Source organism: Panicum virgatum, chromosome 2K (assembly GCF_016808335.1).
Source record: "Panicum virgatum strain AP13 chromosome 2K, P.virgatum_v5, whole genome shotgun sequence".
NCBI classification, from domain to species: domain Eukaryota; kingdom Viridiplantae; phylum Streptophyta; class Magnoliopsida; order Poales; family Poaceae; genus Panicum; species Panicum virgatum.
Genome location: NC_053137.1, coordinates 40,081,650 through 40,224,187, shown reverse-complemented (window position 1 = coordinate 40,224,187; position 142,538 = coordinate 40,081,650). Strand labels below are relative to the sequence as shown.

The 142,538-nt window shown below is 44.5% G+C and overlaps 11 protein-coding genes and 2 long non-coding RNA genes across 18 annotated transcripts in view; 7 read left to right on the top strand and 6 right to left on the bottom strand.

The window, feature by feature from the left end:
- Positions 1-6,501: 6,501 nt before the first annotated feature.
- Positions 6,502-9,030, top strand: LOC120676357 (cytochrome B5-like protein; the record flags this gene model as incomplete). Its single annotated transcript, XM_039957614.1, has 5 exons — positions 6,502-6,568; positions 6,645-6,682; positions 6,930-7,007; positions 7,121-7,212; positions 8,615-9,030. Coding segments are annotated over 5 exons (342 nt in total), but the record flags the coding sequence as incomplete, so codon positions are not given.
- Positions 9,031-9,854: 824 nt separating this feature from the next.
- Positions 9,855-11,557, bottom strand: LOC120676338 (transcription factor WRKY19-like). The gene is made up of 3 exons (XM_039957594.1): positions 11,119-11,557; positions 10,907-11,041; positions 9,855-10,714 (listed from the first exon to the last, which is right to left on the bottom strand). Exons 1-3 carry the CDS (start codon positions 11,418-11,420, stop codon positions 10,159-10,161), a joined length of 993 nt encoding a protein of 330 aa, XP_039813528.1. The 5' UTR covers positions 11,421-11,557; the 3' UTR covers positions 9,855-10,158.
- Positions 11,558-29,566: 18,009 nt separating this feature from the next.
- On the bottom strand, positions 29,567-32,109 carry LOC120695296. Its single transcript, XM_039978582.1, has 6 exons — positions 31,620-32,109; positions 31,013-31,225; positions 30,552-30,785; positions 30,231-30,282; positions 30,035-30,131; positions 29,567-29,929 (listed from the first exon to the last, which is right to left on the bottom strand). Exons 1-6 carry the CDS (start codon positions 32,107-32,109, stop codon positions 29,567-29,569), a joined length of 1,449 nt encoding a protein of 482 aa, XP_039834516.1.
- A 7,808-nt stretch (positions 32,110-39,917) lies between these two features.
- Positions 39,918-42,084, bottom strand: LOC120676346 (transcription factor WRKY19-like). The gene is made up of 3 exons (XM_039957605.1): positions 41,336-42,084; positions 41,112-41,234; positions 39,918-40,731 (listed from the first exon to the last, which is right to left on the bottom strand). Exons 1-3 carry the CDS (start codon positions 41,608-41,610, stop codon positions 40,269-40,271), a joined length of 861 nt encoding a protein of 286 aa, XP_039813539.1. The 5' UTR covers positions 41,611-42,084; the 3' UTR covers positions 39,918-40,268.
- A 19,374-nt stretch (positions 42,085-61,458) lies between these two features.
- On the top strand, positions 61,459-65,255 carry LOC120695295. Its single transcript, XM_039978580.1, has 4 exons — positions 61,459-61,490; positions 63,300-63,713; positions 63,828-64,883; positions 64,966-65,255. Exons 1-3 carry the CDS (start codon positions 61,459-61,461, stop codon positions 64,684-64,686), a joined length of 1,305 nt encoding a protein of 434 aa, XP_039834514.1. The 3' UTR covers positions 64,687-64,883; positions 64,966-65,255.
- A 4,459-nt stretch (positions 65,256-69,714) lies between these two features.
- LOC120676318 (ABC transporter G family member 53-like) lies at positions 69,715-78,296 on the top strand. 2 transcript variants are annotated; one of them, XM_039957556.1, is made up of 24 exons: positions 69,715-70,250; positions 70,406-70,526; positions 71,171-71,259; positions 71,339-71,423; positions 71,515-71,674; positions 71,761-71,837; positions 71,944-71,997; positions 72,108-72,198; positions 72,289-72,590; positions 72,787-73,068; positions 73,220-73,536; positions 73,626-73,786; positions 73,942-74,045; positions 74,125-74,281; positions 74,372-74,494; positions 74,587-74,729; positions 74,848-75,180; positions 75,472-75,762; positions 75,861-75,944; positions 76,043-76,176; positions 76,661-76,888; positions 77,025-77,196; positions 77,449-77,703; positions 77,801-78,296. In XM_039957556.1, the coding sequence occupies exons 1-24, from the start codon at positions 69,913-69,915 to the stop codon at positions 78,056-78,058; spliced, it is 4,359 nt and encodes a 1,452-aa protein (XP_039813490.1). In that variant the 5' UTR covers positions 69,715-69,912; the 3' UTR covers positions 78,059-78,296. The 2 variants fall into 2 exon arrangements, with proteins under 2 accessions (XP_039813490.1, XP_039813497.1); XM_039957563.1 differs by having other exon boundaries at positions 76,043-76,116; positions 77,801-78,269.
- LOC120676327 lies at positions 71,062-78,867 on the bottom strand. Of its 4 annotated transcripts, none has more exons than XR_005675780.1 (5): positions 78,691-78,866; positions 76,992-77,216; positions 72,841-76,769; positions 72,235-72,632; positions 71,062-71,641 (listed from the first exon to the last, which is right to left on the bottom strand). It is a non-coding gene; the product is annotated as an uncharacterized LOC120676327 (long non-coding RNA). The 4 variants fall into 4 exon arrangements; XR_005675779.1 differs by lacking the exon at positions 71,062-71,641 and having other exon boundaries at positions 71,806-72,632; positions 72,841-75,207; positions 76,716-76,769; XR_005675782.1 differs by lacking the exon at positions 71,062-71,641 and having other exon boundaries at positions 71,806-72,632; positions 76,992-77,232; positions 78,691-78,867.
- Positions 78,868-81,326: 2,459 nt separating this feature from the next.
- LOC120676308 (hydroquinone glucosyltransferase-like) lies at positions 81,327-83,210 on the top strand. Its single transcript, XM_039957546.1, has one exon. The coding sequence runs from the start codon at positions 82,033-82,035 to the stop codon at positions 83,083-83,085; it is 1,053 nt and encodes a 350-aa protein (XP_039813480.1). The 5' UTR covers positions 81,327-82,032; the 3' UTR covers positions 83,086-83,210.
- Positions 83,211-90,084: 6,874 nt separating this feature from the next.
- LOC120676297 (proline-rich antigen-like) lies at positions 90,085-90,837 on the bottom strand. The gene has a single exon (XM_039957535.1). The coding sequence runs from the start codon at positions 90,765-90,767 to the stop codon at positions 90,321-90,323; it is 447 nt and encodes a 148-aa protein (XP_039813469.1). The 5' UTR covers positions 90,768-90,837; the 3' UTR covers positions 90,085-90,320.
- A 5,079-nt stretch (positions 90,838-95,916) lies between these two features.
- LOC120696032 (clavaminate synthase-like protein At3g21360) lies at positions 95,917-97,766 on the top strand. The gene is made up of 3 exons (XM_039979198.1): positions 95,917-96,634; positions 96,721-96,974; positions 97,255-97,766. The coding sequence occupies exons 1-3, from the start codon at positions 96,080-96,082 to the stop codon at positions 97,598-97,600; spliced, it is 1,155 nt and encodes a 384-aa protein (XP_039835132.1). The 5' UTR covers positions 95,917-96,079; the 3' UTR covers positions 97,601-97,766.
- Positions 97,767-106,689: 8,923 nt separating this feature from the next.
- Positions 106,690-109,385, bottom strand: LOC120695294 (UDP-glycosyltransferase 82A1-like). The gene is made up of 2 exons (XM_039978579.1): positions 108,896-109,385; positions 106,690-107,724 (listed from the first exon to the last, which is right to left on the bottom strand). The coding sequence occupies exons 1-2, from the start codon at positions 109,383-109,385 to the stop codon at positions 106,751-106,753; spliced, it is 1,464 nt and encodes a 487-aa protein (XP_039834513.1). The 3' UTR covers positions 106,690-106,750.
- A 12,439-nt stretch (positions 109,386-121,824) lies between these two features.
- On the top strand, positions 121,825-129,476 carry LOC120676289. Of its 2 annotated transcripts, XR_005675764.1 has the most exons (3): positions 121,825-122,367; positions 122,503-127,470; positions 127,642-129,476. It is a non-coding gene; the product is annotated as an uncharacterized LOC120676289 (long non-coding RNA). The 2 variants fall into 2 exon arrangements; XR_005675756.1 differs by having other exon boundaries at positions 121,829-122,367; positions 122,503-129,429.
- Positions 129,477-135,098: 5,622 nt separating this feature from the next.
- Positions 135,099-142,538, top strand: part of LOC120695293 — a 15,735-nt gene continuing 8,295 nt past the window's right edge. The window contains exon 1 of the mRNA XM_039978578.1: positions 135,099-135,264. Coding sequence (XP_039834512.1) covers positions 135,099-135,264 — 166 coding nt within the window. The remainder of the gene's footprint in view (positions 135,265-142,538) is intronic.

Here is a 142,538-nt window from a genome sequence, read left to right as displayed (position 1 = left end):
GCTGATGAAGGGGAAAACATTCCAGAGATAGTTGAAGAGTTTCAGAGGGAGGGTGAAAAACAACACAATGCAATGAATGATGACTCCTCGGATGATGATGATGATGACGATGATTATCATGTCCCACACAACTGGTCCGGGTATGATTTTTCAAAATTAAGTGTAAATGAAGGTGAAGCGGTCCCTTGGGGGTACAGGCAAAATGAGGTATGCATCGGTTCGGTGTATGCCAACAGTGACAATATGAAGGAATCTATAAAATGTTGGTCGACTCTCTCTTTGCAAAGACAGTTCAAAGTTGTCAAGGGTGGCCCAGGCTGCAGAGCGACGTGGCAGGAGGAGAGGGGGCAAGCGCAGACGCATCTAGTTTACAGGTTGTAGCCTGTTAATTACTTTGTTCCGTCATACTATGTTATGTAGGCCTGTGCAGACTATGATGGGATGTGTCCATTATGTATCATTATGATGAGTAGGCCGGTGCAGTGTTTCGGGCGATGGTATGTGTCCGTGCAGTGAAATTATGACGATTAGGCCGGTGCCGTGCAGTGTTCCGGGCGATGGGATGTGTCGGGGCAGTGCAATAATCACGAGTAGGTCGATACAGTGACAATATGACGATTAGGTTCATGCGATAATACGCTCGATGCGATACCAGTGAGCGTTGTGGAGCGTGCAAGTGCTGAAGTCATGAGCAGTGAGACGTCGTGTCGTTGTTTGAAGTGGGAGGAGTGAGCGGTGTTGAGCGTGCGAGGGTACAAGTCAAGAGCAACGAGAGGTCGTGTCCGTGTTTAAAGTGGTAGGAGTGAGCGCTGTGGAGCGTGCGAGTACTGTAAGCTTTTCAGGTGCATTTACACTCCACACTCCGGGTATCAGACCTTTGTGCGCCTATAAATACTCCGAAGTTTGTGAACTCCCAGCAGCACTCAAACACCAAAGCTCATTGTATACCCAACGTCTGGAGGTGGGTCTAGCGGGAAGAATTACTACGGTTTTGGGAAAGGAAAAGTGGGAAGAAAGGGAGACCCCTCTTGGACCTGATTCCTTTCCGGAACCCGTGTTTGAGTTTCCGCCACAATACAAGAGTGAATTTACCAATGAAACTCCTCTTCGACAATACGATAACCGTAGAGAACCGTGGCCAAAATGCAGACATGGTGAGCACTGCTTAGTGCAGATGTGCACCGACGGGATGGATGGCGGTCGGCGTTTCTTCAAATGCCTACACACATGGGTAATACTCGGTTGTTTTATTTCTTTATCTTCATTGAGACACCTTACATGAAATTTATTTTGCAGTCTTCAGATGCTCCAGAAAACTGCGGTTTTACCAGGTGGGTCGATCCTGCACCAATTGATTCAGTTCAAGAGTTCATCGAGTACCTCCAGATAAAAATCTTTGATCTGGAGTGCAAGGTGAACTATTACGAGGAAGTGAGCGAGGGTAACAAAGACGACGAAGATGATGATACCAGCAATGCTGCCGCTTCACAGGATGAACCATGCACTATTCCTTATTGCAACTGCCCTTGTCACAAGAAGAAGGGCCCTGGCCCTCCGGCACCACCGCCTGCACCACCTGCAATGGGTGGATACTGCGGAGAAGGCTCAACGCAGTTTGCTACGTGGGGGTACGGCTATTAGGACTACCTAGTGCTAGTGACATGCTGCATCGTTGTATTTTTTGTGTTTTTTTTAAATTACCTAAGGCATGTTAGCTTAGTTCAGAATCTGTTTACCGTAGTTGCAACGGGTTCTGCCATGCCACTGCATGTCTGCTGTGTGTTTCATTAACGTTGTATTATGATGTAATTCTTATGGTTTACATTGTGACGATTAGGCCGGTGCCGTGTAGTGTTTCGGGCGATGGGATGTGTCGGGGCAGTGCAATAATCACGAGTAGGTCGATGCAGTGATAGTACGACAATTAGGTTAGTGTGATAGTACGCCGATATATGCCCATGGAGTTGTCATCACGTCAGTCTGAAAAGTTTATTTGTAGAGCAATGCTTCTGAAAAATCTAGTTGTAGCTCATGTTTTATGAAAGGGGTACTTGTAGTAGAAAGTACACAATGCAGATTAATTAGACATTAAAATTACAAAAATAATTGCACTAGCATGTACATGGAACACGCTAACGTCGTGTTCCATCTAGACCTAACATGCCTTAGGGAATATGAAATTCGAACATTACATGATAGTCATCTACTGAGTGCACCGAGGATTCTTCCCCTTCCTAATAGCCTCTGGCCCCGCCTCCTTCGCACGGCGGGCCCTCTCTCGCTTCCTCTCCCTATCAGCTTCACGCTCCTCCGTCTGCCGACGTTCCACATCTGCGAACCTCTTCTGGATCTCTTCTTTATCTTTCTTGCGCTTCTCCTCCATTTTTTCCTCTTGAAGCATTCGCTGCCACCTTTCCGCAGCCCACCTTGCTTCGCGCTCAACGTGATCCTTAGCTTCGGTCGATTGCTCCGTGTCCAGCCACTGTATGAAATCACAAAGAGGTGGTGGACTCTATTTCCAAGCCAAGTTAGAATTAACTTACTGAACTCTGAAGGCGCAAACTAGATAGTGCGAGGTGATACCTTCGCTTTGTCCTTGCCGTAGCGCTTTGGCGGATCATACTCGTAGTTCTCACACATGAAGAACCTCCTGCCGAAGTCATCGCCCAAAATTTTAGACTCCATCAGCTTGCACAACGAACCACAGAAGCACATTGGAACCTGCACTCCTTGAGGCACAGGTTCTCTAATCTTGTTCCACGGAATGTAGGTAGAACCAGAGAAAGACATGGTGGTAGTGTGGGGATGGTTAGTGACTTCGTATGAGATGGGGCGATGTCCTATTTATAGATGGAGCTATTTGGTCTATAGGCATGGTTCACGCATGTCTATCGCCGTTTCAAACGGCGGTAGGTCCTCCCACATTTTTAATTATAGTGGGGGTACAGAAGAATCTGATGCAAGGTGACAGGACATCGAAATTGTAATTGAAACTCATGAATATCTCATAAAAAAATTTCACATTCTATTAGAGTGAAATCTAATTTGTATTAATTTTTTAAAAAATATTTCCCTAACCTCCGCTATCTCTATTATTTTCTGAAATATCTCTAAACGTAAAGAAAATAATTACAGTACGGACAGCCTATAAAATAATTAAATAATTAATTACAGCACTGAGAGCATATAAAATAATTAAAAAATTAATTACAGCACTGAGAGCATATAAAATAATTTAAAAAATGTGGGAATACCTACCGCCGTTTCAAACGGCGATAGAACGCTGGGCGTCTACAGTCCGGCTACAGCCGGCTACAGTCGGCTATAGCCGCACTGTAGCCCGGCGGTAGCACCTACCGCCAGTTCATTCGGCGGTAGGTACCTACCGCCGGATCAAACGGCGGTATGTTTGATGAGCCGTGGGCCAAGGAACTTACCACTGGTTCATCCGGCGGTACCTTCTTTCCGCCGGATGAACGGGCGGCTGAATGACATATTTGCAAAATAAAAATTACGATATATATTTTTGACAAATCAAAAAAAATTAAAAAAATAAAAAAATTAGAAACTTGCGGCCTCGTGCAGAATGGTCATGGCCCAATAAACTAAACAAAAAGTTGTCGATGGAACCCCAAAACCAATCGTGTAAATTAAAGAATGCTGCCCCTTCACGGCCTGGCCGCATTTCACGGCCTGGCCGAGCCCTCCACGGGGACGCGTGGCGTGATAGGGGTGGGAGAGGTGCTCCTTATGCTGGATGGATTCGACCTATTTTATTTTTGTTCTCCCTCATTTTAGTTCTCTTTGGCCATGTTTTCTCCGATTTTTTAGTCCCTATCACATAAAAAAAATTTACTATTTTAGAGTATCAAATAAAATCTATTTATAAATATTTTTTGACAGCTGAGTGCTAATTCACGAGACGAATCTAATGAGCCTAATTAATCCATATTTTGCTACAGTGATACTCCAGTAACCATCCTCTAATTATAAATTAATATATCTCATTAGATTCGTCTCACAGTTTAGTCTTAGGATTCTACAGTTACTTTTATAATTAATTTTTATTTAATATTTCTAAATATTAAGATTCTCTTTGATGTGACATAGACTAAAGTTTAGGCCCTCAAATCAAACAACCCCTCATTCACTCACACGTCTCTCTCTTGCTCGTATACTACTAACTCTACAATTAAGAAGAGAAAATGTCGTAAAAAAAACCATAACGTAAAGTAGTTTTTCATAACATGTCAAATGATAATCTTATATCAAACATTCATTTTTTTAGTGTCGCGTCTCAAACAAGAAAATCACCAGGAAGCTGTTGCCCACTAAGACACCGGAAATGAAGACAATAGTTGTGTACATGACAGTCCCAAGCCTATCTAAACATCTTTCTCTACTTAGACTAATCTCATTGGGTAGTTTCATTTTTTGTTTCCAAAAATGTCACATCATCAAAACACAAATGAAACTATAGATAAAACTCACTTCAGAATGCATTGTTTCATGTTTGCTATTTCATAAGCTCTCATTTCATTTAATTTTAAGACTCATCAAGAGTTAGTAATTGTGCATACATAGTTTCATCTTTCATCTCTCTTCAGTAATCCAATGCCACATCATCTAAAATACCGACATAGTACCCTATTTAATGTGTATAAAACTCTCATGAAACCTCCACTAAAAATTTCCTTAGAAAATTAATGGCTGATTAAAATATAGTTGCCTCCAGACAAATATTAGTTTTATTGTATACTCCAACAATAACCTCTACTTTAAGATCCTTATTTTTAAAGTAGGGGTTGTCCCTACTTTCCCGACTTTGGCCCTGTTTAGTTCCCAAAAAATTTCTACAGTATCCGTCAAATCGAATTTTTTGACACATGCATGGAGCATTAAATACAGTTGAAAAAAATAATTAATTACACAGTCTAACTGATTAGCACGAGATAAATCTTTTAAGCCTAATTAGTCCATGATTGGACATTATTTGTCAAATAACAACGAAATGTGCTACAGTGTCAAAACCCAAACTTTTTCGCGAACTAAACACAGCCTTTGTATTTAACCTACAACTCCAACAAACCCCTACTTGGTGGATCCAATCCGTAAGTGAGTGAACCTTATTTTTCTCTTTTTTTTTCTTTTCTTCCTTCTTTCCCTCTCCTCTGCGCCATCTCTCATGGGTGAAATGGGTCTTATCCGTAAGTGAGTGAGTATTTGGTAGCTGCTAATGTTGATAGGAAAATATAATATTGAGCTACCTATTATATTATTAAAGTATTTGCTAACTACTAATATTAATAGATAAATGCAATATATGATTTGATAGAATCCACATGCTACGGATGCCATTCAATTAGCAATATTATTGTTATTAAGATATCTGTATGAGATATTATTATAAATTTATCATTTAAAATATTTACTTTAGTATTCCTTCTATTGTACTATTTTTATATTGATGTAAACTCATATGATGGGGCGCGCGAAGCGCGCGGTAAGTTCTAGTGTCAATGAAACAAGGGGCCTCTTCGCTCATCTCATGATCTGCTGCTGCTGGTTCCAAGCGCAACCCTGAACTGGATCCTCCTCTTCTTGTCGGGTTCTGGTTATTTTTCTGCTCACTCCCTGCATTAATGTTGTTACCATGGCAAATGGCCAAATTGGCGACACGCGCGACGACATGGGAATATTCTCCGCGACAAGAAGAGCGAGATCTCCATTGCTGCAGCTATTGCGCTGCACTCCAGATCACTAGTGCCTGCACGCGCTGCGCTCTGATTTCTTCTTCTCCAGGTACGCCTCTACTTGTTAGGAACCTCTCCATGGGCAACCGGCAACCGCATTTTCTCCATTCTGCGGATTCATGGGGTGCATCATGCCACTTTGGGTGGGCGGAGAAGCGCGTGGTGCGATACTCAGTTCACTTCTATCCCGTCGAAATTTCTCGCAAGATTCGCCAATTCGGGGATGGGATTAGTGGCAAAGATTCGGTCTTTCATTACTCCGCCTTGGAATCATGGCAAGGTTTGCTCGCTTACCGTGAACTGAACGCGTTTGGCCCTGGATGACCTGGTCCGAATTAGGATACCAGATTTGGGTAGATTCCAACACGGGAGCGATGTGATCTTTTACATTTTTAATTTTGAGCGCATTACCTCACAGAGTTCGCGAGGGTCACCTTGATTAGACATGCAGATAAGATCCCTTGTTGTGCGAGGTATATTCAGAGTTTAGCTAGGCTGAAAATTCATTGACATTTGTTCTTTTCAAAAAAAAAAAGATTAAGTAGCGTTTTGTTTACAAATGATGCAGCCATACAAATTTATATCTTTCTATAATTATTTATAATTGCTAGGTGGTTGTTGTGTTTGATCTTTGTGTTAGCTTTGCTTTGGTAATTGCAGATGGAAGACAAAAGTCAGTTTCTTTCGCAGAAAATTATTTTGATCAGTACAGCACAGTGATTGCCGAGGTGTGCCATGGAAATTCTGATCTGTCTCATTTGTTGTGCTCCTTGGACTAGGAGCCCTGTTTGTTATCCCACGGTCTAACAGCAACAGTAAAAGTACATATCACTTGTAATCTTAAATGAGGTAAGTTTCAAACCATTTCCACTAAGAAATGTTATATTGCAGGTAAAGGAGATGCAGCGCATCTAGCAGGCAGTGGAAAGGTGAATGCCATATTTTACCATAAATACTTTAGCCTCCTCATATCTGTAATAATGCACGTCTAGCCAAACTGATCAAGCAAATACTTTAGAGTATGCTTTATGAATCTGAAAAAAGCGATTTGTTGACTAAAGACAAGACTGATGTAGGTTACTAGGTTATGTGCAGACTGAAATGCCCATTCAGATGTGGCATTTCCTTTACCTTAACATCATTCTCATCTGTTGCTTTCTGTCATTCCCCATTCAGACATCTAGAAGCTATACAATGAAAGAGGTTTCCACCCACAACACAAGGAAGGATTGTTGGATAATAATAAAAGATAAGGTTAAGAAAGCGATCGACCACTTTACCAACTATGTTCGTCCAGCTATGAATTTGGAAACTGAAAAATGCTAGGACGTTCTGTCTTATGATTCTTCAATTCTGTGATTATTCAGGTTTACAATGTCACTGCATACGTGGAGGAACACCCAGGTGGTGATGCCATCCTAAACAATGCTGGTGGTGATTCAACAGAGGGGTTTTTTGGGTAAGTACTTACCATCAAATCAATTGTTTTCACTACATGCTGTTATTGTTCACAGAACATGCTTTTCTGAAAGAAGTGAAGTTTCCATCTTTGCCACCCAGAACTTACATCATATGTTGCTAGTATAAATTACAGAATTGTCAGGTTACTGTCCTACAACTTATTTTTATGTTAGAGTTTCTTAGATCATTAAAAAAACAGGTTTAATTTCATTAAATTATCTTCCAACAAATTTTCTGTTCAGATAAGCATTAAACATGGACAGAGATGCCTTGTCTTTTGCAAATTCAAAACAGTGACTTTGATGGAGAAGTATTCCCTGTTGTTTTCTAGAATATTGAATACATGATAAATAACACCAAATGCCTTCAATGTCAGATGTTTATTCTTCAGGACCTTAACAAACCAAGAAACTAAAACCAATTTTTCCAACTTCCAATTTTCAATCCATCCAACTTAACTGACTCAAACACACTTCATCAGAACAACCATAAGAGTTGAATATATAATTCATCAAAACAACCACAAGAGTTCAATTATCCTTTTAAATGGTGGTCTAGAGTCTAGACTTATGAATCTTGGTATCACAGATTGATTTTTCAAATTGATAATTAGATGAATTAGCAAATATTTATCAATTATTAGAGGAGTCAAGGGCCTAATGGGCTAAGGCCCCCATTAGGCCCTTGACTCCTCTAACATCAATGTTATTTCTTCCTTTTCAAAACAATATTATTTCTTATTTTTCTGTTTTGAGCATTAGAGCAGAGATGATTATTGTTTTTTTATTTCCAGCATCTTTCAATGTTGTTTTCGAATGATTTAATTTGTTTTAGCAATGTTCATGTATTATTTGCCAATCAGAGAAATATTTGTGTGGCCAGCCCTGAACCTGAAGGCCTGAAAACATTCTAGACCCATGTCCATGTCATTATTGCTACGAAAAGAAGGCATGAAATATAGGGAAAAGTTCATGGAATTATTGACAACATACCAGATGATAGATGATGTGAATCAATAAAAATTATTAAACAATTTTATGTTGATATTTCTTATCCTTTCCACGCCAACGAAATATTCTTCTGATTTTGCAATTGCTTTTCTTCACAAGTTAAATTGCCAACTCTATTACCATTCATGTTTTATAGCTAAGACAAATATTTAGAGGAGCACATCCACGAGTTCATAAAATAAATAACGAAATCCTGACGACAGATGTTTCAGAAGAATTGAAACTGTAAAAGAACAGTTTGGATGGGGCTTGTTCTTATCCTGTCCTTTTCATAAGGGGAATTTCTTTTCTGTTTTGCTGTTCCTTTTCTTCGCAAGTCAGATTCCACGACATTTCTAGTTTCCTTTATTTTAATGGCTAAGATAGTATTATGCCTCTACGCATTTTCAGCCCGCAACATGGCACGAGAGTATTCGACATCATCGAAGATTTCTGCATCGGCAGATTGAAGGACTGACGATAAAGAGGAGAGAGAGCTGTCAATGCTTCAAATGTGAACCCATGCGCTCTTCCACAGTTGCTCCTTCCTGGACGACAATGACAGGGAGTGAAACAGTTCCCAGTAGTGATGAGGACCACTCCCAGCTTTGTGGTTCTGATTTCATATTGACCTGGTGCTTTTACCAGTAATTAACACAGTGTTTGAAGCAGGGGGCTTCGACGTGTTCTGGACGTTTTGTTAGCTTTATCGCTTTGAGAAGATATGCTTTCTTAGAACTTTGGAATGTTCTCAGACCGGATGACTTACTTTGCCAACCTTCATATTGATGTTTAGCATGACAGTGAAAGGCATTTGCTGGGTCCAATCTCCGCTGTTCGTGTCTGAGAATGGCACAGCTGTTGGGCTTAAGGGAGCACGTTTAAAATTCAGACGAGCTCATATTAGTTTCTACTTTTTGAGAGAGAAGAGTCCATACTTTTTCTATTCATGAATGAACAATCTTCCAAATTGGGAATTTCATGGCTTGGTGGAGAGGACATCAGAGAAGCTGTAGTAGCTATTGCGGCAGTTTGGCAACATTGTAAAACAGTATGCGTATGCAAAAATATAAATCACCCCCAATAAAGTGAGACAAAATAGTATCTAACACAGTTCATATTCGATGAAATTATACAAACATAGGTTCCTTAATTCAATACAGAAGACCATATAAATTATTATACTCTTCCAATAAAGAACTCAATACGTACGTAATATGGATGCCAGAGTGCTAGTAGACTTGCTATATTCATCTTAGTTACGGCTTGTAAAAGATGTATTACGTTTCAGTTTTAAAATTGAATTGATATCGTGGCATGTTGGTACTAATAAAAGATAGGAAAGCTATGGCTAGCTAGGAGCTAGTGTTGTTTGGAGCTATTAAGCTCAAAGCTAGTGTATATGGAGGCATACGATTAGAGTACAAGTAAGCCATAGAGAAGTCATTGCTATCTATTTATTTGTTATTGAAAGCAGCAAATAGGTTTCCTGTCCGGCCTGTAATGATAGAGAAGAGAAGCTATCTGTTTAGACCTCATGGATTAATCTTGGTCAAATATATGATCTTCCAAGATCTGATCAGCTGGGTTTACTGCTGAGAATGTACGACAGGAGCAAAATTACTGCTGATCAAGATAATGGACAGTTCTCTGATGGTTCGAAACATCGAAGGATCATTATTTTTTCATTGACACAAAAATCAATAATACAATGCCACACAGCACTCTCAGAAGAACAAGAAGAAGAAAAAATCTAACAAAAAAGTGGGCAAAAAAAAAACTACAACCACTACTCTCATTCATCTCCTACGATTGATGCCGCGGCATGGACCTAGGAAGCAGGGCTCTCGTGCTCTTCCCTCTGTTCCTGGACGAACGCCCAGAGCCCAGAGGGGCGGTCACATCACATCAGCTGCTTCGATTCCCTCCCTAATCCTCATCTCTACGCGCGCGGATCATGCAAAGAAGCTCGCGATGTCCACGTCGTCGATATCGAGGAGCTCGTCGAGGCCGTCCACGGCGGGCGCCGGGGGTGCGCTGGCGGCCACGAGTGCGGACACCACCTCCAGGAGCTCGTTCTGGCCCCGCCACCCGGCGTCCTCGAATGGCAGGTAGGAGGCGACGTGGTTCGAGTCCGAGGTCGCCGGCGACACGCCCCAGTTCTCCGACGTCGACGGCGCGGAGAACGGGCTGCGCTCGGCCGTCGCCGGGCACCCGCTCGCCGGCGTCGGCGTGGACAAGTAGAACGGCGCGGTGGCGCTCCAGCCCCGCGGGTCCGCGGCCAGGGCCGGCAGCCCCTCGGTCTTCACCGTGAGGCCTGCAGTCAGGCTCTGCAGGAAGCTGTTCGCGTCCGGGTTGTGCTCCGGCGCCGCCGCCACCGCCGGCCTCTGAACGCAGGTGTGGTCGCCGTGGTAGATGACGTCGAAGAGCGCCGGGTCCTCGTCGGTGCGCTGCACCTGCTTCGTCGCCAAGCATCCCTGGGAGTGGCGGTGCGTGCAGCGGTAGTAGCCCCTGCAGAGTTTGCACGATTCAGATCAGATCAGCCACAGTTTCTAAGCTGCAATTGTGTATATATCTTGTTCATCACGCAAAAAAAGGAGAAACTTTTTATGGTGAAATTGCGAATTCACCATGCGAGAAACACACGCACACGTGCAGATTGAGCTCCGAGAAATATAAGGAAAAGAGCACCAACAAACTAACCTTGGGTGCTTGGCTCCAAGAATTTCCTTCTGGCCGTACTTCCGCCAGCTGTGGCCGTCGTCCACCGGGTTCTCGCCGGCGCCGCCGCGGGGCGAGCTCACGCGCACCTGCTGCTTCCTCTTCTCCATCACCTTCCTGCGGACAGATCGCTCGACCAATTCAGCAACATGAAGAGCAGACGATCGGTTGGTTGATGCTGATCAGCCACTGACCTCTTCTTGGTGCTCCTGAAAGGCCCGTCGGCGACGTCGCTGGTGGGCGTGGCCGGGAGGGGCGAGGCGAGCCCGGCGTACTCCCACTTCCGGGCGTCGAGGCCGGAGGAGGAGGAGGCGGCGGTGATGATGCCGATGGAGCGCTCGGTGAGGGAGAAGATCTCCGTGGTGAGGTGCCTGCAGAGCTCGTCGGAGCCGCCGAGGTGCGCCTCCAGCTGCCGCACCAACTCCTTGATGTGGCTCAGCTCCGTCACCACCAGCCCGCCGCCGCCGCCGTCGCCGCTCTCCATGGACCTCGCCATGCGCAGCTCGACGACGAGGAAGGAGCTAGAATTTGCCGAGGCGTGGCGTGCGAATTTGGTTGCAGAGGAGGCGGGCGAGTGGGGGGGAGTTCGGCTGTGGCGAGCCGCGAGTGACACCAACCAAGAGCCAGGGCTGTGCCCTTTTAAAGAAACCCGAAGCGCGTCGTTCCGGCGAGGCGGAGAGGGATTTGACCGGCGAGCGTGGTGGCGACTGCGGCCTGATTGGGCGAGCTGATGTGCCATGTCGGATGGGGCAGGAGCTCGGGACACGGAACACGTATGCGATCGGGAGGAGGGAGAGGGGACCTGAACCTGACGACGGCAGCTTTCTCGGACGCTTCGTTGGGGAGCGCCATGGCCCATGGGATAGACGGAGGTGCTGGTGCGTCATGGCAGGAATTAATGGGACCCGGAAATCTGAACTCAAAAAAGTTGAAGATGCTAGCTAGCTAGCTAGCTAGCTAGCTATTTGGCTATGTGCGTGTATATATGGTGCATTTCAGCGAGCGATGTGTTGCTTAATTTGGGTCTGGTGGTGTTGTGACATGGGATTTGTTTGGAGATTGCTATTAACCTGGCGGCGAGTATTGCAAGATTTGCGATGTTGTTAAAACTAGCAAATATGTGTGTATGGTTTTTCGGGGATCAATAATTTTGCTTAACGATCTCGATGCAAAGTACTACCAAAGTAGTGGTTTCCCTTCTCAATTCGTGGGGAAATTCGCCACACCACGTAAACGCATGTTACATCCTGTGTGATGTGTGGAAATTTGTGAGACCTAGAGGTCACTTCGAAAGAAAAGTCCGCCGCTATATAATCGATTAAAGCCTACGATGACGAATTGACGATGACGATATATGGCGATAGAACGATGTTATATATCTTGTCTAGTTCATATTATTGGCACTAGACGTTTAAGGAGATCGGCATCACTGTGGGAACCCAGACGTTGCTGCGTCCTCGCATCATGGGCCCCGAAAAAACTGAACCACCAGAAAAATTGAAACAGCACTAGTTTAAAATCTTCCCCTCTCCAAATCCTTTAACAGAGCAAAGGACGCGCGGAAATAAATTAAAGTAGACAAACACATGTTACATCCTCTGATCATGTCGAAATGAATGGTGCGTGCACGAGACCTTGAGCTAGGGCACTTGTTAAAGTAAACTTGGCTACATGAGCAGCCAAAGCCTATGATGCTAGTAAGGCGTTAGTTGTTGTACACATACATACATGCATGCATCTTGTCTAGTTCATATCTGCAGCGAAGAAAATTTTGCTATGTAGTTCCAAGCACATCGCTTTCCCTGCATGTTTGGTCGGCGGTCTCGCTGCACCACTCTTTCAGGATTGCTTCGCATTATATTCTTGTGTTTTGATTTTTACGTAGGACCAGAAGCGTGCTACTCTTTTTCGGCGCTGCTTCACATTGAGAAGTACCTGCCTGCAGGTATGAAAATTCAGTTGGATCACGAGGCAGCCGCAGTTTTGCCAGTTTAAGTCTCTTCAATTTACACACACATATATATACACACCTAATAAAAATTTCCTGTGTCATTGTCCCACTGCAACAAATTAAATCCAGATGTTCAGCAGTATCATTATTTGGAACCAAAGGTACACAGTTGGAGAAACGCACATTGGTACCAGCACGTTAGTGCCGGTCAAATAGGAGCCGGCACTAACGTGCATGAACCGTACAAAGCGGGTACGTTAGTGCCGGCTAGACACTCCAGCCGGCACTAACGTGCCATCCCCCAACGGTCAGCCCGTCTGCCACAACGGTCAAAAGACACGTTAGTGCCGGCTGGTGATTCTAGCCGGCACTAACTTGGTCAATTGCATGTTAGTGCCGGCTGGTAAATCTAGCCGGCACTAAATGTCCACACTTAGTGCCGGCTAAATCCACTAGCCGGCACTAACTTGCCCCGTATAAGCCAGGCACTCCTTCTTCCCCAGCCCGACCATTTCATTTGGCCGAGCTCCTCCTCTCTCTCATGGCGTGTTAGAGGGGAGGTGCTGCCCATTTCCCCCCAAATTTGTGAGGATTTCACCCATCCAAGTGCACCAAAGGTTAGTAGCTTCTTCCACTCTTCTTTCACGGTGTTTATTCTTTGTTTCATGCTTTCTAGATAAAGAAAATAGTGATATTAAGGTTGAGGAAAAATGAGCATAATTTTCCAATTTATTCATTAATTTGAGTAAAATAGAATCGATTTGTTACTTTTTAGAGAAGGTTTTCTAGATAGTTTGACTATGACACATTTAGAGTAATTTTTTTGAATTATTTCACGGGGACATGTGTATATGTTATTATGCAAAATTCTAAGGATTTTAAGGATGAGGAAAAATGAGCATGATTTATTAATTTGTTCATTAATTTGAGCAAGGTAGAATTGATTTGTTGCTTTTTAGAGAATGATTACTATATAGTTTGACTATCACACATTTAGAATGAGTTTTTTTGAATTATTTCATGGTGACATGTCTATATGTTATTGTGCCAATTTATTTTGCTATTTAGTTTAAATTTACTAGATAGGTGGTCTATGACACATTTACATTTTTTTTGAATTACTTCATAGTAACCTGTTTTTAGGGATAATGAGCATGATTTTTTTTTTAATTTGTACAGATGGACCGGCAATGGATGCACGGAAGCCGGAGCACCTCGGCGTGGATTCAGGGTTTAGATTCTTTTCTCAAAGCGGCAATGGCAAATAGGTCGCCAAAGGGTTTAATGTGTTGTCCATGCAGTGTTTGCGAAAATAAAAAGGAATTCCGAAAAAGAGATACTCTATGGAATCACCTGGCCTTGAATGGTTTCATGAGTAACTATAGTCTTTGGACTAAGCACGGCGAAGTTGGAGTTATGATGGAAGATAATGAAGAAGATGACGATGGTGATAACAATCTTCCAGATTGGGCATGGGTTCATGAAGCAGGTGGCTTTCAAGATGAACCAATGGACGAGGGTGAAGCAAATGTTGCACAAGAGGAGCCACCTGACGAGCTAGGTCAGGCGTTACTTGATGCACAGAAAGACAGTGAGACTGTGAAGGAGGCATTAAAGTTCGAGAAGATGTTGGAGGATCACAAAAGGCCGTTGTTCCCTAATTGCAAACCGGAGCAAAAGAAGTTGGGTACCACGCTGGAGATGCTGAAATGGAAGGCAACTAATGGTGTAACCGATAAGGGATTTGGTGAGCTATTAAAGATTGTAAAGAACATACTTCCTGAGGGTAATGAACTGCCGTCAACAACATACGAAGCTAAAAAGATGGTTTGCCCTCTTGGATTGGACGTGCAGAAGATTCACGCATGTCCTAACGACTGCATCCTGTATCGCGGTGAATACGAGAACTTGGAAGCTTGTCCTGTTTGCAGCGCATTGCGGTATAAGATTAGGCGAGATGATCCAGGTGATGTTGATGGGCAGCCGGTAAAGAAGAGAGTTCCCGCAAAGTTGGTGTGGTACTTCCCTATAATACCACGTCTGAAGCGCTTTTTCAAAAACAAGGATAACTCTAAGTTGATGCGGTGGCACAAAGAAGACCGTAAGGAGGATCACATGATCAGACACCCAGCAGATGGGTCCCAGTGGAGAAATCTTAACCGAGAGTATCCTCAATTTGACAACGACCCAAGAAATATAAGATTTGCTCTAAGTACTGATGGAATGAATCCGTACGGTGAGTTTGGCAGCGCTCATAGTACATGGTCCCTTCATTCTCTTGCCATACAACCATCAGTGAGTCGTTCTTTGTTAGACTTTTTTTTCAATCCCTTCGTATTAATAATACCATTTAATAACTATTATAATCAACATTAATTGGTTATGCGTATGTATATGCACAGCTTTCATTGGATATTGCTTTGTATTCGGATTGAGGAGCACAAGGTCTTGGTGTACGACTCGTTAAGGCAAGATAAATCAAAGTACCAAGATATCATCGAGGTGGTAAATACTGCATGGAGTCGCTACCTCCACAAACACATAGGCTTGCCCATAGGTGAAATCGAGCCTCTTCATTGGGTGACTGATTTTCCGGTATGAATATACTCTCGCTACTAATGTCATTCGCAATAAACATCAAAAAAATTCTATATCGTAACCCACATTTGTCCATAGTGTTGGAGACAGGGCCAAGGAAACAACTTATGTGGATACTACGTATGCGAGTGGATCAACTCTTTTGCAAGTGAAAAAGGGCAAATGACAGTGGAGGCATTCAATGTACGTGAGCACAATCACATCTGCTCGTTATTTTAATTCATTATTTTTTATTCTCATGTTTTTATCGAAAAATGTGACAGCGTTGGCGGATGAAAGAAGAACTCATTGAAATCGCTCGGATCAGGGCAATTCAAGAAGCTATATGCGGATTTCTACTCGATGAAGTCATAAATCCTAAGGGCGAATTTCATGGCGATCTCCGTCTAAGCGTCGCCCAAGAAGATCCGACGACGAGGAAGCTGATACGTTATTATAGTTGATGTAATATCTCATGTACTTTTGAACTCCTAAGTGTTCCATACATGACATATAATATATATATATATATAAATATATAATGTTAGTGTAATATGCTGTTTTAATAATACTGTGCAATGCAAAGAGTACGACTATGTAGTCACATACGCTAGAAATACGCATAGCCATACGTATAAAAAACAAAAAGAAAAGAAACATAAAGAAGAAAAAACATTTAGTGTCGGCTAGTTATATCAGCCGGCACTAACCTTGCTGTCAGAACTCGGGCGGGGCGGGCACGTTAGTGCCGGCTGGTATTACGGACCGGCACTAACATACGCACGTTAGTGCCGGTCAGAGTAGCCGGCACTAACGTCTGTCACGTTAGTGCCGGCCATTTAGTGCCGGCCACAGGGACCGGCACTAAGCCGTCCTGTGACCGGCACTAATGTGCCTTTCTCCAACAGTGGTACGATCTCTAAGAGTTTTCCCCGATGAGCATGGCACTTTTGCACAACAACCTGGCTTGTCAATGTACCATGTCGGACTGAAATCTTGCACCACGTACGCGGTATCAGAATCTGCAGTAATGTCAGAATTTAAAGTAAAGCTAATTTGGTTTACACACTACACAGGCACACGGCTTCAGAACTTTTGGATACAACTTAAAGAAATAGCCATTATTAGCCCACTCTCACACTTGTCATCAGAAATTCAGAATCATAGGCCGATATCTCAACATTTTTAAGGCCAGTTGCCCCAGATGAGGACCGATTCAAACCTGACCCTTTGCATTCTTGAACAGGGAACCATGCACATTAGTTAATACTGTTTCAATCGTTGATCCAGTGGGCGATTAAAGTACAAACCTCCATCTGAAGAAGTAATAACAAACTAAGATTTATATCAGTGTCGTTAAGTTAAAGGTACTGGGCTCGCAAACTTATGTATCCATATGTGTTTTTTTGGTAGGATGCCGCTGCCATGCTGCCGTTGATCCAATAATAAGCTTCATTATTTAGTGTCTTAGCAGTGGTAGCTACCTCAAACCATGTGTTCTCTGTCATTTCGTCTGCTGCTGAGCTTTCTATGTTGTCTTAGAATAAGCCTCAGTATAGTATGGGTGTGTTTAGATGAGGGGAAAAGGGGAGAAAAAGTCACATCAGTCATTGTAGCACACTATAGCATTTTTTGTTTATTTGTGGTAAATATTGTCCTACCATGATCTAACTAGGCTCAAAAGATTCGTCTCGCAACGTTCATCAAAACTATGCAATTAGTTTTTTTATTTAACTACATTTAGTACTCCATGCATGAGTTATTTGCTATATTTAATGTTTCGATGTGATAGGAGATGTGATGGATGTGATGGAAAGTTTGGAAATTTTATGGGAACTAAACACACTCTATATAGTAACTTCTGCCATAATCAGAAATTAATTCATTGCAATCGCCACTGCAAACAAAAATATGATATTTTATTAAGTCGCTTTTAGAGCACATGCATGTACTGTCCCCCTGTACTATCATAGCGTACAGTGTCTTTAGTAATATTGTCAAACGAATCTACAGTGTCGTTCGCACTCTCTTCTTTTTTCTTTTTCGAACTAAAGTTGCCACTTTCTGTCTCATCACTTCTCCTATAACCGCTTTTCTTGCAGACCCGGTAATATCGTGCTTAACAGAAAACCTTATCTCTCTTGATGAGGTAGCAGCTTGAGAGAAGCCGTTTCTGAAGGGATAACAGATAAAACTAGTAGTTCTTCAAAACAAAAAAAAGGGTAAAACTAGTGGTGGAGATGAGGACGGGGTGAAGTCAGAGCTCTCCTGCTCCCCATTGGCGAAGCAACGTGGAAGCTCATGACCGGGACCATTACGCGTTGATGGAAGGGAGGGTGATGACATCAGCGGATGACGAATGCATGACGTTAGAGAGAGAGAGAGAGCAGTGCTGCTGCAAATATAAACTGATGATGATGGAAACAGTTGCGCACATGCGGCTGTGGTATGGTGCGGTGAGGATCTATTCGTTATCTCCCTCTGCGTGGCCATGATTTATTGGTTCTCCAACTTTAATTTGTACCTATTTGTGGTACCGTGCCTGATGGCTACTGAGGCATCATATGATTAAGTTCTTACCTAATTGTGTTGTTAAGATTTGCAACGTTGCTAAAACTAGCAAATATGTGTTGTTAATTTGGGTCTAGTAGTGTAGCTTCTCGCACGCTGACCACCGGTCAAGCCTTCCTTCCGGGCGTCCACAATGGGAGGTAAGTAGAGGGTAGTAAGATCTTGTTGGTAGTAAGATATATTGTCAAGTGTAGGAGAAGAGCATGCAGGCCAAGGTCTCCCCTAGGCTGGCCGGTTTGGGGATGTAGCCATCTGGCCACCGTCTTTGTCTTGGATGGCTCTGATCTGCTCCATGAGTCTGTGCTTAGCTGCTTAGGATCAACGTAGGCACGTGCTAGGCCGGCGGTCTGCCTCTGGCTCCTCTCGACCCTCCGTTGCACCGACATTGCCCTTAAATGCTTGTGATTGCTCCAGAGTGTTGGATCACTGACTTATTCTTGAGTTTTTGCTGACTTGTGGGTCCTTTGATCCATATCAATGCCTTTCGGTTCATACGATCAAACCGACCTTCAATCCACGGTTCAGAGGTAATGTACTCGTGTCATTGTGCCCCTGGATTGAAGACGTGGCACGTTGTGTGGAGGTGCTAGGCCGGCCGGCATGGCATTTTTGTTCATTTTTGACATATGTTCACCTGAAAATTAAAAACTCATCCAAAACTTGTCGAACTCGTTAGAAATAAATAAAATATGAATAAAACATAGTTGGCAAATTTTAGACACATTAGTAGTTATAAGAAATGGTCACTTTACTCCTAATTACTCATAGTGATAGTGATTAAAAACCACACTATCTGTTTGGTGTTTGGTTTTCTGATTCTGCGGATAAAAAGCATCAACTTACTATTTGACTAGGTCTATACGCTTTTTTTTTTTGTATATTTCTTTTTACGTGTGAGTGTTCCTTTAGTTAGTTAGATGAGTCTAACTAAAGCTAAAGGTGCACTCTTTAAAGAGATATAAATTTTAGATGCTGAAAGAATACTTATTTTAGGACGGATCCGGAGGGAGTCCTGTTGATACCGTGACTATGACAGCGTGTTCAACGTTGTGGCCCTATTTCAGTTGTGCTAGTACAATCTTTTACATTTATTTCTAAAAAGGCTGCGCCCTGGCCCGATGCCATGGCATTGGAATCTGAACGGTAAACAAATGCTTGTACGAACTATAATTAAGCAGCGCCATGGCATTGGAATCTGAACGGTAAACAAATACTTATACGAACTATAATTAAGCAGCGGCCAGCAAGCACCATGCGTTCTTATTACTCCCTCCGGCCACAAATAGTTGACGTCTCCGACAAAAAAATAGTATACAAAATGAACTAGCCATCTGTGTCCGAACGACATGCAAAAAAAATCGGAGGGAGTACTTTGTTAGCCGCCAAACCTTTGTCGTAGATGGATGTGTCTTTCTTTGTTCTTTAGAAAATTACATGCACATCCACGTCGAAAGGAGTGCTCGCGCTTACCAGAAGTACGTGGGCGGATCCAACCTTTTCAGGTGGGAAACGATTTCTTTTTACTTCCTTCAGCACCTCGGAGGATATTGAAAGTAGGACTGTAGGAGTGGATCATATTCTCAACTGGCCAGCTATAGTGATCCGAACTGTTGAAAACACACACAAATAATAATGCTTTGCTGAACCCAAGAGCCACTGGTTTCAGTGCATGGTCAGTCCTAGCCCCGGTGTGTGTCAGTCAGTCTCATCGGTCCAATTTCGTAATTGCGGTCCAACGATCAAGCCCCTCCGTCCACAGTCCAAACAAAGGAATCTGAACAGTAAATAAAGCCAGGAAGCAGTGATGAGTACCAAATTTATTTCGCCGTCCAAGCCAATCCGTCGCGTGGTTCGACGACTGGCCACCCGACCGCACCGCGCCACCCCATGTGTTCCTCCTCCATCATAAGCGAACATTTTGTAGCGGATAATGGCATTGACACCACACCGACAAACGTGCACCTCGGGTGATGCAAAGTAGTATTAATGTCGTCCGGAGCTGCGCAGAGTGTGATGTAAAAATCATTTTTGCCGAGGAAATTTTTGTAAGCTTGTGTTTAGATTTTTTTAGTGCTATAGTAATTTCAGACGTTTGACCACTAATTAAGAGTATTAAATGTGGATAACTGAAAAAACTTATTCCATAACCCCCTGGTGTAATTGCGAGACGAATATTTAGACTACAATTAGACAATGTCGTGCTACAATATCTAATGACGGATTAATTAGGTTTAATAGATTTGTCTTGCGATTTCTCGTCCATCCGTGTAATTAGTTTTATAATTAGATCATATGTAATTCTCCTAATCTTCGGTTGAAAATTGCTTAGTGAATTTCGTCCAACTTTTTTCAGCATCTAAACGCAGCCTAATTGGCATCTAAACGCAGCCTAATTGGCCAACGGGGACTCCTAGTAGTATACATCTCAAATAAAAAAACCGTACCCCCAACTGGCCGGCTGGCAGCACAACACGACGACGATGCAACGCAGCACATTGCTTGGTCGCCATGCACGCCCATTGGACGGAGCTTTACTAATAACTATAGGGCCACTTACCCGCAGCACTATGCGCAGTGATGGGATGAGCGCTGGAGCTTTCCAGCTGCCAGCAGGGAGCTAGCCTGGTTAGCTAGCTCCTCTTGCAAACCATAGTCGGCAATTCCATCCTACGATGCCGGTGACCAGTGTCTACCGTATCATCAAGACACCAATTTTAGAAACCAAAACCTTCCTATGTGGAGAGTTGGGATGGCCTCACGAGTCAGGGCCGGGCCCAACCAGGGTTTGCTTATTAATTGGTAGTCCCTTAGCTTACGCGGACTAGCTAGGCTACTACTCCACACTGTCGTACGGGGGTGCACGCACCGTCGCGGAATTTTCTTCGTCCCGGCCGGCCCGCGGATGCTGGTGGTGGTGCCGTGGTGGGCGCGACCGCGCTGGCCGCAGCGGACGCAGTGCGGTCGCGTGCGTACGTGGGCCGCGGCGGCCATTGACGGGCGCGCCCTAGGCTACTAGCCTACTAGCTAGAGAGAGAGAGCTGCTGCATCATTTCTTGGAAAACGGCTGCCGTCGCGCGTGGCGTGTCGAGGGACTCCATCATCCTGTATGAAAAAGGTGACAGGAAACTTCATTCAGTTCTGATAAATTCCCTTTTTCATCCTGTAAATTTCGATCATCCTGCATGCGCGTGGCGTGGCGTGTCTGATAAACTCAGTTGTGTAATTAGTTTTGTAATTAGTCTATACTCCCTCCGTTCTAAATTATAAGATGTTCCAAGAATCTTAAAGAGTCAAAACAATCTTAAGTTTGACCAAAATTATAGAGAGATATAAAGATTTATGATATCAAATTGTTGTACTATAAAAATATAACTAATAAAGAATCTAATGGTACTTAGTTTATATAATAAATATTATTATTTTATTATATAAATTTGGTCGAATATAAAATTTTTTGACTCTCCAAAATTATTGAAATGCCTTATAATTTGAAACGGAGGGAGTATTTAATACTTACAATATGAAAACAAAATTCATTTCAAAAACTTTACATGCACAACTAAACAAGGCCTTGGGCTCAGGTTAGCATTTGGCGTGTGTCGGAATGTGTGTGTAAGACACTAAGACCACAGATCATGTGATCCAGCTGGGATTCTCGTTGATGGTCAAATGCTACAGAATATTGGTGCGTACATATGCTTGGCATTATTATTGCTCGCTCATTAATATTAATTAGCTGCTGCAGTGAAACTAACTTTAATTTCTAGAATATTTCATATTTGTGTACTTTTCCTGTAAATTTGATTAGAAATTAGTGATGTTTGATGTAGGACAAAGCTAAAACGACTTACAATTTTAACCAGGAGGAATATATATGACCTATGATCTGGGGGTCTTACTTGTTACTACTCCTTGATTGACGGTCCTAATCAAGTACGATTCACTACTTGTTGTGCCAGTTTAATTTGGTCAATGTATATATCAGACCTAGTAACCACCAAATCATTTATACAACTTGTTTGACGGGCATATATGAGACCAATTATTCGTAGTGGTTGTGGAACTAGCAGTCCAGTGCTATAAAGAACGGACCTAAATTAAACAGGAAACGCACCCGTGTCAGGGAATGATCCACACGGGTTCTTTTCATCACAAATTAAAATGAAGCATCGCTATCAAGTTAGGCATATTTGCTCTTGGATAGTTGGATAGCTCTAGTTTTCAGCTTCCAGGTTGATAGATGCAGTACTACCACTCTAATCGAGTTAATTTTTGAATGTGACTTATCTTGCTCCAACATTTCTTTTTTTTCCAGAAAATGCTGAATTCCAATATGAGCAAACATGATAATAGTTTAGGTAAAAGAAAGAACTAAAAATAAAAAATAAGAAGTCAAGAGCGCTTGTAAACTATAATGAATAATTGAATTGTCGTACTTGTAATTTCACCCGCTCGTTTGATTATGTAGATGTTGATTTGAATATAAAATTCCACGACAAAAACTTTGACGCATATATACTTGATTAAAGCATGCGAAGCTACTAGTAACTACTTTTACCCATATGTAAAGTAGCTATGCAGTCATGTTCACATTATGAATGACGAATTGAAAACTTTATACTAGCATAAAATTCCTAGCACATCGCTTTCGGCCTGCATATCTGCGCGTTTGGTGACAGATGTGCTTTGGTCGGTACTCGCTGCTCCACTCTCTTTCACCTCTGGTATCGTTCTTCTATTTCTAGTGCAGGCCATTTTAATATATATGCTCATCTCTTTTCACTCTGTTTCACACTCGGAAAGTAATGGCTGCAAGTAGTACGAAATATCACTAGAATATAATCATGAGGTAGCCGCAGTTTTTTTTTTTGCCGATTTCAGCTTTGATTTACACTGCAAAGTTTCTCTTCATGTGTACTCGATCTGCAACAAACACAAATTAATGTTCAGAAGTTGAGCCCACAAAGGACAGCGCCTTTAATTTCTTGAAAATAAACGGTAGACGACAGCCCCTTATATCGTTTTAACATTGATCTCTTTTACAATGATTGTAAAGTACCAATGAGTACTTTCAGGTAATTTTACCATGAATTTTTTTCTAGCCGTTGATCGATGAAAAATATTTATAAAAACTAAATTAAATTAGTATTCGGTCTCATTTTTTAATACTTGGTCCCACATTTTGGAAGTACCAGGTACTTTGTCCTTGGTACTTCGGGATATTTCCTACCATCACCACCGTAGGATTTTATCAGATGGACGGCTTCTTTTTTTTTTCAATCATTGTAAATATTTCTCTGACTCAAACCATGCCCTGGTTGTCAGAATCAGCGGTTAGCTACTTGGCTACCTGTTGCATCCGAAAGAAGTACTATTAGCTACTAGTAACTAGTTTTACCCATGTAAAGTTTTTCGCCAAACTTGGAGCTAGATATTCAGATCATGTTGGCAATGTAATACTCTACTGCTAGTGCATCCTACTATCCATTGACGACCAATTTATTACTATTACTAATTGGAGGCTCTTTTTGAAGCCTCCACATGAAACCACCTAAGATCCTAGATGGACACCCAAGAAAACAAGAAAATTATAGAAATTCTCTAAAAAAACAAAACATCTGGCCATCAACCAGTTTAATATAAAGCATGTTTGGGAGAGCTCCACTCCAAGAGCTCCACCAACTCCACCAACGTGTCGTGCTAAATGCGTCCAGCTTCTGCAACTCCAACTCCGGAAAAACCCTAGAGTTGGGGGCTAACTTCATGTTTTTCCTGGAGCTCCTCAAGGGGTGCTCCAAAAACACTTGATATAGACATTCTCGTGAGAAAAACCATTTTATACTAGTAAAGAAAAGGAAAAATTGTAGTTGTCTAATTGGACGAAGCCCAATTGGTGGGTTAAGCCAATTAACGGGGCGAAATAGGGTTGTTTACCTGGCCAGACAAGACACAGCTCCCAAATTCCATTAGAATCAATTAGATTCATATTATTTTTAAAGGAAAGATACCCATTAGGACCGATTTAATACTGCCCTTTGCATGCCTGGACTGGAAGCAAACTATTAGTGCCTGTTTGCACGACTCTGCTCCATTGGACGATCGACCAGTCCTGTCCTGCTGAGCTTTCTAGTTTGCCTTCAAATAATTAAGCCTGATCAGCCTAATATTGCTTCTGCCAGAATTAAGAAATGGTAAAATTTATGTGCTATTTTTTGAATATAAGTTCCTTGGATATTTTCCCTGAAAATCTTGCAAGAAATTACTAATAATTGTTTATAGCAACTTCATGGAGCAACATTTGCATATCTGATTCATCAGTTTTTTTTTTTCTGGCCTGGAACTATCAGAATCGATTGTTCAGCTTGAAATCCGTTGATGATGATACAAACCATATGTACTGATCTAAGCTTTAGGGTTTATGTAAAAAGACCATATAATGAAAGTTGTTCGTCATACTCTTTTTGGATAGGAAGAGCCATCATCACATCCTCTCCTAATCACCTTTTCTTGCATAGTTAGCATCTTGCTTAATAGAAAATCTTATCCCTAGTGCAGCTCTACAGAAGCCGTTTCTAGAGGGATAAAACTAGTGGTGGGATCAAGGAGTGGTGAAGTCAGAGCTCTCTTTGCTCCCCATTGGCGAAGCAACGTGGAAGCTGGGACCATTATACGCGTCGAGGAGGGAGCAGGTAATGACTTCAGCGGATTGCGCGAGGACGATTGACGTTGGAGAGAGAAAGGCAGCATGCCGCCGATCTGATAGCCATACGTACTGCTCCTTCTACTGTGACTGGCTATGTTTTTTTAGACCCTTTCTGGCCATGCTTTGTTTGTCCGATCTGATTTTGTGTCCTTTTGTGGTGAGCATGATGTAAACTTAAGATATCTTAGGATTAGGTTCAGACTTTTCTTAGATCTTGTTTATACCGCAGAGATCCTCACAGATTTGGTAGAATTGAAAAACATACCTGTCTAGATCCTCACAGAGTAGCTGTTAGATTAGATATCCTTTTCTTCCGATTTCCACCAAAATAAGTTCCATCACTAGAAGTGAGCATATTTTGCCTTTCAAACCTGTGCATCACATCACACTGAGAAAAACAAACTGATGAATTGTATCACAGTAAACTATAAATTTGTGGTAATGAAAACACAAAAGGAAACATCAGCATACCAATACTGAACCCTCACATCTTCTGAGAATCAGAAAATCAGGAGGGAATTACTACTAGTACAGGTGACAAGATAGATAATAATCAAGGTATGCTACATAAATCACACGTGCAGCAAAACTATTCATTTAACAGAGACGTCATCATATCATATATATAACTTACTTAAAGAAGATTATTAGAGTTCGACTTATTTATGCGGCCCCCACCAGGATGGAGAGGACAGTGTTGAAGTATTCGTGGAGTAGCCATCGAAACAAACGGACAACATACAATTCTACCCTCCCATTTTCTTTATTATTTCAACACAACACGTCTTGTTGCAATATATATGCTCCCCTCCCCCCTGCTCTGTATGTGGCCACATTTATTTATTTATTTTGACAAGGATGTGGCCGCACTTTAGCACCCTAAATTTTGTGCCTATTTGTAGCAGTTATTGTGGAGAAAGTAAGAGATTGTATGATACATTTATACTTGGATTAAATCGAGTCTTGTCACGCCCAGTTTTGAAGGAATAAAACCGAGCAAATAATCATATGTGCGCCGGTATTAAATTACACACATATGATGACAATAGTAAATAACAGAAGTAATGTCATAAGTACCGAAGTTAAATTTATTACAAACCAAGCCGAAAGTCATTAATATAAATAAATAAGCATTTCAGTTCGCATTTATTCTAGCAGTGGATATTCCAACTCCATAGGTAGCTGACTAGGGGAAACGTACGTCTAAAAGTCCTGAATATCCTCTGGAAACTCCTCAAACTGATCTTGCTCTGGATGATGTGGTAATAGTAAGGGGAGTACATATCGTATTCAGCAAGTATATTGGAAAAGTAATGACACACAAGGCTTATAACAAGGAATAAAGGCGGGCTGAGCAAAGCATTAAGCATTTTAATTAAGTCATTAGCTACTAATTACAAAGCATATATGAACCAACCCACATTTATAAAAGTAGTAAAACTGAAGTAAACAAGTAACTTGAAACAAATAAACAATTGAATTAACCATAGTGATTTCCATTAAGTTGAACATGTGAGGGTCCGAGCCGCTCTTGACCGTGAGCACGGCTGATATATCAGTTTTCACTCTGCAGAGGTTGCACACTTTACCCACAAGTCGTGTCTCCCTTTGTGCCTAGGTTTGCAAGGCCCTTAAACACTTCCTTTGGTGAGTGGTAGGGATTCACTACGAGGCCTTTACAAAGACTCCCTAACCAGTAGTAGCCCGCTGAGGTTTTAGCCGCTAGGCGAGTGCACCCTCCCCCAAAGCGAGCGTACCCCGTAGGCGTACCAACCCCTTTGGCAGGCTGGGTACCCCTCTTAAACCTAGTCCCCCCCTTGCGCCTTTCGGTCAGCTACTAACAAGCTAGAGAAATCTAATTAATCAGCCAAGACCAGAGCCATGTAGTTCTTGTGGTTGCGCTGTTTTCCCGGGTGGTCGCTCCATGATTGATTTTAATCAAGTTCACAAATATGATATTGTTCTAAAAAATATATATAAAGAAGTCTCATGTCTCAAAAGGTATTGTAAGAACCACCCATAACCATTGTTCAGCGGCTAAGCATACTACCCAAAAGACTTTTATAACAAAAACCTGGCTAATCAAGGACAAGGATCATCAATAATGGTATATAGGTAGTTCCCCATAATATTAATACATGCAAGCTTATTTAAGTGTTATTGGGACCAAGAATGATCAAGGAATATACTTGCCTTGCTCAGTCTCTTGCTGCGGGTCGAAGTCTTCAAAGTCTTGCTCTTGGAATTTCTCGAACGGCTCCTCGTCAATATGTCACGAACACGCCAAGCAATACAAGCACCTACAAGCAAACAATGGAAACGAATTAAAATAGTACACCAATCATGGTAAAATAGAGGCAAAACACTTAAAAAAACAAATTCTACATGTTGCAACGAACATAACGGTACCAAGAACGCTAAAAACGGAGCTAAAAGTAAATATAAGCTAAAAACAAAGCTGAAAGAACTTGTTCGCGAGAAAAACTACTAAACTGGGCTAAACAGAAAGAAAATAGGGCTAAAATGTAAATATTTTGAATAGCAGCGGACGGCAGGATGAATTTTGGAAAAGCTCAGGGGGCTTTCTGCACAAAGGCCAAGTTGACCGGCGATGAGCTAGGTTGACTGGGCTAGATCTGTTCTGCGCCGTCGGATGAGGATCGGATGGCCACGCTCGCGTCTGGGCGCTGGGCGGCGGTGGAACGCCGGAGCGGGCGGTGCCGTCCGCGGGCGCGGCAGAGCATCGCCGGAGTTCACCCGATTCGAGGCTCCGGGAAGCCAAAAATTGCGCGGAGGAGTCTGCTAGCACGGGCGCGGCTAGGGGAATCTAACTGGACAGTTCTGGGGCCTTGAGAAACGCCGGAGGATGGCCGGCGATGAGGTGACACGGCGGCGGGCTCCGGTGAGCACGGCGGGGCTCGTCCGGGCGCAGAATCGGGCCGAATCGGAGCGGGATCGAACCGGGAGGCGTCGAAGAAGCTACCTGGAGATTTGGGTGGATTTGAGAAGAGTTGGGGAAATTCGGCCTTCTATTCATCATCTGTTTCCCAAGTTGCCTCATCCTCTGAGTGATGACTCCACTGCACTTTGCACATCTTTATAACCTTGTTCCTTGTGATCATCTCTACTGTCTCCATAATTCTAGTTGGGTACTCTGTATAGGTGAGATCATCCTCCACATTGAGTTCATCCAAGGGCAACTATTCTTCAGGCACTCGCAAGCACTTCTTCAATTGAGAGATATGGAATACATTATGCACATCTGAAAGGCGAGCTGGCAATTCCAACTGATATGCTACCTCACCTCTCCTCTCAAGTACCTGAAACGGTCCAATATACCTTGGTGACAGTTTTCCTTTGACCTTGAACCTGCGGAGACCTCGAATGGGTGAAACCTTCAAATAGACATAATCACCAACTTCAAACTCTAGTTCTCTACATCTGGTGTCTGCATAGCTCTTCTGTCTAGACTGCTGTCCTCATGTTCTCTCTGATGATCTGAACTTGTTGTTCTACCTCTTTTAGAATTTCTGGCCCAAAAATCTGACTTTCATTAGTTTCACTCCAATGCAAAGGCGTTCTGCACTTTCTGCCATATAGAGCCTCAAAAGGCGACATCTTCAAACTGGCTTGGTAACTATTGTTGTATGAGAACTCAGCATACGACAGACTCTTGTCCCAACTAGTACCATACTTCAGAGCACAAGCTCTCAACATGTCCTCCAAAATCTGATTTGTCCTCTCCATCTGACCATCAGTCTGAGGGTGATAGGCTGACCTGAAATTCAACCTTGTATCCAAATTCTCATGTAACTTCTGCCAGAAACGAGAAGTGAACTGAGTGCCTCGATCGGAGACTATCTTCTTAGTCACACCATGCAAACACACAATTCTTGACATATACAGCTCTGCTAGCCTGGCACTAGAGTGAGTAGTCTTCACAGGAATAAACTGAGCTACTTTAGTCAGACGATCCACAATTACCCATATAGATTCATATCCAGCCTGAGTACGAGGTAATCCTACAATAAAGTCTATACTGATTTCTTCCCACTTCCAAACTGGAATTTGTAACGGCTGAAGTAAACTGGCTGGCGTCTAATGTTCTGCCTTGACTCTCTGACATATATCACACAGAGCCACGTGTGCTGCAACATCTCTCTTCATGCCATACCACTAGTACAACTGTTTCAAATCTTGGTACATCTTTGTACTTTGTACTTTTAGGATGGATCGAATAAGCTGAATCATGAGCCTCTCTCAATATTGTCTCTCTGATCGACTTTATATCAGGCACACAAATCCTTTTCTTGTACCAAATGGTTCCTTGAGCATCTTCTGTAAAGTCTGGAGCTTTGCCTTCTTTTATCTGTTCTCTGATCTCTTTTATCTTCTTATCATCGAGCTGTCCTTTTCTGATATCCTGTTCTAGTGTAGACTCAACTTCCAGAGTTACTCCTTCTGTTTGAGACACTATTGAAAGGTTGAGTCATTCAAACTCTCTGCATAACTCCAAAGGATAAGCTAGCATCACATTAGCATGACTCTTCCTGCTCAAAGCGTCTGCCTCAACATTAGCTTTTCCTGGATAATAGTGAATACCCAAATCATAATCCTTTATCAATTCCAACCATCTGCGCTGCCTAAGATTAAGATCATTCTGAGTGAAGATGTATTTCAGACTCTTATGATCATTATATATCTCACATCTGTTCCCCAAAATATAATGCCTCTAAATCTTGAGTGCATGGACCACTGCTGCTAGTTCTAGATCATGTGTTGGATAATTCAGCTCATGTTTCCTCAACTACCTCGAAGCATAAGCTATAACTCTGCCTTCCTACATAAGCACACAACCAAGACCCTGACGAGATGCATCACAATATATATCAAAGTTCTTGTGGATATCAGGCATCGCTAACACTGGTGATGTAGTCAATCTCTTCTTCAATTCATCAAAGCTGTTCTGACAATCATCTGTCCATTTGAAATTCTTTCCTTTCTCCAAGAGTGATGTAAGAGGCTTTGCAATTTTGGAGAAATTCTCAATGAATCTGCGATAATATCTAGCTAATCCCAAGAAACTCCTGATTTCTGACACAGTCTGAGGCGGCTCCCAATCTAGCACATCTCTAACCTTTCCTGGATCCACTGCAATACCTCCATCAGTGATAACATGGCCAAGAAAAGATACTTCATTCAACTAGAATTCACACTTGCTCAGCTTAGCATATAACTGATTCTCCCTCAATTTCTGCAAAACTAATCTCAAATGCTCCTCATGTTCCTCTTCATCTTTAGAATATACCAGAATATCATCAATAAATACCACTACAAACTTATCCAGATATTCCATAAATACCTTATTCATCAAGTACATAAAGTAAGCTGGAGCACTAGTCAACCTAAAAGACATAACTGTATACTCATATAATCCATATCTAGTGGTGAAAACTGTCTTCTCAATATCAGACGGTTTGATTTTCAACTGATGATATCCTGACCTCAAATCAATCTTAGAAAATACTCTGGCACCTCTCAACTTATCAAATAAATCTTCAATACGAGGCAAGGGATACTTATTCTTAATTGTAACCTCATTAAGTGATCTATAGTTCACACACATTCTCTGAGTACCATCTTTCTTTTCCACAAATATAACAGGTGCACCCCAAGGTGACGAACTAGGACGAATGAATTTTTTATCTAATAATTCTTTAGTTCTTCTAATTCATTAACAGCCGTTCTATATGGTCTCTTGGATATGGGTGCAGTTCCAGGTAAAAGATCAATAACAAACTCGATATCTCGATCAGGTGGCATACCTGGCAAATCATCTGGGAAGACATCCGGAAACTCGCACACAACTCTAATATCATCCAATCTGGTGCCTTCTAGCTGATTAACCCCACAATGTTCTGCTGATGGCAAGATTGCTACAAACTCAACTTTGTCTCCCTGTGGACTGGTCATTAACACTGATCTCTTGGCACACTGAATTATCCCATCACTCTTGACCAACCAATCCATCCCCAATATCACATCAATACCTCTTGACTCTAGAACAATTAGGTTGGCGAAAAAGTCTACCCCCATAATTTTCATGTTTACTTTAGGACATATGTATGCAGCTTTCATACCCCCACCAGGTGAACTAAAAAACATAGGTTTTTGCATGATACTCATGGGTATGCTATATTTTGCTACATATTCTGCAGTGATGAAAGAATGTGATGCACCGGAATCAAATAAAACAGAAGCGGGGGCTGAGTTGACAAGAAAATACCAATCACCACATCTTGAGCTTCCTGAGCGCTCTCAGCTGTCACGTGGTTCACCCTCCCACGTGCATAGTTCTGCTGCCTTCTATTGGCCTGCTGATTCTGGTTCCCATTGCGAGGCTGCTGTTGCTGCTGCTGATTCTGCCTCTGACCATTGTTATTGAATTGCCCTGAATTGTTCTGTGCAGCTTTCTTTGGGCAGTTGTTGGCAAATTGACCTGTCTCACCACAATAAAAAGCACCCCTTAATAGGGAGTGTTCGGGGCACTCGTCTTCATCCGAGGGCCAGAAGGTGTGTTCTGACGGTTCTGGGGGCGTTGTTGCGCTGAACCATCTGATTGGAACGCTGATACTAATTCTGACTCTGGTTGGAGCACTGAAACTGATTCTGATACTGCCCCTGCTGCATCCCAGTACGCTGCTGCTGTGGTCCCTGCGGCATGGGCAAGCGAGGGCGAGTGTTGCTGCTTGACTGTCCTGATCCATTGAATTTCCTCTTCTGCTCACCCAACTCACAACGCTTGCTCTCAAGCACAAGCGCCTTATCAATCATATGCTAAAAGGATGGAAAGGTGTGAGCTACCAGCTGATATTGCAGCCCTCCATGCAAACCTTCCAAGAACAGCTCCTGCTTCTTCTCATCTTGAGCTACCTCCTCAGGAGCATACCGCGACAACTGAAGGAACTTGTCACGGTACTCACTCACAGTCATGCTCCCTTGTATCAGACCGAGTAACTCCTTCTTCTTGAGCTTGATCACTCCAGCTGGGATATGATGAGATCTGAAGTGATCCCTGAACTCTATCCAGGTGATGGTGGCAGGATTGGCATGTGCAGCAGTATATGAATCCCACCAATCAGCTACAGATCCCTCAAGTCTGCCGGAAGCATACACGACCTTTTCTGTATCATTGCACTGAGTAATGTCCAGCATCTTCTCAACTGCCTTAAGCCAATCATCAGCTTGAAGTGGATCAGCTGAATGAGAATATGTAGGAGGTCTGTGGCTCATGAACTCCCTGTGCTTGTCCCTTGGCTGAGGTGGAGGTGGTGGTGGCAGCTGATTCTGCTGAGCTTGCAGGTTGGCCAGAGTTGCGGCCATCCCTTACAGAATCTGAGTCTGCATAGCCATAAGCTGTGCCACGTCGAACTATGGCGGTGGTGGAGGTGGTGGAATGTTGGCATTTGGATCTGCACCTCCTCTGCCTCTACCTCTGCCTCCACCGTTCATCTGTCTAGAAGATAGATAAAGAAAAGATATAAGACAGATGGATAGCTGAAATCAAGGCAAAGATAGCAAGGACATATTGAAGAACAACATATTAAATAGATAAGAGTTACTCATCATATAGTAACTAATACAGTTCTAGCCTGAATATTCTAAACCTTAGCAACTTAGAGAGAAAGAGCATGATATAATCAGTAGATAGAAAAAATAAATGGACATGATCAAGGTATAGATAGCACACATATGACAGATTTAGATATCATGGATAACCGGACAGCAAGGATATGATAAACATAAATAGCATAGATAATGATAAAGATATGATATAATGATGATAGATATAACAAAAAGCGGTAATAAGCTGAAAGGAACCCGAGATATGACTCAACACTAAATATATTAACCCAAATCGATGTCATTGTGGCAATCACCCCCACAACACATCGCAGTCATTACAAAGATCCAAATCACACAAATAGCATAATAACAATATCTCAAGCACACCAACTAAAAGTTTATTACAAACGACTCTCAAACGACTTGGCTAACCCTAATCGACTCTAAATGTAGAACTACTAGCCATGGGATCCTCCTAAGGTAGGACGGTGGTGGTGGGGTGCTGAGGGCCAAAGTTGGTCCTCTTGCGGGGCGGTGAGAGAGCGACGTCAACATCATCCTCCTGCGCTAGTGGATCCCTTCCTTCAAGCTGAGCTTGAAGCACTTCATTCTTCCTCCTCTCATCCGCTAGCTGACGATGGGTCCTCTGCAGCTCCTCAGCGTTACGCTCCATATAAGTGTGAAGCGCGGCGGTGAGTCCAACTTGGGCAACCATCCTTGTGTTTAGCATGTTCTGCACTCCCATGATGGCACTCCTCATCTCTCCTAGAGCACGTCGAGGAAAATACCTCCAAACTGTATGATCAAGCTCCTCCCCAGCAAAATGGCACAGAACCGAGAGAGCCTGGCTCGCAGCATCACTCATCCCAGCTGCGAAAGTGGCCCTAGGCGATAAAGCATAGTGCACTGCCATCTCTATTGTCCCTCCATGCTCCTGGTGTGGCCTGAGGATGTGAACTGATACTATCCACTCCTCTGGATAGCGTGGGTGAGTCCTCTCAGCGGCCACGTAGTCGATCTCCACCAGAATATGCAGATGGTGGAACAGCATACGCAAAGCTCTAGAGAAGTAGCAGTCCCCTCGATGATGGTGGAACCTCACGGTCCATGTCTCTGGCTGAGGCGGCAGCGGCGGTGGTGATACTACTCCAGGTCCAGGTGATCCTCCATGTCCAGCTTGTGCGGTCTCAATAGGTGCATCTCCAGCTTCAGCAGGTGCATCTTCAGCCTCAGGTGGATCTTCAAGGTGGATCATCTCCTCCTCATCATCCTCCTCAGTCAGGTCCTCCACGTGCACCAGCTCCTCAGGATCCTCCTCTGGAGGGTCTTCTTCAACTAAGGATACAGGTGCAGGTGCGGCTACAGGCTCGGGTGCAGGTACGGCAGCGCTAGCATTAGCGGGAAGCAGGCTGCGGGCGACGCTTCTAGTAAGAACCATCTATAAATGGACAGTTAGGCAAGTTAGTATAAAGAGTAATAGATATAGATCAATGATAAGATATAAATGGGCAATGCAAGGATATATTAAATAGCAATTATTAGAAACAAGGAGGAGATAAATGACCAACGACTAAGAATTAACTAATTAAAAGCAAGAACAACCTTAATAGTAGTTAAAGCAAAGCTAGCTAATGACCATTACTATCTATGCTGACATCCTACAGTCAACACGGCTCTGGTACCACTTTGTCATGCCCAGTTTTGATGGAATAAAATCGAGCAAATAATCATATGTGCGTCAGGATCAAATTACACACATATGACGACAATAGTGAATAACAGAAGCAATATCATAAGTACCGAAGTTAAATTTATTACAAACCAAGCCATAAGTCATTAATATAAATAAATAAGCATTTTAGTTCGCATTTATTCTAGCAGCGGATACTCCAACTCCACAGGTAGCTGACTGGGGGAAACGTACGCCTAGAAGTCCTGAATATCCTCTGGAAACTCCTCAAACTGATCTTGCTCTAGATGATGTGGTAATAGCAAGGGTGAGCACATATCGTACTCAGCAAGTATATTGGAAAAGTAATGACATGCAAGGCTTATAACAAGGAATAAAGGCTGGCTGAGCAAAGCATTAAGCATTTTTATTGAGTCATTAGCTACTAATTACAAAGCATATATGAACCAACCCACATGTATAAAAGAAGTAGTAAAACTGAAGTAAACAAGTAACTTGAAACAAATAAACAATTGAATTAACCATAGTGATTTCCATTAAGTTGAACATGTGAGGGTCCGAGCCGCTCTTGACCGTGAGCACGGCTGATATATCAGTTTTCACTCTACAGAGGTTGCACACTTTACCTATAAGTCGTGTCTCCCTTCGTGCCCGGGTTTGCAAGGCCCTTAAACACTTTCTTTGGTGAGTGGTAGGGATTCACTACGAGGCCTTTACAAAGACTCCCTAACCAGTAGTAGCCCGCTAAGGTTTCAGCCGCTAGGCGAGTGCACCCTCCCCCAAAGCGAGCGTACCCCGTAGGCATACCAACCCCTTTGGCAGGCCGGGTACCCCTCTTAAACCTAGTCCCCCCCTTGCGCCTTTCGATCAGCTACTAACAAGCTAGAGAAATCTAATTAATCAGCCAAGACCAGAGCCATGTAGTCCTTATGGTTGCGCTGTTTTTCCGGGTGGTCGCTCCATGGTTGATTTTAATCAAGTTCACAAATATGATATTGTTCCAAAGAATATGTATAAAGAAGTCTCATGTCTCAAAAGGTATTATAGGAACCACCCAAAACCATTGTTCAGCGGCTAAGCATACTACCCAAAAGAGTTTTATAACAAAAACCCGGCTAATCAAGGACAAGGATCATCAATAATGGTATATAGGTAGTCCCCCACAATATTAATGCATGCAAGCTTATTTAAGTGTTATTGGGACCAAGAATGATCAAGGAATATAATTGCCTTGCTCAGTCTCTTGCTGCGGGTCGAAGTCTTCAAAGTTTTGCTCTTGGAAGTTCTCGAACGCCTCCACGTCTATACGTCCCGAACACACCAAGCAATACAAGCACATACAACCAAACAATGGAAATGAATTAAAACAGTACACCAATCATGGTAAAATAGACGCAAACACTTAAAAAACTAGTTCTACACGTTGCAACGAACGTAACGGTACCAAGAACGCTAAAAACGGAGCTAAAACGGTAAAGATACGCTAAAAACAAAGCTGAAAGGACTTGTTCACGAGAAAAACTACTAAACTGGGCTAAACAGAAAGAAAACAGGGCTAAAACATAAATATTTTGAATAGCAGCGGACGACGGTTTGAATTTTGGAAAAGCTCAGGGGGCTTTCTGCATAAATGCCAAGTTGACCGGCGGTGAGCTAGGTTGACTGGGCTAGATCTGTTCTGCGCTGTCGGATGAGGATCGGACGGCCACGCTCGCGTCTGGGCGCTAGGCGGCGGTGGAACGCCGGAGCGGGTGGCGCCACTCGCGGGCGCGGCGGAGCATCGCCGGAGTTCACCCGTTCCGAGGCTCCGGGACGCCAAAAATTGCACGGAGGAGTCTGCTAGCACGGGCGCGGCTAGGGGAATCTAATTGGACAATTCTGGGGCCTCGAGAAATGCCGGAGGATGGCCGGCGACGAGGTGGCGCAGCGACGGACTCTGGTGAGCATGGTGGGGCTCGTCCGGGCGCGGAATCGGGCCGAATCGGAGCGGGATCGAACCGGGAGGCGTCGAAGAAGCTACCTGGCTCACCTGCTTTGACTACGCGGCGACGGGGAAGGAGATCACCGGCGGTGAGGGCGAGCTCGGGCGGCGGTGCGGCACACGTGCGTGAGCAGGGCGCGGGCTAGAGCAAAAAGTGGCGGCTAGGGCAGTGGGGGCCGGCTACGCGGAGGGGTAAAAGGGGCGTGGGTCGCGGCGCGGGGCCTGGTCGGTCTCGGCGTGCGGGCCATAGGCCCAGGCGGGGCAGCACGAGTCCGAGCCGGACTCGGCTGAAGCTCGGGGATGATGGGCGGGCCCCGCCCGTCAGTGAAAAGAGGAGGAGGAAAAAGAAAAGGAAAAGAGGCCGGCGGTATGGGCCGGATTGGGCTGGAAAGGAAAAGGGAAGGAGGAAGAGGCGGGCCGCGCAGAAAAGAAACGGGATGGCGGCCCAGGTAGAGAGATTAAAATGGAAAAGGGGAAAGAAAAAGAGAAAGTAAAAGAAAAAGGGATTTTCCTTTACCCTAAAAACAAGAATAAATCGTAGAAAATAGAATAAGAGCTCAGAAAATTCCAGAAAAATTCTGGAAGCTTTAGAAACTCGAGCACAATCAAACAAAAATAAAATATGCACCAGCATGAATGCAATAAAACAAATTAGAGCCTAGAGTGTGTTTTCCAAAGTGCAAAAATAATTCTTTTGAAGCTAGAAAAATTGTGAAACTATGCTAGACTCTTCTAAAGCAAAAACTAGGGTGTTACAAGTCTAGACAGTAGTACGGTACAGTGATCTTTAAGTTGGAGTTCTAATTTCTAGCGATCCAATATAATCAAGTTCCACGGTCCAAAGCCAGCATAGAGATGCATTTCAGATATGTGCAATTCTTATAGAGGAAATTTACTTTGGTCATGTGACAATTGAGTTTGAACTACAGGCGTTCCAGAACGAACTAAAAACATATGAAGCTATAAATTAAAGATCCAATTTACGTGATAACATAAATTGGACACTTTTATAACCAATTGATTTTTTCCTTGATTGATGAATCTGCTATGGAAGCGCCAGCTAGTGCCACATCAACATCTAGTAGGGAGAAACATATGAACACTCTCATTCCACATTAATTCTGCGAGAAGTAATCAGGAGAGAAGCACATGTGCAACAACTAAACTATACAGTAGAACTCCACCGAGACATTGTCACATATTAGCTTAAACAACGTTTGAGTTGAACTAGAACCTAAGCTACATCTATTATATTTGTGGGCCACACCTGGCCCGGGATGACTAGGACGTACACCCTACCAAAACAAAAGGACAATGGGATCAGCAGCTATATTCTTCCAACACTGAAACGCGTCTTTCTTACCAGTGAAGGAATGATTTCCTCCCTTACACTTTTTTTTCTTTTTGAAAAGGACCTTCCCTACACTTTTGTCCTCTTATGCTACTGCATTGCTAAATGCAAACCTGATGTGATGATGACTAGCTAGGTACAAACTAACACCGTGTTCACCTGCTAGGCTTCCTGAAAGAGCCATATTATTACTATATATAGTACGTTTACTACTTTGAACAGCAACATGACAATACCTCGTTCAAAGCAGCTACTAGCAAGTGTGTGCTTTTTTTTTACTAGAGTTGTATATACCTGTGTGATGAGAACGAGCGGTAGGAGACCCAATTAATCTCCAACTCCAAGTGGCAAGCGATCTGCTGGTGAGCCGGCATGCATCAAGAAATCAAGCATGCATGATCGAGCTTGTTGCGTGCTTGATCATGCATGCTTGATTTCTTGACTTGTTGTCTCAGCTGGATAGACATAGATAGATGATGGACCGGCGGTGTAAATGTCGTGGACGTACGATGTATGTGTGTGCTCTGTATTATTGGGTTAATTGGACAGGTCGACATCGACCAAACCAAGCAGGCCTGCAAATTGTGTGTGGAGATCAGGTGCAGCCAGGCAGCAAGCAGCCTCCGACTATATCCAGTGCATGCAGAGTTGCTAGGGATCGGACTCCGATTGACAGTTTCTGCTTGGACGTGCATGCGTCCTCTCCTGCAGTTAAGAAGTGATGTCGACCAGACACGATGTGCCTGCTCCGGGACGGCCTACCTACCTACATAGTATGCAGGTATTTAGTAACACTGGTAAAAGGGGGAATCAGTTAGCGCGCGGTTGCACTGAAAACGTATAAATTTATATGCACGGATGTTACGTACAAACGGAAAACATACAGGTACAATTCTGAAAGAGCACAAACTCAAAATTAAAAAAAAAACATGTGCAATCATAGATCGGTCCAAGAAAAGGTATCATATCCAGAGAAGAGCCAAGTATCTCTATTAATAGTCATCTTGCTTCAAAATGACACAAGCTGCACTTAGCTTGTCCATTTAATTCGGTCAAACACTTCTGGTGTCGAATCCAATAGCTCAGACGACGATACAATACGAATGGATCCACCATGCATGCTTCTTTCCGTCACCAGACGAAACATTCCTATCGCGTTAGCTGTTAGCTGTTACTATACTGTTGAATCGGTCGAGCCGCCTAGCTAGCTTTCAGCTTTCCCGTTAACTAATCTAGGGTGTGTTTAGATGCCCCAAAAACACCCCTCAAAATCCAAACTTTTCATCACATCGAAACATTAAATATAGCAAATGACTCATGCATGGAGTACTAAATATAGGTAAATAAAAAATTAATTGCATAGTTTTGATGTACGTTGCGAGACGAATCTTTTGAGACTAGTTAGGTCATGGTATGATAATATTTACCACAAACAAATGAAAAATGTTACAGTGTGCTACAGTGTCCGGTGTGACTTTTCCTCCCACCTTTCCAGGGGTCTAAACACAGCCCTAGTAGGCAATTTCGGATGTGACTCCATCTTGCTCCAAGCACACCACAACACTCTGCATAGTAGTACCTAGTGCCAGTAGAAACTAATTCTTCTTCAGAAACTAAAACTAAAATGACCAGCAATTGGAAACATAACATAAATCAATTTCTCGTCCAGCCGCCGAAAACATAAAGATAATTTCCTATGTATATATTAGAAGAGCTCTTTTACAATAATTGTAAAGTACGAAAGGTACTTTTACCTTTTTTTTCTAACCGTTGATCTATAAAAAGAATTTATAAAAATTAAATTAAATTAAATTAATATTCGGTCTCACTTCCATGTCTGCAAGGTCCCCGGAGCATGACGCCACAGCCAGCCCATCTCGCGAGATCTGGAAGCAGAGTGACCCGGCCGGTGGTGCAGGCGCCCTTGCCATCCAAATCCAATCCCCCCTGCCTGCCGACCCATGCAAATTTCCCGGAAAGCCTCGTGAATTTTCGCTGGACACGATTGTCGCGTAGCCACACAAACGAAACGCTGCGACCCTGGCGGCGACTCAATTTTTGAATTTAGTTCGAGGCTTGACAGTGGCAGAGCATGTACGAAAGCAAACCGTTCTAGAACTTCTAGGGCATGAGTAGATTATTGAGATGGTGAAAAATTAAAGATGCTAATTTTCAAAAAAAAATAAAGATGCTGCTTTATTTCCTTTTCCAGATTAAAGCTGAATTTTTTGGATCAAAAGGAGTCTGAGCTAATTTCGCTGTGTGCCCGGAATCTGTCGGCACATCCTCTTTTGGCATAGGTATTGGACCTACCGTAGGTGTCTTGGCAGGATATTGCTCTGGATTGGGACCAACTGGAAGGGTGCCATGGCACGTCTTCATGGCTCCACAGGCTGTGCGAGCAGAGCGGTGGGTGTCAAATGATCGCAGGGTATTACTCGAAACAAGCAGACTTGTCTGGTTTTTTTTTTTGTCTTTGTATTAAGTAGAGATAAATTTTTGTCTGGTTTTTCCATCTTGGTAATATAGTATGCATGCTTTACTAAAAACAATTAATGGCAAATATGTGATTGCATCGTATTGGACGACGTTGGTAAAATTCACGGGAAACTTTCACATGCCTGTCGAATTAACATCTCCGATACGAAATCTTCTACTTTACAAAAACCCTTAGCTACTGAAAAAGGAACGGATAAGGGCGTTCACTATCCTCAAATATCGTAATAGTATTCCTATTAATAAGGCTTAGGAGATGGCAGTGACCAAGGAAGAGCTTCGTGTTCTTCCCTCCCCTGCTGCCCCTGACCAAACGCCAGAGAGCATCACAGGGGGTGGTCATCACTCATCAGGTCGGTCTGGTCTGGTAAGATATCTTTCCTCCTGCCTGCCGCGGATCACGCGAAGAAGCTCGAGATGTCGAAGTCGTCGTGGAACTCGCCGGGGTGGACGTCCACGAGCGCGGACACCACTTCGCCGAACTCGAACTGCACGTCGCCGGCGGCGAGCTCGAACGGCGGGAACGAGGCGTGCTGCTGGTTGGAGTCCGAGGTCGCCGGCGACGTGCCCCAGTTCTCGGACGTCGACGGCGCGGCGGCGAACCAGCCCTGCGGCGCCTCCTCCGGCGCCGCGGCCAGCCCCTCGGTCTTCACCGTCAGGCTGGCGCTCAGGCTCTGCAGGAGGTTGTGGTCCGGCGCCTGCGCGGCCGCGGCGGCCTGGCCTGCCGCCGCCCCGCTCTGGACGCAGGTGTGCGCGCCGATGTAGACGACGTTGAAGAGCGCCGGGTCCTCGTCGGCGCGCTGCACCTGCTTCGTCGCCGCGCACCCCTGGGTGTGGCGGTGCGTGCACCGGTAGTAGCCCCTGCAGAGTTTGCACGATTCAGGTCAGTCAGGCCATGAGATTCTGTTTCTCAATGATGCAGCTCTGGTTGTGAATCATGTCAGGAAAAAAAAGAAGAAGAGATTTTGTTTGTGATTTCATCAGAACAAAATCAGCACAAATCACTTTCAGTGCTCCCACCATGGGACAAGTGGAGGCCAAGCATTTGGGAGCAGAGCAGAGGCTGCAACTTTCACCCAGCCAGCTGAGGACAATCCACAATATCCAAACCCCCAAAGAGAGAGAGAGAGAGAGAGAGAGGTACTAGAAGCTAATGATTTCGATTCCAGTCGCCAAAAAACTCACACGTGCAGATCGGCTTCTGCAAAGATAAGGAGAGAAAAAAAAAAGCACCAACTAACCTTGGGTGCTTGGCTCCAAGGATCTCCTTCTGGCCGTACTTCCTCCAGCTGTGGCCATCGTCGGCCGGGACGTCGCCGCCGGCGGCCGCCCTCACCTGATGCTTCACCTTCTCTGTCGTCCTCCTGCAGATAATAAACCACTCGACAACTTAGCAAACAAGGTAATAAAGAGATTTCTCAAAAAAAAAATCGCATCATATCATATGGTTCATCAACTTGCTCACCTCTTCTTGGTGCGCTTGAAGGGCGCGTCCGTGGCGTCGCTGAGCGGGCTTGGCGCCGCCGCCGGCCGCTTCCGGCCGCCGTAGGAGGTGATGAGGCCGATGGAGCGGTCCGTGAGGGAGGAGATCTGCGAGGCCAGGAGCCTGCAGCGCTCCTGCGCCTGCGAGCCGCCCAGGTGGCCCTCCAGCTGCCTCACCAGGTCCTTGATGTGGCTCAGCTCCACCACCACCCGCCCGCCGCAGCCTCCATTGCCGTCCACGACGACGCTGCTCTCCATCGCTCTGCGCTGCTGCTGCTGCTGCTGTTGCTGCTGCGTGCCCTTCCCTCTCTCGCCCAAGGAAACTTCCCCTCTCTCCTCTCGAGCTAATAACTTTGTTAGGCCAAGAACGAGCTGGTACCGCACGGTGCTGCAGAAGTGGAGGCAGGAATGCGTCGTCGTTTGCTCGGGGAAGAGAGGCAAGTGGTGAGGGAGTGTGGCGCACGGAGCTGCCCCCCTCTTTTATAACGGGAGGAAACAAGGGGAGGGAGTGAAGCGCGTTGGTGAAATTAAAGGGGATAGGAAGGAGACGACGGGGGTTGGCGATCGATGGATGGATGGATGGATGCAGCGAGGATTTGGCCGGTGAGATTGGCCTGATTGGGCACGGCGGATGCCATGCCGGAACAAGTATTCATGGCACTAGTGGCGTATACACCGTAGCACAAACTAAAGCCGAAGACGGGATAGTAAGAGACCTTTCTTGGACGCTTCGTTTTGGACCAGAGTTCTCTTGTGTGGCAATAGATGGCCGGTGTGTTCAACATCACGTACGGTCAACAAGTTAGTTATGAAGTAGTATCAGAAAGGATCCTACTTAATCACTCGCTTTTCTTTTCCTTTTTTTCTTTTGAAAAAAAGAAGTCGTTCTAGGCATGCGCGCACTCTAAATTATTGTGCACTCAACTTGGTGTTCTCAGTGCAAGACCTGGAGCTACTCTTTTTTCACTCTGCGTTCAGACAGAGTGAAAAAAGGAGTGTTCTCAGTGCATGACCTGAAGGTCTGAACTCTGAAGGTCTCAAGGTTATAGTTTTCCTATGGCCTTGAAATTCAGTCCCACAATCCCTAGAAGGATATGTGCAAAGGTATGACACAACACACGTTATGTGGATCCGATGATGTCACAGTAGGCCAGGTTTTGCTTGAGGCTATCCATGAGGGGCCATCCTCAGAAGGGAAAAAAAAAGCTTGATATATGCACGGTTAAAGGCTTGTGAGCCTGCCAGTTCAGATCGGGAATAAAGAACAAGCAAACTCGGCTGTATAAATTCCCAATTCCAAACACATCGCTTTCCCCGCGTACGCAGTGTTTGGTGATATGCCCTGGTTGGTACACGCTGCACCACCACTCCCTTTTGCAGATCTGTTTCATTCTATATAGCAGCAGAGAGTGTTCTCAGTGCAAGACCTGGAGCTACTCTTTTTTCGCTCTGCATGCGTTCACACAGGGAAAGCTACTGGCTGCTACTGTTGGAGTGATGGTAATGGAAGTTCGGCGACGTCATGACCCGGCCGGCGCAGTTTTTGCCCCCCTTTTTTTTCTATGATTTACACACCGCGGAGTTTCCTCGTCATTCATCAGTTCCGCGTCCCCTGCAACAAATTCAGATGTTCAGAAGGTGAGCCCGCGAAGGACAGGGCATTTCCTGGAAACAAAAAGGCCCTGGGCTGATGATCCATGCGTATTCAGATATTCTTAAATTTTGCAGTTTCTGTCGGAATCAACAGTTGTTATACATCGTAGGCGCTGACAGTCTGCTGCTTACGAGATGAACGCAGTATATATACGCAACGTATAGCTACTGCCTACTAGTATGTATACGCAGTATATATAACCTACAAAATCCTTCTAACACATTTCTTAATTATGCAAACAGTGAGTAGTGTCGCACTAAACTGGATCGCATTGTTGTATGGTCTTTAATTAATTAACAAGAACAGGGTCTAGGATCACTATATGCACGTCAGCACATCTCCTAATTCTGTTACATATAGAGAAAAATCAGATGGATCAGAGAGTTTTCAGAGGCCATTGCTTGCCCACGAGCTGGCCACGATGACGATGGGCAATTCAATATAACCTGCCCCGGCCCATTACACGCGTGAACAGGAAGAACTATATTATTGTTACCATGCATCAGCTGTTCGTATAGGCATCGATGATCAGAAGATAAAAAAGTACGAAAATGGTAATAGAAATATCTAACGAGAGCTAGTTGTCGTTTAGTATATATAACAGACACGGCGCCGTCATATGGTTGATGTGTCTGGATTGTTTTTGGAGGATCATATGTGTGCCACACTGTGTGGATGTGAAAGCCTAAAAGTAGCATGAATGCCTGTCCGTATACCATACGAACTTGGCGGCACTTAAAAATAGGTGTTGAATAGTCTCATCTTTATAGCAAAAACAACACTGCCAGTAGTTCCGCTTAACTAGATTGTTTTTTTTTTTGTTAAGATTACCCCCTCTGGAGGTACCAAAGAAATATCTTTATTTTTAGCGGAGCCTTTATTTTTCCAAAGTCATTTGTTAATATTTGGGACCGCACTATGGATTAAAGCTAGGTAGTGTGATTTCATCGAGAACACTCTGTTATGATGTAGGTTCTAGTGAAATTTATCTTCTTCTTGGCTCAATTTAATGTTGGTGATTCGTGAGTGTAGGAAAATATCATTTGGGGGGAATCAAGATATAACTTTTTATAACCTCCTTATTAACACATATAGGACACCTAATAAGCTTCATTGCGGGCATTAGCCAACAAACCGAGAAAGCGTTGGATTAGTGGGGTTGAACCTAACCGATTGGATCGTGTTATATCGTTAAGGAAGGGCCCAGACCCATGTAGAATAGATTAGATTGGTCAGAGAGTTTTTAAAGGCCAATGCCCATATGATGATGACCAATTCAACCCCCTGCCCCTTGGCACGCTTGAACAGGAACACCATTATCATCAACTAATTAACTGTTCGTACAGGCATTGATCCAACACAAAACCTCTCATATTTATAGTGTGTATCTAAACGGCTCAAACTTTGGTATTCAAAGTTCAGTCAAACTCAACGGTTTATTTTGTTTAACTTTATTTTACTTGAGTAATACCTATGTTCAAATTCCAAATTTCTCGATGGTTTTATAAGAGACTTAGGTCAAGTCATATACTGTTAACAATTTTAAAATATCGTCCGTAAATAGATGGAGATAGTTCTATATATATATATATATATATATATATATATCAGCAAGAACTAGATTCACTTTTCCTGAGTCAACTACCTTCAAGATGAAAATTTGCATAAATTAGAATACCATAAGTAATACACAAATTTGAGCCAACTTTCCTAAACTGCGATTCCAAGCTAACGTAGAAAAGTTTTAAGTTTTCTTAACAGCTGTACAAAAACAGAGTTCAACCATATTAACCATAAACCAAATTTCATTTCTAAACTTGACTGGCATAGACTATGAACCGGCTTCTCCTAGTATTGAGAATTTGATGAAAAGCGATGCAGTAATATGTGAGGAAATTTATATGGACATGACACACAAAGCAAAACAAATGTTTGATATGATACATGCGTGACCTGCACGTCCTCACAAAAGAAAAATATTTTTGCCAATCCAACTATGGCAATATACGGATATCCTTCGGTGGCACAATACGTACTCTCCCTATATACTAGCCGTTTACTATTAATCTTTCCTACGTACATACGGGGTTAGTGTACCTGCAGAAGAATCACAATATATATATATATTCATACATACTTAATGCCTGGGAGTTAGTTGATACTATATTTAAGCCACCTGACATAACTTACACTATATATGGCTTACGATCTAATCTCTCATAATCCCTTAATCGCAAAGAAACGTAGATTTCGGTAATTTATTTTTAGTTTGAAAACACCAAAATAATATTGCTGATACCCCCTGGTGCATTTCAGCTTTAATACCAACTGTGACAGACCCGCCGAGTTAAAACGCTTAATTAAGCGTAACCGCCATCCTTTGGCGCATTAGCTTAATTAAGTGTAATTTGACAGGCTGTTTCCAACCCACAAGCCGATCGAAACACACAAGAAGTCTCGTACGAAGGCAAGCGCAGAAGGTACCAGCATGATAAAAACTTACAAAAATAGTAAATAATATCAAGGCTTTTAAAAAACCGCTTTAAATTTAAACTTTACAAAAGAAAAGATAGCAGCGGAGAAGAATCTAACTTACAGAGCATTTTTAATAGAGAATAAATGAAACAAACTAAATAAGTCGAGGACTACCGAGACGTGAAGACAAGACGCCACATCGAGCGCACCGATGTGAAACCTAGTTAGCTCCTATACTTGAAATAGGGTAAACAACAAATCCTGAGCAACTAATACTCAGCAAGACTTACCCGACCAGTGGGTATAACTTAGCCCACATATCTAGACATGCAATGTTTTTTGGATGGTGGTTGATTTTGCAGAAGAAGCACTAGAAGTGAGTCCTTATTTTCCCAGTTTTAGCTTCCAATTATATCGATAAATTTACTAACCATCTAGGATTTGCAAAGCTACAACAAGCAAGGTGAGCAAACCATTAATTAAATAATATCAACCCTCATTGCATCTCATCTCATTCTTATTCCATTTCCTTTCTACGATGTGACCAAGAGATCAAGGCTCTCATAACCGCGAGACACGGCGAATCGATTCGATGTAACCTTGCAAGGTGGACCTAACCAACACGGCACGCAAAAGCCCCGTCGGACCCCACGCACCAACCTTTCCCCTCCCCGCATCGAACTACAGAACCGCCCCACCTACTTATAGTCAGTCGAGCTCAACGTGAGACCACCAAAAGTAAATACATGCATCCCAATTCTCCGCGACTACTTGACTCGCCCTAAGGAGTGGTGATGAAGTTCTGTACTTTCGAAGCGAGGCAGTACTCGGCTTACCGGTTTCGACTACCTCCTACTCCCGGCATGCGGTTAGTACAGTTCAATCCCCGATCAGCACAGCCGACAATGGAACGGTCCTTAATCAACACAGATGGGGCTACACCTTCCCCCATCCGGTCTCCCATCCCATACCTTCCATCTTGAATATAATAATTCATATACTGTAATATAAAGACATCCTATATCTCGCGAGTGACAGAATTATCACTCGACTTCTATCGAGCCCTATTAAGCATAGCAGTGCTAACGACCTATTCATACTAGTATAAGGCCCGGGAAAACTTAGGGATCATGCAACTAAGGTTTCAAACAATTCCTAAATCTAATGCACAATTATTAGAGACATATATAAGTGACATAATTTAAAATAGTAGGATGTGCACTGGGGCTTGTCTGAGGGTAACACTAAGTTAGTGTTAATTCTAGCAAGGCCTTGGGCCCTTCCGACCATTGGGCCAGGTCTTCACGAATTCCTTCTCAATCCTGCTTCGCCGATCCTGGGCTTCACGATCCATTCGTGGACGATGTTCTCACCACGGGTACTATATGAATGCATATGGAATGCCAATTAATGCACAAGAAATATGGTGATGCATGGTGAGGATCGAGGTTATATATATATATATATATATATATATATATATATATATATATATATATATATATATATATATATATATATATATATATATATATATATATAGGAAGCTAAAATAGTTAATCAACCCTAAAAGATTATTTTAAAAGATCCCTTAATTGATTTGGAAACAAAGCTAGTTTTGAAACAATTCATATTAAACATTACTTTTTATATAAGAAATTAATTATTATTACTAAAACTATCTAGGTACGCCTAAGCAGGACAACTCAACAATTAAAACACTACAAATCTATGCATTCGGAGACTCCGGATATATTCCCGGAGTTTCTGGACTACTACTACCGGTCAGACCGGTGTGCCAGACCGGTCTGACCGGTCCTATACTAATACTGGCTACACTACCGGTCAGACCGGCCGGCCGAAAATTAAACTTCCGTTAAGTCCTAAAACACTGGTATAGTTTTCTAATTTAATTTAACATGACTCTTCTTATTAGTAAACTATCCCTTAACTTCTAAATATACTAACACATGGATAAACCAACTAACACCTCAAACAATGTTTTCTAAACATGAAACTTTTACGGTAGACTACACATGCCTAAATCAAACTACTGCCTAAATTTTACCATTTTCAGACTAATAGATTGGCACAAACAACTTAAATAAGTCTAAACACCATTTAATTTCTAACAAGGGTCAAAAAGAACAATTCACAAGAATAAACAATTTTCCCCATGTAGAGGACAATTCACAAGAATAAACAATTTTTCCATGTAGATATAGACATAACCAATCTAACAAAGCTAGTTTTGTATTTTTAAGATTTTTCCTTGATTGATTAGACAATCTACAAGTTTACGTCAAATGAATAAAAGGGCCATCACCCTTTAACTTTGCTACTAGCAAAATGAATTAACTAAAGTAGACCATAAGTACATCCTAGCGATGAACATACTCAATATAGTGCAAAATCGGATATATATCCGGAATATCCGGGTCATTATCTAGAGTGTCCGGACCCCCAAGTCCGGAGTATCCGGGCTTATACCCGGAGTTTTCCTCGGAGTGTTCCAAATCCGGAGTATCCTGCCTTATACCCGGAGTCTCCGGGTATACCTAAATAGCAGCCAATCTTACGTGCTCATGGTGAACGGCGGCGCGTGCGGCACACGGAGCAACGGAGAAAAGGCCGGGGAGAGGGGTGGGGAAGGTGGACGAGCTCACCACGAACCCATTTGTGCGGTCGATTTGGGCGGAGGAGGGCCGGAGGAGCAGATCGACGCGAAGGGGCGGAGCTCGAGTAGTGCTCCCATGGTGGTCGGCGGTAGGGCCGTCGATTCCGGCGGGAAAGAGCTCGAGTGAGGTATGGGGAGGTGTGGGACGAGGTTGTGGAGGTCCTTGCGGAAGGGATCGACGAATGGCGGCTGGAGATGGTCGGGGCGCCGGCGGAGGCGAGCTCAGCTCGACTCAGTTAGAGCAGGAGGGGGAAGGAAATGAGGGAGAGAGAAGAGCGCAGGGGTAAATAAGGCCGGAGAGGTCCGGAGTATCCGGGCAAATTCCCGGAGTATCCGGGGTGTTAAAGTGGGGTTGAACTTAACCGACTGGATCGCGTTATATCGTTAAGGAAGGGGTCCAGACCCATGTAGAATAGATTAGATTGGTCAGAGAGTTTTTAAAAGCCAATGCCCATATGATGATGATGATGACCAATTCAACCCCCTGCCCCTTGGCACGCCTGAACAGGAACACCATTATTATCAACTAATTAACTGTTCGTACAGGCATCGATCCACTAGAAGATATAAATGTATATGTTAATTAAGATAGTAACTGATGGAGATGTGATAGCATATACTCCAATAATGAGATCGATCGAGTTATCGTTTAGAAGAATAGACACGGCGACCATATGTGATTATTTCACTACTAGAGAAAGCCACATTGGTACCAGCACGTTAGTGCCGGTCAACAAGGAGCCGGCACTAACGTGCCTGAACAGGATCCGGCGGGCACGTTAGTGCCGGCTAGACATCCCAGCCGGCACTAACGTGCCATCGCCCAACGGTCAACACAGCAGCCACAATGTTCAAAAGCCAGGTTAGTGCCAGCCGGGAATTCTAGCCGGCACTAACTTGGCTCGGGGCAACTTAGTGCCGGCCAATGGGTCTAGCCGGCACTAAACGGCGCCACTTTGTGCCGGCTAGAACCATTAGCCGGCACTAAGTTGCCCTGTATATATCTGCGCGTCTTCTTCCCCCAGCCCGACCAAACCATTTTGGCCAACCTCCTCCTCTCTCCCATGGCGTTTTAGAGGGGAGTTGGTGCCCATTTTCCCTAAAATTTGTGTGGATTTCACCCATCCAAGTGCACCAAAGGTTAGTAGCTTCTTCCACTTTTTTTCACGGTGTTTATTTTTTCGTTTCATGCATTCTAGATAAAGAAAATAGTGATTTTAAGGTTGAGGAAAAATGAGCATAATTTTTCGATTTGTTCATTAATTTGAGCAAAGTAGAATTGATTTGTTACTTTTTAGAGAAGGTTTACTAGATAGTTTGACTATAACACATTTAGAGTAATTTTTTTGAATTATTTCACGGGAACACATTTATAGTAGAATTGTCTCTCAATTATAATTAGGTATTAATTACTAGATTACCCTTACTAACAAAGGGTTAGATCTTCTCTATACAATATACGACTAAATGGTGGTATTGTACACCGTAAAAAACCTCAATTATAAAAGTGAATCAACAAAATATAGTTGTTTCTAAAAATAAAGGTCCAAACACTCCAAGACGTCAAATTATAACAAAATATATTGGTTAAGGCTGTTGTTTAAATTCTTAATTGGGATTGTTTCTGAAACGACGAATGACAATTGGTTCTCATCTGCTTGTCTGACAAAAACTTATACGAACTATTTCTGTTGAACAGTAGAAGGCATTTCTTTGTCAACTTGACTCTCCTAATTTCCGTACAAACTTCTGCTACAGTGTATACTGACGGCACCTAAGATATTGAAATACAGTGTTTAGAGCTATATGAATAAGTCTAGGTTAAGTATATCCATGACATTGAGATCATGAGTTTAACTTCGCCTGTGCCTTATGAAAATCATAAAGACTAGGAATTTTCTAGTATTAGAAAGCAAGTCAGTGAAAATTACAATTTCACTCTGTTGCAATAAGCTGAATTGAAATGAAATAGACTATACATGTCAATCATATCTCTGCTCCTGCAGCAGTTAACTTCCTAGGGGTGGACTTCTAATTTATTTTTTCATCTACATTTGATTGTGGTGATAATGTTGACTAGAGTTAGGTTTGACAGCCCTTAAGGGTCTCAATGCGTGTCTATGTTCCAGATGTTTCATAATTAACTAGAAGCATATTTTTCTTCGGTATAGTGCACCTAAAATCTAAAGTTGATTTAATATTTTTTATAAAAGTAATGATCCAAAAGAAATCCTAAATATTAAGTTATAATCAAACGAGCATTAAAAGTGATGATTGTCTTTTGAATTAGAATATATTATTCTTTTGAAACAAGAAATGAAAATTTTTAGAAATGGTTCTCACTTGCTTGTTGTCGCAGAAATTTCTATGCTTTGTTTATGTAAAAGAAAACATTTTGATTGAGTTGTCACTTTCATCGTCTTATAAACTTTCAGCTCCTGATTTTTTAATTTGTACAAAAGTAACACAAGAAATAAGTTTCGCCGATAGTAATTATTGTAAATATTTTTGTTATATTATTGTAATTATTAAGCCTATTATGAATAAATTTTTGTTATATTATTGTAAATATTAAACTTATTATGAATAAATTTTTGTTATATTATTGTAAATATTAAAAATTTAGGGTACAAAAGAATTGGCGCGGCCAATTTAGACTTCCCGCCAGATGGGACATGTTAGTGCCGGCTGGTAAACCTAGCCGGCACTAACTAGAGTAAGTTAGTGCCGGCTAGAATTATCAGCCGGCACTAATCTGCACCACCTGACGTCACGAGGGCAGGTCAGCCGGCACTAATGTGCTGCTCTGCCCCCAAAACAGAGATCGGCGCCCACTTGGTTCATTCTTCAGATCGACGTGCCTCGAGCGCCGCCGCCGCCCTCGGCTCGTCCTCGCCGCCGCCGCCGCTCGTCCCCCTCGTCCTCGTCCTCATGCGCCGGCGCCGCCCGGGTCGTCCCCCGCCGTCCCGACCGTCGCCCGCCGTCCCGGCCGGCCTGACATCGCGCGCCGCCCTGGTCATCCGCCGTCCCGACCTCGCGTGCCCTCGTCCTCGTCCTCGCGCGCCCGCGCCGCCCCGATCGTCCGTCGTCCCGGCGCCTCGTCCCCGACGTGATGCCTGCCCTTGCCGCCGCTCCGACCTCGTCGCCACCGTCCCCGGCCGGCCAGCTGCCCCGCGCCGCCTCGACCTCGCCGTCCTTGGGCCCCCGCCGCCGCCGCGGTTCGACGCCGCGGCTCAATGAGAACGACGCCATCACGCCGCTCCGCTCTGGCGTCACTGCGCACCACTGTGGCGTCCCCGACGTGCCTCCTCGCCAAGTAGGTGAGTTCCTGATGCAGTTCGTGCACAAAATTCATCAGCTCGGCTCCTCCCGAGTGCAATTAGTTGGTTCATTAGGACAAAATTGGAACGAGGCGGAGCGGTTGCCTGCTTAAGCTCTGCAAGCAATTGCTATGTACTGATTGCACTCCTTGCTAGGTTTTGATTTGCGTCTCCGGATCCCCTGCGACTCGCCCCCATCTCTTCTGGCATGTCTCATGCCCTTCCCCTTCTCCTCATCTTCTTTTTCCTTCTTGCTAGATTTTGATTTGGGTAAAATCAGTTGTATGCTGCCTAAGTTAGCCTGACTGATGTACGAATCAGTGTCATATTTGACACTACCATTTTCAGCTTATCTACATGGGCATGGCTTGGGTCACATGTGAAATCTGGCTTCATAGGGTGTGCCACTACTTATAATCCATTTTATCAGCATACCTGGTACATGATCATTACCCTGTTAATTGGAATTATGACTTTAGAATAGCTGTTCCGGGAGACTAGGAGGTAGGCTGTCCTTGAGTACCCTATTCTTGGTATTCTGTGATTCTTTTTTTTCAGTTTCTTTCGCTGCATCTGCTGAATTCCATATTGTGATCTGTTCAAAATAAATCTTTTGTAAATATTGATAGCCTGATGTGCGCCCACGTTGAATTATTCTGGATGTGCATGTGACCTTAGGTTGATCTTAGTCTGGAAAAATAAGATAATGTCTTACTATTATAATCCTTGTTCAGTGGATAAATTAGATGTGTTCACGCTTACTATTCAGAGGTGCAGCTTTCTGAATAGGTCCCCAGTTGTTCTGTGCATTATGCAGTAAGGATATCAGATTATCTGCCAGCAATTTAAACAACAGTTTGTGTCATAGCTCTACGTCACAATAATTTACATGAACAAGAAGCCTAACTCTACATGCTTGAATCCTGCATCAATCCAACATCACATTAGTGCAGACATCAACTTGTGTGCTCTTCAGTTTCACCTCTGAATTTGTTTGTAATTTGTTAGATATCGGTGTTCTTGACACACACTTCTGTCAGGACTACTATACACACATATGACCATGAAACCTCTTGATGCAGCAATTGGGGCCATCAGCCCATCAACTGATTGGATCTGTGACTGGTCTCTAAGATGTGGTTTTTTGAATCTCCAAAATAATTTGACATTTTACTCTTTGTACTGTTCTAATTTTGTGCCTGCAAGCAAAGCTGGAATCCATATCCTGTTTTGTTTCTAACCTACCCCTATATATTTGAGCTAAATCATAGTACAGATGATGCAGAGTCAAGTTTGTGCGCCTATAACACAAAAAGGATGCTTAATCAATTTACAGAGGATGCCTCTTTACTTACTATAATACTAACAAACTGAACAAGGTTATAGAGATGGCGGGCCATTCATCTATGCATTCTTAGTTCCATTTTGTTCTCTGAATTATTTGTTTGGCGGCAGGGTGCATGTATTGCAAATAAGAAGCATAGTGAAGTTAAGGGTATAAATATGAGAAAGGTAGAAGAGCATGTCAGTGTGTTCTTACATTTATAAATATATGACGGGTCATATATTAAAAAAATGTATTTCTTATAACACTATAATATGTAGAACTCCTTTGCCCAAGTTAAATTGATATCTAAAATTTTGATCAGACACTTGGTAAATCCTTTTGTTCTGTTACCATGACCTCATCCTGAAAATACTATAAACATTTATGTTTATTTGAAATGGTCGAAGTACTATGAATTTAGCAGAATTATTCGTGTTCAGGAGCTGTTGGTTCCATGCTAATGTGCAAATTATTCTGTTTGGCAGATTTCGTTGTGGGATCATACTGAAAAAAATTATTTCATGGCGATCTCCGTGCAAGCGTCGCCAAAGAAGATCAAGATCCGACGACGAGGAAGCTGATACATTACTATAGTTGATGCTTAATAATTTGTAATATCTCAAGTACTTTTGAACTCCGAAGTGTTCCATACATTACGAATATATATATATATATATAATATTAGTGTGATATGCGGTCCTAATATTACTGTGTAATGCAAAAAGTACGACTACGTAGTCACATACGGTAGAAATACGCATAGCCATACGTATAAAAAAGAAAAGAAAACATAAAAAAGAAAAAAAATGTTTAGTGCCGGCCAGTTATACCAGCCGGCACTAACCTTGCTGCCAGGCGCCAGGCGGTGTCGGGCACGTTAGTGCCGGCTGGTATTTCGGGCCGGCACTAACATACGCACGTTAGTGCCGGTCAGAGTAGCCGGCACTAACGTCTGTCACGTTAGTGCCGGCCATTTAGTGCCGGCCACAGGGACCGGCACTAAGCCGTCCTGTGACCGGCACTGATGTGCCTTTCTCCAGCAGTGTTTTGTGCGCGCAGATTGTTTAGGTGGTATCTCATGATCCCGAAAATGCGGCAACGTTGTTGATACCATGAGCTTCAATGCTTCATACAAGATTAGCGTAGTGACAGATATATAGCTTAATTATTAGCTGGTTCATGTGCCATCAAGGATGCATTATTATTTTCATGAACCGTTTTGGAGGGTCGTCCCAACTCCGTTCTGTTGGGTTTTCAATGGGTTTCTTGCTAGCCTATAGCGTAGTCACAGATTAGGCCACAGAATAATATCTCACTGCTGCTTTTGCTTGTGCCAGAACTAGTAAATAAGATTGGCCCATTGCAATTTGCAAGTACTGCAGCTCTGTGTCGATCTGCGCCTATCCGTCTTAGCAGATTATTTAGGCAATCATTGCCGGTTTCTTTTTCTTTGCATTCTCCCTCTGCGGCTGGCCAGCTACATTTTCGCAGCAACTCATCTATGACTATGAGCAACATATATATATTGCGGCAGGCTTACTTAATGATATATATATATATATATATATATATATATAGTGTGATTTTATTTTCAAGCTAATTTCAGAGTTAGTTAGTTATTTAGTTAGTTAAGCAACTAAATCTCACTTTTCTTGCTGGATCAGCATCTTACAAACACAGAAAACTTGTCATCTCGCATTTCTTGAGGGTTAAGAGATCATGTGTTGATGTGATTGAGGAGGAGGAAAGGAAGAGCGAAGTCAGAGCTAGCTGTTGCCGTACGTCGTCGTCGTGCTCGCGCCTCGATCCCATTGGCGAGGCAACGTGGAAGCGGCCGGGAGGCGGGAATCTTGGGGGAGGTCCCTTTATTACGCGTTGTGGGGAAAAGAAGAAGACGGCGAAGGTGACTTCAGCGGGCGAAAGGACGCCCTGACGTCGTCGGAGAGAGAACGTAACGAACCTGCAGCAGCGCGTGCTGCCAACAAGTGTTAGGCATACAGTATGCTGCATCTGTAGTACGAGAGACCTGCGTGCTGCTCTCTGTGCTGCGCACCAGCATTTGTTTTTTTGAGCATCTTAATTTTGTGGCCGCTGCTTGGTTCTCCTTCTGCATTTTTGTGCCTTAACTGATCACGTGGTGTGGATCCTTTCTGGAGATAAGATACTGTCCGGTGCATCAGTCATCGATCAGAGGTTCATTATTCATTCTACTTAATTAATTAGATCCTGCTAAGACCGTATGTGGTGAGCAGATATCGAAATTTTGCAGAAAACATACGCATAGTTGCCCATAGCTAGCTTTGTATGCTTGTATGCCTTTTTGTCAGGTTTAATTTCAGCAATAATTAACATTCTAGTAGTTGAGCTGGGCAGAGAGAGAGAGAGAATCTCAATGCGTATTGCGTCTGAAACCTCTGCGCAACATCGCACTCGAGAAATTGTTGCATGAATCATCCTGTCTTGCAGTAGGGTCTGAAGGCGTAATAAGCCGTCCATGAACTTCTCTATCTAGCTTAGATTGTCAGCGGTTATATTTGAAAATCTAGTAGATCATTAATTATATCTTACGACCGTACCAATGAAACTGTTTATATTAATTAATACCCGCAATAATAGTGTACTAGTAACCGAACATCAATCAATATCAAGAAATAAAGAAACAAACAACACTCCCATCCTACCATCGTATCCCACCCACATTGTGTCGAGAGGAGGTAGAAGATCACCAGGGGCCAAGTACATCAGGATAAGCTCCCAAGCGCTGGACAGAGACCACATGGGAAGAAAACTACACCGGGTGTTCCATCAAAAAAAAAAACTACACCGGGTCACCAACCCCGCGCAGACGTTATCATCATATGGTACTTGGCTTAAACAAATTTAAAGGTGAGGCAGATGAATCCGTATGACAAGGACAAAGCGTTGGCTTTTGGTGTGGATGAAATGCAGCGGCAACCAGCCAACACAAAAAAAACAAGGAACATAGTTTGCCCTCTTCACTACTGATGAGAAAGAAAGGTACACTGGCTTGTAGCCCATCAACGCGTCTTTCTGACCAGCTAGCTAAGGACACTTTTTCCTCTCGGCCAACACGCGTATCCTTTGCTGTTGTTTTGTGATCAGCATCACAGATTGTAGTATGTTCAAGCTAAAGTGTGTGGTTAAATTATCTGTGATGACAGGACAGGGGTGTGGATTATTCATGTAGCCAACGCCATTGCGAGGAGACAAATCGTCCCGTTCCATCATTCTTTGGTAGCCACACACAGACACAGGCATGGCGGCCCCGGGAGATTTTCAATGGTATGACCCGCCTGCAGCACATGCCGTGACGTACGGCCTGCGTAGAAGGCGTCAAGCTCGACACTGATGTACAATAAGCTCCAACATGCGTGCATGGAATCAGTTGAGCTCGGTACTAATGTTTTTTTTTTATTTCAACTAGAAAACAGAGAAGTACTAGTGATGTACACTTAATTATTATTAGCGCCCTTGTTAACGACTATGCTTGAGGCTTGTCGCACACCAGCCGTAACAGTCCTTTTACCCCTGCAGCACATATTTTTTACTAGCACACTTGTGTAGAATGCATGCATGACAGTTCGTGTAAGTTTCCTACATACTGGCCCAATTATGTTATCCTCAAGTGGTAATGAAAAGGGAGGTCAGATGTACTAGCAGTACAGCTTCGTCATAGTTCATGCAGTTCCCTGTCTGTGGCAGTTAATCAGTACACTATTCCTGTGACTTTTGAGCCTCTGTGGGCTGTAGATGGATGGATAAGATCGATCTCTACGGTACTCATGCTACAGTAAAATTCGGTAGGGAGCATTGTTCATCCAGGCTTAGAGCACTGTTCATCTTTGTGACTTCGCTTCATGAAGTCAAGTCAGAGAAGTTGAATAGAGTTAATCAATCTATGCATGTAAAAGAAAACAATAATAGTACCCACCATGCAGCAGCAGCATGCATCCCCCTTGGCTAGCTCGTCATCATCGCCACAGCTATCTAGCGCAGTTTATTTGTCACGTGCCTGAACTGAACCCGGCCAAATAAACCAAACCCCAGTAGAGCAACTTGTTGTCCGTTCTGACAAGTCGAGCAACTTGCCCTTGCGGTACGCGAACCCTGGCAGGATCAGAGAGCTCGTGGCAGGCTCTACTTGTTGGGAAAACCGGGGTTGTGATGGCCTCCGATCCGGCCCCAGGTTTTGCTGTGCCCGTCCGGAGCCACACGTGATGGAGCCCGGCGAGCGACGCCGGCCAGCCGGCGGCCGCGGGCCGCACCGCACCCCACCAGCATACCGGCGGCGACAAACCGGTCGAAAAGCTAAGGCTTCTCGGTCGGCCCGCCGCTTTGATCGAGCTCGCTCACGCGTGATGACGCGACGCGGCCGGCCGGACGGAGAAAGCTCTCACGACGGCTGATCTGGGCGTGGCTTGGACTACGCGGAGACGAAGTCGCTGGATTTGGACTGATTGATGGAGAGCTCTGCTGCAGGTACGCCGTGCATCTGGCGCTGCCACTAGCTAGCTCGTTCATGACTGATGATCTAGCTTCTATCAGAAATTCTCCACCAGCAGGCACTGTTCACCTTAATTTGTCCGTTCCGGACCCGGACCTACTACGTCGTCTAGCAATATCTAGAGACGCGGCATTGATTTTGTCCAACTCGTAGGAACGCACGCGCGTGGAAGTGGAACCTGTCCAACGATTGCATACGCATGCCTCTGCTTTCTGATGGGTACTAGTACTGCATAGCTATCGTCTGCTGATTGCTCCTGATTAACTCCTAACCGCAATCGGGCCCGTAGACACATACATCAATAATATAATAAGTCATCTGTGTCGATCGTCTCTAGTGGCGTTTCCTGGTGTGGTATTTGATCTTTGCATGCAGAGATTATTCCTGCTTGCGGTTGAATATACTAGCAGTATGTGATGAGCCCTGAATTTGTTCCCATTCCATTCCATCGCACAACCCTACAGCTCACAAATAGGGCCATCACAAAGTGAATCACTGTGGACAGGACTGTACCACAGCTTAGTACAGCCTCCTGATCGACTCACTTTTTTTTTTGCGAAAGGGAATACTGTATTAAGAAGACATACAATACAACCATGCGTATTTGTAGAAAACACCATGGTGTACAAGATAATTAAACACACACACCAAGGAGCTTCCACCGTCTTCTCGAACGCCAGCGACTCCAGCCCGCCGGAATCCATCCAAGTCCACCGTCCTCCTCGCCATGGAACCCCCCAAAGCCTTGGATATGTCGCAATAGTCGTCGCCGTAGCAGATCTACGACGAACCGAAGCCACTGAAAGAACATCAACCATTCCATCGACAAAGAAAAACAGGGACAGCACCATCCGCCATCACCAGCAAGAAAACCGGTGGCCGGAAAAGTTTCTCCTCCCGCTGCACTGAAGGACACCAAACGCTTGGCAACTGCTGCAAAAGCCAGCACCTCGGAATGTCCTAGGCACTTTAAATCCGATGAACGCACACAGCCATCCTTGCAATGCAAACGAAAGAAGAAAAAGACCCGCCCCGGCAACCAACAAATCACCGGTCGGAAAAAGGAACCTGCAGTCGCCGCCGCAACAGCAACCCAGGACAAACGCAGGGAAAGGGAGGATCCGAGTCCCTTTCGCAGCAAAAGAGAGGGGGCCATACCTCACAACGGACTCGCTGGAAAAGATCCAGCAATCGGAGAGTAGGAAAACCACCGGAATCGCCGCCGGAAGAAGCGGTCGCTCAAAAATCGCCCTTTCCGCCTCCTCCTTACTGTAGCAAGGGGAAAGAGAAGGGACGCGGCAGGTCTGATCGACTCACTTTTGTTAATTATTGCAGTGGATGGAAAGAAGAAAAATGACATGTGTATTATTGTACCTGCATCTTCTTCTGAATCAATATAGATCGATAACAAAGCAAGCTAAGCATGTGCTTCCTTCAACCTGACCGGCTGACCCCTACGTTGCTATAAAGTTACTTGTACGTTGCATAACATTTCGAGAGATGTATAGGCAATCACTCTAGATTACTATTAAGGTAGATACCTTTTCTTTGTCTTTCCATATCCAGAATCACTAGCTGAAGTGATTTTTTTACGATTCTCTAAGATCGATTTCTCTTACAAAAACTGTTTAACAGAGCTTCTTATGGATTTTGCCCAAAAACTGTCCTGGGAGCTTCGCTAAACAGAGTCCTAGTTTGCAGGGGCGGATGCACACCCCGGGCCACCCGGGCCATGGCCCGGGGTTCGGCCCAAATTTTTTTCATTTTGCAGTAGCTTCTACCTCTGGACTTGGATCAATTGCTGAAGAAGGACTTAGATCAATTGCTGAAGAAGAATAAATATATTACTTTGCGATGATGTTTTTTGTATGTTATCTATCTTTCCGTTTATATTTTCATGTATCTTTTGAACTGTGATTTTGTGGACGACTATACTTAAAACTCGGCCCGGGGTTCGACTCAATCCTGATTCCGCCACTGCTAGTTTGTGAGACTCTGACGGAGTTCTTTGGGGTCCCAGGGTCGAGCAATTCCGCTGGGCGCTGGCCAGTGCAAACATGACGTCCTCTCGGGGTCCCTGCAGCTAGCGCGTGACGCCGCCACAGCGTGCCCATCTCGATCAATTCTCACACGTACAGTAGGCAGTAGCCGATGGAAAGATTGGAGAGGGACAGACAACGACGCAGTAGCTTTGACAAATGATAACTTTTCAGCTGCGATCCGATCCCTAGCTGCCTACCAACGCAAATTTCCTCGAAACAGCCTGCCAACACGTACGGCCGCAAGGTTTGATTTAATCAGCACGCTAATGAGTAGGACGCGTCGCGGAAACTAAAATTAGGGTCAGCGAAATTATTGCTAAGGACTCATCATGAAAAGGTGAAGCTTTTATTTCCTTTCCGAGATTATACAGAGGTGAACCTTTCCCTTTGTTTTTGACGGGTTAAAAGGTGACGCATTCTAAAAGAAACTCCAAAAGGAGTATGAGCTGATTTTGTTATGTGCAAGTGAACTTTAATCTTTGCAAGTGGAGCATGTGCAATGCAAATGATATGGTTGCATTTGGCGTGTACAACAAAGTTATAAATTTTCGTTTTCCCCTAGAGTGGAAACAAATTAAAGTTGTTCTAATGGGCTGGAATGGGCATTGCTAAACGTTCCAGTAGAAAAGTTAACGGTTTGGCCCAAATAAAATTGGTAACGGGGTTTGGTGAGTGGGCTAACAAGTAACAAGTGGGCCTGGAACAATGCTTGCACAAGGACTGTGGTCTGCATGTGGATACAAAGTTTGCAGATGAAGAACAATGTGTGCCCGTCACACAATCTACTATGTGGGCTTAATAATCCAGCACAAGGAAATGCCACACGGTTTTTTCTTTAATTTGTTTATAAAGTAGAAAAAGTTCAAGTATGGTTAAAATCTGCATAACCCCTTTACTATATATTGGTTCAGATTGGCCCCTAAACTATGTCATTTGGTTCAATTTATCTTTTAATACATTTTGTCTTTTTTTTAGAGATGTACGTGTCACAGGTGGCACGTATTTAATTTTGCTTCCATCAAGCGACAATTTTATTTATTTTCCTTCAAAAATAATACTGTTGTCGGTTGAAACCCACCGGCGGGCAGCAACAGGCAACGCGAAGAGCCGGGAGGTCGCCGGGGCTGTTTTTTGTTGCCCTTCACCAAATGAGTGTCAAAATTTATGGGCTTGCCTATATTTTGATATGCTAACATTTGGGAAGCGCACCAATCAGGCTCTAAATTTAGATTTTCCAGGGTTGTAGTAGGCGTCAAAATAATGTATGTTAAAAAATATATTATGAATTTTTCATCATTATTTTGCCCTTGACATATTTTCTTAAAATATGTTACAATGTCGGCTATCATCTTGCAAAATTTTAACCCAAGACTTCTCTTGTGAATGGATAAATAAAAAAGATAAGTCTTATTAAGGAGTAAATTGGACAAAATGACACCAAGAATTAGTTCAATGAGTTATCCGGATTTTGACTATATATACTTGAGGAGAGTAATCTGAACTTTTCCCTTATTTGAAAGATGCTGAGACGAGATTATCATAGAAAAAATCAAAAATTGATAACATTAGATAAGACGGTTCCAAAAAAAATAAACAGTAAATTCCATATATGCCACTAAAAATTTATCTCTTCACTTCCATGCCATCGAAATTTAGTCTGTTCCTTCCGTGCCATTGAAAATTTAACTCTATCCCTTCTATGCCATTCTCGTCATCTTAGCTGTTAAGTAAAGATGAAAAGGACAATACTACCCCTGTTGAGAATAGATGAAATATTTTTCTTGCCTTAGCGAGCATGCGACGGTCAGGCGGGAAGACCGAGAATTTTGACTTCTAGCCTTGGCGTCCAACCAAATACCGGCACAGTGAAGAACATTTGGATCTTTGAAGCTCGTTGTGCTTGTGCGTGCGTTTTTTTTATTTCTATCAAGAATAGCAAGATTCCAGAGCACTCTGCCCGCTTAATCTTTGGGGCTGGTGGCGGCGCTCAGCATGGTGGACTCACGCTGGCTGTCACCACGGATAGAGACTGCCTTGGAGGAGTTGCGGCGCACCCCCCGCCGAGTGCGAATAGGCCTTGGCGGGGATGCGGCGGCCGCGCGGGGACACGCCGGCCAGGTTGGGGCCGCTCGAGCCACGGCTACGCGGGGCACGGCGGCCGGGCAGGCTCCGCTCGAGCGGCGCAGCGAAGCGGGCCCTCGCGAGCCGTGGCCAGCAGAGGATGCGGGGGTCGGACGGGAATCACGGATACTGTGAGGGTGACGAGAAGGCGGCAGCCGGGCGAGATGCGGCGAGGCAGATTGCAGCTGGCTGCGATTTGGGGACGAGATGAGGATAGGATTTGAGAAGGGGTAAAATCGGCACAACACTGGAAGCCCTTCACGATTAAACGACATTATAGTCTTTTCTTGGAAAGAGATAATGGCAATGACATGTAAGTGATGAAAATAGAAGAATGAATGGCATGAGTTAAATTTCTAATAGGATACAGAGAATTTACTCAAAAAAAGAAAGAAAAGTTCATGGTTTATTTCCTAATCCATGCATAAATAAACTGAAACAATCTATTGGTTGCCGTGATTGAAAAATCACCAACAGTTCTTTTTGTTAAGTAAAAAAAATATTATCTATAAATTCAGAAAAATACGAGAATCATTATTGAGTCAAGGACTCAAAACTTTTGTTAGCAAGTTGTACCACAAAATACCTTACCAGTTCAGCTACACTCAGTTCACTTTTATTATATACGAATAGTTAGCAATGCCCGGCAGTAATAATCGTTGATGGTTGAGGGGAGCGTGAGCACTGAGCAGCCGTTGTGGTCACGCTAGTGTAGATTATCGAGAGCAATTACTACAGTACGTAGTAGAAAGGAAGTTAGATCAACATCATGCAGCTAGCCGTTGTGGTCATACGAAAGCCTATTATTATATTGTTTAAATTATTAGTATTAGAGAGCGAATTCTCGCACGAGGTGCTTAAGTGTAATGACGTCGGCCGTGAGCATTGCAGATCGACGTCCGGCAAGAATTAAAAGAAAGCATCGGAAGCAGACCCCAATTGTCAACCTGAGAACCTGTTTAGTTTCTAAAATATTTTCTACAGTATCCGTCACATCAAATTTGGACACATACATGGAGCATTAAATGGAGTTTAAAAAATAACTGATTACACAGATTAGCACGAAATGAATCTTTTAAGCCTAATTAATCCATAATTAGATATTATTTGTCAAATAACAATAAAATGTGCTACATTATCAAAATCTAAACTTTTTCGCCAACTAAATACAGAATCCCTGCGTTGAAATTAACTAACCTGCAGGCATCAACATGGCAGCCATCCAATCTTCTTCCTTTGACCAACCAACCAATTGGCTTCAGTACTTGTGGTCAACCAAAGGATGGAGTCTGCAACGCTCATTGTCGTTGATACCACACGAAGTCAGACACGTTTATTTGCTACCACGCTTAATAAAAAGTAGCCAGCATCACGAGGAGTTACGCAACAAAAGTGCTGAGACGACGCCGGTGATATGAGATGCTTACGACGGCACGGGGACCCGTTCTTTCTCGACAATGTCGACATCTTTATCACACGTGAACGTTCTGAACTTGGAATTTCTTTTTCTTTTTTTTTACTTAAGAAAGAAAAGATGAATAATGACATAATCTCTCCAGCCTCTGCACCACACACGTAGGTATTATTTGTTTGGGAAAAAAACATTTCTACCCCTATTCCAAACGTCAATGGTGATTTTACCCCCCTCCCCCATTTAAACTTTGTGATTTTACCCTAGTAATTTTGAAATGAACGAGCCGTACCCTATTCTGCAAGGATTAAATGGCACGAAAAAAGGAAAAGAAAAAACACATACGGGAAAAGACAATACTACCCCTCACCTTATCTTCTTTCACCTGGTGGAAGAAACAACCCGTCACCATTGGAGCTAGAGTTTGGAGGCTCTCGTCGGCCCCCTCCCCAGGCCTCGTCGCGCGCCCTCCCGCAGCCGCCAAGTGCCGTCGCGGCCATCCCACCCGGCGCGCGCACCCCTCGGCGCCGTCGCGCGCGGGGGGCCGCCGCCCAGGGGGTCCGCCTCCCCCAGGTACAGTTGCGCGCGTGCGGGGAGCCGCCATCCAAGCGCAGTCGCGCGCGGGGAGGCGCCGCCAAGGCGCCGGCGCGCCCACTCTGCCTGCACGCGCCCTCCCCGCGGCGCCAACCCGCGCGCAGGGCTACCGCCAAGGCGCCGGCGTGCCCCTCCCCTGCCGCCTCCAAAAAGCACCGCGGCGTCCTCTGCTTGCAACAAGCCTACTGTTGGAGAATCATCATGGAAGAACAGAGGTATAGTTTCACTAATTTTTGAGATGTGTGTTTATTAAATGTAAGAACCAGCCAACGATTAGTACATACTGTGATTTTTCCCTAACTTCTTTTAATTCCTGCTGTGATTTGTAGGGTAAATCACAGAGAATTGAAAATTGTTGTTAGAGTGCGCTCGTTTTTCAGTTTACCTGACAATGGTCCAAAATCATGGTGGCAAGGTAGAACTTTGCCAACCAAGATTGTTGACATAAATAGTTTTGGGCTGCTGCAGCTAGTTGATTTCATTGTTGAGCACTGCTTGTGGGGTTCTAAACAATACCAGACTTTGTGGTGTGATTTGGAGAATTACTCTATGAAGATTAAATCTGATGAAAATTTGTTAGAATGGTTTCTATTGAATATAGAGAAGGGATTAGTATGCATCAATGCTCAGGTAATTGATTTTCATGGTCCACTACAGTTTTCACCCACAAAGCGAAGGTTTCATCCTTCGGTGAGGTCTAGTGTGCTCCTGATTGAGGAAGCCACAAACAAAACAGCCACAAATGAGAGAGCCACAAACAAAACAACCACAAATGAGATAGACACCAACAAAACAGCCACAAATGAGAGAGGCACAAATGAGGAAGGGGAAGAGGTACAAAGTGACAGCAGCTATGACACAGATTTGGCTGCATCATCAGACTCTGGGGATGATAGCAACTCTGACACTGAGTTTAATCCTGATGCTGAAATTGTTGATGAGAAAGATGAGTATGATCTTCCCATGTTTACATATGACGCAGGTGATCCATGTATTGATGTGAATGTGATCTTCCCAGATACGGATCAATGCAAATTAGCAGTCACACATCATGCTGTCTTGCATGATCATGCTTTCGATATTGTGAAAAAAGACAGGATCAGATTTAGAGTTAAGTGTAAGAGAGCTGAACAAAGATGCAAGTGGACTTTTTTTGCATCTACAAGCAAGAAATATGCTGGTTGCTAATTTTTCAAGGGGTCAAGGAGAGGACAATAATGAGACAATGTAAGTGATTGATGGCTGCTGTTCGTTACTATTTTTCAAGCAAATTTCAGTGTGCACATAAATTGACTTGCTATTACTCTCTTCATGTGAAGTGCAAGTGATATAGGAAGGGGAAGGGGAAGAGGAAGAGGTCTAGAAGAGGGCAACAATGAGACACTGTAAGACAAGCCACCATTGTCTTTGTTTACTACATATTTAAGTAACTTTACTAATATAATTCTGCAATTTTTTCATATAAAGTGCACCTAGATAAGAAAGGGGAAGAGGAAGGAGCCGAAGAGGAGCAACTTCTAGGAGGTTTGCTACTTTGTTGGGTTTCAGTGATTAATGTGTAGCTCACTACTAGTTGCTTAGGAAACCCACTACTGGTAGCTACTTTTGTTTGACATGTCATTTAGACCTGTGTTGGTGGTTGACATGTTCTCTGGACCTCTATGTTGTCATCGAACATGATACTAAGATGGCATGTTATATGGATATGGTTTGTTGCTCTTAATGCAATATTTGCCAAATTAGTTTGTTGATTGATATTTAATTCTGTCCATATGGATTACCAGTCGAAATGCTGACAATTTCTGTATTCAAAATATCAATTGCTGATCTAATGTAGGGGTAAAAACACAATTATCCTAAGAAATAGGGGTAAAAATGCAAGGGCAAAGTTTTCCATTTGTCCAAGAATTAACACCGTTAGGGGGACTTAACAGATCAGGGGTAGAACCAGCCTTCGTTTTGAAATCGTAGGGGCAAAATCACAAAGTTTAAAAAATGAGGGCAAATTCACCATTTCACTGCAAACCAGGGGTAGAAATGCTTTTGCCCCTATTTGTTTCGTGCTACTCCCTCCGAGGACAGCCAACAAAATTTCCGAGAGTGGGGAGGAGAGCGAGCCGATAGGTGGTGTCCCTGCCTCCGCATGCGGCACGATTGCAATCGCCCTCCGCAACCCTCTAGCTTTCCGTCCCGGGGCTTTCTTCAATCTTCGATGGATTTACTTGTTCACAACAACTGGGTTTTGAACTGGAGCAGGGAATACATTGCCTATTGGGTCTGTGACGCTATACATCTGTCGGTTGTGTCTCAGTGACTGCTTGATAGATGAAAGGGTCTCGAAATTTTCAGGGGGAGGGGGTGCCGTGGCCCCTACTAGCCCCCTGGCTCCGACGTTGTCAATAATAATATTTAACTCCTAATATCTCCTATAATATAATATTTGTAGTAACAAAATTATAGTTACATGAAACTACTTTTAAATACGAATACAATGATATAATTGTTATAAGATAAAATTTTTATTATACAAGATTAATGGTAGGTTAAAGTTTTTAAAATTTGAATCTTGTATTACGTGTGGATCTTGAGAAGTTGATACAAAGTTTTTAATTGTAGGTTATTATACAAAATTTAAATCCTAGCAAGTACGAGAAGTTAATTGATACGCTCGTTACTCCACCATCACATGCATACTCGCACAAATATTGGGCCACGAATGAGTGGATGGCTTGATATGGTTGCGGCCGTTAAGTGGAGCTGAGGACCCACGTGGATGTGTGGGGGTGTGTATATGTGGTGATGTGAGTTTCCGTGCGAGTTTAAATAGTGCATCTTGTACCTTTTTTTGACATCATATGCTCAAGCTCTTTATTTAGGTGCTGTTTGTTTCCCCCAAGTTTTTTTTAGCTCCTATCACATTAAAATGAATCTTATCATTTAAAAGTATCAAATAAAATTTATTTATAAATTTTTTCGACGGATGGGTGCTAATTCGCGAGACGAATCTAATGAGCCTAATTAATTTATGATTTGCTACAGTAACCATTCGCTAATTATGGATTAATATATCTCATTAGATTTGTCTCGCAGTTTAGACCTAGAGTTCTGCAATTAGTTCTATAATTAAACTTTATTTAATACTTCTAAATGTTAAAATTTTTTGATGTGACATGGTCTAAAGTTTAGCCTCTGGAACCAAATAACCCTTATTCATCAGACGCTGGATCGACAAGATCGCGATCCACCAATGATTTAGAAATCTTGGGAGGGGGTCAGACCATATTGCAGGTACCTTTCGGTTGAATATATGTTACTTGTAGCTTATTTTTGTTACCCCTCTCTCTCTCTCTCTCGCCACTCCCCCCCCCCCCCCCCGGCGTAATTTCATTCCACTAATGTGGCATTATTTAGCCGACAGTCAGATTTGGACACCCATCGACGACATGGACAGTGAACATGACATAAGAAGAGTAGCACACCAGCGATCTACCGGATTTATAAATAAATAAATCTACGCTTTGCAATCATGAATAGCCATGATATTGATCGCCACTGTGTCTACAATGCAACATGTAGCATTTGCCATCCACATACATGTTTGATTCCTGAATACAATAAGTTCTTAGCAGCCGGACAATGATGAGTGCTTGTTGAACGAGGAAAATAAAGACAGACAGTACCTGCTGCCGCACTTAGTACTCCACACCACAGTAACTTGGCCGTCTCCTATAAAACGAATTTTCTTGGCAACCCAAAACTGAAAAAAAATGTAAAGCAAAAGGATGGCTACTACGTAGAAAGACGAAAGAGATTCATGGATTTTTTTTGACACAAAATTCATGGATCTTATTTTTGTATAGTCAATTCAATTATAATGAAAATAAATTATTGAAAATGTCATCAACCTAATGTTCTGGCTGCACTCATGTTGCACAGTTGCATCAGTTATGTTTGTCCTCTGCCGCTAGCCGCCTCACCTCCGTCGCCATCCGATCCGTTTAATTTTCAAAAGGTCACTTCTCATGATCCCCACAGAAAAAAAAAAAATCATGCCAAGTGCCTTCGTTCTTATTAGACGACGATGGCTAAACAGCAGCCAGCCGCAGAAAAATCTGCAGAGGTTAAGTTTGGCCTTATCCATGATGCATGGTTGATGGCAGCTACTGATGCTCCCGTGCGATTAGACAGCGATTCCCTCTAACCTGGGGAGTGCAGCAGGACTGAGGGGAGTGGAGTGGGTATCCAATCAGGTACCCCAATAATTTAGGATGCGTTTGGTTGGTTCAGGAGCGGCCGGGGATGGAGCCGTCCCATCCCTTGTTTGCTTCGCGAGCGTAGGAGCGGAGTAGGAGCGGAGCGATTCCTCTGAGCGAATATTCGCTCTAGATTCGGGATGAACTCGTTCAGCAAAATCCACCGGACGATCTCGCTCCTGTTTCACGCCGTCTCTTCCCGTCCGCGCGCAGAGGGACGAGCTTGGGTGGTGACCGAGCTCCGCGCGGAGGCGAAGCTCAGGTGGGGGTTGAGGCTGGCGCGGAGGCGGAGGCGGGGCGGAGGCCGAGCTCGGGCCAGGGCGGAGGCCGGCGCGGAGGCGGAGGCCAAGCTCGGGCCGGGACGGAGGCCGGTGGAGGCGGAGCTCGGACCGAGGCCGAGGCTGTCGGAGGCAGAGCTCAGGCCGGGCCACCGGAGGCGGAGCACGGCGCGAAGGCGAAGCACCATCGTCGCGGGAGCAGAGCTCGGGCGGGAGCTCGTGCAGGGGCGGGGATGGAGCGTGTGCGCGCCGTTGGGGTGAAGCGCGGGCAGTGCTGGGGGCAGGAGGGCGAGGCCGCGCGGCGCGAGGGAAGGAGACCGGTGGTGCAGAGAGGAGGAGCCATGGCCGAGGCAACTGGGAAGAGAGGAAGAAGATTGGGCTACTGATAGACGGGGCCCACTAACGGTGCTTTCACGGAGTAATGTCAGTTCCACGCTCGTTCCTCCAACCAAACAAAAAATGGAACCGCTCCATTCCTCCAACCAAACACGTAGTATAGAATCATCCCATCCATAAAATCTGGAATGGAATGGTTCCATTCTACCTCACTCTCCAACCAAACGCACCCTTACATGCTTTTCATGATCCTGTTCCCTTCGCCCATATCCCAAAAGTTTTTTTTTCTATTGCAAGTGGAACTCCAGCTATACTTACATCACATTATATTACCGACCCTTAATGTTTTGTTATATCTGATAAGCTTTGTATCAAGGAATTTTATTTATACAAGTGTTGCATAGTAAAAAGAAATAAAATTAAATCTAGTAACAGCAGTCAGATAAAGTTTTATTGTTCCATGCGATGGTGTGGACTACTTGTAGTCCAATAACTCTTATGCAGTGGATAGTTACTCAAGGTTTTTGGGGATGTTTTTCATTGTGACTTGTGAGTTGGTCAAAGGGTTGTTATTTCACTTACCACAGATGATGTAACAGGTTTAGAGATCGTATCGATGTCCGAAACGATTTACTTTACCAACCTAGAGTATTATTTCTTTCTATAAACTTGATCAAAATTTGTCAAATTTAACTTAGGACAAACATAATATGATAGTGTAAATAAAATCAGAGGGAGTACTATATATGTTTGCACAAACTTATCAGAAATGCAAAATATTGAGAACAGATTTTAGTGTTGATTCACAGAAGACGAGCCCAGTCAATAATGGCATACTTTTGGTAGCTTATCATAAACGCAAAATTTTCATGGGATCAAATTGATTTGAGAAATTAACTTAGGATAGATTGTACGGTGCGCCTCGCCAGCACATTAAGCTCTGCGGAAATCCAGACCGGAATCCTCTTTTCCAAGCTGTACCTCATAAGATTAATCACACTATAAATAAAAAATAGCTTCTCATGTTAAACACGTCATTTGAAAATTTCCTTTTTTGGTATACGTACGTGGAGCCGTACACTCTCCTACTTTTTTTTCTCAAAAAAAAAACAAACAAAATTGACTTTGTGCTTCTAGAAGGCCTCGTGCATGCAGCTGCGAGCGCTGGTGTGTATACCAGCACGAGCTTTAATTTATCTCCGGAATACAATCGATTACGAACCCCAACCCTTGCAAAAGTTGTCTACGAGTTTGTATATATTCCGCCGTCGTCATGGTTGACGTCATCTATCGTCTCCTTCCTCCGATCTCTCACCTCTATATAACGTGGTCGTCTCTTTCTTTTCCACTCGACCCCAATCCGACGCGACACGAGCGCACGAGACCAACGAGGAGGCGCAAGCACCTGCCACTGATCGATCAACCTTCCGCCGGGCTTTATTCGTTCTAGTGTAGGGGGAGGCGAGAGGAGCCGATCGAGTGAGACGAACTAACTAAACCCGTTCTTCTTGCCGCGCGTCGGCGTTGTCGGCTGCGGCGGCGGCGGCATGGACGACGCCGGGGAGATACACGCGCTGGGGAGCCTGCGGCGGGAGGGTTCGGTGTGGTCGGCGGCAGGCGACAACGTGTTCTCACTGTCGTCGCGCGGGGACGGCGGCGGCGGCGCGGATGACGACGAGGAGGCGCTGCGGTGGGCGGCGCTGGAGAAGCTGCCCACCTACGACCGCGCGCGCACGGCCGTGCTGGCCATGCCCGAGGGCGTGCTCCGGGAGATCAACGTGGAGAAGCTCGGCCCCCAGGAGCGCCACGCCCTGCTGCAGCGGCTCGCCTGGGTCGGCGACGACCACCAGCGCTTCCTCTCCAAGTTCAAGGACCGCGTCGACCGGTGAGATGCCCGATCGCGCTAGCTGCCGCCATGGCCCATGATCTTCTCCCACTGTGTCCACCACCGTGGAATTTCGCTCATCGATTAGTCAAAATAAAATAGGGCCAAGTGTTCTAAACAAAATTCTTTCCTTCTTCGAATCTTTTGTGGTTCAGAGTAGGGATTGAGCTGCCCAAGATCGAAGTGCGGTACGACAACCTGAACGTCGAGGCAGAGGCGTATGTCGGCAGCAGGGGCCTGCCAACCATCTTCAACACCTATGCCAATGTGCTCGAGGTATGTTCCACGAGGACTCGGACTCAACTACTTTCTTTTTATTAAAAAATAAAATAAAGAAGAAGAGATCTGCACCAAAAACCAGTCGAATTTTGCCAAATCGGTTCAGATTAGGAAGCAGCGTAATTCACCATGTTTGGGGGAATCGACACGCTTAGGAGATGCGTTAGGAAGCATGTCACATCAAACAGAGGAAGCTCATTGGACCAGGAGTCTGAATACCGTTGAAGAATGGATTCTGCTGGTGCCCACACTGTCCACCACATGCTGTCCAATTGCACACGCTATCCAGTCAGTGACAGTCTCGCGAGTAAATACAATACTGAACAATTTGGCTAAGCAACAAAGAAACTGAATGTGCGCTGGTCGGTTTCAGGTCAAGCGTACCAATTTGGCTTGCCCATTTTCTTCCCTTTCTTTTACTCAACGTGTATGAAGGAAACAAAACATTGTGTCCACATCACAGCATGTAGTTTCAAATTTGGAATGTCCTGTTTAGACAACGCGGATTTAACATTTTTAACGAAATTTAATCTGCACTAAGTTCCGTCACATCTCATTCACGCCCTTTTGTGATGGCATGATTTGCCCTTGTGGTACCCTCTTTTCTGTGGCCTGACATGTTGGTAACCATCACCAAACAGGGCATCGCCAATGTTCTTCACTTAACACCAAGTAGGAAGCAGAAAATATCGATTCTTCACAATGTCAGTGGCATCATCAAGCCACACAGGTAACTTCCGTCAACGTCATATTACCGATCACCGAATCATCTCCCTGGAGTATTTCGTCTTATCCCTGCTATTTTTCAGAATGACCTTGCTATTGGGTCCTCCTGGTGCTGGCAAAACATCGCTGCTTTTGGCCTTGGCTGGAACACTCCCTTCAAGTCTCAAGGTACTTGCTTTGCGTTTGCATGGCACTATCTCTTGTCATGAATGTACATTGAGAGTACTACTAATATGATGATATACTGCAACTGCAAAAGGTAACAGGGAACATAACTTACAACGGGCACACAATGGACGAGTTTGAGGCCCGGAGATCAGCTGCATATGTCAGCCAACATGATCTGCACATGGGGGAGTTGACGGTTCGTGAGACGGTCAATTTCTCTGCAAAATGCCAAGGAATTGGTCACCGTTATGGTAAGACTAAGAAAACAAATACAAAACCACTCTCTGCAGCACATGAGATTGATGGGTTACTAACATTCGATAAAAATAATGGTCAGACTTGCTAGTGGAATTGTCAAGGAGAGAAAAGGAAGCAGGTATCGTACCAGATCCAGAAACAGACATCTACATGAAGGTTTGATGCAAATCTTACATCAGCTTTTAGCTGGCACAAGCTGTTTTTTCTATCACCTGATGAAATTAAAATTACAAGTTTGTGACATTCTCATTTTATTATGTAGGCTGCTGCCACAGGAGAGCAAAAGGCTGATGTGGTCACAAATCACATACTAAAGGTGCAGCCAACTAGAGTGCCAACAAATTTACCTCCCAAGTTCTCAAATATTTCAGAAGATTAAAAAGTATCACATTACCAATAATTATTGTAAATTTCAACAATTTATAGGTCTTGGGGCTGGATATCTGTGCTGACACAATCGTTGGAAACAATATGCTGAGAGGCATATCCGGAGGCCAAAAGAAGCGAGTAACTACAGGTAATGTACCTTGGGAATTAAGTATCAGATGCTTACATATTAATAATCCTCTATGATCTAACTCATCTACACCGGAAATTGGTCGTGCAGCTGAAATGCTTGTCACCCCAGGACGAGCCCTTTTCATGGATGAGATATCAACAGGACTTGATAGCTCAACAACCTTTCAGATTGTGAACTCTATCCGGCAAACCATTCACATTGTTGGCGGAACAGCAGTTATTGCTTTGTTACAACCTGCACCAGAGACATATGAACTGTTTGATGATATAATTCTCCTCTCAGACGGTCAGGTTGTCTACAGTGGCCCTCGTGAACATGTGCTCCAGTTCTTTGAATCGGTTGGCTTCAAATGCCCGCAGCGGAAAGGTGTAGCCGACTTCTTGCAAGAAGTGAGTTCTATACTTCCATTACAGTTCTGTATCGATCTTTTCCTACCAGAGAATTTTATAAAAAAGAAAGATCTTTAAACACATTAAGAAGTTATATTTCAGCACTATGTAACGCTAGGATCATATTTTCTGTGACATTGAACTATTCTGGGGGGGCTATTATGCAACTTTGATGAGCGTTATTGAAATGTGGCAGGTTACATCAAGGAAAGATCAGAGACAATACTGGAAACATAGTGATGAGACCTACCGATATGTTCCTGTGAAGGAGTTTGCAGATGCATTTCAATCTTTCCACATTGGCGAGGCTATACGAAATGAGTTGGCAGTCCCATTTGACAAGAGCACGAGCCATCCTGCTGCACTTAAAACATCAAAATATGGTGCCAGCATGAAAGAGCTACTTAAAGCAAATATCAACAGAGAGATATTGTTAATGAAAAGAAACTCATTTGTGTACATATTCAAGGCAGTTCAGGTGATTCTCAAAAACTGAAGCTTTTCAAATTCGAATTATATCAGCTTCATCTTCAATAATCTTCAAAACAAGTTGAATAATAACCTTGTTTTTACTCAGTAAAGCATAAACTAAATAATGTCTCTTTTTTGTTACTTTATCTATTGTTCAGTTAACACTCATGGCAATCATTGCAATGACGGTGTTCCTCCGAACCAATATGCATCATGACTCACTAACAAATGGAAGGATATACATGGGTGCTCTGTTCTTTGGGATCCTGATGATCATGTTCAATGGATTGGCAGAAATTGGCCTGACTATTGCAAAGCTCCCAGTTTTTTTCAAGCAAAGGGATCTTCTCTTCTATCCTGCTTGGACATACTCCTTGCCATCATGGATCATTAAGACCCCCCTCTCCTTGCTTAATGTAACAATTTGGGTCTTCATAACATATTATGTCATTGGATTTGATCCCAATGTAGAAAGGTAACTAAACCAATATTTCTATACTAGATCAGCATGTTATGAGTGTATTACAGAAGCTAACCAAATTTTAAAAAAACACAATGCTGCAGACTTTTCAGACAGTTCCTGCTCCTCTTACTAATGAATGAGGCATCATCTGGGTTGTTCCGTTTCATTGCTGGGCTTGCAAGGCATCAGGTCGTTGCAAGCACCCTTGGTTCATTCGGCATTCTGATTTTTATGCTTTTGGGTGGATTTCTCCTGGCAAGAGGTATGCAAAAATAGCTAACTCAAAATATAGTGTTTCCATATACAAAAAATTGGTTTGAGTTGCCTAATTTCAGTTATTAGCTGCGCATCTGATGTGGTTGTGGTACTTTACTTCTATATGAAGTCACGGATTAAACTACTCCTTTGATTTAACAGAGAATGTGAAGAAATGGTGGATCTGGGGGTACTGGATATCACCCCTGATGTATGCACAGAATGCCATATCAGTAAATGAATTCCTGGGTGACAGCTGGAATAAGGTAAAAGCTATTTTCAGAAAAGTATAACTTTCATAAGTCTGGCTAATCGATAAAGCTTACAGATACTTCTATGTAACAGATACTCCCTGGTTCTACAGAACCACTCGGAAAGCTTGTTCTGGAATCTCGTGGTCTTTTTCCTGAGGCAAAATGGTACTGGATTGGTGTGGGTGCCTTGCTTGGATATGTGCTGCTATTCAATATCCTCTACACTGTCTGCCTCACATTCCTCAAGCGTGAGTAAAAAATTATATTGCACTTAGATTTAAAATAAATATGGCACAGACAAAGATCAAATTAAATCTTACAAATTATGCTACCTGCAGCATTTGATAGCAATCAGCCGACAATTTCTGAGGAGACATTGAAGATCAAACAAGCAAATCTAACTGGTGAAGTTTTAGAAGCATCGTCAAGAGGAAGGGTTCCCAGCAATACAGTAACAACAAGTAATTATAGTTTCACCTTCACCAATCAACATGACAAAAGAATATATTTATGTGCAATTTTATGATGATCATGAGTATGTGATGTCTATTAGGTACTGTGGATGGGAGCAATGGTGAAGCAGATTCCAACCATACAACAGTAAATTCTAGACCCGTCAACAAAGGAATGGTCCTCCCTTTTGTACCTCTCTCCATCACTTTTGAAGATATAAGATACAGTGTCGACATGCCAGAGGTATTTTTTAAGGAAATTTTAGAAATACAATTATTATTACAGATTCCCTTATATTCTCATACTATCTAAGAGCAAAATTTTCATTTATAATAATTTATCTATCCAACAAAACATGTAGGAAATCAGAGCACAAGGTGTCAAAGAGACCCGGTTGCAACTATTAAAGGGTATAAGTGGTTCATTTAGGCCAGGAGTACTTACTGCTCTAATGGGTGTCAGTGGTGCTGGCAAGACAACGCTGATGGATGTGTTGGCTGGGAGGAAGACCAGCGGATACATTGAGGGCAACATTACCATATCAGGTTACCCAAAGAAGCAAGAAACTTTTGCTCGTGTATCAGGATATTGTGAGCAGAATGACATCCATTCACCAAATGTTACCGTCTACGAGTCCCTTGCATTCTCTGCATGGCTCAGATTACCTGCTGATGTTGATTCCTCAACAAGAAAGGTTTGTTGAAGATTCAAGACATCACCTCTTTTCAGCAAAATATAATAATATAAGTGCATATATTTAAAAATTACATGAAACATGATTAGAATGAGAAGGTTAAATTTGCCGGCTGATCTAAAATGGTATACAGTGATAGAGATCTTGACAATACTAGAGTTCATAGATAAGTTTTGAGATAGATATATGACATGACACGCCAGTCATATTTACAGTTTATTTTGAGTAATAATTGCTTTAGTCAGCGTCCCACTATGTACTGATACATGAAACCTGGTTTGCTATGGGCAGATGTTTATTGATGAGGTTATGGAGCTTGTGGAACTTTTACCCTTAAAAGATGCATTGGTGGGATTGCCGGGTGTGAGTGGATTATCAACAGAGCAAAGGAAGAGGCTAACAATAGCAGTTGAGCTGGTTGCTAACCCTTCTATCATTTTCATGGATGAACCGACATCTGGACTTGATGCACGAGCAGCAGCCATTGTCATGAGGGCAATCAGGAATACTGTGGACACAGGAAGAACAGTTGTTTGTACCATTCACCAACCAAGCATCGATATCTTTGAATCTTTTGACGAGGTGAAGAAAACTATACGAAACATAGTTTCTTTTTCCAGAATTTGCATTGTTTCTATACTTTAACATCTAATGGGCAATGGCTCTGTGCACCTTTGCAGCTCTTCCTAATGAAACGTGGAGGTGAAGAGATTTATGTAGGTCCATTAGGCCGCCATTCATGTGAACTCATAAAATATTTTGAGGTGAGCAAGAGCAAATTAACTATTTTATTTTCCCACCAATTTATGGTTTTGCACTGAAGTAACATGTTATCTAACTGGTTTGCGTTGATTCTACCAAGGCTATTGAAGGTGTCAGCAGCATAAAAGATGGCTACAACCCTTCAACATGGATGCTAGAAGTGACTAGTACAATGCAAGAACAAATAACTGGTGTTAACTTTAGTGAAGTATACAAGAGTTCAGAATTATATAGGTATGTGCATATGTGTTGTGGTTCATAGTTTAATTATCTAATTGAGGACTGAAGAAGTACAGACCTATCTAACATTGATTCAGGTTCTGAAATCTCAAATTTGAAAATAGTAAAGAGGCTAAAAATGGCTTATTTATTATTTACAAACAGTATTTGAAGGGTGCATATCCTTAAACTTCAAAGTACAAGGCCTTTTTCAAGAGTTTGGATTTTACTTCATAGAGCCATATGCACCCATTTTGATACCACTAAGGGTTAGGGTACCGGGTGCACATTCCCTGTAGCTGAATATTTGTGTTTTCCCTAGTTTCAAATAATATTTGCATAAATAAATCTAAAACCATAGATATCCCCTTTCAAAAGTTGAGTACTTTAACACAATTTTCTATTTTGGAACTGATATTTTCTATTCAACGAAAAGATAGTTCGTTGCCAAACAATGTCTCAGCCCATCATTAATATTGTCATGTTCTTGCATTTTCAGGAGGAACAGAACTTTAATAAAGGAGTTAAGCACACCTCCTGAAGGTTCAACTGACCTATCCTTTCCAACGGAATACTCGCAGACCTTCCTCACACAGTGTTTTGCTTGCCTGTGGAAGCAAAGTATGTCATATTGGAGAAATCCTCCGTATACTGCTGTCAAATACTTCTATACAACAGTGATCGCCCTGTTGTTTGGAACAATGTTCTGGGGTGTAGGCAGAAAAAGGTAATGATAATAAACAAAAAAAAAGGAAGCAGAGAATTGTGAATGTCAAATTTCCTACAGTTTTACAGAGGCTACCTCTGGTCCCCATTTGTCACAAACTTACATGCAGTAGACTGAAGCTATTGTACTCTTGCAGGGATAATCAACAGGATTTGTTCAATGCTATGGGCTCCATGTATGCCTCGGTTATTTTCATGGGAGTACAGAATTCTGGTTCAGTTCAGCCAGTTGTATCAGTTGAGCGGACAGTCTTTTACAGGGAAAGGGCAGCTCACATGTACTCGCCTTTGCCATATGCATTGGGACAGGTAAAGTTCACTGCAATTCACTACATCCAACAAACACTTCAAAATCAACGTGTAAAAAATAATGAGTCAAATAGAGATAGCACATTAAATTTGGTTGTAAGAAATAACAATTAAATGCAAGAATGTATACATTCAAGACTATATTTCTTCCATAAAAAGGTGGTATGGACTATATTCCTTCGAACTACAAATTGAGAGATAGAAACAAAAACAGGAACAACCAATCCTTCTAACTTGTACTTCCATTTGCAGGTTGCAATTGAACTTCCATACATCTTTGTTCAGTCGTTAATATACGGTGTGCTAGTGTATGCTATGATTGGGTTCGAATGGACAGCTGCCAAGTTCTTTTGGTATCTGTTCTTCATGTACTTCACCCTAGCGTACTACACATTTTACGGGATGATGATGGTGGGCCTGACTCCAAACTACAACGTCTCCTCGGTTGCTTCCACGGCGTTTTATGCCATTTGGAACCTTTTCTCAGGATTTTTAATACCAAGAACTGTAAGTAGATTAGCGACTCTTTCAGAGTTCTAGCAGTTTCACTTACTCTTCATTATATACTAACCCATCTCTGCTAAATGGCAACTTATCCATACAGAGAATTCCAGTATGGTGGAGGTGGTTCTACTGGATTTGCCCCATCGCATGGACACTCAACGGTCTGGTCACTTCACAGTTTGGAGATGTAACCGAGAAGTTTGCTAATGGGGTGCGTATATCTGACTTTGTCGAAGACTACTTCGGGTACCATCACGACTTCCTGTGGGCAGTCGCCGTAGTGGTGGTTGCATTTCCAGTGCTGTTTGCATTGCTTTTTGGGCTCTCGCTCAAGATGTTCAACTTCCAGAAGAGGTAACCGGTGAAGACAACTTCATTTATCTCACGGCCCGAATAGCGCAGACATTGCAGAAGAAGGGTTTTGTAATTTTTAGTGTGTAAATAGCATAGCTATTAATCAGAACTACTGAAATCGAGAATCATTGTACAGCCCTACGGCAGATAGAGGGTATTTTGCCTGTTGGTGTAAAATTAACCGACAATGCCTAACACCTACGATGTTATTCAAAGCTCAAGTTTTGCAAATTTTGTACCCATTGAGTTTGCTGGCTCAGGCTGTGGTCGTTCCCGACACTCCAAAGATGCTCTAAAAATAAAATAGTGGAGTACTACAATATCAACTACACGTTTCCTCACCCCTTGAGAAAAATGAAAAAGAAATCTCGATTGTCTTGCTCCAGATGAACTAAAAATGTAGTACGGACAGTTAGATTATCCCGATGCCCGTCGTTCGAAATAACCGATGCAACACCCGGTCACCAATTTTAGCAGACTAGGAGCGCATCTTGACCAATCGACGCCGACGGGTACATGTCAGAACGGAACAGCAACAATCGAGGATTAACTGATCCAGATGACAAAGAAGACACACCCCCGACTACCCGCGCACAGGGGAAGCAAGCGAGATGCAAGAGGAGAGCGCAAACTGACCTCAGCGCACCGGCAGCTGGGGCTCCCCGCCTGGGGGCGATCCACGCCGTGTGGGGCGCCTCGCCGACGAGCTGTTCGACGAAATGCGCAAGAGCTGTTCAACGAACTGGCCTTAGCGGGCCCCTCGGCCAAGGGCCAGCAGCCCAGCACAATGGCATTTTGTCGGTAATGGATTTTCGTCCTGCGCTTTATCAAACACGGAGAAGTCAAATAGGGCCTAGTTGCCTAACTGGGCCTCCAAAAAAAAAAGCTCGGTTCCTCCTTGGTGACGCCGTCGCTACGGAAATTCTATATATATATATATATATATATATATATATATATATATATATATATATATATATATATATATATCTCTTCCGGTAGAATTTTTTTATCTTCTAATATTTAGAGCATCTCCAGCAGTTTGGCAAATCGAGTTACCATCTTTCATTTTTGGCAAAAATGTTAAAAATACTCTTACAACAGTTTGGCGAAAGACTTCAATTTTTGGCAACTTAGGAAAAACCAGCCTCCAGCGCGTAAATATACGCGCGGTTGGCATCGTGGTTTCTAGTCAGGTGGGAGGATGAAAAAAAATAAATAACAGAGAAGGGTTCCTGATTTAAGTTTTCAAGAGATGGAAGGACATAAATATAATTTTGTTTCTCTCTCAGGGTTCCTGATGTAAGTTAGATTTGGATTTGGCAAGTGAATTATGCCAAATTGTTGGAGATAAGTTTTTTTTTACTTGGCATATCTTTTTAGAAGTTGGCAAAACACAAGATATGCCAAGTTTGGCATATCTTTTTTTACTTGGCATATCTCCAACAGTTTGGCATAATTCACTTGCCAAATCCAAATCTAACTTACATCAGGAACCCTGAGAGAGAAACAAAATTATATTTATGCCCTTCCACCTCTTGAAAACTTAAATCAAGAACCCTTCTCTGTTATTTATTTCTTTTTTCACCCTCCCACCTGACTAGAAACCACGATGCCAACCGCGCGCCGCGCGCGTATATTTACGTGCCGGAGGCTAGTTTTTCCCAAGTTGTCAAAAATTACTAAGTCTTTTGCCAAACTGTTGGAGGAGTATTTTTAACATTTTTGCCAAAAATCAAAGATGGCAACTCGATTTGCCAAACTGCTGGAAATGCTCTAAGATGCAACCCAAATGAATGAACCAGATAAAAGCATGTGTGAGCAGCTGTTCAGCGTGGGCTGTTTTTTTTTTGGTAGGAGAGAGACGTGTGGCAACATCCAGTTGGGCACCGTGGATTGTGACACGAGGGATGTATTTGGATCTGACTTTGATTTCAATTTTCTCTCAAACGATGTGCTTTGTATTCCGTTTAAACAACTGTTACTTAGAATTTACGCAACAAAACAAGATTTAGATTTTTTTTTTCAAAAATCAATACTCAAACTGTACTAATTCAACATTTTGATATAGATGTTCAACATCTTTAATATAGTGCTTCAGCATTTCGACATAAAATGTTGAACTGGATTAATAGAAATATTAGTAACTAGATTAATATATACTCTGAATTTTTAGGTCATCGTTTGTAATTAGCAATATATGTGAAATAGAAAGATGCGACACACCACCTTGTCCCATGTAACGACTACTAGGGGTCTTACTCAGTGCGACAAGGATACTGCGTCCGCTTTTGTAAGGGGAGATAGTGTGTGATGGGGAACGCCGTTGATTTGATGTTCCTCGTGCTCAGGCTTGAAGACGGTCGACGCACGGCTACGCACGCAATCGGTCGATGCACGGACGTTTGCCTTGGACATTTTCGAACATGCACCGGTCGCTTTGGAAGCTGACGTCGATATATTTTTTGTTGGATCTGAAATCTGATCGTAAGAGATAGCATCTTTGTTCAAATGGAATGACTCCGAACTATTCATAGGTGTCTAGATATCGATATATTTGGCCTTTTTTGTGCTTTCCATGACTTTTTATTTTTTTCAATCTTATCTGTAAGCATGGAATCATAATTGCCATTGTTTGCGATGTAGTTTTTTCTATTGTGCTGATGTTATATCTGAGCAACTCCAGCAATAGCTCCTACTTGATATCCTTATTTTTTTAGGAGGGGCTCCTCCTGCTTTCTGAGACTATTATTTCTATCGCAACTCCAATAATACCCCCAATCTCAACCCCTACTTTTTATGACATGTTGGACCCACTTGTCAGATCTTATTTTTTTCTTTCCTATTTTACCCTTTTATTCCCCATAGCTCCCCAAGCATCTGGCTTGCGTCTCTCCTGTACGCATCTCTCTAGCTCTCTCTCTCACTAGCGTGGCTCACTCTCTCTCACTCTCTCCGGTAGCTCTCCAGCCTGATCCCGTCTACCGGCCAGGGCCAGGCACGTAGGTAGGGGTGGTAAAGGGCCCAACATTTTGAACTAGAAAATTCAAGGATCGGGCCCTAAAAGGGCCGGGCTCTAAACATATATATTTTTGAACTGAAAAATTTAAGGGTCTTATTGGGCTGTAAAGAGGCCACTAGGGCCATGGCCCATTACCACCCCTACACGTAGGGCCGCTCTCCAGCACCGGCAGCTTGGGCCAGCGGTAGCTGGAGGGCCGCGGTGGTCCAAGGTCATGCCCACGAGGCTCCGTAGGGACTTCTTAGAGCGGCACACCGACGTCCAATGTGGATTTGCTAAGCGCAGCGGCAGGTGCCCACCCTCACCTGTCGCCGGCCGCTGCCCACCGGTTGTCCCACCTCGCCCGACCGAGAGCACTATCGCGCCCCCTTACCCACACCGCCGGACAAACCGCCGCCGCTGCCTCCTTCTCCTCTGAACCCGGCGAGCCATCACCCCCGAAACTTGAAATCCCTAAGCTCCGCCCCTCCCTCCACCACCCCAGCCGCCGGTGACCCCCCCCCCTACACACACACCTCAAACACCCCTGGAAGGCGACGGCGGCGGCAGGCCCAACGGCGGCTGTCGCGGGTGAGGGTGGGCACCTGTCGCTATGGTCAGCAGAATATTAGCTCGCCGGCGTCCTTGAGCTCCAACACCGACAGGAGCTGCCACGGGATGTGCTCGTCCATCGGCTTCAACATCCACTCCTCGAACGCCTCGTTCTCGGACTTGCCAGTGCTGGCAGAGGCAGCGCCGCTATCTGGCTGGTCCTCTAGCGGCAGGAACTAGCGGTAGTAGAGGTGCAGCAGATGGTGGATCTCGCCGTCGAAGGCGGACCACGACGGTAGCGCGGGTGCGACACCTCAGGGGCGGACCACTGTAGCAGCGGGGGTGGGGGGTTGGCGGGGTGCTTGAGCTCGAGCTCCAGGAGGGAGAGAAAAAAAAATAGGAGCCTCCTCACGGACCCATGGGAGATGGGGGTGACAAAAATAGGAGCCTGCAAGTGCCGCGACCTCCCGGCGCCGGTGGTCCTCCCGGGGTGCCTGCCGCTGCACGGAGCCGACCTCGTCGAGCCCCTCCAGGAGCGCGTCGACCCCGTGTTTGGCCTCCTCGTCGACTTGGGCCTCGACTACCTCCACAGCGACGGCTTCATCGTCAACACCTTCGACGCCCTGGAGCACGAGACCCTGAAGGCGTTCAGGGAGCTCTCCGACAAGGGCGTCTACCCACCGGCGTACGCCGTGGGCCCGTTGGTCCGCTCGTCGCCGGACGAGGCGTCGGCGGCTGAGCACCGGTGCACGGCGTGGCTCGACGAGCAGCCGGACGGGTCCGTCCTGTACGTGTGCTTCGGCAGCGGCGGCACGCTGTCGACGCTGCAGACCGCCGAGCTGGCCGCCGGGCTGGAGGCCAGCGGCCAGAGGTTCCTGTGGGTGGTGCGGTTCCCCAACGACAAGGACAGCAGCGCGTGCTACTTCAATGGCGGGAAGACAACGGCAGACCACGGCGGCGACGCCGACGACCCGCTGAGCTACCTGCCGGAGGGTTTCGTGGAGAGGACGAGGGCCGTGGGGCTCGTGGTGCCGGAGTGGGCGCCGCAGGTGGAGATCCTGGGCCACCGCGCCGTCGGGGGCTTCCTGACGCACTGCGGGTGGAACTCGGCGCTGGAGGCCGTGGCCGCGGGCGTGCCGGCGCTGGCGTGGCTGCTGTTCGCCGAGCAGCGGATGAACGCGGTGAAGCTGGCTTCGGAGCACGTCGGGCTGGCGCTGCGGGTGCACGCGAGGGAGGACGACGGGGTGGTGCCGCGGGAGGAGGTGGCCGCGGCTGCCAGGGAGCTGATGGTGGGGGACAGGGGCGCCGTGGCGCGGCAGAGAGCGCGCGAGCTGCGGGCGGAGGCGCGCAGGGCGTCGGCGCCAGGCGGGCCCGCACACCAGGCACTCGCGGCGGTCGTCGACATGTGGAAATGTGCTGCGGCAAGCTCGGCGGCTGCCGATGCAGCAGCTGGTGGTGGACTGTGCATGAATCCGTGATCGTGTCGTGTGTATGCGTTACTGCGGCCTTATTTAGTTCACGAAAATTTTTATGTTTTAGTACTATAGCACTTTTATTTTTATTTAATAATTAATATTCAATTATAAACTGATTAGACTTAAAAGAGTCATCTCATCATTTACAGTTAAATTGTATAATAAGTTATTTTTTTAACTACATTTAATACTGCATATGTTCAAAGATTCGATATGAAGGTACTGTAGAAAAAAATTTTGTAACTAAACATGGTCCGATCCATCTACATCACGGTATGTGCCTCACTGCCTTTGTGGTAGTGGAACCACCGGTCTATGATTTCACCTGGTTACATTGAAAAAAAAATAATTTTGCCTGACAACTAGCATAAAGGCCCAAAAGACGACGACGCAGCACCCTAACAGATTATGGATGCTTAATTGTTTCGACGATTCCCATTGACTCGGACCTGATAAAAAGTGTGACCGGAGCCATTGTAAAACTTATCTCCTTACCTTACCGTACATATATAGAACATCCAAAATGGACACCGTATGCGACCTGGGCGTCGGTTTTAGTGTGTGCTGCTCCTAGACTCCAAGGTGGGCTCGAACTTGAGTTGTTTTGGACCTCTACCTTAGCGACTCAAACGGAATTAGCCTTTGACCTCCTTCATAACTTGGACACCCTTGTTGGACTCCTTTTTCATGTCATGCACCAGTTAACTTGGACAAACTTCAATCTAGGCCATCAGATCAACATGTGTGATTACTCAATCCAAGGGCGGACGGTTAATTGTAAAATTACTCAATTCCCCATACCCCTTGGATGTTGATCCAGTGGCCCAGATTGAAGTTTGCACGGTTTGCACGGAAATGTTGGTTTACATCTGATATATCTATACTATAAGGATCCATACAATTTGAAACACTTCTCACCAAGACTAGCCCACATACCCACCTCACATACCCCCACTTTGAGGCCCACATGTAAGCTCAGAAAGTTTGACAGGGAACCAGGCAGACTGAAAACCACGCGCCCTCCCATTGTTCGCGATCCCCCCACCCCCCGACGAATTTTTTTTCACCAAGCGGCTGTCTACCCGCCCTGCGTACCCGCGATCCTATTGGCCCCGCACGCCCGCGGCCCGTCAATCACGCCATCTGCACCCCGACGCCCCCGATGCCCTCTGCCCCAAATCGCGGCCATCCCCACCGAGCCCTTACCCCCCCTGCCCGAGACCCGTCCCCTGCCCTCTGCAGACCCCATCCATCCCAAAGCGCCGATCCGTTCGTGCGTGCGGCCATGGCGTCCATGCGTCAGAGGCCAGGGCGGCAGCGGGGGAGTGGGCCCTGCGAGTCCCACGGCGCGATGCAGCCATGGCGAGGCGGAAGCGTGCGACGGCGGCGGCCATGGCTAGGCGGGGGCGCGGCGCGCGGTGGCCCATGGCTAGGCCCCTCCCCTACTCTGCGCCACCCTTCCCCTGCTCCGGGCGGCGCGGGGTCCGCGGATCCGGGCGGCGGGAGAGGACCGGCGGCGAGCAGGGCCTCCTTCTCGGTGTATCGCTGCGTGATCTCCTCCGGTGAGGCTTCGACGTCCGCGATGATCTGAGGAGGCGGGTGGGCGGGGCCGGGGGAGGATCCGAGTAGTGGCTTGCAGCGGTGAAAGGAGCGAAGGGAGAGACAGGGGCTGTGGCAGGACCGCCTAAATTATCCCGGCTCAAGTGCGCAGGCCATCACCATTAAAGGCAACACCAGCTCAAATGCACTTCAAACGGAACAATCCTTGGTCTGTCGGGTAACGTCCCGATACAACCGTTGACCTTTCTTTCCGGCTTGTGGATAGGGTCACTCTCCCCGACTACAGGGCTCCAAGGCCGAACCTTGTCCTTTGAAGTCGCAGTGTTGCGCAACATAAAAATAAAATCTATCCCTAAGAGAGAGTGAAAGGTATATCCACTCCCCGGTCCAATCGGCTACTAGGCTTGCCGCGTACCATATTTACGGCATGTGGCTAGTACTTTTAAAAACTTAACCAGCACTACCACACACCGCGACCTTAGCAAGTTCATCAACACAGACGGGGGCTCACATAAAGTCATGATATCGATCACAACCCCGTTCGTCGTCCTTATATTGATAACAGAAAGTAAACAAACAATTCCTATAAAGCTCGCGAGTGACAGGCAATCACTCGATTTTTACCGGTCCTATAAGCTTATCAAGTAGTCGAACTCAAGTCTAGTATTCAGTACATGGGTTCCTAGGATCATGCATCTAGGGTTTCACTTCAACTCCTAAGAACTGTAAATGCATAAGCAAATAATAGCAGTAAATGATAATAATTTGAAATATAGGTTATGTCCGGGGCTTGCCTTCTCGGTAGTTGCTAACTATTTCAGCCCTAGGCTCTTCCGAACTTTGGTCCGGGGCTTCAGTTAGTTCAGCGGTGTTTACTTGAGCTTCGAGAACACCTCCGTCAGACTCCGGGATCAGCTCGTACGTCCCGTCCGACAAAGCAGTCATATCTATATGTAATGCAAGAACAACATTATAAACACATATGGGCAATCGTTTATAGAGTAGTTAAATAACAAATCTAACTACACAAGGCATCATGATCAACAGCACAAATGAAGTCTACCAACTTCACAAACAAGTGGGGGTGATTTCCTGTAACAAATAAATCAAGGTTTGCTAATAAATTAACAACTCCGAGTATAAACAGAAATAAATTTAGCAAAAATTACCCTAAACAGAACATGAACAGATTAAGCTACCCTGTAAAAATCATACCAAGACATGTAGCCATTTAATCACAACAATTCATTAATTCAGACAACACCTAGAGCAAGCTTGAATTATACAGGTCAAAATATAGCAACTCAGAAGTTCAAAATTTAACAAGAGATCTACACAGAAATTAACTAGCAACTGTGAATTTTTCATGATTTTATCTACACAGAATTAATTCTGAGAAAATAAACAAAACAGAAATAAGATTAGAAAGATTCATTTTTAGCTCCTGTTCTAGCCATGAACTGAGGCTCAAATTTCCTTTACAAGCTAAGCTACTCAAGAAGAACATGTAGAAATATTTTCATGATTTATTATGAACAGAAACTATTTACCATAATTAAAGTCTACTAAACAAACATTAAAAGAAATAAAAAGCTACACTAGAGAACTGATCATGAAACTTTTATGTCAAAACTAGTGTTACATGAGTAAACTACCATAAAAGTTTCACTGCAAGACATGGCTTTATACAGTAGTTAAGAAAAAGATAAAAATCAACCAATATTTATGCACTAGTAACACAAATCAAATTATACAGCAAAAACTTTCAACTAAAGCCTAACATATTATGGTTCTACTGCATAGAGCTCTTCAAGAGGATTCCAAAACATCCAGATTTGCTATTTTACGAATTTTCCACGAATTGATATTGATTTTCAAATATCACTGAAAAACATCACAAGGAAATCCCTAGAGCACTATTCATATGTGTCTTGAGCTATTCAAATAACCCCCTGGGCTTTCTCGAATTCAAACCCGAGGGTCCTTGGCTGGGTCAGAGAGGGGAGGCGGCGGTTGACCGGCCGTTTCCCGGCGAGGGGCTCACTGGCGGCGAGGGTGAAGGGGTGTGGGAGTTTCCCGGGTTCGCAAGAGAGTTATTTAGCAGGTGTGGTTTACTCAACGTGCAGGGTAGATCTTAGCCGTTATCCCGGGGCAAGTCGTTACAGGGGCGATAGCAACAGCGAGCGGGGGAGAGAAGGGCCAACGACGCACCGTCCCATCGCGCCCGACATCATCATCACATCGTCCCCGCCACCTCCTCTTCGAGCGCCCTGCGGCCACCTCCTCTGCGAGCGCCCTGCGGCGGCGCATGTCCTCCTCCCTCCATGGCTTGCCGTTCGCGGGAGCCATCGCCAGGCTCTTGGCCGAGAGGGGGAGGGGGAGGAGGATGCCGCCGGCCTCTGCACGGGCGGTCCACCGGCGGATCTTGGGGAGGCCGGCCTGGGGCCAGCGAGCCGCCGCCGGATCTCGGAGCGGGCCATCTTGGGCGCCGCCGCCCAACACTTGGCCAACAGGGGGAGGAGGAGGTGGAAGCCGCAGGGCGCTGCACGGGTGATCCGCCAGCGACGGAACAGACGCCTAGGCCGCTGGAGCCCGGTCCCCGTCCCGCTTGCACCGCCCTCGTCCTCCCCGTCCCACTCACGGCCGCCCTCGTCCTCTCCGTCTCACACTGTCGGTAGCGCCCCTCCTCCGACGATGTGCCGACCCACATCGACCAGGTCACGCGCATGCTCTACAGATGCTACCCGTATGGCCCCCTTCATCCCCTGCCACCTAGCATTCTGATTTTACTGCTTCTGTGCTTTGCAACCCTTCCAATCAGATGACAATTTCAGACAATCATATGAAACCTTGATGTGGGAAATCACTTGGTTCTTCTATTTTTTAGCTGATTAGGGACAAATCCTGATGTTTATTGCAATGCAACTGAAATTCCAGTACTAATGCATTTTAGTATCAGTTGACTTGTTTGTTCAGTTTGTAACCTAAAACATGATATATCACCTGCCAGGCTGCAATGGAAACCATGTCTGAATGATTGCTTGGGACAGTACCATAGCATAAGCTTTGTACATAGCATAAGGTTTGTGGACAAGTGTAAATACCCCAAAGATAGTTGGCATCTAAATCTTTGAGATACATTGGAAGGTGAGTCAATCTTTCACTAGATTTTCTTCTTTTGAACGACCATCTTTCACTACATTGCATATGCATCTGTTAGCCAGTTGCATATGCATACTTCTGAAGCCGACTCGATTTGGTTTGGTTTTGCACTGTCATGTATGAGGTTTTCCCCATGTCATTCCTCATGGAGCAGGCTGGAGGTCAGTCATTCACAGGCAACTGATGGCCTGGTGCCGGTGGCTCATGACTATTGACGATGGCAACTGAGCACATGCGTCGACGTCGACGATGACAGCGTTCAACAATGCAGGAAGCATGCAGCGACGCGTATATAAGGCGAGTAGCGGTGCGGACGGGGGGATGCATGACCAGCGAGCGGTGGGAAAGCATGCGGCAAGCCAAAAACGCCTGTGTTCGTAGGGGTATCATATTTCGGACAAATTTTTATAACTATATACTCAAACATACCATTATACACTATTTTATACATACCATTTACCTATTTTTATAATTATATATTTTTTCATGTTTCGAATATTTTGTCTATTTTTACCACAATTGAGACCTTGTTGTTTGTTTTCACCATATATAGTTTCTCAAAAATACTTGTTGCAACTAAAATTTAATACAAATATTTTTTCATAATATTATTCTTTAGACATGTGCGATGCCGCACATGCACACTACTAGTTAAATAGAGAGTTGTTTGCAATTGCTTAGCAGCTGCAAATTTAGGTCCGGGCCTTGCCTGCAGAAGGGCAAAGAAGGGCCAATTGGGCCGACCTACACTTGGGATTTGAGAAGATCCAGACGGGGCGAACACACCTCCGAGCGGGCCCTCCTAACACAAACACTCCGTAGTTGGGCCTGCAAGTGTTTGATCTTGCAGGAATCCCATTTGGCCATCCGGCGTGCAATAATGCCGGCACTGCTTTTTTTTTTCTTTTTTTCTTTTCTTTTTTTCTTAAGACGGAAGGAGACCATAAGAATTTGTTCAAACGGGGTTTTGTAAAAAGTTCAGTGGATTGAGTTATTCTGAACATGTTGTGTATTAAACTTAGTTGAACAAGTCTTTTCTCCAAAATTTCTTTGGACAACTTTTCTCTGAGTGTTTTCACACCGCATTATGTTATTGCTTATCGTGAATGCTTAGCCCCAATACTCCGCATTTCACTGTAGCTTGTCCAGCTATACAACTGATGATGACACCCAAGGGAGATGTTTTGTTCTTTCGAAAGATGACATGCATGAGGTTTATTTTGTAAATACTGTGAAGTAAACTAAGTTCATTGTTCGCATTTATGTGGAGGGAGCGAGAACTGAAAACAGATGGATGGCCACCGTTTTGCCTGGCGATTAGCTGTACCCCTCCAGAACCGGCACCGCACTGCTGGCAACGTGGTCTACACGATTCTCTCGTCCTATGCATTTGACAAGCCAATAAAGTCACTTATCTTTTACTAGCGTAGAGGCACGATGTTTCTAAAAATCTAATTAGCTTTTAAATTCTAAAATGCATTATATATTAATTAAATTAATATTCAAATTAAATTATTAATTTATTATTTAGTTGATAAGCTAGTTTGATAAATTAAAATAAATTGTCTACCATTCAAGGTATTTTAGGTTTAACTTTGTAGATTTATCTATTTGCATAAATTTTTGTAGAAAAGATGAATAGTATTTAAGGATGGAGAAGGTAGTATAAGCAAAGAATAATGCTGAATTATTAGGGGATTTCGTCGTCAAAAAGGAAGGAAAAAAGATTGTTCTGTAATCTGTGGTAAGCTAGTGCTTATTTGCAGCGGTGATGCCTAGCTAAACACTCAAACATGAAATTGTCAGAATTGTTGCAGACTAGATGTGTTTGTTCAGCAAAAGAAGACAGGGAAAGCTGAAATTGTTGCAGACTAGAAACTTCAGCAATAAAAGTCAGGAACCGCGCAGAACGGGAAACTTTGGGCCCAGATAGGAATTATGCAGCTGTTCCTGTTGACTTGAATGGCCAGATTTTGACGTCTCAACAAACGAAAAGGATCAAAGCTATCCTGCTGCCTTAGTAAGTAATCCCACTATGCTAGACACAGCAGAAAGGTGATGAGGAAGAATGCCTCTCCCTGGCAATGAATCTTACTAGCTTGGTAATTAAGGAACCAAATTGAGCACGCACAGCGAACCTAATTAATTTTTCAAATGCAAAATTATTACCCCATTTTATGTTTAATTCTCTCATAGTATTTGTAAAACTGAGCTATAATTTATAGTTTTTCAGGAAAATCAGTAATTCATGGTTTGATACTGGAAAGAAATGACCCACTCTGAAGTCTGAACAAGCCAACAATATAGATATGTTTGCTCCATCTATACAAACAAATTTAAGGAAGGATGTGAGGAGACACAAACAAAAAATACTGCAATTAATAAATAACTATATCTGACAGAATGATTTATATATTCTCTATATATAATTCAAGCACTTGTACAAATTAAAACAACAAAATAAACCACCTAAACTAGCTCGTATAGGAATGGACTTGCCCACCGACAGATACTCTCTACAGTACAGGAAGTAGAAGAACGAGTAAGGACAGAGGGAGCAGCACGCCAACCGTGATCCTCGACCTCCCATCCATGGCCGGTGAGGACGCCGACGACGTCCCCGCGATCGGGTTGGTGTGCTGGTAGTACCACGGGAACCACGGCAGGACCGGGTTCGGCGGCGGCGGGGCCGGCCCGGACGGGAATCCACTGTACGGCGGGGAGAAGCCCGGCATCACCCCCGGCGGAGTCAGCTGGTAGCTCCCCGGCGGAGGCGGCGGGTAGCTGCCGCCGAAGCCGCCTGTTGACGGTTGCGGCGGCGGGTAGCTATTGATGGCTCCTCCAGAGGATGGCGGCGGCAGGCACGGGTACGGGCAGTCCGGCGGCGTGTCCGCCGACGCCGTGCTGCTGATGAGCACGGTGATCAGGCCGAGGAGGACGGTGGCCAGGAAAGGTCTGGACATGGCGCTGTGTGCATGAGAGAGAGAGATCTAGAGAGAGAGGTGCCGGGTGCCTGAACTTGATGGTATCTTTTTTGATCGTGAACTTGATGGTAGGTACGCGGCGGTGGTTACACCCGTGGCGCTAGCTTATTCGCACATTTGGCGCTGAACGAGCGGGTGTGTTGAGCATCAGTGGAGCAATCATTCACACTCGCAATCAGAGGGATCAAGCGACACAATGAAAAATTGTGGTGCGTGTGACAAATCGGGATTTAAAAAATTCAATCAACAATCCTATCGTTCGAGTACACCCTCTTGTCACGGACATGGGCCTCAAAGCTTAGGACTCTGGGCTGGAAAGATGGGCTGGCTTCATGCCAGAGCAGGAGAGGATAAAGGATGAGTCAGAGCTTGAATAGAAGAACGGGGGGTGACTACATAACAATTGAGTAAATGCGAAAGGATCATTAGCCTAATGGTTACAAGAGCTTCCGTAGCACCTGAGGTTCTGGGTTCGACTCTCCATGGGAGCGAATATTCTGAAATTTAACGGCATTGTGCATTCAGTAGTAAGCGATGTTTCTGTCGACAGCGAGGCGCCTGTGGTGACTTCGTCAATCTCAAGGATTTGCCGGCTCAGTCTTTGAAGATGTTCATAAAGGTAGAGTTTGCGTACCTGTATTCATAGGGGTGTGAGTGTGTGTGCGTTATGAGTGTCTGAGTTGTACTGTGTAATCTCAAAAAATAAAAATTGAGTAAATATTATTTTTCTATCTCAATTTTTGGAGCCAATGAAATGGTGTCGTGTGGACAATTGCGATTTGGAATAGTTGAGGGTGCCGTTGACATGTGGGCCATCGCCATGTCATCATCCACATGAGCAGCTACAGTGGCAAAACCACCATTTAATACCACTTGAGGGGTTATCTGACTGGTTTTGGATAGTTGAGGGGTTAGAATACCCGATTTTGTAGTTCAGGGGTTGAAGTAGCCTTCATAGTTGAGGTGGTGATGTAGACTTGTCCTAACACATAAGATCAAACAGTAACCTAAGAATGAGAGAGCTCCCCCATAGACGGAGCTGGGCCACCGCCAAGAAACTTCACTGCTGGCGCACTGCCTAGGTTCATCAGAACGCAGCGGGAGGGGAATGGAGTGGTGGAAGAAGATGCGAAAGCACAAATTAAATGGTTGGTGTGGATAAACAGTAGGTGGAATGAGGGAAACACAAAACAATTTAAAATTGACAGCAAAAATCTGAACGTTTGCTTGGGGATGCAGCAGTCATTTGGTCACAAAAATTCGCAGCATTGCAGGAAAATCTAGGTGTTGGGATCAGACAAACTGAAACTAGAAAGAATAATGGAAAATAGGACTCAAGCTCAACATAATAATCTTAGAGTGACAGAGAAAGAAGAAGAGCAAGCTGAACAAGCAAGAGAGCAAATGGCCAAAAGTCCTCTCCTCCAGCCCCTAGGGTTCTATTTATAGGAAGGAGGAGACGATTGTTTATATTTATTCTATTGGTGGGATCAATTACATGATGGTCGTCGAGATTTACAAATGAGTCCCTAAAACTTACAGACAAGTCCTTGGATATTGCAACTAAGTCCCTAGATCTTACAAACGAACCCTTAGACTCCTATTTCGAATCTCTTTTGTACACAAATGGGGTCCTTGATCTTAGGAAACCTAAGCCGCACCCCGACACAAGGTAGAGTCTAGGCTGTATCTACTCATATGGGCCTTGGGTGCTTAGCTCCATGGACCGGACAAAAGAGAATTCCACATTGAAAATCAAGTGATGACAGAAACAAGTTTTTAGTTGAGTGTTGTTTAGGAATTATCGAGGAACATCATCTAACGTAACAATGATGAAGTCGTATTACTTCTCAAAACTCTTCCCTCTTGTTATCCCCTATTGGTCTTGACACAACCCTAGTTTCGTGCTAATCCCTACCCGATCTCACCAATTCCTCTCTAGAATTATAATCAAAGCACTCAAGTACTCTTGCTATTATGATTTTGAGTTGATCGCTGTGCTTTGATGATGAAGATAGAGGCAAAGTTGCATCAGTTGGATGAGATGTTGGATTGCATTTGTGGGGTTCCGCTGGGCTCTTCGCCGACAACACCACCGACCTCCTCTCCATCCTTGGGAACATACACCCTCATCCTCAAGCATGCCATCAACATCTTCTACTCCGACCTGAGTACCAGCTGTGTCACCATCAGTTATATTGACCGATATCTTAAAGGGGGAGAGAGCGTATTTAATTATGTGCATTTTGATTGTGATTAATTTTCTTGGGATTTCACCTTTTGTGAGATTTGAGATTTGAGATAATGCAGAAGAGATCTTTTATGGTACATAATACTGATCTATACTAGTCTTTGAAAAGAACTAGTATAGAAATATCCACGGGTTTAAATTAATTATATTGTGCTGAAAAGTTAAGTAGTAGTATTGGTAGTATACATAGTAGTATAGGTAGTATAAGGGTACGATAGAAAAAAAATATTAATAACATTCGGATTCATTTATTTGGACTACCTTTCTAATTCCATATCTTCATTTCCATTTATAATTGAAAATAATGCTTACTAATGAATAGTTAGGTCACCTCTATCTATATACCACAAAGTGGTGGTATTGTACGCAGCGATGAATGATCTCAATATAGAAAGTGTGCACACATTTATGAGATTTCAGCAATTGTTGGCACTTTGGAAAAGTTATTTTTTATGCCATTGGTAGTAACAATAGGAACAATACAGAGAAGATCCTGTAGAGACTCAGTAATCACGTGCCAACTGGCAACGGTCGGAGAAGTAGCAGTTTAAGCAATATGTGAGTCCGCATTACCTTAATCTGAATCTACTAGGACCGTAAATACTATATTTTCAGCAAAACATGCAGGACTTCAGCAAACTATGAATCTCTATCTCTACTATTTCTAAAGTAAGCAATGTTTCTTTGATCCATCAATCGCAATAATCTTAACCGAAATCTGGACTAATCAATTGGAATTCTAATAGAAACCTAGACAAATCAATCAGAATCAAGGTTGGAAATAGCGGGCTATGAAATTTAGCGGTAACTTTCTCTAAAAGCTATAGAATAGTTATAGCGAAGCTATAGCGGGCTATAGCGAAAGCTAAATCATTTAGCGGAATGATAAAATAATAAATAATCTCATATAAATTATAAGTATTGTTGGTCTAACACCTAAAATTTGAGTCTAACACGTCTCTTAACTACCCAACGGTACCCAATTGACATTTAGCACTGCTAAGTCTCACAAAAACCTATTTAGCGGACATTTAGCATGGCTAAATCTCATAAAACCTCCTTTAGCGGATATAGCGAACAAATGTTGTATAGCGTAGCGGTACATCTCCTAAAAAGCTATTAGCGGGCTATAGCGAGGCTATAGCGGGCTATTTCCAACCATGATCAGAATCCCAACCGGAACATGGACAATCAATTTGTCGCACAATGACGACACGTGTACACGAAGTGAAACATCATAAAGTTGGTGGTCTATACTAGTGGCACTATGCTAGTGAGTTACAATACAGAGAAGTAGCAGTTTGTATGCCAGTTTAATGTTGTTAACTTAGCTTGTAACAACACTATAGTCGTGGGTGTACGTCTGTGACAGAAACTTATTCATAGTTTTTTCTAGGAGAAGCCGGCTTACCTGCTTGGATTAGACGTCTTCATTTACCTTACATGTTTCCTGCTTGAAGAATGTATACAAACTCAATGCTGCGGCAAAAACATGGATTTGATGAAAAAATTGTAGAAGGGAAAATTTCCTGTCCACTAATTCTGCTAGAGGTTGCACATATCCATCCTGTTTATGTGATTAGTTTGTTTAATTTTGAAATTGTGCTGATTTTTGGGGGAGACAGAGACGGCATGCTCAATTAAAAAAAAAGAGTCGTGCGCAACCCATGGAGGTGGTCAAGCCGTCCAGCCACGTCTGGCTGGTCATCATCACCTGCGCCGTGTTTAGTTCTCAAATTCAAAGTTCCAAATTTTTTTCCGGCACCAGCATGGAGACTTAAATTTAGACGAAATAAAAAACGCATTGCACAGTTTGCCTGTAAATCGCGAGACGAATCTAATGAACCTAATTAAGCCGTAAGTAGACGCTAAATTGCTACAGTATGCTACAGTAAACACATCTAATGATGGATTAATTAGGCTCATTAGATTCGTCTCGCGATTTACAGACGAGTTCTGTAATTAATTTTGTGATTAGTCTATATTTAGTACTTCAAATGTAGAAAGATGCTCTTTCAAAAACTTTACGGGAGGCACCTAAACAGGGCCCTGGTCGGAGTGAATCAGACATGTCACATATCTTCCTCCAATTCTTGCTACTTTTTTATCCAAACACATGGCTTTCTCAAGAAGCATTTGGATGTATTATTTAGCAGAGATTGATATAGTATATATGCACAAGCAATCTGATTGAGCGTATTGAATAACTAATCTCTAGATTAGCAGGACATAAAAGGAATCTTCAGTAAGCATTCTACAGTTTTCCAATGGAACCTTTGTTTTGGACTATCCAGTGGGGAGTGGCGTCAGGTTTGAACCTGGCTACTTGACTATTGTCATCTTTTCATTATTTCAGCACAAAACTCCAAGCAGAAACATAACAGGGATTACAAGCAACTTGCTTATCGGAGCAGTAGAGTATATATAGCATTAGAATTGATTTATCATTTTAAGTTTCTTGGAACTGTTTCCATACAGTTATATGTGTGTCTTGGCCTTAATATGATAACAACTCATCACAAGTCAAAAAGTTGCTATAGTATGTCTGTGATAGGTGAAGTTTCAGATGGTGAATCCAACAATGTTGTTTAGGTCGCCAAGTGGAAGACTGGAAGGAGGTGTGCCGTCGATTATCGTGAGGCATGTTGCTATTGTTGCCATTCATTTTGCCTCCAAAATTGACCTTCCTTACAACAATTGGCAATTACCAGCGCATCAATTATCGCAAGATTTACTGTACCAAACTACCCTTGTTATCTCCACCACCTAGCAATCTTTCTTTGACAGGGATCCCTTCAAATTATGTGTCACTTTCTGAACTCCAAAATCTAGAGAGTTCTACAATAGTTCTGGACTGCCCGCATCCCTTGCCTACAAATACCAACATTGTTCTTCCACTATGTTTCAACCACAGGGCCGGAAAATCAAGCTACCTAGTTAACCTTTTTATAACCCAGAGCCTAGCTAGAGACCTAGAGTTATACTTACTACTGGTTACAATACACAGGATAAACAAGGAACAATAGATCACCAATTCACCATGGAGGGCGCTTCAAAAGATGATGTGTTCATCGTCGACGAATGCAAGGATCAAAGGAAAGAAAGCGGAAGCAACGAAGACTATGCAGCTCTCATGGCTGCCCTGAATGCCAACAGGGAGTGGCTGCAAGCCAAGGTCTCCATCAACAACGCGCTCGCCATGGATGGCGGCGCCTCCCAGTCCCAGCCGCAGCCCAGCGATTTCTTCAGCGTCGGCGAGTGCGAGGGGCAGAGGACCATCGACGGCGAGCAGGTGCCGCTGGTCCTGACCCCCTCGGCGGCCGGCAAAGATCACGCGAGACACGAGGCTCTCGCCGCCGCGCTGAGGGCCAACCGGGGGTGGCTGGAGGGCAAGGTCGTCGCCAACAGCGCCGTCCTTCTGCGCGGCTTCGACGTCCGCGACGCCGCGGAGTTCGACGCCGTCGTGGAGGCCATGGGGTGGCCGGACATCCGGTACGTCGGCCCGGCGCCGCGCACCCACGTCCACGGCCGCGTCTGGACGGCCAATGAGGGGCCCCTCGAGCAGTTCGTCTACTTCCATCACGAGATGGTGCTGGTGCGTATTAATTCTTAATTACTTGCTGTGGATCCTCGTGGATTATTATTCCTGCTGTTACTTTTGGAATTAATGATGTGCATTAGATCAAGGAGTTTCCCGAGAAGATTGTGCTGTTCTGCGAGGTGCCGCCGCCGGAGGGCGGGGAGACACCGTTCGTGCCGAGCTTCCGGGTGACGGAGCGGGCGCTGGAGGAGTTCCCGGAGATGGTGGAGGAGCTGGACGCCAAGGGGCTCCGGTACACGCTGACGGCGCTGAGCAAGAACGACACCAAGTCCATGAGGGGCCGAGGATGGGAGGACGCCTTCGGCACCTCGGACAAGGCAGAGGCAGAGAAGAGGTAAACAAGTACATCGTCAACTTAATTTTTTTCGCGATCACGCCTAGCCATTAGCAAGTTTTTTTATTAAGAAGAAAGTAGTTTATAATATAATTTTGATGTGGCCAAACTGAGCTTAACCAACACAAGAACACAAAAAATTTAAAACAAAAACACAAAACATCGTCAACTTGTTGCCTTTTAGTTTTTCTGTTACACTCTCTAGCTACTCCTAGTCCTAGAGTTACTAGCTACTTACTATATGACAAGTTTCTATTATTGCTCTTGACAACTCGTGCAGAGCCAAAGCGCTAGGCATGGACCTTGAGTGGCTCCCTGACGGAAGCGTCAAGACGATCCTGGGACCGCGCACGCTGACACGGGTCTTCCCGGGGCGCCGGGGCCGGAGGATGTGGTTCAACACGGTGGTGGGGATGCACGGGAAGGAGGAGAGCTCCGCCACAGCGGCGGACGGCGGCGAGATCCCGGCAAGCTTTGTCCAGCGGATCGGGGAGATCATCGAGGAGGAGAGCCTCCAGTTCCGGTGGCGCAGGGGCGACATCCTCATCCTCGACAACCTCGCCACGCTCCACGCGCGGCGCCCGTCGTTGCCGCCCAGGAGGATCCTCGTCGCTACGTGCAAATGAGGACGACGTCTATTGTGTCAAATACTACTAGTCCCGGTCTTTGTATCATGACACATCTGGCTGTTCATTACTACACCAAAGAACGAACTTCGTTGTAGATCGAGTCAGTCTGCACTCTACAAGTAACAAAACACAGAATACCCCATATTTAACAATTACTACTAGTTTTCATTGTCGTGTATTATTTTTGCTCATCAATTACTCAAATGGATTTTCTTTTTTTCCAAAACACGCTGGCCATCTTATATAGTATAACTTTGTATTTTAAGAAAAAATGAATCAGCAAAGACAAAAAAAACATGGTTAAAATGGGAAGTGTAATCAAATCTAACAAGTTGACGATCAAGTTTGATGTCTTTGCACCAAACCAGCAATAAGGCAATCTGGAAGTGGTAAATTGCTTGTGAGGCAAGAAGAATCAGAGAGGAAAGGTGAATGAACCAAGGTGGGAAGAAAGAACCAGGACCGAGCGCTAGCTCTGTTGTGGGATGGGCTGCTCGCGGGTTCGATCCCTGGGTCGAATACTGTTTGCCTCACCGGGGTTATTTTCCTTGCACTGTAGGTGTTGCAAGGGCGGCGGAGCCAGTCGTTGGAGCCATCGGTGTCAGCTCTACAGAACACCGGTGTCAGCTCTTTTGGTGAATAGTGTAGAATAGTAATTCACTACTGCTTTGCAGCTAGCCGGCGGTGTGACATCGACAAGTACACGTAGCTCCACCCCTGAGGTGTTGTGACTCCCGATCTCTCCTTAGCGTGTGTAGGAGAGTATGGAGTGCGTGGTGTGAAGAAAAAAGGTGTAACGAAAATAAAGAATCATATACTACAGAAGCAGAACCATGAGAAGATCGATCATTGCCACTGAAGAAAAGGACAAAATGTATAGTGTGATCAAAGAAAGACGCTGCGGTCACCCGTGCCTCCCTCTCAAAATCCGTTGGTGTCATTTTTAAGATAGGGAGGTGTGTGTGGTGTGTGTGTGCTATTCTACACCATAGGTGTAGAATAACATTCTACACTCAGCCCCCCAAACCAACCAACCAGCCCAAACAGCCCCGTAACCCAGCGCCGAACCGGCCCGGCCGAGGCCCACCGCCCACCCCGTTCCAATTAACCCCCCGCCCCAACCAGCCCACACAGCCCCGTCACCACCCACCCCACACACCCTTCCCGATTCAAATCAACACGGCGTCCGCTCGCGAGTGGGGAGGGAGCGCGGCGGCCGCTAGCCGGATGGACGCGGCAGTGGCGGCGCCGTCGAGCAATGTGGCACGGCGGCTGCGGCGGCATCGAGCAATGTGGCGCGGAGGCTGCGGAGGCTGCACGCAGTCGAGCGGCGTGGCGTTGACCATCTGCTGTTGGTCATGCACAAGTAGGAGCAGAGGGAGAAACAGAAGTGAGACTCACACCATCCTCCCCTCACCATCCCATTCGTAGTTCCCATTTGTGAACCCACTTGTAAATTTTTTGGAGGCTAGTTCACAGATTTTTTGTGTGTTGTATTTCTAATGTTGAATTGAAAAAAATCATGTGTACCATGCAAGCAGGCGATTACTGAATGCTCAAGTGCATTGTATTGAGCCGTAGGCTGTATTGTGTTTGGTTAGTCAGAGCATTGGAAGGCCACTACCTTTTTTTAGTACCATTGAGTCTATTAGTAGTGTAGTAGATATTGTTCCCTCTTCTCTCCCTTCAGTAATAGGGTTTAAGCTGCGGGAATCCATCCACAAGCCTCTTGCAAACTTCAAAAATCTAATGTGTGACCCCCCACAAAAGAAGTTTTCTGAATTACTACAGTTTACTGACAACTTAGTTCAGTAGTTTGTTTGAACATATTTTAGTTTTAATAATAGGGTAGTTTAAGATATGCGTGTAATTACTGAGGTTTCAGTAATTTCATTTTGTTCAGTAATATAACATTCTTTTGTGTATATCCAGTAACATTTTGAAGGAGCAGCAGTGCAGAGAAATTGAGGTGAAAATCTCATACATGTGCTCCCCCCTGAATTGTTCCAATCCTACTGTGCTCCTGTGAATTTTTTTTTGTTTGTGGGCATGTAGTTCATGGATTGTGCATTTTTTCCTATAGGATGTGCTTCATGCATCATGTGGTGGTAGTGTGGCTAAAATTAAATTCCCATGGCCGGTGACTGCTGAACTCATGCATTTTTACTGATGAGTGAGCATTTTTGTAGGTTTTAGCAATAGTTTAGTGGGGTACGGTAATTCCTTTTCAATAATTATTTTCAATGATCCATCATATTTTATTCAGTAGTTGATCCGCTGAATTATGTAATTAAGTAGTCCTATTACTTTGACAACTTTGAGATATTCGGTTATTCAGTAATCATATACCACCATCGGTAATTCAGTATTTCGGTGATTCGGTAATCATGTAATCATATATCCAATGTATCGAACCCACCTCCAGTAGTTTTTAATAATTACCGATAGAAATGCAATGTCTATCGACCTTTCTTCGCTTCAATATTTTATTGAGATATTCGTTAATTCAGTAATCATATACCACCATCGGTAATTCAGTATTTTGGTGATTCGGTAATCATGTAATCATATATCCATTGTATCAAACCCACCTCCAGTAATCTAGTAACCCACAATTTTCAGTAACCCACAGCGTACAGGTGAATGAGAGGCTAGTTGCAGGGCCTCGTTTGTTTGCAATGAGATCAGAATCATTGCCTGCTTGCATTTTCAGCCAAATCCTTGTTGTCCAATCTCGGCACTAGCACTTGATTACTCAAAGCTTGGCACTGTGTATGTTGGGTTTTCCACTATAGTCGGTAATGCAGTAATACACCCTGCTACTTGTCAGTTTCAGATATTCGGTATTTCAGTAATCCTGTATCAAAATAATTCATTGATCCAGTAATCATGTAATCCACATGAATCTCAGTAATTTTAAATGTTCATTAGTATTTTTTTGGACGACACTTCTGTGATTTCAGTAGTATATTTTTTTAGCTTATGCATTCCTTTGAACAAGCAACAATATCTCTGCCCATTTGTTCCTTTCCTATTAATCTTAATGGAGACACTGACAACTCCTGCATGTGCTATTTTAGAATTCATATGCACCATCCAATATCTTGAAGTGCATCCAGTTCATATGAACATGCATGTGAAATCAATTTGTTCTTTGCAGAATTTTTGTGCACATTAGCACACAAATGTCTTCAGTAGTTCAGTAATTCTTTATCATACTTCAACAGCCCATCTTCTTCTTTCTGAAATTGACTATAGTTCAGTAATCCTTATTTTTCAATACCTCCAAAGTATTCAATTCTGGGGTTCAGCTCTTTAACTACTGATATTGCACATTTAGTACAATGTCTTTCTCAGTAATTATGTTCAGTAATCCAGCAGATTCTCAGTAGTCGATCCAATGTCTTCTATAATTAATCTTTATTTAGTAATCCATGTTATATAATTCTGAAATAATTTCTGAACCAATACAATTTAGTTGTTCCAAGCAAGAGTAAATATTATGCTTTAGTAGTTTGAGCTATAGCAGTACCACCCCTCTTGTAGTGTTCAGTAGTAAGCTTGTAAAGTTTTAGTAACTTTGTTTTAGTTATTTTTGGATTTTATACTTAGCTAAGCATGTTCATAAAAGAAATTAAGTAGTCCTCTTTTGTCCAGTAACTCCTTAAGCATGCAATTTTGGGTTTGGTAGTTTATCTTTTCTAGAGCTGATGTAGCATATTTAGTAGTCTTCAAATTTTTTCAGTAGCTTAGTTCTTTTCTTCAGTACTCTATTTCCTTTGGTAGCTCTTTTTCTTTGGCAGTTCTTTTGGCCAGTGCTTCTGCTCGATGAGAACAAACTAACTCCCAACTCCTGTTGGATACTGGTTGTGTTGCCTATTGTAATCGAGAAAAAAATTAGTACTATGTTCGTCTTGTTCTAGTTCTGATGTGGCATATTTAGTAGTCTTCAATTTTTCAGTAGCTTAGTTTTTTCTCCAGTAATCTATTTCCTTCGGTAGCTCTTTTCCTTCAGCTGTTCTTTTTTGCCATTGCTTGCTGCTCGATGAGAATGAACTAAATCCGAACTCCCATTGGATACATGGAGGCGTTGCCTATTGTAACCGAGAGAAAAAAACAGTACTCTGTTCATCTTGTTCTCAGTAATACAAACTTTACTATCATCGTTAGCTATAGGCGTGGGGATATTGATGTGCATTCACTATTTTGTTCAGTAATATTTTCCTTTAGTAATTCACATTTTTTATCTTTTTGTTCACCTTTTTTTAATATACATATGTTGCTCTTGAAATGCAGCTTCCTTGATCTCAGTATAGGGCACAACTTCTTTACTACATTTGTATCCACAAGCTCAAAAGCCCCATTCTTGCTAAGATTGAAGAACTTGCTTCAGTCTAGCTGCAACCCTGAGGACATGGCACTGCTTGCTAATTTTTTGCCTCATGCACATGACGCTGCAAGTATAGAGCTTTTTGAGATGGCTCCAACAAGTGAATAACAAGACACAAACGGCTTGTACAAACCATGACGACTTTTTGTGCACCATAGGATTTTTTGACTTGCTTTTTTGTGATTGTGTAATTAAAAAATATGTATATACTGTAGATATGCATTACTCACTATTTTTTCACGAATGGATCCAGCAATTCAGTGTTTGGGCTGTCTGGTATTTTTCTCTTGTAGGCCCCCAGTACTTTTTTGCGGAATTGCATCATTACTGGAATACTAAGAGCACAAAGGTAGAGCATTGACCTAGTTTGATCTACCTTGCACAAAAAATGTATCTTTTAGTAACAAAATTACCAAAACAAATAGAGTACTGACAAAAAAAACAGAGTGCATTTTCAGAAATTCTATGTAGAGCGCATTTTGCTGATACAGATTGAACAAAAGTAAAAACCATGGTATAAACTAAATCACAGCAAAACACACGGAGAGAAGTTAGATCGGGATGTGGAGTAGCTCAATTACTGAAAAAAATCGAATGTTTCAGTAAATTTTTGGATCTAGAAAAACTTTCAGTAATTTTTCTACCCCAAACCTGCTCATCTTGGTACAACCTCCATATTGCTTCTAGCCATGGTGGCACTGCTCCCCCACACAAGAAGGTCACACCGGTGCCTACCCGCACCAGCAGCAGGTGCGTGCAGACCGCGCGAGTCACCGCCACCCCGTGGACCCTTGAGAATCCGGCTCTCTGAGCGCTTGAGCACCTCCTACTGCCATGGCTTAGCTTCCACCGAGCGCTCGCGCCTAGCTGCTCCTCCGCTGCAGTTTGTTGGCCAGCCCGTACCCAGCTATCCTTCCTTCCACATGCCGCCGCACCTTGCAGTGGGGTCCGCCCCCATCTGATCTTCACGTCGTCGATGCTATCCACACCGCCACTCGCCGCTCGCCGAGCTCCGCTGCATAAGCTACCGCGGGAACCCCTCGCGCTCACCGCTCGCCGCACTCCGCGCGTCTCGCGGCTCGCGGCTCGCCGTCGCAGAAGCTGCCGCGGGAACGCCTCGCGCTCGCCGCTTGCCGCGCTCTGCGCATCTCGCGGCTCGCGCTCGCGACGTCTGATTTCTGGGTGGACGAGGGGGTTGGGCTGGAACAGATGGACAGAAGATGTAGTTGGGCTGGTGGGATGGACGTGTAGTTGTGCCGGGTTGCTGAGGGGTGTGTGTTTGGGTTGTTGGGTGGGTATAGAATAGCGCTGCCGTGTATATATACACACACACACACACAAATTTTTTCTACACTTGCGTGTAGCTACTCTCATCATTAGTATACCATCATGTGTATGTTCTCATACTCATTTATCACTTTGAGTATGTTCATATACTTATTCTTACATACTTCAAAGGTATATATATGAAATTTTTTCAAAAGAAGTCCTATTTTTTAAATATATATAATTATACCTTATTATTAGTATATAAAATAAGTATGTCCACATACTTTATGTATGGTTACATACCTAATATATATACCATCACAAATGTTCAAGTATGATCACATACTCTATGTAGATGATCCAACGAAGAGTATGTATGTGAAGTATGTGTTCATACTAGAATATATATAATGATATATATTGGGTATGTGACCATACATAAAGTATATGGACATACTTATTTTATATAGTAATACTAAATATAAATATTGTATATTTAAAAAGTAGGGCTGCTTTTGAAATTTTTCATGTATATACCTTTGAAGTATCTTAGAATAAGTATATGAACATACTCAAAGTGATAAATAAGTATGAGGACATACACACATGGTATACTGATGATGAGAGTAGTTACACGCGAGTGTAGAAAAAACTTGTCATATATATATATATATATATATATATATATATATATATATATATATATATATATATATATATATATATATATATAACCTCTTGTAAGGTGCATCTGCTAGTTTGCAATATTGTGAAGAAGCTTCTTATTGAATTTTTATGGTATTGTACAGGTACAAGTATTGGAAAAACACAATACAAATATTGAAAAAAACACATTTTATTAATGGTAATGACTTTTTTGCAGCTAGGCCGTATTGTTGTTGATTGAAACGGCGGCTACATCCACCATCCCAACAAAGCATTTATTAATACTGGTAGCCCCATCCCCACCGCCCCACCCACCAACGCTTCCTCCATTCCCTACCCTTCTTCGGCGGACCCGGCTCAAGCCTGCGCCCCGCCGCTGGCCCTTGCCTCGACGCCACCACTGCTTCTCACCTCCATCTCGCCGAGGTCGCCGGCGAGGAAGACGACACCACCGACATCCCCAAGGATCTCCTCGCCCTCATCTTTGGCCTCTTTGGGAGATCCGATGCAAGCCCTTACTGCAACACCGCCGCAACTCCTCGCCTCCACCACCGAGGCAGCGTGCGGGGAGGACCGTATCGCCGACCTTGCCAAGGAATTCCTCGCCCTCGTCTTTGGCCTCCTCAGCTCCGACGACCGCAAGCGCTCCTCTATCGGCTTCCGTCGCTGCTCGTCGTCAAGGTCACCTTCCACCTCCGCCTCGCGCTCGACGCCCGGGGCGCCGCTTCTTGCCGGTGAAGCACTGCCTCACTTCCCCCTCTTCCCGGCAACGCCTCTTCGACACGTCCTCCTTGAGCAGGCTTGGTGGGGATCTTATGCAAGTGCGGCAGTTGCGTGTGGATCTGGGAGGCGCGAGATCCTCTCATGGTGTCCAAGCGCGGACCGCGGGACCGCGGGAGGCGGTTCGAATTGAACCGTAGACGAGGGTTCGAGTGCAGCTCCTTCCAGCGCAGATCCGACGGAGCGTGCGGACCGAGGTGGTGTGAGCAGATCCGGAGGGCGTGCAGCGACTTCCACGACTGCTGGCTCATCCCTAGGCGACGCGGGTCCATGGAGGCCTCGCGTGCGACCTCTTCCACATCTCTAGGTAAACATATTTTATGTCTCCAGGCAAAAAACATGTTAAGATATGGCTAATCTACGGCCAATCATAATTTAGACCGGCCGTACTATTTTTAGAATAGTACAAAATGCAGCACATTTCTAGGCGTCCCCAGTGCTACACGCACGCTAACAAAAAGGCTCGTTGGCCCGGAAGGACCCACAAAATTGGGAAAAAAAATGGCTCCCCAGCCACACAAATTGGACGATGGGAGGACAACAACTCAGGAGGAAAATCACAGCCCAAAGAGCAAAAACAAGATTGATGCAATAAACCAAGATTTGTACACACAAGATGGATGCAGACCATGCAAACAGTTTTATCTCCCCGGTCCTTATTCCTTTCCTGCTGGATACCTGCAGTGAGACACAAATAACTAAGATCTTTTTTCGATATGAGGATTACCCCATTTCCATTCCAACAAAATTCTGAAGTTCCAAACAGAAGAGGGAGAGATGATGACATAACCGGGGGGGGGGGAGCAGAGCAATGGCTAGCTTGATTGAGGTTAGACCATACAGTTATTAACCCAGGATTCCCAGGCTTACAAAAAATATCCTCCCAAGCGTTCGAGTGCTAACAAACAAGATTTAAATGGCCACCACCTTCTGAACTAGTTCAAAGACTCGTTTCCAACGCCTAGTCGATCACCGGCTTCAGCTTCACTCGTCATCCTCCGGAGCTGCGTCTTCTGGTGCGGGAAGCATCCTGACGGTAGTCGTGGTTGACGGTTGACGCGCCGTCACTCTGTGAGCATAAAGCCAGCAGCGACTGCACTCCTTCAAGGATCCTCCCCTGCGTCTCCTGATTTCCTGCCTAACAAGTAAAAAATGAACCAATATGGATTATGATATCACTCGGACTTTTGATTATTTTCTTGTCAAAACATGCCTTATTTTGGCTTTTCCAAATGGCCTAGCATATAGCTGCGCAGCCACAGGTATAAAATGCATTCCCCCCTAGAAGCCATTTTGAGATCCAGCTCCTATATTGCCTTATATTTCTCGGTATGTCCCTTGCACCAAGGCACATGCCAACAATCCCCCAAATTGTTTTGGCAATGGAGCATTGGAAGAAGAGGTGGTCTATTGATTCGTCCTCTTGACAGAAGTAGCACGAAGGAGAGCCCACCCAATGTTTTTTGATGAGATTATCCTTCATTAGAGTAGCATTGTTCTCAACTAGCCACAGGAAAATCTTAATTTTATAAGGAATCCTCGCTTTCCAAGTGTATTTAAAACTCCTACCAGTCCCCCCTTTTGTTTCTTGACAAATAACTAAGATCTATCTAATAATTTTTTTAATTTATTTATTTACGCCTCTAGGAATATTCCTACTCTTTCATAGTAACAAGTAAAAATTGAACATACAGAGGAAATTCGACTAGAGCATGGCCAAAAACGTACCAGTTGTATCTCTGCCAGATGGGCTATGTCCAAATTACAAGATATTGTTGGTTTTCCACGCCAAACCATAGAGCAAAGATGTAGTTTATCTCAAGAGGAACAAAATAAATAGCACAACTAAGGGGAAAGACAGCTTATGGAAGTTGTTGACCATACATCTAGTTATAGAGGTGCCTCAACTTTAAGGGTCTGCTGGTGCTGGGCACATATGGATTACATGGCAAGCAAAACAATACATATAGGGGCCGGGCATTATTATCAACTTAAATCAAAATGGACTCCAAGATAAAACTCTGGGGATATTTGGACCATCATTATTTGTTTTGTGGTGTTACTTGATCTCCTCTGATGTCTTCATCTGGCTGATTGTTCTTGATTCTCCCCATGAACAAGCTGAGGCTCCTCTTGGCAACACACATTGCCTCACCAACAGTGATTGTTTCTCTCAATTTGTTTACCATTTGCCGCAAATGCCTTCCCTCTTGGCCTTCCATGACTCTTCCGATGCAATCTTTCACATCGCTCTGGTCACTGCTAACCAGCGCAATTCCAACCTCCCACATGTGAACTATGTATGCGCAGTTGATGAAATGGTCTGAGGAGATTGGGTAGCATATCATGGGAACCCCATGGCGCACAGCTTCCAGCACCGAGTTCCAGCCACAGTGGGTGATGTAGCACCCCACCGCCTTGTGCTTGAGAATGTCATCCTGTGGTGCCCATGAGACAATCTTGCCTCGGCAGGCGACCTTCTCCATGTACCGGTCAGGAAGGCCTGCTCTCCATGATGGGTGGTTTTTGAGAGCCCACAAGAATGGGCGTCCTGAGGCCTCCAAACCATGTGCGAGTCCGCTTATTTTCTCAGGTCTGATAGGTGCAGCCCAGCTTCCAAATGAAACATAGATCACTGACCCAACACTCTGCTTGTCTAACCAGTCGGTGCATGTCTGGTCGGTCTGCCACATTGCAGTCGTCTTCATGGAGCCGTCGTCGAACAATAACGGCCCGACCGGGAGGATTTCCTGACCCTGTGGAGGATCATACAGGTCAGAGTCACCGCCTTCACCGTGCAAGGAGTTGATAAGGATGGAGCGGATGCTTTTCACACGATTTACTATTTGTAACCAGAAGGCTAATCTTGATTCCTGGGATACTGCGCTACTGCTGATGAGCCATGGAAGATCTTTGAATCTCAGCTTTAACTTTGCGGGCAATATTTGGAAATCTGCAATGTTCTGGTGTATGTTACAATGGCCGCCATCAATCTGATCAGCTGATACTATGGTACCTTCATGTTTATTGTAAGGGCAATCAGTTAGCATGTATGAAAGCACAAAAAACAAAAGAATCATACACAAGCTGGCTCATTAAACCCTGACATCATCGTCGGCAAATACCACAAAGGATGGCGGATCGAAGCAGAAATAATGATACTGATCCCATGAGAAGAAGTGGAATCAAACTTTAATGTTTTTGGTGAAAACAGAATAAAGAAAAAGTGTTTGTTTCCCATGTAGCAACTCTTATGTATAGAGGGCCAGATGGGCGGCCGTGCTCAACACGGCACTAACCCGATTGGGCACGGCACGACGAGACACGATCGGCGAATCGTGCTGCGCCACCGCTGCGGCCCAGGCACGACACGAAGAGCGTTTGGTCGTGCCATGCAAGCATGATGGCACGGTCGGCCCGAGCATGTCGGTCGTGCCGCCCCATGCTCTTCGCCCACCCTTGTGCGTCGTCGCTACCGGCCGGCTCCGCGCGTTGTCGTTGCCGGTCGCCGTCCGTGCCCACCGGCTGACCCCGTGCACGCCAGGCACCGCTTGCTGGCTATCCCTAGCCCATGGCTCCGCGCCCGCTGGCCGCCATTGCTAGCCGGCCCTCCTTTACCCACCGGCTGCTGCTTCTCGGTCGGCGAGAGAGAGAGAGAGAGAGAGAGAGAGAGGGAGGGAGGGAGGGAGAGTGTGACGGCTGGGTGGAGTGGAGAAGCGAGGGAGAGATCGGGATTAGAGATTTAGGGTTGGCTGAGGAAGTATGGGCCATTAACGGGCCAAATTGTGTAGGTACAAAATTAGTGGTGCCTGATCGGGTTAGTCAGTTAGTCGTGTCGTGTTCGGGCCGGCACTATGGTCGAGGTCTCGGTCCAGACACTAACCTTTCCTTTGGTCGGGTCGGTACTAACCCTATCGTTCGTGGGCCAGGCTGGGTTAGAGTCGGGTTTTTTCGTGTCGTGCCTCGTGCGGCCCACTAGACCCAGCCCATTTGGCTTCTATGCTCTTATTAATGTATTTAAGAGTTTTACGATGTACAGGCTGATTGCTGACAACTGTTTCAACAAAATAAATGGAAAACATGATTGATACCTGAATAGACAAATGCATGAACTAATTAAATATACACAAGAACCGAAGGGACGGCATAAAAAGAAGTATTTGGGCGTGCAATCTCTGAAGGCGTACCAGATTCTGAAATGAGACCCTTGTCCATAAGCTCCGGGATTACGGCCACGGTGCGGTAGGTTGCCAACATCCCTACCCAGAAGCCGACCACCGGCAGGCCGAGGTGCGCGGCCACGGGTATCGCCCACGACGCCAAGAGGTCGACAACTAGGCAAGAGACGACGTCACGCTCTGCCATCAGCATTCCCTCCAGCTGAGCCGGCATGTGGTGCTCCATGGCGTGCAGGAAGCTTGGGGGTCCTGGGGGCTCACCGTCGCCGTCGTCCTCGACGCCGCTGGGTATGGAGGCGAGAGCCACCCCGGGGATGGAGAGCTGGCCCATGCAGCGGTGGATGAAGTCGGGTACGGCGACGGTGACCGAGACGTCGTCGTCGCCCCCATCGTCGTCCACGAGGGTGCGCGCCAGGCGCAGCATCGGGGTGACATGGCCCTGCGCTGGAAATGGAACAAAAATGACGGTGCGGCAGCGCGGGGCCTTGGCGGCGGCCATGCAATGGCGCCGTTCCATGGAGAGGCCAAAGCCGCTATTGTTTGTGTGGTTTCTAAACAAAAAAAGGGGCGCTACTGTATTTAATTTACAGAGACAGCCATGTACTTGATGTGTCTCGTGTTTTCCTTCCTTCATTCCAAGGCCACTAATTAATGTGTCCAATCGTAGTTTAAATTGAAATAAAAAAGGATCAAACTGGATACTTCCATATCGCTAGTCTATCTCAAAGAAAGAGATATACAGACATGTGTATCAAAAGGATACTACTGTATTTTTAGTCTATATTTATACTCTATCAAATATCATATCTGTCGTATAGGAAAGGGATCAATAAGATTATTGTGTCATGAGCGCAATTCATATCTATATTCTATTTATTCAGAGGATGTGGACAATATTCATTTAGATAAAAAGAGATAATCTGCTGCTTTGTTTGCAGAATCCCTGGATATTCTCAAGATATTGTGATCAAGCTAGCTAGAAGCAAAGGCTAAAGGATCCTCCATCCTGCCATATAATTCCAATATTACCTTAACTTCTTCAGCGACGTGACTGTAACCACCGCCTAGCATGTATTTTTTTCCATGGTTATAATCATGTTGGATTTTCTCGAGATATTCTTATCAAGCAAGATAGGAAAGAAATCTTGTATCATACCTATTCAATCTCCATGGATGTAATTATACAAGACCAGGCGGGCGACGCATGTAATAGTTTGGTTTGTGCCGCAAGACATCTAGAGATAAGAGATAAAATCTAGTTGGGGAATTAGGGAAGTTCTTATTGTAATCAAACTAGATATTCTACCTAGTAACTTACTAGGAGATGAACCGTAACCGACATGTAAACCCTAAGGCAAGGTCAATGTGGTCGGCTCAAATGGCAATAAGGGTATATTTGGCAAAACTCACAGGACATCTTCTAGACTGATTCTATGAAATGATTCTCTGAAATGAACTAAGGAGCTCGGAGATGAAAAGACTACGTTCTCCTGATTCACTTGCACAAAATTCATTTCATTATAAAGTTTATCATGGAAAATTATTGTCAGCTATGGAATCACTTCTTTTTGAGAATTAGCCCCTATAGAGAATTAGAAGCAGGAAAAACTCCACAAAACACTCCCTAAGTGTGGGATACAATGCAAAGGGCACAAACGCCCAGTGGAACGCACGGAGAGACAAAAATACTCAGCGCGCACGACCCAGGAGGGAAGCAGAGCAACGTCGCCAAGATCAGGAGCGAAGGGCTCAACGCAACCTCCAAAGCGAATTCGAGCGCGCCGCCGAGCAAGGTTTTCATACCCTGGTGGCTAACGTCATCCATGCGGTGTCCCTCCTGGGACATATCCAGGATCCAGCAGTACAGCAGAGTGTACGACTACTCCAACATGTCTGCGTTCAGTTGAATGAGAAAGACAAGATGACATCGCTCTCAATAAGCCAAGGTCAAGGGGCCACCAGCCAAACACCCAGAGGGAGACCAAGACGACGAGAAGGAACCAGCCAAAATGATGCCATCGCCCAGGCACCACCCAACATCACCAGATGGCCCCAGTGAACCCAGGTGCAGTTCAGCAACCGCCTTCTTTTCTTTTTTATATTAAAAAAAATCAAAATTTCAAAAATATATGTCTGTTTTGAAAAATTTCAAAACTATCCCCGGTCGCCCTATGGGAGGGCAACAGGCCCTATATGTAATTTTTTTCTTCAAATTTGCAACGCCCCCCCCCCTCAGGCGACCGGTGGCCCCCGCCCACAGGCGCGACAGGGGGGCTTGTCGCCCCCCCCCCTCGGGCGACCGGGGTACCCCTCTATATAAGCCCTTGACCCCATTCCCTCCTCATTTGAGCCCGAAAATTCCACCAAAAATCCAGAAAAAAAGAGAGTGGTGAGGAGAAGGAAAGCGGCGAAGCCCTGCCGGATTTCGCACTGGTCATCTGCATGTTAGTACATTTAGTTTATGTATTTTTCCATTGGTATTGTAGAGTAATTTAATTTAACTAGTGCTATAGTAGAACCATTTAAGTAGAAGTTTAATGATACTTTAGTTACGTAGTAGTAAATTAGTTTAAAAAATTAGTACTACGCATTTATTATTACAATTGCAGTACTATTAGAGATGTGTTTATAAATTAATTACGATTTAGAATAGAATTTGGCATATACAGTATAGAATTTGAGTGTCATCACGTAGTTATGAATACTTATACGTTGTAGTTGAATTCCATACTTAGTTTTTACGGATTATTGAATAAGGTAGTGAAGTAAAGAGTATAACTCGATAAGTATTCTGTGATATACAGATATGTCGAGCAAGATGCAGTTTCAAGTATTTTATGGTGACTACAATGTTTTGTATGGGCCAAATGGAGTAGACCTTTCTGCCTTTAAGTGCACATCTAGCGCCATAGATAAACCTCTGGAAAGGAGTTTTGGTTCCATATGTAAGTGGCTGCAACGTGGGTTCCGTGTTGATCCGGAGACACATGGGATGACCGTCCAGTCTCTTGTTAATTAGGAGGTAGAAAGTGATTTATGGGAATTGATGATGATACACAGCACTGATGACTGGCAGAAGTACATGCAAGCAGCTCTAGAGCATGGGTGGCCTCTGGCCATTCTTGTTCAAATTCGGTAGAAGACACAAAATGAAATTCAACATGGTGCAGATCAAGCAACTCCGAGTATTCGAAGAGAGACCAATTATGTTAAGTAAGATGAGTCAGAAGAGATAGAGAACCAAAACATGGCACCACAGGGCCTTACTGATGAGGGAGAGATGATACATAGCATTGTGGACGAGATGGAGGCAGAAGACCAAACCGCAATAGAGATGGAAGAATATGAGGGCTCATCTGATGACGAGCAGTACTCATTGCCAAAAGAGTGGAAGGAGCATGGTTTTGACAGTCATATCGCAGAAGACGTACGAAATCAGGAGTGGGAGTACAGAGGGAATGAGGTAGTGCAAGGTGCAACATATCCAAACATTGAAGCCGTAAAAGATGCTGTGAGACTATGGGCAATATCATTCAAATAAGAATTCAGAGTCGTAAAGTCTGGCAGTAAAGAATATGAGGTGAAGTGTGTGAATGATGGATGTCCATGGCAAGTACATGCATTCAAGGGAAAATGGAAGTCGAACTGGAAATGTTCCATTGTGACAGAGCACACTTGTTTGCTGTCAGAAGTTCTTCCCTCGCATTGCAATATATCATGCGACTTTGTTGCAAAGCAAATATATGAGTTGATTATGGACAACCTAAATTATGAGCCAAAAATGATTGTTCGACACATTAAGCAGACTTACCAGTACACCATTAGTTATTTGAAGGCATGGCGGACTAAACAAAGGGTGTTCGAGATGCGGTTCGGCACATACGAGGCATCATATGATTAACTACCTCATATGTTTTCCCAGGTTCCAGCTAGAAATCCTGAAAGCTTTTATGACACATACCTCGTAGCAGCCGTGACTAGGGGGCAAAGAATTATGCAACGAGCCTTCTTTTGCATAGGTGCTTGTGTTAGAGCATTTCAGTGTTGTCTTCCGGTGATCTGCATTGATGGCACATTTCTGACTGGAAGGTATAAAGGTCAGATACTCACCGCAATCGGGGTAGATTGCAACAAACAAATAGTTCCGCTCGCATTTGCATTTGTTGAGAATGAGAGCTTAGACAGTTGGTATTGGTTCCTTGAACGAGTGAAGGTTCATGTTGTTGCTGCACGTCCAGATGTGTGCCTTATTAGTGATAGGCATGCAAGTCTGCTGCAATCAATACTAAAATTACAATGTGGAACTACGACAACGCCTCCATTGTGGCCCGATGTCCAAAACAGGTGGTGCATTAGGCATATGGGTGAAAACTTCTATGACCACTTCAAGAAAAAGGATCTTAATAACTTGTTTAAGAGGTTGTGCACCCAAAATCAACAGAGAAAATTCAATGTATTATGACAGATGTTTGATCAGTTGACTGCAGAGCTAGTGAAGGTAAGGGCATCAGGAACAGGCACGAGTCAGGCTGCAGAGGCTAGGGATTCAATTGAGAAGCCATTTTCACACTGGATTCGATGTGCACTTAAGGAGAAATGGTCATTCCTTTATGATACCAACGGAAGACGATATGGTATTCAGACAACGAACCATGCAGAGTGTTTCAATATGGTTATGCGTTCTTGTCGTTCCTTTCCTCTTGTGGGAATTGTTGAGTTCATCATGTATGGGTGCATGAAGTATTTCAGAGAGCGTTACATGGCTGCAAGCATAAACATTAGCAACTCCCAAATTCAGTTTTGCACAAGAGTGACACAATATATGCAAGAGAAGATTGAAAAGGCCAAACTGCACCGCGTCATATCGACAGGTACAATGGAGCATAGATTTGAGGTTCTATGCAAGGATAGAACTGGTCGTGGTATCCGTAGAGATAGGGTGGTACAGGAGAGCTTGATTACAGTAGATGGCAAAGCCTTCTGCTCCTGCATGAAGCCTAAGTTATTGCATTTGCCATGCTCGCATCTCATTGCAGCATGTGCAGAGTCTGGGTTGCAGCCAGGAGTATTTGTTTCACCTTACTTCAGCAAGGAAGCAGCTGTATCCACCTGGGGACATGAGGTATACGGGATTGGAATAGTGGGGCCTTTCATTCAGGATAATGAGAATAAGATATTTATTCCTGATCCAGCCACTAAGAAAGGCAAAGGCCGCCGTCAGACACATCGTATTCGGAATGGTATGGACAAGTCCGAAGCAAGGAAGGCACAAAAGCGTTGCAGCCAATGTGGAGCATTGGGTCACAACTACAAGAAGTGTCCTCAGAATGCTCTTCACGATGCTGCTGACGTCGGTCCTTCCGGAAATCCCAGAGATGGAGCACCTCCTACGTTCAGACGACCATCGGCGAGAATTGCTCGTGGAAGGCATTCGGTGTCATGATCCACAATTGTATCGAACATATTTGTAATATGTAGTAATCGTGTGTCCAGTTTGTATGGAACATATCTGTAATGTATAAATATCGTGCGTGGAGTTTGTATCGAACCTATCTGTAATATATAGTAATCGTGTGTGGAGTTTGTATCGAACCTATCTGTAATGTATAAATATTACGCGTCCAGTTTGTATGAAACATATATGTACCTATGTGTTCTCATATATTTTTGAATGCAGGTATGGAGATGGACTCCTTGCTAGACCCAATTATTGACTCGAGCCACAGGTCTTACTTTGCAGCAGTTGAGCACCGAGCCCTAGAGGTGCTACGTCCTCGTCCACCCGGGGAGGCGATCTCTATACACCACGATTGTTGTGACAGGTATGTAATGAAATATTATTGTTTATCACTTATGTATTCGTCGGTATTTCTTTGTTTTGACAATTTTGTTTATTGCAGTTTACTTGAGGCCGGTCTACTGACTCTGAGCCATCTTGTCGAGGGTGGGCCTATTCAGCTCGACCGATCCCTCCTGACGGCGCTCGTTGACAGATGGAGGCCGGAGACACACACGTTCCACCTCCCGTGTGGGGAGATGACTCCTACGCTGCAGGACATGGCCTACCTCCTTGGCCTCTCGTCGGGGAGGTTGTAGGTCCGCGTGTGGTGGCGGCCTCGTGGAAGGATGACCTGGAGGCCCGTTTTGCCCTGGTTGACCGCGTGGAAGAAGCAGGTCCGATCAACCCGCACCCGCGAGCAGCAGGTCCTTCGAAGACCTGGTTCCTACAGTTTACAGTACGTATTCATTCCATATTTAAATTTAATTGTTACAATTCACATGTTCCATTGTCAGTTGAAACCATTAATCTTAATTGTTTATGCAGCCTGCCCTGTTGGCTGCGGATGCCGACGAGTACAGTGTGACCAGATCGCTTGAGGCGTACCTACTTTGATTGTTCGGTTACATTATGTTCAACAATACTCATGGCAACTCGGTCGATAGGATTCTCCTTCCGTATGCACGGGAGATTGCGGATGGGGACGAGGACGTACCGCCCTACAGCTGTGGTGAGGCGGTACTTGCAGCCACTTACCGTGGACTCTGCGATGGCTGAATGAAGACACATGGGAACGCTATCCTGGCAGGGTGCCCTCTACTGCTACAGCTTTGGTCGTACGAGAGGTTAGTTGTTGGTCGGCCCATGGTCAGCCACGAGCCTTACCACGGGGCTATGTACGGCGACGAGGAGGACGACACGCCCACTATGGGAACTATCTGGATCTGGCGTCAGGTACGTTTGCAATAAATCTAATTTTATTATTCATTGTTACATGATGCATTAGCGCACTTTTAATTTTACTTATTCGGAATGCAGAGGTCCTGGGCGCATGCGCAGGTTAGACGCGCATATCCTGAGTTTGTTTCGGAGCTCGACATGCTGACGCCCGAGGACGTTGTCTGGGAGCCTTACAGCCCAGAGGCTGTGGCTACCCGCGCACCAGCAGGTCTGTCTTCGCACTGCTCCGCGAATGCGAGCCTGTGGCTTACTACAGCCGTCCTGGTTTATGATATCGCGGTTGAGGCATATTGCCCCCGGAGAGTCAGGAGACAGTTTGGGCAGCGCCAGGAGTTTCCGGTGCCTACCGCGTTGGAGCGTGTCAGTCGCCAGGACCACAGGTAATTATGAATGAACTTGGCTCATACATTCGTGTCGAATCTAACGATTCTTCGTGGTCCACTTTTGTAGGTTGTCAAGGAGTGACTTGCCGTGCTCTGATGATTGGCTCACCAAGATGCAGCCGTGGGTGGACCAATGAGAACAGGCAGACGAGCACTTGGTCCATCCAACAGGACCGCATACAGACATCTTCTTTAGGACTTACCTCACTTGGTACTTACCCCGGACTCGGTCTCGTCTGGTTTATGTTGACACTCACCCGCAGCCACACCAGGCGAGGCCTCAGGATGGCTATGCCCGGCACCACGTGGAGGCACTAGCTAGCGCGGTGAGTCTCTTGATCATATTTGCATATATATATATATATATATATATATATATATATATATATATATATATATATATATATAAGATAATTTATGTGTTTCTAACTGTTCCTTTACTGAATGGATGCAGTTTCGCCTTTGCAACATGATGGAGACGGATTGCTCGACTTACCTGACGAGGGTACGTGCCGGATCCCCAATGACTCAGTTTGAGCAGACAGAGGCATGGTCGAGGCAGCGTGACCAGTTGCGTCAGGTAGTGCACAACTTGGGAAGCCGTGTGCAGTACGAAGACAGCCACGGGTCGTCCCAGGCCTCGTCGTCGTTCCCGTGTCCGTCGACCGTGCACAGGCCGACGTCGCAGTTCTTCCCAAGTGCAGGTAACGTACATATCTCTTTAAAATTAGATCAAGTGTTCCTACATATTTACTAATATCATAAACAGGATACGATCCAGCTACTGCGCTCGGCCATACTGGAATGTTTAGAGGGACAGCACCAGTTGGCGGACCGTATCCAGGGATGGTACCGGGGCCACAGATATCGGCCTACACAGGTTAGTTTATGTTTCGTATTTTGGTTTCTACATGTCATGACGAAAGACACGAGCGGACGCTAACATCCGCATTTTATGCGTAGGATTCTACCCCGATGCGGGAGCCGGACCTTCTTCTTCTTCCTTTCGACCAAATAACGAGGGCTTCACCTTAGACGACCTTGACAGCTTGACTCTAGAAGAGCTTGCCGCGCAAGGTGACCCCGATGTCTTGGGCTATTCACAGCTAGGAGGAGCACCACTTGGGATCTCTCAGCAGCAGACACCGCAGCCCCTTGCGCGTCCTGAGCGACAGGTGAGGTCTCTGGATGTTCTCACCTACTCCGAGAGCCATGTCCGTGCCCAGCAGAGGGCTAAGAGTGTCCAACGCCCTAGGGGTGGTTAGATATATCTGATGTTTGTATCTCTGATGTTTATTTGTAATGAGATAGCTGTGGACCGCTTATTTGTATCCGATGTTTATGATTGTGCTAGTTTACTTGTCATTTGTTTCTATAGATACTATTGATGTGAACTTGTTATGTTTGTGGGTTCCATAATGCTCGTGAAATAAGGGAAGTTCTTGCGAATTTTTTCCGTGATTTAATGAAGGACAAGTTAGGTGCGGTAGGAGTTAGCGGCCGAGATCCCGCCGACGATGATGACGACTACACGCTCGAATAGCTCAAAATAGGAACCATAGTGTATCTAGCTGCGAGTACGAGATCACAGGTTGCCACTACTCAGCACGACGATCATGGGTTTCCCAAATGTCGCATTCTTTGCCCAGAGATACGTGACAAAAGACGACAACCCAATAGCAGTGCCCTTCCACCATTTCAAAAAGATGTGACAACACGGCAACCACACCAGCTCACCTTCAAAGCAGTCTCTCTGGCGAGGACGACGGACTAGTCATTCTACAGCGAAGGTCTGTGGCGTGTAGTGGGGAAGGCGGCATCTAGGCGCGATCGACCGAGCGACAGCAATGCAGTGCTGTGAGTCTGCATGCACAGATATGCATCGAGTAGTCATTTCGAGAATCGAATCTAACCTTTTCAGTGTTAGGTCAGCTAGCCTCTTCACTGTGTTGTCATGTAGGCTTTTTAGGTGCATTTATACTCCACACTCCGAGTATCAGACCTTTGTGCGCCTATAAATACTCTGAAGTTTGTGAACTCCCAGCAGCACTCAAACACCAAAGCTCATTGTATACCCAATGTCTAGAGGTGGGTCTAGCGGGAAGAATTACTACGGTTTTGGGAAATAAAAAGGGGGAAGAAAGGGAGACCCCATAATATGGGAGGGGCCTCTTGGACCTGTTTCCTTTCCGGAACCAGTGTTTGAGTTTCCGCCACAGCACAAGAGTGAATTTACCAATGAAATTCCTCTTCGACAATACAATAACCGTAGAGAACCGTGGCCAAAATGCAGACATGGTGAGGACTGCTTTGTGCAGATGTGCACCGACGGGATGGATGGCGGTCAGCGTTTCTTTAAATATCCACACACATGGGTAATACTCGGTTGTTTCATTTCTTTATCTTCATTGAGACACCTTATATGAAATTTGTTTTGCAGTCTTCCGATGCTCCACAAAACTGTGGTTTTACTAAGTGGGTCGATCCTGCACCAATTGATTCAGTTCAGGAGTTCATCGAGTACCTCCAGATAAAGATCTTTGATCTAGAATGCAAGGTGAACCATTACGAGGAAGTGAGCGAGGCTAACAAAGACGACGAAGACGATGATAGCAACAATGCGGCCGCTTCACAGGATGACCCATGCAATATTCCTTACTGCAACTGCCCTTTTCACAGGAAAAAGGGTCCTACGCCTCCGCCACCACCGCCTGCACCACCTGCAATGGGTGGATACTGCGGAGAAGGCTCAACGCAGTTTGCTGTGTGGGGGTACGGCTACTAGTACTACCCTACTGCTAGTGACATGCTGCATCGTCGTGTTTGTTGTGTTTTTTAAATTACATAAGGCATGTTAGGTTAGTCCAGAATCTGTTTACCATAGTTTGCAACAGGTTCTGTCATTTCACTGCATGTGTGATGTGTGTTTCACTACCATTGTATTATGATGTAAACTTGATGGTTCACATTATGCAATGCATTTCTTAGTTCTTATTTCTTATCGTTATATTAACTAAATGTGTGCTTTTTAGTATTCTAGTGACATGAAAAGCTCCAAAAATATTAAGGACAAGTTCAAAGATTTCATAGATTCCCGGCTACAACTGTAAATTAATAGTAAAAGTTACAACACACAGAGTCAAGCTCTCAACTGAAAACATAAACAACTAATTGCAGTGGCATCTTCACGCGACAAGGTAATTTCTTGTTGCATCTAAACCTACCATGCCTTATGGAATGTAAAATGTCGGGATTACATGGTACTACTCTACTGAGTGCACCGAGGATATTTGCCCTTCCTAATTGCTTCGGGCCCGACTTCCTTCGCACGGCGTGCCCTCTCTCGCTTTCTCTCCCTGTCAGCTTCACGTTCGGCCGCCGCCTTACGATCCACCTCCTCCATCCTCTTGCGAATCTCTTCTTGCTCTTTCTTGCGCTTCTCCTCTTGCTGTTACTCGTGCTTCATTCGGCGCCAACGTTCTGCAGCCCACCTTGCTTGTTGTTCCACAAAGTCCTTTGCCTGCTGCGACTGCATGGTGTCGAATCACTGCATAAAATCACAAAGAGGCGGAGGAGACTTTGTCCAACAAAAGTTAGAATCATAACTAAATGTTAGGTCACAAAGAAAAATAGTGTATGTTGTCCTGCTACCTTGGCCCGGTCTTTGCCGTATCGCTTAGGTGGATCATATTCGTAGTTCTCACACATAAAGAACCTCATGCCGTAGTCATCTCCTAAAACCTCAGATTGCATGAACTTGCATAACGAACCGCAGAAGCACATTGGCACATCAATTCCTTCAGGTACGGTGGCTACACACTTGCTTCACAGAATGTAGGTTGATCCTGACGAAGACATTGGCGCTATAGTGTGGTGCGCCAAATGACGAACAATGATTTCAATAATGCACCTATCGTATACTAAATCGATGCGTGAAAATATAGGTACTGTCATAATTCTATTGTCTTATGCTGCAATATCAATAAGGTACTGTCATAATTATATTCTAATGCATAATTAATTTAAAAACAAGTCTGTAATAGTACTCAAATTGTAATACTAAACGAGTGTTCTAAAGCACCAAATCTAATTCAGCTAATCCGCTAATTAAATTAAATTGTTATACAATATCAACGGCTTCATACGGAAGTTACCGGTAGATCACAAGTGCGGAATTCGGCAGAGCTTCGCCGCTTTTCTTCTCCTCAGCCCTATCTTTTTTCCTGAATTTTTAGGCTGAAATGATAAGGAAATGTCGGCCAGGGCTTTATATAGGAGGGAGGGACCCTGTCGCCCCTGGGGTGGGCAACAGGCCCCTGTCGCCCGTTGGGGGGCGACATGCCCCTCTTTTATTTTTTTCGGCCATGGACCTCGTTGCAAATTTGAAGAAAAAAAATTACATCTAGGGCCTGTCGCCCTCCCATAGGGCGATCGGGATGTATTTTTGAAATTTTTCCAAACGGACATATATTTTTGAAATTTTGATTTTTTTTAATATAAAAAAGAAAAGAACGCTTCAGCCACCACCAGCACCAGCCCATTCAGCGATGCAGGGGCAACCAACCTCGACAGCAACCTCTCGTGCCCCCGGCCAACAACTGGCGCCCCCAAGAGGCGCCCCCAAGATGCCCCGACGGGAGAACTCCGCAACTACATGGCCATAGGTGGTGACGCATGGAACATCATCAAAGCCCATCAAGAGGCACGAGCCGCTTAGGAAGGATATCGTGTCCCAAATGACGGCGACTGATTTTCCCGCTTTTCACCATGAGATTGGTTTGCACGTCTACCCTGAAAGCTTCAATCTAGTTATTATTAGCTTCGGCAAATACAATGGCAAGACACCCCACAACAATGGCGCAGGGTCTACTCTCAAGCCGGTTTATGAAGAAAAACCGAATGCATCTTATATGTGCGGCAGGATCAAGTTTACACACGATAATAGACTATAAAGCGAATATCATCACAAATGCATAACGAAAGAGAGTATTAATAACTTTATTATATAACCAAATGTCTTAATCTCATGCGAATAAATAAACATTTATAGAGTAGCAGCAGATCTTCAACTTCACAGGCAGATGATTGGGAGACATACGCCTAGAAATCCTTGAAGTCTTCTAGGTATTCCGGATAATTATTGTGGTCTGAGCAACAATTATGCAAGGATGAGTACACTTATTGTTGGTACTCAACAAGTGGTAGCGAAATAACTATAGTACATGCAAGGCTATTTAAAGGAATAGCTGATACAGTTTAACTGCAACAAGCACTTGTAGTTGGTCAAGTTTTATTAGTAAGCATTAACTAAGTATAAGTATATATCATTAACCCACAAGATAAACATATATATAGATAAATAACCATAATTCCTCCTCCTCCTCCTCCATCCATCCTATAAAGGATGGATTAAATTATGCTATGGCCACAACCTCAAATGCACCCCACAGAGGTAGAAATAAATTGTGTACCCAAGATTTTGTACACAGCAATCCAACAAAATTGAAACCAACGACTATCAATTCCTCATCAGAAGCTTCCATCCCATAAAGGATAGATTAAATTATGCTATGGCCACAACCTCAAATGCACCCCGTAGAAGTAGAAATAAATTGTGTACCCAAGATTTTGTACACAGCAATCCAACACAATTGAAACCAACGACTATCAATCCCTCCTCAGAAGCTTCAACCACGATCGACGGCCGGCGTCATTTGGATCATGCGCTTCAACGCGCGACTCAACGCGGAGCCTGCCTCACGCGCGAAACCAGCCTGCCGCAGCCGGGGTTCGAATCCTGCCTCGCCTCTATTTCCTTTTTTTTTGGGATCACGGGCGCCGGCTAGGGCTGGCTCTTCGACTTCCTGCCGATCGCCGGCAGATCAAAGGGCCTCCGCCCTGAGCGCCTCCGCCCAAAGTGCCGGACGGCAGCAACCCCGCCGCAGCCGTCCTCCCGCGAATCCCCAGCGTCGCCCTCGCCTCCCGCCGAACCCGCCCTTCGCCGGCGCCACGAGTGGCGCACGCCTCACCACCCGCGAACCCGACCTGCGCCGCCGCCCCGCCCTGCGGGCTTAGGCCGCCGCCGCCAGCGCGCGGGCAGCGGGCTCCGGCTGAGATGGGGCCATGGGGGAAGAAGAATGGCAGCCGGCCCCGCCCCGAGGCAGATCCGCAGCCGGCGCAGCACAATGCCTCAGCAAGGAAGGCCGACGCCCCAGCGCTCCGTCCCTCGAAGACCAGCGCCGTCCTCCACATATAGCGCCAGCCGGTTCACGCGGCGAACGGCGACCGGCACAACCGGCGCTGCCCCTCGGTACAAGCCTACAAGAGGCTGCACCCTGTCCAGTGCGGCCCCTCCCACAGTAAGTTTATCCCCTCTGCCTCCTGCCACTAGGGATTAGGCGATTGGGATTCAGATCCATACAGGAATATTGTGCTACTGCTACCAAGATTTGGGCAACCGCATTGATGTGAAATTTTTGCGTTTCATATATTAGGGCCGATTTATGCATATGCATCGGGAGATTCGTAGATGTACGCCCAGAACTGGATAAGCTTGCAGAACATGGATATTTGGTGAAAGATGACAGTACTAGCCTTTTGGTTCTGAACTTATTTGTTTCACCTTCTCATTGTCCTATTATGAATTTCATCTCTGCTTGGCTATAGGTATTCCAGAAGGATATAGCTAGCTGAAAGAATTATGTTTGTGTTTTCTTTGGATGTTTGATGAAATTCATAATAGGGATGTCGTCTCTTGTTTGTGTAGCCAGAGAATGGTGTGCGTCACCTTCTCACCCTCCTTTCCTATTTTTTGGAGTATTTACTGCTTTTGTTCTTTTTAGTTCACTTCCCATTTTCCTCAAATTGACTATGCCTTGGGTTACTAACCTGCTCATCATGCTGCCCGACATTGACACTGGGAGTACCAGCCTGCTCATCATGCAAAGTTGTATTGTTTCATGGATAAGCCTTACAATACACAATTTGCAAAGTTGTATTGTTCATACATACAGGAGCTGCGCCAACCTCACTGTTCTTCTCCATAGAGGACAAGCTACTCTTGCGTATGGATTTCCACAGTTGGTTGCATTTCTTTTTTCAAGGAAGCTATTATGACATTGGCAAGGCTGGGTTTGTAAGCAGCAGTACACAAATTAGATGTGGCACGTGAAAGGTGAGAAGTGCTTCCAATTCTTCATGGTTTCAACAACAGTCTTCCAATTCTTTTATATTTTGGTTCCAGATGCTTTGTTGCTCATTTGCATTGCGAAAGCATTTCTTCTTTTGTAGTGGAATTGACAATGTAAGGATTCCATTCGGTTTTTCCAATTCATACTAACTAATCTATACTCGGCAATCCCATTTCTTTGCATGCTTTGGTTTCTATATAAAAGATATTAGAGTTGCAATCCCATTTAGAGTTTGAAAAATTACAGCACTTGTTGGAGTGCACGGGAATTAAACTTTGGCTCAAGTTCCTCCTCCCCGCTACCTTTTGCTCGATCCACGGCACCGCTGCTCAGGAACATTGCTGCTGCTGGTTGAAGAGAGGAGGAGCCGTACGGAGACATGTTACCTGTACGAACCACCAGTACAAATACAACCTGCACTCTCTTGTGCTCCTGCTGTTTTATATGATACAGTGATTTGCAGGGACATTTTGCATGATGCCTACTGTATTGTTTTAAATCTGTTAATAGTCAAATAGAGTTTCTAACCTATGTACATGTTGAGAGATTCCTCGAGGCCACCACGCCTGTGGTTATGCCCAGCTGCTCCTCCAAGGTAATGGAAGATACACCTCTTCGTTTTAGTAGTTTGGTTGTTCTTAATTCAACGATGTACTGCTAGAACCACAAAATGAACATCTGCAATTAGTTGTCTTACAGTATTGTAAACAGTGAACATTAGCTCAAGTTTCAGTTGTGCAGAAGCTTTTTATGTTAAGATTGTTCTTCTAGCGGTGATTGTGTTCATATGCTCATTCAATATTTGTAAAAACAAAGACTGAACAAAACTGGTTTACAAGTTCAGAGTTCAGATGCGGATCAGTTTCAGTCCCTGTTGTACCATTTGAGATGTTCTTCACCTGCTTTTGTTCTGCATTACATTCAGATTGATCTGTAGCACAGCATTGTCCTGAAATTTTACTTTTCGTAAGGTTCTTAGGTACCCCCATTGTCCTATAAATTCTCTTGACTGGTTTTGCAATGTGATAATGTCTTTTCGTTTACTAATAGGTTGAGAATATCATCATTGTTCCTCTTCATTCCGTACTTATATTCTACTTGTCTTCCCAGATATGAGACCTCCGCACATTCTAGATAACTATATTGTTAGAAATTGATCTAAGCTGTTAGGGATCGGTAATTTTTTATTACAATTATCTCGCTGCTATTTCTTTCAAGCAAAATTATCTTGCATAACCTTCTGGAATCTGAGGTTTATCTGAAGCTAAAGTTGAGATGATCAGTGAGCCAGCTTAAGAACTTCTGGTGTGATCATTTAAATTGTTTTTTACCTAAAAGCTTTCGTGCAATAAGTTTTGTGTAATATGCTGTGCTAAAATTGCCTTGTTTATCTTTTGTCACGGAGCCAGGGCTTTATGTCTGGAAGTGATATTCTTAAGGTAAGAAAGATGGATTTAAGCTACTGACCAGTGTACAGTCCAATGTAGGATGATTGTCCACTTTCTTTTTATGCATATTCTCTTAATTCACTGTCCGTTTCGAAACAAAAATTATCAGACTATTTTTTCTATTACTTGATTCTACTTTTTGTACTTCTAAAATGCACCCGTAGCGTTAGCACGGGCACCCATAGGTAAAGTCCAATGTCGAAGTGCACATGTCCGTAGTCTCCATTCTGCTCTTATATCTATCTATATATGAGATTATTAAATGATGGTCTGATGAATGAAAAAAAAAACTTATCCTGTGGAGTACTTTCTTATTTGTGCTGATGCAAAGCTGAAAATTGGAGCAGCATGAGATTCAGTTTTCAGTTCTGACTGAATCCTTATTAACTTTTGATTTAATTCTGATTAGCTACCGGTTCATATGCTGTCAGTGACTCTGTTTTAAGTGTTTCTAACTATGCCTGTCCATGCCCATTCTAGGAATCAAAGATTGATAACTAGCCTTTTGATACCATAGCCTTTTGATTCAAATATTGATAAGGTGCTTTGACGGTATCAGTGCTACAATTAGATACCATAGCCTTTTGATTTTTTGTTACCCTTATTAGCTAAGGGTATTGTAGTAAATTTGCCGCCCCTCATGGTAACTAAGGGTATTGTAGTCATTCTCGATCTTTGCTTTTAATTCAGAGTTTCAGACATACGTGTTCATAGCTATTCAGGGGAAGCATTAGTTTTGTGTTAATGATAGTGCTTTTGGAGTCCGTGTTTATTTTAATTTGCGCTACGCCCAATTATGAACTTATTTGTTTCACCTTCTCATTGTCCTATTATGAATTTCCTCTGTGCTTGGCTATAGGTATTCCAGAAGGATATAGCTAGCTGAAAGAATTATGTTTGTGTTTTCTTTGGAATTGGATGTTTGATGAAATTCATAATAGGGATGTCGTCTCTTGTTTGTGTAGCCAGAGAATGGTGTGCGTCACCTTCTCACCCTCCTTTCCTATTTTTTGGAGTATTTACTGCTTTTGTTCTTTTTAGTTCACTTCCCATTTTCCTCAAATTGACTATGCCTTGGGTTACTAACCTGCTCATCATGCTTCCCGACATTGACACTGGGAGTACCAGCCTGCTCATCATGCAAAGTTTTTTCCCTCTTTCTAAGACCAATTTATCTTCCTGCGCATGGCTCTTCCTTATAGATTCAATTGCTGAATAATGGTTATCAGGTTATGGAACGGCCATAGCTTTCACTACTATGACATTCTAGCTCCAGTTATACTTGTTAGTAATAGATGTGCTATGAACAATGATTTTATAGTGTTGGCAATTGAATCACATTTGATCTTGCGATATCTAAATATAATGATTTAATTATGCTTGTTTTCTATGAATAAAAAAGAGGACTGCAATATCATAATCAAGGATAGTAAATTAGCTTGGAAAAGTGGCATTACTTATTTTGAATATCTTAAACCTATGATGTTGGGAAAATGATGGCACATTTATTGGCAACTCAAAGACATGGTAAAAGATGGGGGCTACTGAAGTTTTGCAGCCATGTACGGTATGTGGCAATAGGAACCTTTTTGGATGGTTAGCAAATTATCCTTTTAGTAAGATGTCATTTTTGGTGTGTTTTTCATGTTGTTACACTCTTCTGTGTTCTCATCATCAGGTGGAAACCTAATCTCTATTAGGTGGAAATGTATTCTCTATACATGTACTAACCATAAAGAAAATATATTTAGAAATTAGAATTTATAATGTAGGATTGGGCTTGAAATATTTGGACAGAAACAAGGTGTACCTCCAAAAATCCCTGCATTTAGTTGAGCTCTTGCTATGCTTGGGTGGATTTCGTTCTTTGTTTGTATAGGATTGGCTTCCTCTTCTGTGGAGATCAAGGTGATTTGATTGCCATATGTAGGGAAAGGAAGAATAACTGAATTGGCAGGTAAGTTTGAAAATCCATAACCAAACATTTTGATGCTGTACCAAACAAAGAACATGTTGTGAATCTAGGCAAACTATACTTTCTGTTTGTCTATGTTTACAGTTTTCAAAAAAAATGGAAGCGCTACAATGTTTGTCATGACTGATGACAATGGATGTTAATTGGTCAGTATGGTGTGCATATCTGATAATGCAACCAACTCTTGCCAATACATGGCTCCTGCTTTGACTGTAGTCATTAGATTCTCTGTTGAAATTTTTTATTTTATCAGTTCTTACTTCCGGAAAAGACTACATAGCTTGTGAGGCGAACGCCCCAGGGCCGCTACCAGTGTGCATCCAGATAAGCGGGAATATTATAACTTGTTTTGGTCTGGTGTATCCATTTGCTCTGGTGCGATTCGCACAAGGAATAAGTTAGGTTGTGTTGGTACTATTTGGATTTACTGTTTAGTCGAACCAGGTATAGTTTGCTTCCATGTGACAACTTAATTCCAATTTATTTTATTGTCTTGTACTACCAGAATTTTTGTTTACATTAAGGCACGATTGCTTCAATAGGAAAGCATCAGAGTCACATCTTCTGAACTTTACTCGTGCATAAAGAAACGGTTTCACACTAATTGCTTTGGTGAAATTACAAAGTATATAACCTTGACCTCTATTTTGGGTATGCTACCGTTCTCAAATTACTATACTTTTATACATATTCTTTTGTTTTTGTGTACAATTGCAGTGGCCCACATTGCACCCATTTTTTGTTGCCTTGTCTTTCATAATGTATTCGTGCAGGTATATGAGTTCATTCTATCAGCAGAGTTTCACCTAGCAGCTAGAGCATTGAGTGGAGCTGGCGGATAATCTACAAGTATATACCTTTTCCTCCTCTTCGTGTGCATGTATCTTATCCTTCTGTATGAAGAGAATACTAATCTAGAAGACATAGCTAAAAGGGAAAAAAATGCTAAGACCCAAAACTTATAGGCAAAAAATAAAAAAAAATGCATACTTCCACTGTTCTTTTCTTTGATGTTTGCAGAGTTGAGTTAGTACATTCTGACCCACGCCGAGCAGAGCTTGGATCGAGTCTCCATGTTAGTATGTTATGAGAAAATCATTGGTTTTAAAATTTTAATTTTGATTTTGCTTTATGGATGTGTTTGTATAATAAACATAATAACTCTGTCCTTTATGTGAAACATATATTTCTTAGTTTGGACTAGGGATCATGTGTTGCTTGGGGTATGTTTTAAATTTATTCGTGGCGTTATCACGGGTACCTTACTAGTCATAAGTAAAAGCATCGATTTAGATCAACTTCAAGTTCAATTATCATGTGAGGGTCCAAGCCGCTCATGACCGTGAGCACGATTGATATATTAGTTTTACCCACCTCTAAAAATTGCATTTGTAGGGGCGGGTCACCCTCTTACCCACCCCTGAAAATTGGGTGCCCCTACAAATGGCATTTTTAGGAGAGGGTCATCCCCTCACCCTGTGCAAAGTAGTGTGGTTAAACCTATACATGAGCCCATGTCAAGAGCAGTACCTTGGAATTAAAATCTCACATTCACACTGTAAAATTTTATCGATATTGATCGAAATTTGTTGGAGATGACTTAATATGACTGACAATTACTCTGTACAAAGCAGTGTGGCTAGACCTGTACATGGGCCTCATGTTAAGAGCCGGATCCTGAAATTAAAACATTGCGTTCACACTATAAAATTTTATCGAAATTGACCGAAATTTATTAGAGATGACTCAGTATGATTGACAGCTACTCTATGCAAAAGCAATGTGGTTAGACCTACACATGAGCCCCATATCAAGAGCCGGACCGTGAAATTAAATCCTCGCGTTCACACTATAAAATTTTATCAAAATTGACCGATTTTTTTTTGAAATGACTCTGTATAATTGTAGCTACTCTATGTAAAATAATAGGACAAGATCTACATTATAAAAAAATTAGAAAAAATTCTTATTGGTTGTAACCATAGTTTGGCTAATAATTTATTATGTTATGAGTTCAAATATTTGAGTTGAATTGGTGTGTGGTGGTGATTCGGAGTGGAGTGAAGTCTTATAGTTTGTCTCATCAAAATGGAGTAGCGATAATGCTAATAGTAAGACGTCCGACCGAATCGAAATATCGGACAGCCCACTCATCACGTGTCCAGTTCTCCAGACCACGCGTACCTGCCTTCTCTATCCTTCCATTGTTCTTTTTACTTTTTTTCTCGGCCGCGTTTCTCCACCGCGCATGCCCCTACTCTTCTGCTCCCAGGCCCAGCACACGTCGCCTCCCAAGTCCCAACGCTGCAGGGTTGCAGGCCGTGCTTTTCCCTGTGCCGCGCGCTTCCCTTATCGCTGTCGGCGGCGGCCACGGCCATGGCGACGAGTGCGGAGCTGGCCCTGCTCGCGAGCGCGACGAAGCTGCAAGTAGATCTGCCGGCTGGAGCTCCTCTCCCGTGGTGGGCGCCGCGACGTCGACGGGCCCTCGAGCACCATCCCGTCAGCGTCGCAGAAGAACGCCAACACCTACCTGCCGGCCTCCAACAGAGCCATCGCCGCCGTGGCCGGCGGCGCCTGCTCCCACGGCTCGCCTTTGGGAGCACCACAGCTGCTTTCTTCTATGTTGCAGTAGATTTTTTTTTAATGTAGAAATAGTTGATTCGAGACGTTAGTGTCGAGATTCATATTGCCGCAGGGGTGTTCTTTTAGCTAGTTGATTTTGTGGAGGAGTTTTTTTTTCTTCATATGAATTTGATGTTGTTTTGATGTTGCACGTTTTTTGAATGAATATTGTATGAAACAGAGCTATATGATGTTGCGGTGGAAATTTACTCTTTCACTTCCGGATATTTTGATGTGTCTCAGTATGTGTTTTTCGATGTTTGTAAATATTAATATTTTATGTTGCAAGCGTTGTATTTTTAATGTTGTAACGGAACGTCCCATAAAAAATCATATCAGATGTCCAGGTACTAGCAGTCCCGATGAAGTAGTGTGAGTATAGTTTAGTTTCCAACCTATTTGCAGGTGATCCGATAAAAAATCGTATCGGATGTCCAGGTACTAGCAATCCCGATGAAGTAGTGTGAGTATAGTTTGGTTTCCAACCTATTTGCAGGTGATCCACCGTAGAGAGGTCTAGATAGAGTTAAAGTTCCTCAGATTGAGCGCACAAGTGCTCGAATTAAGGTGTCCCACCGACAAATAAAATGCAAGGCACTTAGTAGAGGGAGAGAGCGTTAGAGAGCGTTTCCCTTCCTCTTTTCCCCGTCTACAGTAGAGAGAAGAGGAGAGGGAGACTGCGATGCGCACGCCGCTTCCGGCGGCGATTCCATCGCCCCCTTTCTTCTTCGTCGACGGTCTCGGCGGCAGAGAGGGAGGTGAGTTGTGGAATCGTCGCGCGGATGTATATAGCTTAAGGTAGATGGCTGCTTAGGGTTAGGTTTTGCTCGCCGTTGAGGTCCGACGGTGGAGCTAGGGTTCCGGGGGTGGCCGTGGTGTAGAATAATGGTGTTCCTTTTGCTGCTGGCCGCTGTCGGAGGCGCGGTGGAGAGGAGTTTGTTCCTTCTGTCAATTGCTGGCGACGACGAAGCGGCAGAGAGGATTTTGCTACTCCGGGCAGATCTGGGTGAGCTTGCTCTTCTTGATTTGCTCTGTGAGTTTGGTGTTGGTGTAGGAGTCCGTTGCTTGGCATCTTGGAGGTGTCGGCAGCCCGATGCAGAGGGATTGCTGCTGGGTTTGTGGTTTGACGGTGGGTGGATCTGCGCACTGGTTTCGTCGCCGGCGAGGTGTGCTGGTCCTAGGCCAGGGGAGCATGGGGTGCGTCCCGGGCCGATGCTCCTTCTTGGTTTTGTTCTTTGGCGGCTCGTTTCAAAGCCTTGTGCGATGGTGCTTCCACTGGCCTTGGTGCTGCTGCCGTTCTTCTCCAGCTCCAGCGATGGCTTTGGCGATGACAGAGGGGATCACGGGGCGGCGTTTGGTGGCGTACACAGAAGATCTCGAGGACTTGGTTGATATTTCTTTTTTTCTTAGGGTTTTTGTGTAAGATGGCTTGGACAGCTACCATTCTGTATCCTGCTAGAATGTGCCTGTATGGGTTTGTATGTGTACGTTTGCCTTAAGTAATGCAGGTATGTTTGATAAAAAAATGCAAGGCACTTGGATTTATTGGTTGGAATAAACTGCAAACTACTCATGATTGTGTGGAACAAGGAGAACGCGGCGCAGGCCCGCTGCTCCACGGTTGCCGCACGCGCAGGCCACCGCTCGCAGTGGAGGAGCGGTCGCCGGAGAAAAAAAGGGAAGGCCGTGTAGGCTGCTGCCTCCATGGTCGCCGCTCACGCAGGCCACCCTTCGCACATGGATCGCTCCTCCACAGCCGCCGCGCTTGCAACCCCGCGAGCCTGGCCTCCCCTGCATCGGCAGGGCCGAGGGAAGCGAGAGCAGCGCCTTTGGCGCTGCGGGGGAGGCGTGGCAGCGGCGGCCAGCGCGGGATGCGGCCGCGGGCAAGGCGTGGCGGTGCACAAGCTGCAGCAGGGGCAGAAGGAGGCTCGCTGTCAAGCCTGGCCTCCCCTGCATCGGCAGGGCCGAGGGAAGCGGGAGCAGTGCCTTTGGCGCTGCGGGGGAGGCGCGGCGGCGGCCAGCGCGGGATGCGGCCGCGGTCAAGGTGTGGCGGTGCACAGGTTGCAGCAGGGGCAGAAGGAGGCTCGCAGTCAAGCCTGGCCTCCCCTGCATCGGCAGGGCCGAGGGAAGCGGGAGCAGCGCCTTTGGCGCTGCGGGGGAGGCGTGGCGGCGGCCAGCGCAGGATGCGGCCGCGGTGAAAGGCCCTTGTTTGGTTTTGGTAATTGAGTGACAACTTAGGTGGACTAATAAGTGTTTATGTTGAGATACACAGGAGATTAGTCCACACAAAGACACTAGTATGAGCAACATGTGCCATGGTGGAGAAATGACTAAGGGTTGATGCTATGCTCATATAGTGTGATTGAGGAGAAGATCAAGACAAGGCTTTGCTTGATGGACTGGTTGCAATGGAGAAGGGCAAGTCAAGGCTTTGAAGCGAGGGACCGCGAGGCGGTGAAGCTTGGGCAAGATTTGGCGCCGATGGACCGAGGCAACGGTGAAAAGCGAGCAAGGTCAAGATCGATGGACCAAAGAGGTCATGTGATGATATGGAGTGGATCATATCATTTAAGAAAGATCAAGCCAAGTGTGGACTCATGATGATGATCAAAAGGCTTGATGGAGTTTGGTGCTTGTGTGGCATCAACATTTGGGAAGATGAAATGGAATGCGCAAGGCAAAGGTATGACTTGTAGGGCATTTCATTTCACCGGTCAAAGGTTGTGTAGAGAAGTGCATGACTGGATTTAGGATAGATGACCGTACTATCAAGAGGGGCAAACTTGTTTGCATATCGGTCATCTAGTGCCACTTGAGCGATCTAACATTGCGATGTTGCTAGGATCGAGTGACGTGGTGAGATCAAGTGAAAGTTATTTGAAAATGATTGTGAAAAGCTAACACACATGCACATGGTGTTGTTCACGTGGTGGTGTTGGCACATTTGCAAAGAAGAAAGAGTTAGAGTTGATGTTTATCAATTTGGGGAAGCAAGAAAGGCTTTTCGGTGTTCTTCGGAGATTAGGTTGGTTCTTGTAGTGAAATACTGCTTTGATCCATTGTGTTTTGGATCAAATATTCGGCTGGGTTGTGTAGCCCTCTGAATAAGCTTTCCATAGAGTCCAAGACCACCAAATTTGGACATTAGAGCTAAGAGTTATGGCCGTTTTACCGAGGTACATTTCTGCTGGAAATAGACCTGCGGACGGTCCGCTCCTAGGGGCGGACGGTCCGCCGTTATCTCGGATGTGCTCAAACAGAACTATTTTTGGCTCTGTTGGTGGTCCAAAATGAACTGCGGACCGTCCGGTCCATGGGGGCGGACGGTCCGCCTTTAAAAGCTGAAACGGGCGCAGAAACTTGGTTGTTCTGTCTTGGGTGTCCAAATTGTACTGCGGACGGTCCGGCCCTTGGGGCGGACGGTCCGCCTCCTACTGAAAATTCTGGGACAGAAACACTGCGGTTTCTGTGTGTGCTCACTTTTTGAACGGCAGACGGTCCGCCCCTGGGGAGCGGACAGTCCGCCGGTCACTTCCAGATTTAGTCAGAGACATTTGCAAATCGGTTGGTTCGAAGTTTTGAACCGCGGACGGTCCGCCCGGGGCTCTAACGGTCGACTCTGACACATAATCATTGCAGTTCTAGCCGTTGGTTTTGAATGGCGGACGGTCCGGTCTCTGTGAGGCGGACAGTCTGCGAAAACTCTATTTTCACGGGATTTGAGTGTAACGGCTAGTTTGGGGCCTACCTCTATAAATAGAGGGTGTGGCCGGCCATTTGAGGTTGCTGAGCACCTTGGGGACTTGGTGTCCATATGTGAGATTGCTTGAGAGCCCTCTACTCACTCTAACTTGATAGTAATCATCCGATCGAGTGAGAGAGCGATTCTAGTGCGATTGCTTTGAGAGATTGCATCGAGTGGCACTAGGTGATCGTGTTGCAAGCCGTGTGCTTGTTACTCTTGGAGGTTGCCACCTCCTAGATGGTTTGGTGGCAAGAGGCTCCGTTGAAGCCCGCAAGAAGATTGTGCGGTGCTTCGGAGAAGAGATTGTGAGGGGTATTGTGCTCACCCCGCGGAAGCCGCGAAGAGCAACTCTAGTTGAGCGAGACGTGAAGAGCAACAAGTGGTCCGGCCGGATCATGTACTAGAGCTCGGTGTGAGCACTCCACATGGGAGAGTGTGACTTGAGAGTCACCACTAGCAAGAGGATCGGCGGCAACCTCGGAGCTTGTCTCAACGGGGATTAGCTTGGTGGCAACCAAGTGAACCTCGGGATAAAAATCACCGTGTCATTTTTGTCTACTCTTCTCGGTGGTTTGCATTCTCCAAATCATAAGCCTTGTATTTACATTCTTCTATATCTTGTGCTTGTGTAGTTGCTCTCTAGTGATTAGTTAGCTTGTGTAGCTTGCTAATCATCTTCTTGCTTGTGTAGCTAGAAGTAGAGATCCTAGTGTAACTAGGTAGCTTGTGTAGCTTAATTAGTTGCTCGTGCTTAGATTGTGTAGCTAAGCAAGTTGAGCTCTTGGATTTAGATTGTGTATCCTTGTCCTTGAGCATCTAGTGAGCTTAGGTTTGGTTTTGTGCTTTTGCTCATTAGAATTGTGTAGGAGCTCCCCCGGTTTGTGATGTACTAGTACTTAGGCTTGTGTGACTTGGCATTAGAATTGTTAGGAGAGCTCTTACTAGCTTGGCACTCCATTTGCTTTGTGTAGGATCTTTTTGGAGGTGCCTTAGAGTCATAGTTAGAGGGGTGAAGTCTTGGCTAAGTGAATAGTTTCAATTCCGCATAAAGTTTCGGTTAGCCGGCGCAATTAGTTTTAGAAAGGACTATTCACCCCCCTCTAGTCCGCCATCTCGACCCTACACGCGGGCAAGGCGTGGCAGTGCACAGGCTGCAGCAGGGGCAGAAGGAGGCTCGCAGTCGTGTCTCCTCTCTGATGAGCTCGCCTCGCGCGATTAGCACAGGAACGAGATGGATCAAGGGAGAGAGAGATTGGCGAGGGAGAGAAAGGACCAAATATAAGAAGATAAGATAAAACAGGAGAACTTTTACTAATATTTGTCAGTATGGCACTATGTGGCATGCTACGTCGGCGTCGGAAGCTAGTGTGGCATGTTTGGAACCTCAGATGAACCACCTAATATGGTTTAGGATCCAGATGGACGATTTGAGAGTTTAGAGATGTATGTGAAACTTCGGGACAAGTTTAGAGATCTGGGTGCAATTTACTCTTTAACCTTGGAATTTGAAAATGAACCTTTAAGCAAACTTGTTAAGCACGAAAATGTGAGTGTATATTGTGATATACTATATTTACCATGACTAGTTGAGCATGTACAAGATTGTAGCGTATTAAGAAGAGCCTTATATACACGCATACATACACCACTACTAGAAAACATGCCAAAAATTCACTACTAGAAAATATGTCAAAGATCCATACCAAAAGTACTAGGAGGAAGACGACCCGGTACTAATTCTAGCATTAGTACTGGGCCATCTGACTCCCGGTACTTTTGAGGTAGATGGAAAAGGTCATGGACTTTTAGATATATCTAAGACTAGACATAGGTACCAATGGTGTACTTAAGCGTTCTGCACGAGTTATTTCAAATAGAAAGTATCTCCCTCTTAATCACAATTAGGTTTGCGCGAGGCAAGAGGCTGCGGGTTGGAATCCCAGCCACCGCACATGTGCGTTTTTTGGTGAAAGCATCAGCCAGTACTAAAATTAGAACTAGGTATCGTAGTATCGAGGTTGTTATCACCCGGTATCGAAGGTCTTTTTTTTAAAATAGTGCACATGCATGCATACAAATAGGAAATGCATTGTTTTCGTTGTCGATAGCCATGGCAGACTGGACGGGGCTCCACGAGGACCTCGTCATCGTGCACCTCCCGTCCTTGGACCTCCTCCGCTGGCGCGCCATCCGCGCCTCCAGGCGCACCGCCGCCGCCACCTTTATCGCCTGCTGCAGCCCGACCGCCCCTGGCTGCTACTTCCCACAAGGGCCAAGCATTTGCATGTTCTACTTTTCTTGCTCCTCGCGCCTTTAGCTTTGGACCAAGCATTTGTGTAGCCCGCGGTGAAAGTATTCGCGGTCGAAGAAGCTCCCCAAGAAGCCGCATACAGCTTCAAATCTAGCGTCTTTTTCTTTTTTATATTTAAAAAAATAAAAATTTCAAAAATATATGTCCGTTTTGAAAATTTTCGAAAATACCCCCTGGTCGCCTGGCCCAGGGGCGACAGGGGTCCTGTCGCCCAAGCAACGGGCGACAGGACCCTAATGTAATTTTTTTTAATTTGCAAAGAGGTCCCTGGCCGGGGGGAGGGGGACTGTCGCCCCCCCCCCCAACGGGCGACGGGGGTCTCCCACCCTATATAAGTCCTGGCCTCCATTCCCTTCTCATTTGAGCCCAAAAATTGCACCAAAAATTCAAAAAAAAAGAGAGGGGTGAGGAGAAGAAAAGCGGCAAAGCTCTGCCGAATTCCGCACTTGTGATCTACCGGTAACTTCTGTATGAATCCGTTGATATTGTATCACAATTTAATTTAATTAGCGGATTAGCTGAATTAGATTTGGTGCTTTAGAACACTCGTTTAGTATTACAATTTTAGTACTATTACAGACTTGTTTTTAAATTAATTATGAATTAGAATAGAATTATGACAGTACCTTATTGATATTGCAGCATAAGGCAATAGAATTATGACAGTACCTATATTTTCACGAATCGATTTGGTATACGATATGTGCATTATTGAAATCATTGTTCGTCATTTGGCGCACCACACTATAGCGCCAATGTCTTCGTCAGGATCAACCTACATTCCGTGGAGCAAGTGTGAAGCCACCGTACCCGAAGGAATTGATGTGCCAATGTGCTTCTGCCATTCGTTATGCAAGTTCATGCAATCTGAGGTTTTAGGAGATGACTACGGCATTAGGTTCTTTATGTGTGAGAACTACGAATATGATCCACCTAAGCGATACGACAAAGACCGGGCCAAGGTAGCAGGACAACAGACGCTATTTTTCTTTGTGACCTAACATTGAGTTATGATTCTAACTTTTGTTGGACAAAGTCTCCTCCGCCTCTTTGTGATTTTATGCAGTGGTTCGACACCGTGCAGTCGCAGCAGGCAAAGGACTTTGTGGAACAACAAGCAAGGTGGGCTGCAGAATGTTGGCGCCGAATGAAGCACGAGGAACAGCAAGAGGAGAAGCGCAAGAAAGAGCAAGAAGAGATCCGCAAGAGGATGGAGGAGGTGGATCGTATGGCGGCGGCGGAACGTGAAGCTGACAGGGAGAGAAAGCGAGAGAGGGCATGCCGTGCGAAGGAAGCCGGGCCCGAAGCAATTAGGAAGGGCAAATATCCTCGGTGCACTCAGTAGAGTAGTACCATGTAATCCCGGCATTTTACATTCCATAAGGCATGGTAGGTTTAGATGCAACAAGAAATTACCTTGTCGCGTGCAGATGCCACTGCAATTAGTTGTTTATGTTTTCAGTTGAGAGCTTGACTCTATGTGTTGTAACTTTTACTATTAATTTGCAGTTGTAGCCGGGAATCTATGAAATCTTTGAACTTGTCCTTAATATTTTTGGAGCTTTTCATGTCACTAGAATACTAAAAAGCACACATTTAATTAATATAACGATAAGAAATAAGAACTAAGAAATGCATTACATAATGTGAACCATCAAGTTTACATCATAATACAATGGTAATGAAACACACATCACACATGCAGTGGCATGGTAGAACCCGTTGCAAACTATGGTAAACAGATTCTGGACTAACCTAACATGCCTTAGGTAATTAAAAAAAACACAACAAACATGACGATGCAGCATGTCACTAGCAGTAGGGTAGTACTAGTAGCCGTACCCCCACACAGCAAACTGCGTTGAGCCTTCTCCGCAGTATCCACCCATTGCAGGTGGTGCAGGTGGTGGCGGCGGAGGCGTAGGGCCCCTTTTCCTGTGATAAGGGCTGTTGCAGTAAGGAATAGTCCATGAGTCATCCTGTGAAGCGGCCGCATTGCTGCTATCATCGTCTTCGTCGTCTTTGTTAGCCTCGCTCACTTCCTCGAAATGATTCACCTTGCATTCTAGATCAAAGATCTTTATCTGGAGGTACTCGATGAACTCCTGAACTGAATCAATTGGTGCAGGATCGACCCACCTAGTAAAACCACAGTTTTCTGGAGCATCGGAAGACTGCAAAACAAATTTCATGTAAGGTGTCTCAATGAAGATAAAGAAATGAAACAACTGAGTATTACCCATGTGTGTGGACATTTAAAGAAACGCCGACCGCCATCCATCCTGTCGGTGCACATCTGCACAAAACAGTCCTCACCATGTCTGCATTTTGGCCATGGTTCTCTACGGTTATCGTATTGTCGAAGAGGAGTTTCATTGGTAAATTCACTCGTGCTGTGGCGGAAACTCAAACACTGGTTCCGGAAAGGAATCAAGTCCAAGAGGCCCCTCCCATATTATGGGGTCTCCCTTTCTTCCCCCTTTTCCTTTCCCAAAACCGTAGTAATTCTTCCCGCTAGACCCACCTCCAGACATTGGGTATACAATGAGCTTTGGTGTTTGAGTGCTTCTGGGAGTTCACAAACTTCGGAGTATTTATAGGCACACAAAGGTCTGATACCCGGAGTGTGGAGTGTAAATGCACCTGAAAAGCCTACATGACAACACAGTGAAGAGGCTAGCTGACGTAACACTGAAAAGGCTAGATTCGATTCTCGAACTAACTACTCGATGCATCTCTGTGCATGTAGAGCATCTAAGTGCATGCAGACTCACAGGACTGCATTGCTGCCGCTTGGTCGATCGTGCCTAGATGCCGCCTTCCCCACTACACGCCACAGACCTTCGCTGTAGAATGACAGGTCCGTCGTCCTCGCCAAAGTGACTGCTTTGAAGGTGAGCTGGTGTGGTTGCCGTGTTGTCACATCTTTTTTAAATGGTGAAAGGGCACTGCTATTGGGTTGTCATCTTTTGTCACGTATGTCTGGGCAAACAATGCGACATGTGGGAAACCCGTGATCGCCGTGCTGAGCAGCGGCAACCTGTGATCTCGTACTCACAGCTAGATACACTATGGTCCCTATTTTGAGCAATACGAGCGTGTCACGAGGTTTACACTGTATGCGTGTTATCGCCATAAATTAACAGGATTAATTTATGGGCCGAAAGCAAGATGGGCTTAAAGCAGAAGATTTAAGAAGACTTGTAAATCGGCTCCTGTGTGAGCATCTGGGCCACATGGGCCATGTATCTTAGATTTGGTTTAAGATTAGAGATAGAGTCCAATCGGGACAAGGTTAGTTTAGATTGTTTCCCAAGTCTCCAGACTATAAATATGTACCCTTTGTTATTCGTAAAGGGGGAGAACGTCATCACGTCTCGCAAACAACAATTTCGGCGCATCGTCACCCCTAATCCTAGGGTTTCGTCCAAGTAAGCGCCATGCTGCCCTGATCGCTACTTGCGATCAGGGCAGGGTTGTTCTTACTTTTACCTTGGTATTACTCGTACTGAAGCGTTTTTTATGGCGAGTAATGCTAGTTATCTTGATGTTCGTAGCATGGCTTTTAGTAGATCTATCGTGCCTTGTTGTTTATCATCTACGAATATCATGTTGTCTCTGTGCAGTCACGTTTCAATCTTATGCTAGTTCTTGTCGCATAGAATTAGTTGCACAGAGGCAACACACTGCTTCTTTTAAGTTTAATAGATCTAATCTGTTATGATTTGCTCTTATCCTAAGAGTTTGCGCAATATCTGCTAGGTTAGGCCTTGCAAACGGGTTGGACGATCCGGTGGTGTAGTCCATGCTTTATCTTAGCCTTGATAGGGATTGTTCCGGGAATCGGCTCTTGCTAGTTCTTAGGCCTCTGTTTTGGGTTATGGTTTAGTTGTCTGTTATGTTCATTAGGCCTAGTCACGTGTAGAATGTTCCGATCTAGCAGTGAGGCTTTAATCATCGTGGATTAGATCAATTAGATTTAATTGAAGCAGCTTTACAGTTATTTCCTTTATTCATCAATATCCGGATAGATACAGATCCAATCTGACACCGGGACTCGATCGGCTCTTTAAAGCCGATGCAAGAGTCGTCCCGGGGAGCCGACCACGGCTCGGACTTACGTTTCCACGTGTTTGTGTGTGCAGGTCAATCATCGCAAGCACGTCCGCACCTTCCTGATCGGGTACAGGTCAGGTGGCACGCCCTGCGTCTTCACAAGCCGCGGCGCGCTGCTGGAATTGCGGGCCGTCGACGAGGGAGCAGTGCCTGCCAGCGCCCCGGCGACCTCCCGGCTCTTCGTGTTGCCTGTCGCTGCTCGCCGGTGGGTTTTGACTGACAACAATGTGGTAGTCGTCATCATCGTCGGCGGGATCTCGGCCGCTAACTCCTACCGCACCTAACTTGTCCTTCATTAAATCACGGAAAAAATTCGCAAGAACTTTCCTTATTTCACGAGCAATATGCCTCAACCGCGATGTCATAAACTAGGATGGCTGTAGTAAGCCACAGGCTCGTATTCGTGGAGCAGTGCGAAGACAGGCCTGCTGGTGTATGGGTAGCCACAGCCTCTGGGCTGTAAGGCTCCCAGATAATGTCCTGGGGCGTCAGCATGTCGAGCTCCGAAACAAACTCTGGATATGCGTGTCTAACCTGCGCATGCGCCCAGGACCTCTGCAGTCCGAATAAGTAAAATTAAAAGTGCGCTAATGCATCATGTAATAATGAATAACAAAATTAGATTTGTTGCGAACGTACCTGACGCCAGATCCAGAGAGTTCCCATAGTGGGCCTGTCGTCCTCCTCGTCGCCGTACATGGCCTCATGGTAAGGATCGTGGCTGACGATGGGCCTGTCGTCCTCCTCGTCGCCGTACATGGCCTCTCGTACGACCAAAGTTGTAGCAGTAGTGGGCAGCCCGCCAGGATAGCGTTCCCATGTGTCTTCATGCAGCCGTCGCAGAGTCCACGATAAGTGGCTGCAAGTATCGCCTCACCCCAGCTGTAGGTCGGTACGTCCTCGTCCCCATCCGCAATCTCCCGTGCATACGGAAGGAGAATCATATCCACCGAGTTGCCATGAGTATTGTTGAACATGATGTAACCAAACAGCCAAAGTAGGTACGCCTCCAGCGATCTGGTCACACTGTACTCGTCGGCATCCGCAGCCAACAGGGTAGGCTGCATAAACAATTAAGATTAATGGTTTGAATTGACAATGCAACATGTGAATTGTAACAATTAAACTTAAATATGCAATGAATATGTACTGTAAACTGTAGGAACCAGGTCTTCGAAGGACCTGCTACTCGCGGGTGCGGGTTGATCGAACCTACTTCTTCCACGCGGTCAACCAGGGCAAAACGGGCCTCCAGGTCATCCTTCCACGAGGCCGCCACCACACGCGGACCTACAACCTCCCCGACGAGAGGCCAAGGAGGTAGGCCATGTCCTGCAGCGTAGGAGTCATCTCCCCCAACGGGAGGTGGAACATGTGTGTCTCCGGCCTCCATCTGTCAACGAGCACCGTCAGGAGGGATCGGTCGAGCTGAATAGGCCCACCCTCGACAAGACGGCCCAGAGTCAGTAGACCGGACTCACGTAACCTGCAATAAACAAAATTGTCGAAACAAAGAAATATCGACGAATACATAAGTGATAAACAATAATATTTCATTACATACATGTCAACCCAATCGTGGTGTATAGAGATCGCCTCCCTAGGTGGACGAAGACGTAGCACCTCTAGGGCTCGGTGCTCAACTGCTGCAAAGAAAGACCTGTGGCTCGAGTCAATAACTGGGTCTAGCAAGGAGTCCATCTCCATACCAGCATTCAAAAATATATGAGAACACATAGGTACATATATGTTCCATACAAACTGGACGCATGATATTTATACATTACAGATAGGTTCGATACAAACTCCACGCACGATTACTACATATTACAGATAGGTTCGATACAAACTCCACGCACGATTACTACATATTATAGATAGGTTCGATACAAACTGGATGCATGATATTTATACATTACAGATACATTCCATACAAATTGGACGCACGATTACTACATATTACAGATATGTTGGATACAAACTCCACGCACGATTAGTATATAGGTACAAACTTCACACTGGTGGATCATGACACCGAGTGCCTTCCACGATTAATTCTCTCCGATGGTCGTTTGAACGTAGGAGGTGCTCCATCTCTGGGATTTCTGGAAGGACCGACGTCAGCAGCATCGTGAAGTGCATTCTGAGGACACTTCTTGTAGTTGTGACCCAATGCTCCACATTGGCTGCAATGCTTTTGTGCCTTACTTGCTTCGGACTCGTCCATACCATTCCGAATACGACGTGTCTGACGGCGCATTTGCCTTTCTTAGTGGCTGGATCAGGAATAAACATCTTGTCCTCATTATCCTGAATGAAAGGTCCCACTATTCCAATCCCGTATACCTCATGTCCCCAGGTGGATACAGCTGCTTCCTTTCTGAAGTAAGGTGAAACAAATACTCCTGGCTGCAACCCAGACTCTGCACATGCCGCAATGAGATGCGAGCATGGCAAATGAAATAACTTAGGCTTCATGCAGGAGCAGAAGGCTTTGCCATCTACTGTAATCAAACTCTCCTGTACCACCCTATCTCTACGGATACCACGACCAGTTCTATCCTTGCATAGAACCTCAAATCTATGCTCCATTGTTCCTGTCGATATGACGCGGTGCAGTTTGTCCTTTTCAATCTTCTCTTACATATATTGTGTCACTCTTGTGCAAAACTGAATTTGGGGGTTGCTGATGTTTATGCTTGCAGCCATGTAATGCTCTCTGAAATACTTCATGCACCCATACATGATGAACTCAACAATTCCCACAAGAGGAAAGGCACGACAAGAACACATAACCATATTGAAACACTCTGCATGGTTTTGTATGAATATCATACCGTATTCCGTTGGTATCATAAAGGAATGACTATTTCTCCTTAGGTGCACCTCGAATCTAGTGTGAAAATGACTTCTCAATTGAATCCCTAGCCTCTGCAGCCTGACTCGTGCTTGTTCCTGATGCCCTTACATTCACTAGCTCTGCAGTCAACTGATCAAGCATCTGCCATAATGCATTGAATTTTTTCTGTTGATTTTGGGTGCACAACCTCTTAAACATGTTCTTAAGATCCTTGTTCTTGAAGTGGTCATAGAAGTTTGCACCCATATGCCTAATGCACCACC

Coding starts and splice junctions, on each gene's coding strand:
- LOC120676346 (XM_039957605.1), bottom strand. CDS start 41,610: ATGGAGAGCAGCGTCGTCGTGGACGGCAATGGAGGCTGCGGCGGGCGG. Junction 41,235..41,335: donor TTCAAGCGCACCAAGAAGAG/GTGAGCAAGTTG, acceptor TATTATCTGCAG/GAGGACGACAGAGAAGGTGA. Junction 40,732..41,111: donor CTTGGAGCCAAGCACCCAAG/GTTAGTTGGTGC, acceptor CAAACTCTGCAG/GGGCTACTACCGGTGCACGC.
- LOC120695294 (XM_039978579.1), bottom strand. CDS start 109,385: ATGGCCGCCGCCAAGGCCCCGCGCTGCCGCACCGTCATTTTTGTTCCA. Junction 107,725..108,895: donor GGGTCTCATTTCAGAATCTG/GTACGCCTTCAG, acceptor ATAAACATGAAG/GTACCATAGTATCAGCTGAT.
- LOC120676308 (XM_039957546.1), top strand. CDS start 82,033: ATGGGGGTGACAAAAATAGGAGCCTGCAAGTGCCGCGACCTCCCGGCG.
- LOC120696032 (XM_039979198.1), top strand. CDS start 96,080: ATGGAGGGCGCTTCAAAAGATGATGTGTTCATCGTCGACGAATGCAAG. Junction 96,635..96,720: donor TCCATCACGAGATGGTGCTG/GTGCGTATTAAT, acceptor GATGTGCATTAG/ATCAAGGAGTTTCCCGAGAA. Junction 96,975..97,254: donor AAGGCAGAGGCAGAGAAGAG/GTAAACAAGTAC, acceptor CAACTCGTGCAG/AGCCAAAGCGCTAGGCATGG.
- LOC120676318 (XM_039957556.1), top strand. CDS start 69,913: ATGGACGACGCCGGGGAGATACACGCGCTGGGGAGCCTGCGGCGGGAG. Junction 76,177..76,660: donor AAGAGTTCAGAATTATATAG/GTATGTGCATAT, acceptor TTGCATTTTCAG/GAGGAACAGAACTTTAATAA. Junction 77,197..77,448: donor TGCCATATGCATTGGGACAG/GTAAAGTTCACT, acceptor TTCCATTTGCAG/GTTGCAATTGAACTTCCATA.
- LOC120695295 (XM_039978580.1), top strand. CDS start 61,459: ATGCGGCGGCCGCGCGGGGACACGCCGGCCAG. Junction 61,491..63,299: donor CGCGGGGACACGCCGGCCAG/GTTGGGGCCGCT, acceptor ACCTGGTGGAAG/AAACAACCCGTCACCATTGG. Junction 63,714..63,827: donor ATCATCATGGAAGAACAGAG/GTATAGTTTCAC, acceptor TGTGATTTGTAG/GGTAAATCACAGAGAATTGA.
- LOC120695296 (XM_039978582.1), bottom strand. CDS start 32,109: ATGGCCGCAACTCTGGCCAACCTGCAAGCTCAGCAGAATCAGCTGCCA. Junction 30,132..30,230: donor TTTTCTAAGATTGATTTGAG/GTCAGGATATCA, acceptor TATGTCTTTTAG/GTTGACTAGTGCTCCAGCTT. Junction 29,930..30,034: donor TATTTATTGATGATATTCTG/GTATATTCTAAA, acceptor TGTGAATTCTAG/TTGAATGAAGTATCTTTTCT.
- LOC120676338 (XM_039957594.1), bottom strand. CDS start 11,420: ATGGCGAGGTCCATGGAGAGCGGCGACGGCGGCGGCGGCGGGCTGGTG. Junction 11,042..11,118: donor TTCAGGAGCACCAAGAAGAG/GTCAGTGGCTGA, acceptor ATCTGTCCGCAG/GAAGGTGATGGAGAAGAGGA. Junction 10,715..10,906: donor CTTGGAGCCAAGCACCCAAG/GTTAGTTTGTTG, acceptor CAAACTCTGCAG/GGGCTACTACCGCTGCACGC.
- LOC120676297 (XM_039957535.1), bottom strand. CDS start 90,767: ATGTCCAGACCTTTCCTGGCCACCGTCCTCCTCGGCCTGATCACCGTG.